Here is a 144,179-nt window from a genome sequence, read left to right on the forward strand (position 1 = left end):
ATTAAATTGATGTTGCAGTCATTTACCTTCATTCTTCAACATACGTGTGGGTATATGTCAAAGTATGCCACAGTGTGGAACAAACACAACCCATCCATACAGTGGGATATGAGTCCAGTCAAGACACACATAGGTCACAAGGTATCATCAAATACATCCAGGACACATATGGCAGCTTGCTGGCACTCCTACAAAAATCCAGATACATCTGTTGTTTGCCTCAATATACATGACATGCCCTGAAACAGGCTGCTGGTCTGGTCTGAGTGACCAACCCAAGATATCACTAGAGTGACACATGTCACCAAACCTGCAGTGGAAGGTTGTCAACCCATCTAGACAGCTGACTGCAAGTCACATGCATTGGTCACATGGAATAGCAAATGTACATATCACACACATAGCGATAAAGGTGTGCATGTGACCAACAACCACTCAGCCCTTGCCAGGATGCAGACATGTGTGCCTTGGGAAAATTTCTATTTGATGCCATCAGACTTAAAAGCCGTTGAAATGAACATGTGGCATGGTGAGCGTACATGTGAAACCATTCCCCATCTCAACACAGACCCATGTTGCATGCACCAACAGCAGATGCCGTTAACGTAACACAAACAACAAGCTCAAGGTTTAACATGACACACACTGGACATAGTCACATGGGGTCATGCTGAGCGTGAAATGTCAAGTGACAAAGTGCCCCGGTCCCTGGCATCATGAGACAGGTGCCCGTAATGATGACTGTGCCATCCCATTGTTGATGTGCACGCCAACATCTGCATAATAGTACACATGTGACAAGTGTCAAGGTAATGTGTACCACATAGTGCCCCATCAAACATGACATGTGTCAACAGGTCAGCGGACATAAGTTGTACAACAAGATCAGATGCCCTGTGCTATATCACTGCCTGCTACACCTAGGGCCTGCACATGTAAGTATGTAATGAAAAGAGCTTGATAGACTTCCTTGTTTGAACCGTACCCCAACATCCCTGCCATGTGTGTAGCTCCTATAACTATTTACATGGTGCAATGCGTGAGCGTGTGAAACGCACCGTACCCCTGCTTTCACAACTGCGTCTGAAAAGCACCATGTGAAACGCACCGTACCCTGACATTACGTGCGTGTGTGCGCATCGTATCACTATTGAAATGGTGCTATAGGCGAGTGAACCATACCCCGACATTACGTGCGTGCGTGCGCATCATATCACTAATGAAATGGTGCCATACATGAGCGAACCGTATCCCGACATTACGTGCGTGCAAGGTAGAGAAGAGTGCAAGGTGGAGGGGGAGACGGGTGCAAGGCAGAGGGGAGAAAGGTGCAAGGCAGAGAGGAGATAGGTGCAAGGCCGAGAGGAGAAGGGTGCAAGGTGGAGGGGAGAAGGGTGCAAGGCAGAGGGGAGAAGGGTTCAAGGTAGAGAGGAGAAGGGTGCAAGGCAGAGGGGAGAAGAGTGCAAGAGGAGTGGAGAAGGGTTCAAGGCAGAGGGAAGAAGGGTGCAAGGCAGAGAGGAGAAGGGTGCAAGGCAGAGGGGAGAAGGGTGCAAGGTAGAGAGGAGATGGGTGCAAAGCAGAGAGGAGATGGGTGCAAGTCAAAAAGGAGAAGGTGCAAGGTGAAGGGGAGAAGGGTGAAAGGCAGAGGTTAGAAGGGTGCAAGGTAGAGAGGAGAAGGGTGCATGGCAGAGAGGAGAAGGGTGCAAGGCGGAGGGGAGAAGGGTGCAAGGCAGAGGGGAGAAGGGTGCAAGGTAGAGAAGGGTGCAAGTCGGTTGGGGAGAAGGGTGCAAGGCAGAGGGGAAAAGGGTGCAAGGCAGATGGGGAGAAAGGGTGCAAGGCAGAGAGGAGAAGGGTGCAAGGTAGAAAAGGGTGCAAAGTGGAGGGGAGAAGAGTGAAAGGCAGAGAGAAGAAGGGTGCAATGGGGAGGATGAAGGGTCCAAGGCAGAGAGGAGAATTTTCCAAGGTAGGGAGGAGAAAGGTGCAAGGGAGAGGGGAGAAGGGTGGAAGGTAGTGAGGAGAACTGTGCAAGGCAGAGGGGAGAAGAGAGGAGAAGGGTGCAAGGGGAAGGGGAGAAGGGTGCAAGGCTTAGGGGAGCAGGGTGCAAGGTAGAGAGGATGAGGGTGCAAGTCAGAGGGAAGAAGGTTGCAAGGCAGAGAGGAGAAGGGTGCAAGGCGGAGGGGAGAAGGGTGCAAGGCAGAGGGAGAAGGGTGCAAGGTAGAGAAGGGTGCAAGTCGGTTGGGGAGAGGGTGCAAGGCAGTGGGGAGAAGGGTGCAAGGCAGAGGGGAGAAGGGTGCAAGGCAGAGAGGAGAAGGGTGCAAGGTAGAAAAGGGTGCAAAGCGGAGGGGAGAAGAGTGAAAGGCTGAGAGGAGAAGGGTGCAACGGGGAGGGGGAAGGGTACATGGCAGAGAGGAGAATTTTCCAAGGTAGAGATGAGAAAGGTGCAAGGGAGAGGGGAGAAGGGTGGGAGGTAGTGAGGAGAACTGTGCAAGGCAGAGGGGAGAAGAGTGCAAGGGGGAGAGGAGAATGGTGCAAGGGGGAGGGGAGAAAGGTGCAAGGCTTATGGGAGCAGGGTGCAAGGTAGAGAGGACGAGGGTGCAAAGCAGAGGGAAGAAGGTTGCAAGGCAGAGGGGAGAAGGGTGCAAGGCAGAGGGGAGAAGGCTGCAAGGCAGAGGTAAGAAGGGTACAAGGCAGAGAGGAGAAGGGTGCAAGGCAGAAGGGAGAAGGTTGCAAAGCAGAGGGAGAAGGGTGCAAGGCAGAGGAGAGAAGGGTGCAAGGTAGAGAAGGGTGCAAGGCAGAGGGGAGAAGGGTGCAAGGCAGAGAGGAGAAGGGTGCACGGCAGAGGGGAGAAGGGTTCAAGGTAGAGAGGAGAAGGGTGCCAGGCAGAAGGGAGAAGAGTGCAAGTGGGAGGGGAGAAGGGTGCAAGGCAGAGGGGACAAGGGTGAAAGGCAGAGAGGAGAAGGCTGCAAGGCAGAGGGGAGAAGCATGCAAGGTAGAGAGTAGATGGGTGCAAGGCAGAGAGGAGATGGGTGCAAGGCAGAGAGGAGAAGGGTGCAAGGCGGAGGGGAGAAGGGTGCAAGGCAGAGGGGAGAAGGGTGCAAGGTAGAGAGGAGAAGGTTACAAGGCAGAGAGGAGAATGGTGCAAGGCAGAGGGGAGAAGGATGCAAGGCAGAGGGGAGAAGGGTGCAAGGTAGAAAAGGGTGCAAGTCGGAGAGGAGAAGGGTGCAAGGCAGAGGGGAGAAGGGTGCAAAGCAGAGAGGAGAAGGGTGCAAGGTAGAAAAGGGTGCAAGGCAGAGGGCAGAAGAGTGCAAGGCAGAGAGGAGAAGGGTGCAACAGGGGGGGGAGGGTGCAAGGCAGAGAGGAGAATGGTCCAAGGTAGAGAGGAGAAAGGTGCAAGGCAGAGGGGAGAAGGGTGCCAGGAAGAGAGGAGAACTATTCAAGGCACAGGGGAGAAGAGTGCAAGGGGGAGGGGACAAGGGTGCAAGGCAGAAGGGAGAAGGATGCAAGGCTGATGGGAGAAGGGTACAAGGTAGAAAGGACTAGGGTGCAAGGCAGAGGGAAGAAGGGTGCAAGGCAGAGGGGAGAAGAGTGCAAGGCAGAGGAGAGAAGGTTGCAAAGCAGAGGAAGAAGGGTGCAAGGCAGAGGGGAGAAGGGTGCAATGTAGAGAAGGGTGCAAGGCAGAGGGGAGAAGGGTGCAAGGCAGAGAGGAGAAGGGTGCAAGGCAGAGGGGAGAAGGGTGCAAGGCATAGGGGAGAAGGGTGAAAGGTGGAGAGGAGAAGGGTGCAAGGTAAAGGGGAGAAGGTTGCAAGGCAGAGGGGAGATGGGTGCAAGGTAGAAAAGGGTGCAAGGTGGAGGGGGAGACGGCTGCAAGGCAGAAGCGAGAAGGGTGCAAGGCAGAGAGGAGAATGGTGCAAGGCAGAGGGGAGAAGGGTGCCAGGCAGAGAAGAGAAGGGTGCAAGGCAGAGGGGGGAAGGGTGCAAGGCAGAGGGGAAAAGGGTGCAAGGCAGAGGAGAGAAGGGTGCAAGGTAGAGAGGATAAGGGAGCAAGTCAGAAAAGGGTGCAAGGCAGAGGAGGACAAGGGTACAAGGGGAAGGGGGATAAGGGTTGAAGGGGGAGTGCGAGAAGGGTGCAACGCAGAGGGGAGAAGGGTGCAAAGCAAAGGGGGAAAAGGGTGCAAGTTAGAGAGAGAATGGTGCAGGTAGAGAGGAGAAAAGTGCAAGGTAGAGGGGAGAAGAGTGCAAGGGGGAGATAAGCAGGGTGCAAGGCAGAGGGGAGAAGGGTGCAAGGCAGAGAGGAGAAGGGTGCAACAGGGAGGGGGAAGCGTGCAAGACAGAGAGGGGAATGGTCCAAGGTAGAGAGGAGAAAGGTGCAAGGCAGAGGGGAGAAGGGTGCAAGCTAGAGAGGAGAACTGTGCAAGGGAAAGGGGAGAAGAGTGCAAGGGGGAGGGGAGAAGGGTGCAAGGCGGAGGGGAGAAGGATGCCAGGCTGAGGGGAGAAGGGTGCAAGGGAGAGAGGACTAGGGTGCAAGGCAGAGGGAAGAAGGGTGCAAGGCAGAGGGGAGAAGAGTGCAAGGCAGAGGGGAGAAGGTTGCAAAGCAGAGGGAGAAGGGTGCAAGGCAGAGGGGAGAAGGGTGCAAGGTAGAGAAGGGTGCAAGCCAGAGGGGAGAAGGGTGCAAGGCAGAGAGGGGACAGGTGCAAGGCAGAGGGGTGAAGGGTGCAAGGCAGAGGGGAGAAGGGTGAAAGGTAGAGAGGAGAAGGGTGCAAGGTAGAGGGGAGAAGGTTGAAAGCCAGAGGGGAGAAGGGTGCAAGGTAGAGAAGGGTGCAAGGTGGAGGGGGGATGGGTGCAAGGTAGAGGCGAGAAGGCTGCAAGGCAGAGAGGAGAATGGTGCAAGGCAGAGGGAAAAGGGTGCAAGGCAGAGAGGAGAAGGGTGCAAGGCAGAGGGGGAAGGGTGCAAGGCAGAGTGGAGAAAGGTGCAAGGCAGAGGGGAGAAGGGTGCAAGGCAGAGGGCAGAATGGTGCAAGGCAGAGGGGAGAATGGTGCAAGGCAGAGGGGAGAATGGTGCAAGGTAGAAAAGGGTGCAAGGCGGAGGAGGAGAAGGGTGCAAGGGGAAGGGGGAGAAGGGTGCAAGGCGGGAGGATGAGAAGTGTACAAGGCAGAGGGGAGAAGGTGCAAGGGGGATGGTGATGGAGTTAAACATTTCCCACCTCGAAAAATTTCTGCTGACACCGATGACAATGAACACTGCTTAGTGAGAGAAAGTGGAGAGAAAGTGGAGAGAGAGTGGAGTGAGAGAGGGAGTGGTGTGAGAGAGAGAGTGGAGAGAGAGAGAGTGGAGAGAGAGAGTGGAGAGAGAGAGAGTGGAGAGAGACAGTGGAGAGAGAGTGGAGAGAGAGTGGAGAGAGAGTGGAAAGAGAGTAGAGACAGTGACAGTGGAGAGACAGTGGAGAGAGACAGTGGAGAGAGACAGTGGAGAGAGAGAGAGTGGAGAGAGAGTGGGGAGTGAGAGAGTGGAGAGAGAGTAGAGAAAGACAGTGGAGAGAGAGTGGAGAGAGAGTGACAGAGAGTGGAAAGAGCGTAGAGAGAGTGGAGAGACAGTGGAAAGAGACAGTGGAGAGAGACAGTGGAGAGAGAGAGAGTGGAGAGAGTGGAGATGGACAGTGGAGCGAGAGAGAGTGGAGAGAGAGTGGAGAGAGACAGTGGTGAGATAGTGGAGAGAGAGTGGAGAGAGAGTGGAGAGACTGGAGAGATTGGAGAGAGAGAGAGTAGAGAGAGAGGAGAATAGAGAGATCGCGAGAGAGAGAAGAGAGAGAATGGAGAGAGATAGAGTGGAGAGAGAGTGGAGAGAGTGTGGGGAGAGGGAGTGAGAGAGAGTGGAGAGAGAGAGTGGAGAGAGTAGAGAAAGAGTGGAGATAGAGTGAAGAGAGACAGTGGAGAGAGACAGTGGAGAGACAGTGGAGAGAGAGTGGACAGACAGTGGAGAGAGAGTGGAGAGAGAGTGGAGAGAGACAGTGGAGAGAGACAGTGGAGAAAGAGAGAGTGGAGAGAGAGTGGAGATGGACAGTGGAGAGAGAGAGAGTGGAGAGAGCATGGAGAGACAGTAGAGAGAACAAGAGAGAGTGGAGAGAGAGAGAGAGAGTGGAGAGAGAGAGTGGAGAGAGATAGTGGAGAGAGAGAGAGTGGAGAGAGAGAGTGGAGAGAGATGTGAGAGGAGAGAGAGTGGAGAGAGAGTGGAGAGAGAGGAGAGTGAGAGAGTGGAGGGAGACAGTGGAGGGAGACAGTGGAGAGAGGGTGGAGAGAGATTAGAGAGAGCGAGAGAGCGAGAGAGAGTAGAGAGAGAGTAGAGGGTGAGAAAGTAGAGAGAGACAGTGGAGAGACCGTGAAAAGAGTGGAGAAAAGGTAGAGAGAGAGAGAGTGGAGAGAGAGAGCGGAGAGAGAGTAGAGAGAGAGAGAGTAGAGCAAGAGACAGTGGAGAGAGAGACAGTGGAGATAGAGTGGACTGAGTTTAGAGAGATAAGGGAGAGATAGAGTGGAGAGAGAATAGAGACTGACTGACTGAGAGAGAGAGACTGACAGACTGACAAAAAGAGAGAGATAGAGAGACTGACAGAGAGAGAGAGACCGACTGACTGACATACTGACAGAGAGAGAGAGAGACTGACTGACTGACAAACAGACTGACTGACTGAGAGAGACTGAAAGAGACAGAGAGAGATAGAGAGAGAGACTGACTGACTAAGAGAGAGAGACTGACTCACTGAGAGAGAGAGAGAGACTGTGATGGAATTTGGGTCACAGTGTGGATGAAGCTATACAATGCTGCTTAAGATTGCTATTGTCTACTAATAAAAATGTATTATCAAAATATGCTCTTTGTAGTTACATTTGCTTTTGAAATACTGCATGGTCGCATTGTCTAATGTTTTAAAACGGAAACGAGAAGGAGCAGTGAATGCACTTTTGTCAAAACTGAACAATGAGGGGGCCCTATATTGTATATCATGACAGGAGTCTGCATCAGGAAGCCCACCTAAACTTAGGCAAACTTCCAAGTGTCCCTACTGATGGCAGGGACACTGTAATGAATGGACCACCACCTATTATAGCCTGCTGCCAGACTAAGCCCAACCTTTGACTCCACCATCCAGTGTTACTTATAACGGCTGCATTGGTGACAGTGGAGTAACAATAGCCCTGCATCCCCTGCAGTATGGTGGGTCGCTGGCCTTAGAGCTTTAGACTAGCACGGAGGATGGGAGGGGGCTCCATGTAGTTTGCAGGGGGGCTCCCTCAAGTTTCATTATGCCACTGATATGAATGTGTGATTGATAAATACAATCAATGAATGAAAGGATGGTATGAAGATATACAAAGTTGGTTTCCAGGGATTTTTCCATAGGCTCAATATTGCCAGCCATGCACATTTTTTTTAAAACAACATGTTCACAAAGATAGATTTGCAGAGATCAAAAAGGTGCCTCGCCTATATGACTTCAGGGGAATCTGCCCTGGTGAATAGACAGACCTTTTGGCTACTGTAAACTCCTTGATCCCTCTGATGCATTTCAAGGTCTACCTATGTTGGTAAATCTGGGAATGGGTCAGCAGCCATGAGTCGATGTATGGGAATACCTGCTCTACACCCATGGCATACCAGTGGCAGTGTAGTGTGATGAGAGGGCCCCCTAGAGCTTGAGCCCCACTGCACTGCAAGGGCTGCAGCAGCCTATTTTACACCACTGTGGCACACCTACACCTACCTGCTGCAGAGTAGCACGAGACCGGGTGTGCGCTACATTGCCTTTCTTTAGATGTATCAAGCCACTCAGGGCCACATAGAGTGGCCTTGCATGGCTTAATCAATCTCATTAGGTTTGGCCTCACCCTAGTGTCTCCTTGTGTGGTGCAGGGACGATGGATAACCTTGATAAATAAGCCCCCTAGTTGACATAGTAAGTGATAGTAGAATATGAGCGGCTTGTGGAGTGGTCGTAGAATTATGGCCTTAAACCGTGTATGGCTGACCAGATCTTGCAGAAGGATATCTTGTGCACTGTATTTGACAACTTATTCTCAGCTCTGACCTTAACTGGTTCTACTGTTCAAGATCATTGAACACATCTTAGGACTGAAAAACAGGTTTTCACCTCTCCTAGCAAGTATTTATTTGTAACTTTGAAAAGGAAATGTTGGAGAAATGTTTTTTGCAACAGAGAATATTTTAAATCATATGGGTCAATCACCAGAGGTTCTTGGTCAAAGAGTGACCATCACTGTGAACATAACATAAGAAAAGACATTTCCTACTGAAGGTCACAGAAACTTTATGCATCTCTTTTGAAAAAGTTATCAAAATGGTACTTAAACTATTCAAATGTGCAGTTGGGTCATTTTGATAGAGAAGGCATATAGAATTGTATTATTATTTTTAGTTGGTGTCTGCTGCTTAGACATTTTACGATATTAAATTTTTAAGTCTCCGCAAATGAAGGTTAAGTCTAATAATTTTGGCTACAACATATCAGAGTAAAGCCCTTAAACATTTTGACCCTAGCATAGGTCCTTCATCAGGGGTTCTGAATTTACACAGCTATGAATTTATGAACCAAAAGAGGTTCATGATTTCAAACAGTCATCCAATGTTAGGCTTGTCAGCCTCAGGGCGGTCTTCCCCTGAACTTTTTGCCTTCCTCCTATATTGTTTTTGCTTTTATGATCTCATTTATGCTGGCCTTAGGACTCTGAGCACTTTACCACTGCCAAGTAGTGCTAAAGTGCATGTGCTCACTCTTTGAAACATTGTAACATTAGCTTTTACCCAACTGGCATACTTAATTTATGCTTTAGTTTTTAGCAAAGTGGCACTACGTATACCCAGGGCCTGTAAAATAAATGCTACTAGTGGACCTACAGCACACAATGTGCCACCTACTTAAGCAGCCCTTTACAGATGTCTCAGACCTACCATTGCAGCCTACATTTGCAGTTTTGAACTTCCATTTTGACCTGGAAAAATAAACCATTAGCTATCCCACACCTTTCTTTTTAACACGTATAAGAAATCCCAGGGTAGGCCCTGGACAGCACAGAGGGCAGGGTGCTGTATATTTAAAAAGATGGACATGTACTTTTAAGTTTTACATGTCCTGGTAGTAAAAAATACTTACATTTATTTTTCACTACTGCAAGGCTTACGTTCTCATAGGAGAACATCAGAGTTACCTTAATACATTTAATGAGCTGCACCTTTTAAATTGGAACAGGTGATCAGTTCATGTTTGGCGTCTTGAGAATTGTAATGAAAAAACCTCACTTATAGTAAGGCATTTTTTACCTTGAAATGCCACTTTTTAGAAATTCAAAATATACAAACAAAGTGATGGATAGAATGCTTGAATTAATCTCAGTTACTGGTAATTTCTTGGGACATATCCCAATCCATCATTATTTCGCACACCATCCCACCTCAGTTTGTACCTAGTTATATGCAAATCAGTTTTTACCCTGCTTCCATCAGAACAGTCCAGTCTGAACTGTCAAGCAAGGTCCTCCCTGAAACAGAACACAAGTACCCCAGGACTAGTTTCACCCTATTTATGGGCTCATTAGCTGAGTACAGCTTGATTCCAGTGACACAGTGTGCATGTGACCCTCTTCTGGGCATACCCATCCCATTTAGGGTGACACACTAAAGTATACAAAAAGTGATGGATGGAATGCTTGAATTAATCTCAGCCATTGTAAATTATTAAGGGCTGCATCTCAATACATTGTCATTTAGCTTACCATGTGTTAGACCAGACAGCCTCACGGTGGTCTTCCCTCATACTTTTTGCCCGTTTGTCTCCAATTTTGCTGATCCCTTTTTTGTTGGCCTCAGTTCTCTATGCCCTTTACCACTGCTAGCCGGTGCTAAACTGCTTGTGCTCTTATCCCTAAACATAGTTTGATTGGATTATCCACAATTGGCTTGTTTAAGTTACCTATAAGTCCCTAGTAAAGTGCACTACCTGTGCCCAGGGCCTGAAACTTAAGTGCTACTATTGGGCCTGCACCACTAATTGTGCCACCCACTTAAGCAGGCCTTTAAACATGTCTCAGACCTGCCAAGTCAGAACCTGTGTGAGCAGTTTACACTGCTATGTTGACTTGGTCTTTAAAATCTCCTGCCAAGCCTTAAACCTCTGTTTTTATTACATATACGTCACCCCTAAGGTAGTCCCTATGTAGCCCATAGAGCGAGGTGCTGTATAATTAAAAGGTAGGGCATCTATTTTAAAGTTTTGTATGTCCTGGTAGTGAAAAACTCCCAAATTAGTTTTTTACTACTAGGAGACCAGTCCCTCTCATAGGGTTCATTTGGAATTCCTTATTACATCCAACAAGCTGTAATTCCCAATTCGAATGAAGTAGAGCCATCAAGTTTAATACAAATGGAATTGTAATGTTCAATTCTCTAAAATGGTAATGTCAAATTTCCATTACAATTTTAATGATTTCACTTTTTTTTTCTGCTAAACGACCTGTGTGTCTGCAGCCTGTCTCCAATACATGTCTGGGGCGGGTGGCAACTAGGCTTTGTGTATTTCCTCTATACATCCCCACACAAAGGGAGCTTAGGTGTGATAGGCCATCCACATCCTGATAGGCCATCCTGAGCAGGATGATAGGATGGAGCTGGACACAATCTCATACTAGGTTATGTCCTGTTCCTTCACAAAGGACTGCTTAACCCTCTGTAGTGAGTCAAGAGCCATGCAGGAAGGGTGGACCTCTGTGCATTTCAAAGTCCTTTATGGAAGTTTGCCCTACTTCAAAGGCACCACTGGGTACCACTTCTGACTCTACCACTTCAGCACATTTCTGTACCTGTGCCAGGAAGAAGGACTGCTGTGCTGCAGAAGGACTGCCAATCTGCTGGACTGTTGCTCTGGTAGAACTGATTTCTTGCTGTGCTGACCTGCTGCCTGCTGCCCTCTTTGCCTGTGAGAGAAGGACTGGATAACGTCACTTGTACCTAGAACCAGAGTGACTCCAGTGGATTGCTGGCATGGCTCCTGATTGAAGTCTCTAGGACATAAAAGACGTCATATCACCTACTACAGCACCTGGACTCTGACATCAGTGAGTCTGCCCTGCTAAGTGGTGCCAACCTAGTCCTGGGCCCTTGCAATTGGGTTTGAAGTGCTGCTCCAACATAATCCACACATCGCCATTGATATAGGGACTCAGAACTAGCGCATCTCCTTGAACAGTGAATGCTTTGCTGCCATTGCGATGATTGACTCCGACACATTGCCGACTGCATTGTGCAGTGACTCCATTCTTGACGTATTATCGCCATTGTGCGGCTCGGAACCAATGATTTGCCTTTCTTGGTTGATTGACAATGAGGAATCACCTTGCCTGCATCCCACATCTCATTTTCAACTACGACACAACTAAAGTACTTTGCAGCAGGCCAAGGCTGGCCCCTGAATCCAACCTATGCTCCATTGTGGCCTGAACATTTGTATTTGACCCAGTCTAGCTTGACAAGAGAGCCCTAGCTGGTGTTTGATGTTTTTAAGAACTATCTTTCAGTTTATTCTTAAATAAATCATAACTCCAGTTATCCTTTTTGAGTTTTTTGTAATTTTCGTCTTGTTTTGTTCATTAAAGTAAGCTCTATTTTAACCAGGTGTGGTATCTTTTTGTGTGGTGTTTTCACTGTTTTACTTTTTTAAGTGTTGCACAAATACTTGAAACATTGCCTCTTAAGTTAAACCTGGGTGCTCTGTGCCAACTCCCAGGGGGTGAGCATAGGTTAATTTAGGGTGTGTTTGTGACTTACCTTGACTAGGCTTGTGGTTCCTGCTTAGACAGGTTGCATACTGCTGCCAGCCAGAACCCCCTTTCTAATACCATGTCACACCAGTTCGGACTCAGCTACTTGGAAATCTGTCTTAACCTTCTCCCAATTGGCATAGTCCAGCCTGAATTGCCAAGCCAGGTGTTTCCTGAACTGGAACACAAGCAACCCAGGACCGGACCTAGGGTGCTTGTGCTTCACTTTAGAGAGGACCTGGCCTGACAGTTCAGGCTGGCTTGTTTCCATGGGGAGTGTGGTCAAGATTGTTTTTCATATGGCTGAGTCCAAACTGATTTAGCATTGTGGGCACAAAACTATGGATTTGGATGCAGCGTTGGGTGATTGCTAGTGGCTTAAATTATTTCAGTGAAAAAAGAGGGAAAATCCCTTGGTGGAGACACTCAGATCAATCAAATGATGTACTACTTTCACCAATATTAGCCCATGTATTAGAAATTGTCTCTAACACTATACAATACACAGTCAATTAATTCTATGATTTTCTTTTTACTTTTTGGTTAAAAACATATCCTAGGTATTACAAATTCTAAAAGCAGCATATTGCACTTACTTTAAAAACATGTACAATGCCATCACATTTATATTCATATATATTACATCAATCTGTTACAGGCAAAATATAAAAACAAAAATAATTTCTAGACACTATGTTATCAAAAGAGAGACAAACAACAGACACTACTATTTGTCATAGGTATACACATCAGGGAAAACCAGATTTCCAAAGTGCTAATCCTGGACACACTTAATGTTTCATGTCTGCAGAATAGGCTATGTCCCTTAATTGTGTGGATGTAAATTATTTCAGGCATTCCATCCATTAATTTGTTGTTTTTGCATCTGATGTCCTAAGTGCTCTGGGTATGTCCAGATGTGGTTACCAAGCTCACCGTGCCAGTGGAACCAAGCTATACCTGGCTGAAGAGCCCTAAGTAGGGTGAAACAGGTCCTAGGTTACTTTTGTTCCAGTTCAGGGAGGAGCTGGCCTGGCAGTCTGGGCTGGATGGTTCCCATGGGTAGCAGGGTCAATATTGATTTGAGTATGTCTGAGTCCAAACTGAGTTGGCGTCGCATGTCTCCCAATGTGTGCTCTTCTTCTTCATGCAGCACAGTGTTAGCTACCTGTTAGAAGTCACTGTATGTACACAACAATACTAAGTAATAAGTTACCATCAAGAACACATATTGCACTTTTGTATCTACAATATTTTATATATTAATATTTTGCATTTTAACATATTTGCTGTACTGGGATTGTCTTAAGCATTTGTATGCAAAGCAGTAGCATACTTGCTTTCTTCCTCTATGTAGGAAAATGTCTCTTTCTACATGATAAACCCCATTTTATGCAGAATGGTACAGTTTGCAGACTACAGCATTAGTGCATTATTCAGTGACTGCTGAGCAAGACTAGTATTTAGCAGACAATACCATATGTACCTTAATTAATTTAATTTAATTTAATTTAATTTAATGGTTTTGTAAAGCGCGTAGTAACTCCGAAGAGCATCCCAGCGCTGATCTGCTTCTCCAGGGGTTTTAGCCAACTAGTGAGATTATATTTGCGGGAAAAGGAAGGTCTTTAAGGTCTTTCTGAACTGGAGATAGTTCGGTTCTGTCCTAAGTTTTCGGGGTAACTGGTTCCATCGCTTCGCCGTGTGAACCGAGAAGCGACGGCCACCGGTCTTGGCTTTTCTCACTCTAGGGACTGCAATGAGATTTTCTGCATTGGACCGGAGATCCCTCTCTGCCCTGTATGGGATTAAAAGTTCTTTCAGAAGAGGGGGACCGTTGTTGTTGAGTGTTTTGTGGGCCAGACAGAGGGCTTTGAACAAGACCCTTTCTCTGACTGGGAGCCAGTGGAGAGAGTTGAGGGCTGGCCTGGCGGAGGATCTTCCAGGTGTGCCCGTGAGTAGGCGGGCTGCGGCATTTTGGACTTTCTGCAGTGAGTTCAAGGTGGCTTCAGGGGCTCCCAAGTATATAGCGTTACAGTAGTCTAATCTTGCCAGGATTAGACCCTGGATGAGGAGCCTCCTTGCGGTCTCTGGGAGCAGGGGAAAGATCTTCCTGCAGGCTCTGAGTAGTCCAAAGCATGTCCCTGCGGTTCTCTTTGCCTGGGTTCTAAAACTCATGTCTTTCTCAATCCACACACCAAGGCTCTTGACCTCTTCCTTGGGTGCGGGAGGATCCCCTAGGCACCTGGGCCAAAGGTGAGATGGTAGAGAGGGCCCATTGTGGCCCATCAGGAGAATCTCAGTCTTGGACCCGTTCAGTTTTAAAGAGGAGAGATTCATCCAACGGTGGACTTCGGAAAGGCAGCTGTGGAGGTCGGATGGGGCGTGGTGAAGGTGGGAGAGGGTAACGACCAGCTGAGTGTCGTCGGCGTAGTTGATGACTGACACGCCGTACGAGCTGACCCTCTTCTCCAGTGGGGCCATGTACACGTTGAAAAGTGTAGGGCTCAAAGATGAGCCCTGTGGCACTCCACACCGGAGGGGGATGATGGATGAGCAGCTGTCGTTTTCCCGCACCTGGAAGGAGCGTCCAGTCAAAAAGGATTCAAGCCATTTCAAAGCCAGACCCTTTAGTCCGATCTCTCCCAGTCGGCGGATTAGGGTGGGATGATCTACAGTGTCGAGGGCCGCACTGAGGTCTAGGAGGATCACTGCCACTGATCCTCCTGTGTCCAGAATGCTTCTGGCCTTCTCCACTGCTGTCAGGAGGGCGATGTCAGTGCCCTGACCTGGACGGAACCCTGCCTGGGAGGCCGCTAAGAGGTTGTTGCTTTCTAGGTAAAGCGATAGTTGTTTATTTACCAGCTTCTCTGCGATCTTGCTGTTTCCAGGGAGAAGGGATATGGGCCTGTAGTTGGCGAAGTCCTGCGGGTCTAAAGAGGGTTTTTTCAGCAGACCTTTGACTGCTGCCGCTTTCCAGCTGGGGGGGACAATGCCCTCTGAGAAAGAGGAATTGATCAGGGCCGTGAGAGGGGGGATGATGGTTATTGACACTTTTTTTAGGAAACGGAGGGGGGCAGGGTCAAGGGGAGAACCACTTTTAATTGCGGCCAGCGTAGCTCCTACTTCTTCCGTTGTTACTGGCCCGAAGGTGTCCAGGGAGGGTTGGGGGGCTAGCGGCAGTGGAGGATTGGCGATAGTGATGGTAGGATCCGGCTGTGTGGGGTCCTGTTCGGGGGGGGGTATGGTTAGGAGAATGTTTTGAATCTTCTCATCGAAGAAAGTGGCTAGTTTTTGACATTTGGTTTCAGCTGCTTTGGGATCGAGGGGTTTGAGTGGGGGGTCGGGGGCGTGGAGTAGTTCTTTTAGAACTGAGTAGGTTTCATGAGCCGAACAGGCCGCGTTTTTAATTCTATCCTCGTAGAAACTGGTTTTGATGCTGCGGAGCTCTTTTTTATAGGATTTTACCGCGGCGCGGAATGCTTCTTTCCGTTCCTCCTTTTTTTCCTTCCTCCAGATACGTTCATATCTTTTGCAAGCCTTACATAGCAGATTGAGTTCCGGGATGTACCAGGGTGAGGGATTAACTCTCTTGATGTGTCTAAGAGAGTGGGTTTTGGGCAGGATGGCGTCAAGCGATTGGGTGATCCAGGTACTGAATTTTTTGTCCCCTACTAAGGTGTTATTGGGTGGAAGAGGAACGTTTTCTCGGAGTTTGGCTGCCCAGACGTCTGGTTCCAATTTTTGCCATTGTCTGGAATACGTTCTGATTTTTGGGGGTGGCGGGGGCACAGTAATAATGTCCCATACTAAGGGAACCAAAAAGTGGTCCGTCCAGGGAAGGGGATATGGTCAAGGGATCTAAGGTTGGGGATGTTGGAAAGAATGGGGTCAAGCAGTTGCCCTTTTTCGTGGGTGGCCTGGGGGTTTTTAAGATCTAGGCCCATTGAGGTGAGATCCTGGAGTAGTTCATTGGCCAGTTTGTCGTCTGGGTCCAGGAAATGTACATTGAGGTCTCCTAATAATAGGTAGTTAGTTGTAGATGTGCATTTGACGGAGGTCTGGTCAGCAATTTTGTTCGGAAAGTCCCCTAAATTGCCAGGTGGGCGATATATCAGCGTTCCTGATATCGAGGTGACAGGGGAGATTGTAATGGTATAGTAGCAGCTTTCATAGCCCTTGATGTTGCCATCAGACGTTCTACAGGTAAAGGTGTCTTTGAGGATTATAGCAAGTCCACCTCCCCTACCCTCTGGTCTGTTCTGTGAGCACATAACGTACCCGGGGGGGAGTGCTATCCAGTATTACTGTACAGCAAAGAGTTCATATATAAAGCATAATTCTTGCCTTGAATAATTCTGCTCCAGGAAAAAAAACACATCTCATTAATATCAAGTACATGCTGGCCAGCTACTGGCAGGCTAATGAAAATTAGGCTCCTGGAGCTTCAGGCAGTGAAAAGGTATCTCTGCCAAAGTTACCTTTCCTAAATATCTATTACAAATATAACTTCACCAATGTATTAGACTGTAATGAAATAGGAATTAGTTCTTTAGCCTTTTCTTGTCAAACGATACAGATTAAAGTTCATGATCTGTACTTTGAAAGTTTCTTGGATCCAACCACAGCCCTGCCGGTGACAATATGTTTGGGGTTTTGGCCAATTAAGGTACATGGCAGCTTTATTTTTGCATATGTTACACTTTTAAATGTCAGGCACCCTACCATGTGGGTCACAATGTGTTCCTAAGGGTGACATGAATATTTAAATTCAGGGGTTCCCACCTGTCAAAACACATACACTTGACATGTTTCATTGCAGGTTTTAGGCTGCTGCAGTAAAGCTAGACATGGTAGGCAAAAAACTATGCTTTGCAGACTACCCGTCTGGAAGGCAAAATAAGTGCTGCACTCCAAAGGTGGCCTTTACTTCCCAGGCTCTGTGTGCATTTTAAACACAATCTACGAATGACTTCTAAGAAAGTTAAACTGGTCTATCAGGGATGAGCCAATTTAACCATGTTTAAAGGAAGGACATAGGCACTTTACTACTGTCTAGCAGGGGTAAAGTGCACAGAGTTCAAAAAGCAACAAAAATAGGGTCCTTAAAAAGGCACACAATCTAGGGTGACGATGCAGACAAAGTAGATGTGTTTTAATGAGAAACATAGATTTCTAAGCAACTATCACTCCCCATCTCTTTATGACTTATCCTCAACTGGTGTGCTAATACCTCGACTGATGAATTAAAAATTAAGACCATCTTTATGTGTGATTAACTTTGTAACCTCCTTTTTCTCTAAATGCTTTCAATCTTTTCAAAAATGCTTTCAATCATTTAATAATAATAATAATAATAAAAAAAGCCTTTTATATAGCGCCTGGTTACACTAGGAGAACAGTGTGTCCCCGCTTTCAAATCTGAAATCAAATCATTGGTGGACAGTTTAAATTTAGTCATTTGGCATATAAAAGGAATATTTTTTAATCATTTTGTATTAAGGATTCAATTAGAATTAGAAAAATCAAAAAGGGAGGGTGGTGGAAGGCCTCCCTACAATACTTTACAACATGTGTAGGTAATATTTAAGTTTGAAGAAAGACACTCCTACTAATAAAATCAGATTAATAAATGAGCTCTAGGTATTTGATAGGAATTCACATCTAATGCCTTCATTATGAGTGGCCCGATAGCTTGCAATATGTTTTATATTATGCTAGGTTGTGTTATAATTTATAGAATGCACTAATCACCTGCAAGGGTATCTAGGCACTGGAGCAAGTGTGTAGGTATGTGGTTCCAGCAGAATTATTATAAGAGCCAGGTCTTGAGCTTCTTGCAAAACTCAAGTAGTGAGGAAGAGGCTCTGACATGTTGTGGGAGGTTGTTCCATGTTTTGGGTGTGATGTGAGAGAAAGAACAACTACCTCCTCTGCTTCTGTGAATTCAGGTGAATTCAGGAGGTTGTGTATGAGTGAGAGTAAGACTGATGCAAGGTGTCTAAGGTGTTGTGGAAGTGCATGCACCTGTTGAGGTATGCAGGTCCTGTGTTGAGTAGGGCTTTATATTTGTGCATAAGGACTTCGAATGGATGGTCTGAAGTCTGTTCAGGAGTTGCTTGGAAATTTGAATGGACAGTGTGTTGCTGTACTCAATTTGACTTTGATTTTCAATTAGTGCTAGAATGATGGTTTGTCTGGTGTTCTGTGGGAGCCACTTGAAATTTTTTCATAGCATTCATAGGATGTGGAAGCAGGCGCCCAGTATGATCCCCAGTTCTCTGGTGTGAGGTGGTGGGTGTTGTGGTGCGTCCTAGTTTAGTCGGCCAACAAGTAGCTTCCCACGAGAAGTTCTTGTTGTTAAAGACCAGTACATCCGCCTTTTTTGGAGTTCAGTTTCAAGGAGTTGGTTATCACCCATTCCGTTACCAATGTCATGCAGTTAGTGAAGTTGGTTCCAGTGGTGGGTGTCTTATCCATTAGGGAGAGGATGAGTTCTGTGCCCTCCACATAGAAGATGATGGTGGTACCTTGAGACTTAATGATGTTGATGAGTGGTGCCATGCAGACATTGAACAGGATCGGTGTGAGTGATGATCCCTGGGGGAGTCTGCATACTCGTTTACTGGCCTTGGATGTGAAGGGTTGCAGTCTGACTCATTGAGACCACCCTGTGAGAAGGTATATATGAAAGGGTTGACCCAGATAAAGTCACAGGGACCTGGGTAAATGAGTGTCAAAGATAGAGGGGTCCCATACTGGGAAAAGAAATAGATTCATAGAAAGTTCAAATCTAAATTAATCAATGTACAAGGATTGATTTTCAACAGTATGGTTGTTTTTATTCACAACATACCGAAACCTACAAATGGTTTATGCAGTGTAAGTCTAGAACAGTCATTAGATTGTTGTAACACAGTTGTGCCCACAATAGCAAAGGGGAAGGGGGTGGGGAAGTGCTGGTGTTGTGAAGGAAATCAGTGAACAGTGCAGGGAAACTTCATTGGTCAAAAATCAGATAGAATTGCATTTCATTCTATATACAATCATACATTATTTCAAGTGGCTCCCCCTCCAGGGGCCACAGTAAGCTGCTTTGGCAAGTCAGAGAAGGTTAAAGAAAAACAGTCTTCTATGGTAGCTGAATTAATTCTGCTTGTGGATAGAAGCTGGTATCGTGGTAGGTATGGTCTATGTTTCAACCCTTGGGATAGTAGGGACAGTTTGTCAACCTAACTAGCTTCAGGAAACAGCTTAAAACTTTCCTGTTCAACAAATAGTAATCTATGAGGGCAGTCTCTGTTTTTCTCCAGCGCCTGGTCGCCTCAGGGCAACTGCAGCGCTTTACAAATCCCATTTTCATTTCATTTCATTTCAGTTTCCCTTACGAAGTGGGTCTTCAACAGGACGAGGGATGGGGTGGGCAAGGGTCCTATAGGTGATTAAAAAACAGGATTTAAGGGAAGGGTCAGATGAAAGATCCCCATAAACACTTAACAGTGAACGCCCCATCGGGCGTGATTCTAGGATGTTGCTACACAGAGTAATAATTAAACAAAGATGCCATTCTACTGTCACCTAGATATTGGACAAGTAACATTATTTTAAAAAGTATTGAGAAAACATGAAATTATTCGATCGTTACGCACAATGCAAGGGTGAAATCAGATATTCAAAATGGTGTTAAAAATAAGCTGGGAGGTGCATGGGTCATAGGGTTTTAGTCCATCAGAAAGGGATCGATTTTACCTTGAAACCAATGCAAGGACCGGACCTCAAAGTGCTTGAACGGCAGGTTCTGCAATATAAATGCATCATTTGTAATCTCAGTTTAAATTGTAAACAGAGTTGATTATGAGTCTTTGGGCTTAAGGATGCTAAACTAGGCACACCTCGCGCTCAGTGGAGCCGGCTCAGTCCGTAAAAAAGAGAGCGAAGCCTCCCAAGGAGTTGAATCTCAGGCTGATGCTGTAAAAAAAATGAGCATCGTATTGGTGCCATGAAAAAACGGGATTTGCTCAGTTGTTTTACTGAACTATGAAGACTACGGCGAAGTAGCTCACCTTAGGATCAATTATCGATGCATTCACTGGGGAGGGCCGTGGGTAAACCACATTCATTTCAGGATGGCAGCAAAACTCGTTTGATTCGTGTATGCGCTACCAAGTAACCAAGACGCGATGTGAGGGGGCTTGTTACGCTTCCTCATAGGCATAAAAGACAGACTCAGATGTCTACTGGAGCAGTGATGGGGCTCTATAGTATTGAGTTTATAAATTGAATTTTAAAATTTGTTATCAACCCAGTCTAAATTCATTTGAAAACATCATGATACAGGATAAATCATTGTGGTGATAGACAAGGCCCTATTTACAATTTTTTGACCACAAGTTTTCGCATCCAATCCATAACTAGCCCAGCCCAGTCTAGGTTCATTTTAAAAAAAACTCCTAATAAGAGAAAGATCATCATGGTGAGAGAAAATGCATATTACAAATTACCACAACATGTTTATGTGCCCGAGTCATAACGCACTTACCTCACAAAGTAGTGTAAGTTAAAAGAGCAACAATTTGCATAGTACTGAAATAAATCGGAGATTCTTGTGGAATCATATATTACAGTGCACGTGCCATGTGCTCATGTAGAGACCATATCAACCTCATTAAATATTTGGAAGGATTATGACAGACAGTAGAATAGTTAGGAAGAGGATTGAATGTCTAGAAAGAATTTATAGAAAGGCTAATTGGGAAAAATTGTTCTCTGCCTCGTTGAGGCCGTTCTGGACCGAATCAAAAACTGAAATCCATTTTAACTCCCTGACATTAAGAATTGGTGTAATGTCACCTCCTCTCAATCCCAGTGTCACATGTTCTAAAATTATCCATTTCAGACTTTCAAGAGTATGGTTCTTGATCTCAAAGTGTTCAACAAACGGAGCCCCCACAACCTTACACCTGACACGACTGCAATGTTGTAGGAAACGTACTTTGGCCTTTTGTTGTGTCTGGCCCACATAGGTCAAATCACATGGGCAGGTGATGCAGTAGATAACGTTAGCAGTGTTGCAGTGAGGTTCTTTAATTTTTACTCCATTTTACATTCAGACTCCATTTTGTGTTGCCTTTACACAGGCTGCATGATTCACGAAGTGTCTCTGCCCTTTTGGACTGCAATGTGTTGAAAACCCCCTCTGTCCTTGTCCTGAAACTCATCTCAGACACCAGCTGGCCTAAACTAATTCTTGTCTGGACCACCTAATCCCTGTATCAACTATCTGTTAGCCTTTAGTATTCTTTTCGTGCTGTATCTTATCTTTTGGCCTTCGCTATTCTCTCCCTGTGTTTTCCTATTCCACAAACCTTCACTTTGAAGCACGCAAACATGTTCTGCCATTACTGATTGACCTATAGGTGCTGTCATGGATTGACTTATGGGATCGGGCAAAGATACTACTCAAGGGGGATGTTCTGGTTACATGATGCCTTTTTTTGTATTTTTTCCTATTGGCCAATGTTTGGCAGATCTTGCATGTCCATGTTAGGCATTTTGCATGCTTGCAAAAGCTAGGACTGCCCCTTACTTTTATGCTGAGTTTTGTAACCCTAAGCATATAAAAGGCCCCTGTTTTTTGTATTCCTCAGACTGCCTCATTCAGTTGCTAATGCTTCTGTGTGACGTAGCCTCACATAATAAAGATGTCTTTTTATTCCAGCTTCTGTGCCAAGTTCTTTATTCTATTAGTGAGACCACTGAGAATGAAGATTTCGATTCTTTAGCAGTTGGTTTGGGACTTAAGTTTTATACGATGATGTTTAAACACAAATGCTTTGGTCTGGATGGTGTAGGGACAAGCTTTACACTTTCCGCACTTGTAATGCCCCACAATAGGTGCAAGATTCCAGATAGATGTTATAGTTGGTGGTGCAGGGATCTCAAGGAATGAAGAAACCACATGGTCCCGGATGCTCCTAGCTTTTTTGAAAGAGTGCATGGGTAGAGTGTTGTTGCCCAGTTCCTCAGCTACCAATGGCCAATGTTTATTAATTGTCTTTTTTATAGCATTGCTCTTTGTAGTGTATGTTGTCACACATATTATCCATTCCTCTCCACTTGAAGGGCGGACATTGGGTTCCAGAAGTGATTCTCGGTGGTTGAACCACGCTCGTTTTCTCGCCTTTTTTGTGACCCTTCTCGGGTATCCTCGTTCGATCAGGCGTTCCATTAGATTGGCTGACTCCACCATATAGTCTTCTTTCTTGCTGAAGTTTCTCCTAATTTTTAAAAATTGTCCAAAAGGTAAGTTGTCACGTAGGCCCCTAGGATGGTGGCTGGAGTACTGGAGTAGAGAATTGCGTTCCTCAGGTTTTCTGAAAAGGATCGTGTGCAGCACATCATTCTCCGCTATATTGTTAAATCGAGAAAGTCTATCCTTTTCTTGTCGGATTGTAAGGTGAACTGAATATCTGGAGACTTCAGATTGAGCCAAAAGTGGAACGTGGTAATTTCAGATTCAGTTCCTGACCAAATCAGCAGGATATCATCGATGTAACGCATCCAGAGCTGGATGCTGGATCAGAAAGGATTAGAGTCATTGAAAATGAATGTGTTTTCGAACATGGACATGAATATTATAGCTAGATCAGTGGCGAATGCTGCCCCCATGGCTACTCCCTTCGTTTGTAATTAGAAACAATTTTGAAAAATGAAAAAGTTCCTCATCATTGCAATTTTCAGAAGAAGAATGATGAATGTAGTGGGGACACGGGTTGGTGCTTCACGTTGATCAAGTGCCATTTCCATCACGACCAATGCCTCTTCTTGGGGGATACTTGTGTAGAGTGACACAATGTCACATGTGGCCAATAGATCTTCTCCTGATTTGAAAGGCCTACCCTCTACAATATTAATAGTATGTGTGGTGTCGCGTAGATAGGTGGTGGTTTTTTCTGCCAAAGGTTTAATAAAAAAGTCAATATAGCGGCACAAAGGCTCCAAAAGAGACCCACATCCCGACACAATCGGGCAGCCCGGTGGGTTCTGCATATCCTTATAAACCTTTGGTAGGGTGTAAATTGTGGGCAAGCGGGGGTTCTTTTGATTTAGGTATAGGTATTCCTGTTCTGATAAGAAGCCTTGGTCCAAACCCTCTTTCGTCACTCTTTGAATCTCAGATGCAAGCTCCTTCAATGGATGCCCAGCCAGTTTCTTATAGCTAATACCATTGTTCAATTGTCTCCAGATTTCCTCCTTGTATTTGGTTACATCTTGGACGACGATAGCACCGCCTTTGTCTGCCTGCTTGATTACCACGTCTTTATTGTCTTTGAGAGAAACCAGAGCCATCTTTTCAGATTTTTTGATATTAAATTTGATGTAAGTTCTCTCGTTAAGAATTTTTTTGACATCGCTGAGTACAATGCTTTCATATGCCAAGATTCTCTGTGTCACTGTATGTCTGGGTGGAACAAAGGTAGAGGGTATTTTCAGTCCAGTGGCCGATGATTGTAATTGTGAAGGTCTATCTCTGAAGAAATATCGTAAACGTATCTTTCTGAAAAATCTATGGAGTTCAGTCAAGGTGTTGAATTCATTCGGCAAAGCTGTTGGAACGTATGATAGGCCTCTGCTTAATACACAAATTTTTTCATTTTTCAGGACATAGGATGAAAGGTTAATCACCAGGCTCACAGCAGGTCTTACCATCTGTAGTTTTTGCGTCAGGTTGATCTCTCCCCGTGTTCCTCTGGGGGAAAGCGGACCTCCTTCACAACTCTCCACAGGAGAAGTGTGGCTCAATGGTTAGAGCGGCAGACCCTGGTGCAGAGGTCTGGCCCAGGACCAGGGTTCAATTCCCCTCCTCGGCGGGTCTTGGGCTCAAAATTCCACGGACCTGATAACTCTCGCCTCGGTGCCTATTCCAATCATGGAGTCCCACTCTGCAACTCTGGGCAATAGCTTGCTTAATCTCCACAACGGCCCCCACAATGCTAAGGATGCCTGGCCTCCACCTTGGGGGTGCCCAGGAGTGGATGCCTCACAGGGAAAGCCAGGATGGGTTCCACAGCGGTATTCGTACAAGCGCCTTGAGACCCTTGCGGGTGAGTAGTGCGCTATACAAGTATACATTTACATTTACTCTCCCTCTCCCGTTGCCTTTCCATTCCAGAGACACTTCGTGAATCATGCAGCCTGTGTAAAGGCAACACAAAATGGAGTCTGAATGTAAAATGGAGTCAAAATTAAAGAACCTCAGACCCTCCTTTTGCCATTACACAGGCAAATCCTAATTAATTGCTAGGCGAGGATTTTCCATTCTAAACATTTCATTAAAGGTATGAGCAGGAATACAAAGAGGACAGGGCATTGGGTCATACTTAACATATAGTAATGACCACTATTACAAACTAAATTATAATTTTTCACAACCCTAAGCAAAAAGCAAATCCTAAAATTATCATGTAACATTTTTAAGGCTCCTATGCATTTCAGCAACTTATTATATATTCAGGTAAAACAGTGGCGATCCTTATCAATGCTCTCAGGTGAAAAGGGGATACCTTTCTACAGAGAATGGACTTTATTCTGCTTTTATTAAACAGAATACTACTTTAAAACAATGCCAGCAAAACAATAAGAATCAGTCTCCTAACACCTAGTCTAAGCAATCACACGGAAACCTCTTGTGAAACCAAATATGCCCAAAGTCGGTTCAAAAGCCTCTCTGGCAGGCTTCTATTGTCCATCAAATCTGCTCCTGATGTTGCATGGGCCTCTTGATTCAGGCCTCCCATGAAAAATAATGTTTCTCAGTATCCGTTGGAGTGCCCTCCTGGCAAACACTCACAGCTCACTTGAAAGTCTCAATGCAGTGCACAAGTGTCTCTCCTCTGCGGCAGACACTACCGATAGCATGATCTTCATTGATCATGAGCACAGATCATTTCATGCAGACCCGGGACCATTCTCAGGCTCCAAATCTCATCGTTCAGTGTCAGAGGACGCTCAGGCTGCTCTTTCATGGGCACCAGAATGTAGTGCCTTTTGCCAATCTTGGATCATCCGGTGCACTGCACTTCCGTTGGAGCAAAGGAAAAGGGGTGTGTGTGGCCAAAACTCAGGCCAAGGGGCTCTAGGGACTGCACACTGTCAGAGGTTACCAGCACATGACAGGTGGAAAACTGAAGCCTCAAAACAAGAGGAATCGTTCTCTTTCGCTCTTTTGCACTGAAATTCTGGTTCTGTGATGTCCAATGCCGTCTGATGGAGCAAGTGCGATGCTTTAAACAGTTCATTGTACACAAGGGGACTTCCAGCAGGTGGCCTGAAATCTTAAAAGGAGTGGCCATATGTCATGGGACAATTCTGGTCTAGAATGTACTGTCATTTTCAAGGCAATACAAAGACAAAGGCAGTAGGCAAAACAGTGCCTCTAGGCTCTTCAATTGGGTTTCCGTTTGAGAGCATATCCTCCATCATCTAAGGGTAGATAGCGACATGATTAAGTCTAGGTATTCCTAAATTCCTTATCTAGAACATCTCAAAAGAAAAATTGCATAATACAGATTATCAGGGACATGAAATAGGCCTAAAGAAAATTCTTAAAAACCAGTCTGGTCATACAAAAGGGAATTATACATAATATAGGGGTTTCTGGTACATTACTGCGGTCTGGAAGTGTGAACCTGAACAATACACTAACAATAATAAAAGTTGACTGGTGAAAGGAATACGGAAAAAGAGAAATGGGACTAGGACATAGCTATAATGCCCAATAACTAGGTACAATGCGACATTGGTCAGGGGAGAAGCAACAAAGAAAAAATCTATAGGAAGAACAAGAAATTACTTGGCTGATAGTCAAGCATGTGACACCATACCAAGAGTATGAGTGATACACAAAAAAGAAATCAAAATAGTTCACAAAGGTTAGCTCTACCGCTGGCCGCTAAACCATATATGGTAACCTCAGCTAATGTTCCAGTTCCTTCTTCAGGGAAAATGAAACCTGGTTTCCTTTATGGTACAAAACCATATACTACTTAGGAAGCAGAACAAAACTGAGTAATGTAATATAGAAATTAGGTCACCATGTACAAGAGTCACAGATCTATAATTTTATCCTTACGTCCAATCAGGATACATAAATCTAGGGCTGCCTGTTCCTTTAAGGGAAGAGGGCAGTAAGTGACTAACAGCAGGTGACACACTTTGATCCTCTATATCTCTTTTATTTTTCTTGAATACTATTTATAGCCAAATTGACATACACTGGTGAAGTGTTGTCTGTGTCGTGTTAACAAAAATGAAAATATCATATCTGTGAAATTTAGCAAATCAACCCAACTGTTGTGCAGCGATACGCATCGTCATGTATATCCCGTCACAACACAGGTAAACTTGTAATATTATCAAAAGCAGCAACATAAAACAAAAACATGCATAAAAATAAAAAAACGCACAAAACGCACATGTCGAGCCATCAGATATACCTGCTGTATATCAAGCACAAAAAGCATAGACAAACAATAGCATATATAAATGAGCGGTGACGCACAACACCATGTCATGTACTTTATGGCAGCCCAAAACCCAATATTCGGGCCTGCTTAATTTGTCAAGTTTAAAATCCTTACCCTCCTTTTGACAGTAGATCAGCAGTTAGTGGATATCGGCTGTCAAATACAATTTTACTGTCTCTCTTCTAACATACAGGACCAGCAAGAACAAGTCATGATAGGACCAAATACCCAAACATAAAAAACATGAACATTTCTTTCCAAAGGAGTTACGCAAAAACACATCTTGTTTCAACCAACCAAACTCACGTGTCTTGTCAGCCTTAAAATCACCCAGAACAATCCATGAATGATCTGTAGGCAGAAGCAAAAAAAATACATAACACACAAAAGAGAAACATTTCTCATAACAATCAAATATTAATTATAACTTTTAATCAGAAGACAAAACATGATACACATTGACAAGCACAAAAATAAATTTCCATTATTTAACTGTTACCATCTTGTCAGTCAGCTTGCAACATCAAGCCACCTCAGTTTTACCTTTCTAAAAGTAAAATTGTTACACTGACACTCCATATTAATTTGGCACCTACAATTTCCACTGTGAAAAAAATAATTCTTAGTTGGCAAATCGTTCTCACTTAGGCATGTAGCTTTCAAAATTTTAGTAAAGGGCTGCGTCTTATTTTCCGTCTAAGACTTAATGCAACACTTCATTTTCTGTCAAATAAAAGCAACTAGCAGACATTATTTTTTCAGAGCAGAGACACAAATGTATCAGTTCTGTAGAGCATTTAGCATGATATTGGGACTTTCAAGGAAACCCTTTTTCATATTTTCCCTTTGGAATTAAGTTCTTTAATTTTATGGATGTTCTTATGAAGAAACCAGAAACCCCCCTCTTTAGAGGCCCGTTAGCAAGGTCATTCTGCATTTCACAGAGACAAGGCCCTAATTTAAAAGGTCACAAATGTCAACATGACAGCCTCCTTCCATTGTTTACAGGGAAACTAAAGATAGCACCGCAGCGCGACTTGAGCAAGCCTCTGCAGCTCTCCCAGCCCCCAGCTTCTGCTCACAGTGAGGCTGATAAAGACAAAAAGGCTTCCTAATTCCTCCTAACCTGCAATAATTGACTCTTTTGGAAAAATAATTTCTCCTTTTTAGGCGCTAAAAATTATCTCTATTCCCAGAATATTAAACAACATTTGAAGTGAATAATTCACAGAACCTAATAACACACATACCAGTTTTTAGAACAAATGCTTGTTGCAATGGTACTCATTTCATCAACCTTAAATGGATCTTACTGGGTCATTTAAAAGCAAACCCCAAATGGGGACAGCCTGCAAATTCGTATTATACCTAAATGTATGCATTTACTGAAGCCTAAAGCACTTTAAAGCTATTATAAATGGCAAGAATGCTGTTTTAAATGGTCTATTTTACCCAAATTCGACTTTGATATTAGGGCCACTTAAAAATAAATATCCAATAATTGTGTTACATATTAATCATCCTCAGAATGTTCTTTACAAATTACAGAGATTGGACATTAGACATATCCCATAAAAAAAATCTTAGAAAAATGAGTTTTTTACGCCTGCTCTAAGTAAAATTCCATATGCTAATGACCTTATTATGCAGGACAGCACAACTTAAATTCAATTATAATACTAGGAGGTCACAGTATGAGCATTAAGCTTCATGAATAGTAAAAAACGAATTTTGTAGCACTTATTTTTAATAATTATTTTTCATAATTAATAAATAGTTTTAATAAACCCAATCAGTTTTTGATGCTTTCCACATATAAAAGCAAGCTGCATCCCTTGCCTATCATTTTAAGACGCATTCATTTATAAGCCTAGGCACGGAAGCCTAACTTAAAACATGACAAACTTTTGCGCCACATTTTTTCTTTCTAAAAAGGACAATTTTGTTTAGCAACAGACCGAAGAATATGCTTGCAAAAATGCTTAAAGAGAGGAAACCCTTAATTGAAATGTCTTCCTGTAATACAAAATAATGAACCTTATTTTTGTAACCTTTTGAAAACAACATTCTGAAATGCAAGGATTCACCCGTGTTTAACTGAGGACAAAGTCCTGGCTAAGTAAATACTCCTGTTTATTTAGCTTGTCTCTCAGGGTTTGTAACATGAGCACAATGGCAGTCTTTTACAAACGAAAACACATCAATGCATGTTCTAAATTTTGCGTCTGAGTTCAGCAAAAATTAACTTCAGCTGAAGTGTTTACCTGGAAATTTCTAATACAATGTATGTAAGTAAACATGCTATAATTTTGTTTTTCTACAAAACTCACCATTCGTTTTTGGGGGCCTTTTTATTCCTAGTGAATGTGAATTTTTAATTTTATTTTTTTAAGCATTTAGACATTTTGCTTAATAGAATGAAAACATAAAAAAACGCAAACATGCATTTGAGCTCATTTCAGACATAAACAGAAAGGGGTCAAAACACTCAGGACACACAATACAGCGCGCATTAGCCATGCATTTCGTGAATAGCGCCATCGCTATTCACTTACAGAAGTTTGCACTACTGTGAAAACCACATAGACATTTAAACACACATTTAACCCACAAATCAATACTCAGGAAGAAACAAAGGACAGTCCACAGACTATACTTAAACCAAACCATTTGCAAATACTAGTTGTAAGTCATAGTTACAAGAAACGCTTCTCAATAGTGTTCCAAAAGACTGCAAAAACAGCCCAACAGACCAATGTATGTCCAAGAAGCGAAAATACACTTAATTCACTAGCTTTGGCTAGTAGAACACCAAAAAAAAATAATTCTGCATATTTTCATTCATAAAATAAATAAAAGTGTTTATGGGGATCTTTCATCTGACCCTTCCCCTACATCCTGTTTTTTAATCGCCTATAGGACCCTTGCCCAGCCCATCCCTCGCCCTGATGAAGACCCACTTCGTAAGGGGAACTGTCCCTACTATCCCAAGGGGTGAAACGTAGACCATAACTACCACAATACCAGCTTCTATCCACAAGCAGGATTAATTCAGCTACCATAGAAGACTGTTTTTCTTTAACCTTTTCTGACTTGTCAAAGCAGCTTACTGTGGCCCCTGGAGGGGGAGCCACTTGAAATAATGAGTGATTGTATATAGAATGAAATGCAATTCTATCTGATTTTTGACCAATGCAGTTTCCCTGCACTGTTCACTGATTTCCTTCTCAACACCAGCACTTCCCCACCCCCTTCCCCTTTGCGAACGTGGGCACAACTGTGTTACAACAATCTAATGACTGTTCTAGACTTACACTGTATAAACCAATTGTAGGTTTCGGTATGCTGTGAATAAAAACAACCATACTGTTGAAATTCAATCCTTGTACATTGATTAATTTAGATTTGAACTTTCTATGAATCTATTTCTTTTCCCAGTCTGGGACCTCTCTATCTTTAACACCCTGTGAGTAGGAGCAGATCACGTTGAGGGCTGGTCCTTGGATACTGCAATCGTGGAGTCTTGTGATGAATGTACTGTGGGAGACTGTGTCAAAATCCATGGAGATGTCAAGCAAGATGAAGGAAACTCTGTCATGGATGGTCCTGATATTCTTGGTGCCTGCCATAAGTGAGTTTTCTGTGCTGTGGTTCTTTCTGAAACCTGAATGAGTATTGTCCAGTACATAGTATGGCATTGGCTGCTGCCTTCTTCCAGGCTGCTTCTGGAAAAGGTGTGGAGGTGATGAAGGTGTTTATGATGTGAGTGAGAGCTGTGATGATTGGTAGCCAAGGTTATGGATGTAGTGGTGGCACTGATTTGATAGGGCCCCATAGTGGATGGTCCGTATAGATGCAGATGTTGCTTCGTTGGTGAAGAACTTCCATCTGATCTGGTGGCTGTCATGATTGATGATGGGCAGTATGGTGATAGGTTTGCTAGGATCTGATTGGGGCATGAATTTGCTGTACATATATGTGATTTTGCTGTGGAAGAAATTGGATAAGTCTTTGCAGAGTTCTTGAGAGGGATGATGCTCTTGACGGAGGCTGTGAGTGTATTTAAATCTTTGATGATATATATCATTTCTTTGTTGTTGTTCAAGCTCCATTTCCATGCATTCAGCTGTGCTCTTTTCTTGGTTTCTCTAAGTTGTTGGTAGTTTCATTTGAATGCAGCTTTGATGGCGGTTCTGTTGGTGTCTTCATCACTGGATCTCCTCTTCCTTTCCAGTAGCTTACAGTGTCTCTTGATATCCATGAGGTCCTTTGTGTACTAGCTGACTTACTTTTTGGATCTTCTCTGTTTGTTGAGTTTGATGGGTGTGACGGAGTTTGCGTAGTGCTTGATCCAGTTATTAAAGCTGCAGATATCCTTGCTGATGTTGCCCCAAGGTATGGCAGGTCTGTGTGGAGGGTGTTGAGCTATTCTTCTTCTGAGATTGCGCTCCAGTTGTGGCTGGGTACGTTGATGTTGGTGGCTGCTTTGATCTGCTGTACGTTGATTTGAAAGTGGATGATGGAGCGGTCGGCCCGTGTAAGGGGTGAGGTGGAATTGAACTTGATGATGGTGGAGATGATGAATTTGGGGTTTGAGAGAGTGCACACAGCACTCTAACTTGTATGTGTACATTATACTCATGGTATAAATGCATTTATCTATATTTGTATTGTGTGCAGTGTATTATGTTTATCAAATCCATTTATTCAACATCTTAAACATAGAATCATAATGTGTATTTTAAGTAGGATTTATATGTATTAGAGAGAGATACTATAATTTTTCTTGTATTCATAACGTGTAGAATGACATTATATTCATATCAATTTAATCTAATTTTTTAGGGGGTTATATTGAGGGGCAAGGGCTAGAGTACAATTTGGGGTGGGCGGGGAATGCACAGGTCCTCTTAATGTAAGACGTGGCGTGCGGCAAGGTTGTGTCCTCGCCCCGTTTCTCTTTACCTTAAATATCAAAGACCTTGAAAAGGTTCTGGTGAAAGAATGTACTGACTTGTCTGTGGTTGGTAAATGCCCTATTCCTGCATTGTTATATGCTGACGATGCGATCCTAATGGCCCGCACGCCATAAGGACTCCAAAGAGTGGTATCCAGCTTTGCAAAGTTTATGACAGAACGGGGTCTTACAATTAATTCAACCAAAACATTTGTCATGAATTGTGGAGCTGGATGTATTAAAACCAAACCAATTTTTATCGAGGGAAAACGGATTGAAAATACTAAGATACTTTCCTATTTAGGAGTTTTATTTGATTGCACGGGGTCATGGGTGCAGGCTGTAAAAACAAGGAGATTATTGTACATAAAATCTCTATCTGCACTCGCGAATTTTAGTAGGAAACTAGGCAGATGCCCTACGGTGGAACTACTGAATATTTATAAGGCAAAAAGTGTTACTGTAGCTTCATATGGAGCAGGTATTTGGGGGTATGCGGATGTAAGCTCCCTTCAGGGAGCTGAAAAAACGTTTTTGAGATTCTAATTAATGGTCCCTAATGGTACCTCTTCTTTCATATGCCACACAGAACTATTTTTGCCATGTTTGGAAGACATCTTAAAAATTCAGCCGGTCCTATTGTGGCATAGGATATGGACAATAGAGGAAACAAAGTTTAATCGGGGGATCCTATTAGATTGTGCAGGCCTAGATGGAGTGGCGAACATTAGATGGCTGTCTTACGTCAAATTTTTTCAATATAATTTAGGCCATCGAAAATTTTATGATGATCCTCAAACTTTGGTGAGGCACTCTAGGAAAGATCTTAAGAATGAATGCTTGCACAATCTGAGTGAACAGTGACTTAATGTCGAATTGAGTAAGGTACATGCACATAACCTTACATTAACAACTTTTAAAATGCAGCCATATCTGTGCCTTATAATCAATGATTATGATACATTTTTAGTGATGCGTTTTTGCATCAGGACTCTGTATAGTTCTTTAAGTTTCCCAACTATTAATGACTGGTCAAACCAACTATGTAAATGCCCATTTGATGACATTTCTGATCAGTCCACCATACAAGTCCTATTTTTCTGTAAATTTTACTCTGTGCAGAGAAAAAGGTGGATTGTCCCTGCCTTAAAAACACTTGGTATAAGGTTGTGTTGGTCAGCTTTTGTGCCTCTCCAACAATAAGATACAGTATTTATTGTAGCTTCTGTTTCCGCTTTTAAAAGAAATGTTTTTAGATGCAGGAAAACGATTGTGATTTGAAAATTACGACAATGAAATCTATGCTGTGTATGAAGAACAGTGCTAATTGGTGTAAATAGTGATATCTGTCCCTTCTTTTTTAACAATGTTTTGATTGTGTGCTTTTATGGTAATTTTTATGTAACCAGAAAAAGTTTTATTGACTTGACTTGACATATCAATGTAACTGTGTGTTGTTTAAGTTGCCTGCTCAGTAGGCCCAGAGCTGCAGGTTGTTGATAGTCTTGATACTCTTGGTAGCTAAAAGAAATAATTAATTGAGTTGTTTTTGTGACCAAGATAACTACGCTCGCATCCCATTGCAGGTATAAATAATTCAACATCGTTATTTTAGTTTAAGGAGATAACTGGAATGTCTTTGAAGAGTCTGAGAAGCGGTAAGGGAGGATATCTTCTGTGCCTCACCTATCAACACGACAAGGTCACTAGAAGAAAAGAAGAATTAATTGAAGAAGCAATGGAAATTCACGCCAACCTTTAGAAGTGACATTATTTGACATGTGATACATTTAGGAGGGAGCTGAGTTTGTCCTTTTTAGGTCGAGGACCGTCGCACTGCGTAGCAGTGGGCGGAGCCCGAGATTTAATGTTTCTTAGAGGGGGCTTGGAACCTGCCCCTCTTCTCCATTGGCTGGCCTAGTAAATGCTGGTCAGCCATTGGAGGAGAGGGGCGTCACTCGGTTCAAGCCCCTTCTTTATCGGATTTGGGGTCGTTTTTTTTGCGTTCTTTCTATCTGTGACGTCATCGGTCACTCACCAAAAAACACGACCCGATTCTGAAAATTTCGGAGCTTTGCAGCAGCCATTTCTGCCCGACGGCGTCCGGCCCTTGCATCCATCCGCTCACATCCGGCCCCGCCGAACGGGGACACCCGAGCCGACTCTGTGGACTCTGAGAAGGAGAGGTAAGTTTGTTTTGGTTTTCCTCGAATATCGCTGATTTTGGAAACGCTGGTGTGTATTTCCGGAGTTGTGTGGGAGATTAAGGCTGGGCGTCTCTGAACAGGGCGGGTGTTGTCCGCGTGGTGTGGCTGGCTCCCGGGGAGAATCACATGGGGACTAATGCTGATTTGGAAACACTGGTATGTATTTCAGGAGCTGTGTGGGAGATTAAGGCCGGGCATCTCTGAACAGGGACGTTGTTGTACGTGTGGTCTGGCTGGCTCCCGGGGAGAACCACATAGGGACTTATAATTTCTTGGTTTTCGTCCCTTACAGGAATGTGAGCATGAACGCACCGCTCTGCAGGACAGCGGCTAAGGATTGCCTTGACAACGGCGCCGGCGTTAAGCCAGTGACGTTTTAACTTCAACACCCGTCACGCTTAGGGAAAACTGGACTGCAGCTCCCGGCATGCCTTGGGCCACCCATACCTGGAAATATCTGTCCCTGGCTGGCGTCGCATATTTATGACGTCATGGAGCTCGATGAGCACTGCAGTAAGGTGGTGCTGGCAGAGATCCGTTATAGTGTGGAGGGAGGTGGGTACACCCTGTCGGTTATTGCAGGTGCGTCTCAGCACAGCTTGATCCGTTTATTCAGGGGGAGGGTGGGACATATGGTTCTGGTTAAGAGAACCCATAAGAGACCTCTCCTGTTTATGTCGGGGGGCTCTTTATGAGCCATGAGATGAGGCTCACCTGCAGGCAGTATGTGAAAGACCTTTTAAACTCAGCGGGTGAAAATGTTGTATGGCAGCATAAGTCTGTGTTATGTTAGGGTACTTTATGCCACATATATAGGTCCATGTATCTGTAAGCGTGTGGCCGCATAAAGCCGTAAAAACAATCAGCTACAATGGCAGACTGGCATGTGAAGACTGTGTTGGGTAATGCTTAACACGTAAAGAAAGCTGCAGAATTTCTGACAGTGTTTTACTGTGCATAGCAGTCAAAGTTGCATAATCACTGACAGCATATGACAGTACACAGCAGGTAAAGCTGCAGAGGCCCAGGCAGCATGCATGCGGCCTTATACGGCAGGTGAAGCAGTAGAATTCCAAACAGCATGTGGCGAAACATTGCAGGTAAATCTGCAGTGTCCCTGGTAGCATGTGACAGCACACTGTAGATAAAACTGCAGAATGGCTGATTGCATGTGACAGTACACAAAATGTAAAGCTGCAGAATCCCTGACAGAATTTGGTAGCATCCTGTAGGTACATTTGCAGAACCCCTGATTGCATGTGACAGTACACAGCAGTTAAAGCTGCAGAATCCCTGACAGCATGGCAGTACACAGTGTGTGTGTGTGTGTGGCTCTGTGTGTGTGTGTGTGGCTCTGTGTGGATAGCTTTTTTTTGTAGGTGGCTCTATGTGTGAATAGCTTTTTTTGTAGGTGGCTCTATGTGTGAGTGGCTCTGTCTGTGTGAGGGTGGCTCTGTGTAGGTGGCTCTATGTGAATGACTGTGTGGGTGGCTCTGTATGTGTGTGTGGGTGGCTTTGTGTGTGTGGCTCTGTGTGGGTGTAAATGCAATAGGTCAAGCATTTGCGAGCGATTAAGCTATTTACATTGTAAATGACAATGCCATGTATGTAACGATTAAGCTATTGGCAATGTAAATGACGATGCCATTTATTTATGATTTAAAAAAAATGTCATGAGCAATGCCAATAGCTCTACCTTTAATAATGCCGAGACCAGTGCATTGTAAATGCTTGTTGTATTAGTCGCAGGGACGGAGCAATCAGACTTCTAGATTTTTTGAGGTGAGGGAGCATCCTGAGGGCGAGCTCCGTAGCCTTAAGCTATTTTGACCCATTTGATGTGAGTACTTCTCAGGAAGTCTACACGTGCTGACACCTTTGGGAATTGAGGTAGGGGGAAACAGCCAAGAAGATAACCAATGAGAGTAGTGCAGGGAAAGTTAATTTATGCTTTCCTTCCTAATGAAAAAGCACTTGGATTCCGTCTCCATCTTGGGCGGTATACTAATTTTGGAGTTTATTACTTTAGGCCTTCTATGCCGAATTAATTATATGTGAAGATTTGGCTCTGTATTGATTGTCATGTATCTATATTCGCTCATTCTCCGATGCGTGTATATTCAATTATTTTTAGCCTTATAATTAAATCCTTGTGCTAGAATTCAGAGTCTGTGGTCTTTAAAGTATGACTACATTGCAAGTATAATCTTGAAGTGTTTATTCCCCTGAACAACTTTCAGCAAGCAAATAAAAGACCATCAGTGCTAAATTTGGAAGGTAAGGCAAGGCCTAAATTTAGCTAAATCAGGTTCAATGTGTGGCCGGTGATATGTGGGTTCTCTGATGAGCTGGGTTCGTCAGACGTTGTTCATGATTTTTGAATTTCATTGTGTGGGGAAGAACGTTAATCATAAGTACTGTGGAAAGTTTTTTAATACTATTAGTTCACTGAAACGTTGTGATGAAAAATCATGCATGTACAGTGACAGTAGATATGTTTGTTTTTTAAAGCAAATTTTTGGAGCTTTGATTTTTTATATTTCTTCTTATGCATGAATGATGAATGAATTGTAAGTAATTTCTATGAATTATTTATGTTTATGGAGTAAAATATGATGTGTTGATGAGATAATTGAAGCAAATATATTTGTATACATATTTTATTAGGTGTTTGGTATTGTTTTCACAGTGTTCAAAGAATATATAATGTATGTTTGTGTACATTAATGTTTGTATGTTTGATTTTTTTAGATTGAGTATGGTTACCTAGGGGAGTTATTTTTTTTATGCCAACCTGGGAGCAAGTCAAATCCACTGATAGGGAATGCTTTGTGAATCTGTTTTAGATAATATGAAGCAAATTCTCATCAAAGACTGGGTGAAAACACAAATCAGAAACTTTCTTATTTCCTTGTTGAAGTTATGTTATGTTATGTTAACATTATTTATACAGCGCACAGCTGCCCCAGCAAAGGGGCGTCCTGGCGCTTAGACAGATACTAAAACATAACACGCAGGAAGAGGAAAAAAAAGAGACGGCTACCCAAGTACAGAAAACAGGAAAGTTTTAATAGCCGCCTAAAGGCGGACAGATTATCCAAAGCTCGAATGTGCACTGGGAGTGAGTTCCACAACCCCGCGGCAAGCACTCGGTAGGAGCGGCCACGCATCCTGCTGAGTTTAAAACGGGGGCAGATCGCAAGATGAAGAGCCTCCGATCTCAAAGACCTCGAAGGAATGTAGGGGATGAGCAAGTTAGCAAGTGCAGGCGGCGAGGAGAGCTTCATGATTTTAAAGGCCAGAAAAAGCGATTTAAACTTAATCCTTTGTCTGACCGGCAGCCAGTGAAGGGCAGAAATAGTGCTGGAAACAGAGCAATGCCCGGGAAGACCAACAATGGCCCGCGCCGCAGCATTCTGTACCCTTTGTAGCCTAGATGCCTCAGCCTGGTTTACCCTCAACATCAGCGCACTACCGTAGTCCAGCCGAGATAGAACCGAGGCTTGTACCACGAGCTGCCGGGTGGAGGGATCAAAGAACTTGAGGACCGGTCTTAAGCCTCGCAGGATGCCGTAGCAGGTGGCTGCAACCTTCTTCGTATGGCCCGTGAAGGTGAGCGCCGGATCCAGCCAGACCCCTAAGTTCTTTACTTCGGAAGCTGGGATGGGAGTGATGCCCAACTCTGGAGGCCACCACTGATGTGCGATGATGTGAAGTGTTATTGTACTCTCACATTGTAAGTATAAATGTTTTCTAAGGGTCGGACTGTGACAGTATATGAGCCCAGGCACATAATTGAAAGTGGCTACCATTAGTTAATCAAACAGCTACAAACGTTGACGACATTTGCAAACCAGGGCAGTTTTAAACTCATAAAGAGCAGCTACATAGGTATTTTGCAAGGCATGGGAGACTGCAAGCATTTGTTCTTGCTACAGGCAATGTTTGTGTCAATGACAGAGAAATCAAATCAATATTAAACAACCGGCCTACCAGATTATGAAACCGGCCCATAAACGGACAGAAAAATAAGCCCATACACAGCTCTGTTAGATCAGCCCCTCGGACCCTGCTTTTCCTTTGTGATTGTTGCCCTGCCTTTGTTCTTTTGTCTCTTCTACTTTGTGATACATCAGAATATTTTGAGAGCAAGTCTCTGGTTCTCATTCTCAAGAGATCCCGTTTTTTAGGTTTAGGAAGGATTGTGATAGAGGACAACTGCCTATCTGATTCATTGCTAAAGCAATCGTGTACCCATTTGTTCAGCAATGTTAAAGAAAGTGTACTGTTTCACTCCAGAAATGTAAAGGACATACATTTTTATGCAGTTATGGCATTGAATGTGGACCGGCGAGAGCCAGTAAGCGAAATGAATGTGAACAGGTTTAGTCAGTAACGGGTGTCCGGGCTTACTAAGAGAAACGATTGCGTACTGTTCTACTCAGTTATAAAACGAAATGTATCTTCCATAATGTAAAATGTGCGGTGATTTTTTTAGCAATAAAAAAGAACATGTAGTGTTCTATTGAAATAATGGAAAGGAAGGTCACTGTTTTATTCGGCAATGGAAACAACACGCACTCCTGTAATAGTAAGGAGTATGTACTGTTTTATTTTGTAATAGAAAGCTGCATGCGCAGGCCTCTTGAAGTAATGGAAAGAGCGCGCACTTTTGTGTTTAGTAATGAAAAAGAATGTGCATTGTTTTATTCAGTGATGGGGAATAATGCGCACTGCTTCGAAACTTACTAGAACTGAAGGTTCATAGCTTTATTCGAGCATTGAGAGGGATGTGCACTGAAAAGGAATCGCCAGTGTATGCCCTGGCTGTGCATACATCTAAATATTTTTGGGAGGTATGCACCACTAGAAGAGCCTCATCTCGTTCAAAAATGTCTATTAAAAATACTCTTTTATAAAGAAACACGTGTCCATCTAAAAATCCGGGTTTGCCCTTGTATATGTTAATTCAACCTTCTCAGTGTGTCAATTAAATTACGTACTGGATTACACAAGATTAACATTGACAGAAAAATATGTGATTTAAAAATTGACACAGACTGACGCAGGCACATCCCTTTACGTAGGCACCTGATGGGGGGTGACTGGCAAGGGTAAGGGAGATATGTTGCTGCGCTGGCACTTTACATCAGGAATATGTGACCTTTTTACTGCATCCATTCCCAGCATGTGTCATGTGTTACTGTGTGAAAGGAAGGCATGCATTCTGTACAGTTCAATAGATTTCAGAACATGTACATATGGCTTGTGAGCCCGACAATCTGTTCTTGTTTGAAAGTGTGAATATGTATGAGGCAGGAAGATGTGACATTGGATGTTTTGGCAACCTCGCCGTCTTCCTTTGACAAAGGCCGACTAATGATCAATTTGCATTCCTCTTGTACCTGGATTGATCAAGGAAACTTCCAAGGTTACATCGCTGTGATTAATTGTACAAGTAGTATGTTAATTAAAGTTGTCAATCAAAGCAAGCCAACAATCCTGCAATCACAGGATTTGTAATAATCCCATATAGTAATGTTTCGTAATTTTTTTAATGCGGTTTTATAATTTCGTAACATTAAAGAAAGATCTTTTTTTTCCTGCATCTACGAAAATGACTTTAATCTGTCATTAATCAGCTGCACGACCTCGGATCATAATAAGCCATTTGCAGCTATAATTGCACTGCGCTGTAAATTATTCGCAATCAGATTTTATTTTATTTCGAAGGCTTTGCAGGTGAAAAAGGTTTACTGTGTAACTCTTTAACCAGCAACTGTGACTGTAAGTGTATATTTCCTCATTCTATCCCCTTTATATAGATCATTCGGAGGCTGTTGTCAGTGCTTAATTTGTAAAATAATAAGTACCAGGGCCCTGACCAGGCGGCCACAGCAGCTTGCACCACCCATATCCCTTGTCATCACTGCAAAAACAACTACTAAGCATCTCTCGTGCCTGCAAGTGCGACACTTCATGTTATTCCAGGTATCCAATGCTGATGGAATGACAAGGGAGGCAGGTATTGGTAATTTTTAATGTATATTTTATTCATAAACATCTGTTGCTCTGCTCATCTCTAAATCAGAAGATCAGCGCCACCATGTGGCAGACTGTCATAAGTGTGGTGTTAACAATTAAGTGCAGGTGCCGAGCACTGGAGACCACTGGCTCAAATTAAGCACTGCTGTTGCTGCTCAACGGGAATCAGTGGAGTAACAAAGGCCCCTGCAAAATATATTTTGTGTTGTAATATTAATTGGTGTAGTAATCCTTGTGCTGCTTCAATTTAAAGCACCACTTCATGTCTTGTGCCCATCTGCGCTAAATCTGGGCCATAATGTTTCCACGGCGTTTCCACTAAAGTTTAGATTTTTTTAGAATCTGCACAGTGAGTATTTCAAGGATATCTGCTCAATGTGGGGCTTCAAGATAGTCCATCACTACATTCATTTGACTGCCATTAAAACAGATAACTGTTTCGACTATTTAATTGGTATGTTTGATATTTTTGATAAACTCATTTCTAAAGTGTGCTTAAAAAAGGGCAGTGGCATATTCCAAATGGGAGCCTAGAAAGATTGCTCCTTGATCACAGTAGGGGCAATCTCAGGGACATATTCTGCACAGCAGTCATATAGAATTCCAGTCTTCTTGGACATTAAATATAAAGCTGACCATGTCTTTACAATGAAGTGTTGGAATTCACACTGTATAATTCGGCTGTAATCCCCATTGTTAAAGTTAGGATTCACTGCATTGTGTTTAACATCAAAATGTAAACTGTGCATACACTTTCCCTAAACATGATTACATAAGTTTATGTTCTATGGTACTAAAAAAGGCTGCAGCCTGGCTACATGATTTAAATATCAACTTTTGCTAAAACTGAAACTTATCGCTCTCCTGTGTGGAGGTAGTCAAGAAATATTTTCAAACAGAATATCACTGACTGTTGAAAGTAAAAGTCATTTTTTAACCTGCACCTGTATTATATATGCTGCAAATATCACGGTCATATTTTTTCACATTTTCTGTCTCTTAAAAAGTCTGTGACTGTGGCCTTACTCATTTTCCCAGGGTTGAGCCCCCTGTGCCTGCCAAGATAAGAGCTGTGCCACTTCCACTGTCTAGAAATTTCAATAAAGAACATTCTTCCTGTCCTCAAACGCCCTCATGTTTCACACCTATCGCTCAGGGGAACCCAAAGCACTTGGCTGCTTTGAAAGGTAAGGATTCGTGAGGAGACACTTATTTGGTATGAGGTTAACAGATGCGCCTAGAACAGGTGGAAATTTGCATTGATCCTAGACTGTCCCGAGAAAGGTGACTTTAGGAAGACTTGGGAAAGAGAAAGAGTGAAATTATAGAACTCGCTCAGTTCTGCCATTATGAAAAACTGGTAAGCAAAGTATTGTGCAGGGCCGGCTTTAGAGCTAGTGGCGCCCGGTGTGAAAATCATTTTTGGCGCTCCCACGCCCCATGGCCACCTACGACCACCGGGTAAAAGTGCCCCTAATCTCCCCATTTATATGTTGTTGCTAAACACAGTGCCCACACCTGAGGTCAGTGCCCCCTCGAAAGGTCAGTGCCTAGTATACCCACACTGGTCAAACTGCCCTGCTATTGTGGGCTTGCTTTTGCCTAACGACGCTTGGTAGAAAATAGCAAATGAGCTATAAAAAGGGGAATAGGATTACAATGGATGAAAGCATGTCTCACAGACCACACTCAAAAAATGTACATCTGATAAACCAGATGTTCCATGCCTGCATTGAAATGTGTCAGTCCTCGAGGATCATCACTCTTGTGTCTGTTTTTTTCACTATATATGTATGCCTCTCTGCTCATCTACTTGAGCAGTACAAGGTGCATTTTGATATGTATGATAATGACTCACAAATTCACTTCTTCAAGAAAAATGGTGCACAGAATGCAATCAACATTACACTATATGCAGGAGAACAGATGTCTATGCATGAATGCCAGCAGTGCTTAGATCCTCCGAGCCCATTTTTACTAATGTTTACCTCTCCTGCTGGCACATCTTTGGATACACAATTATTGGAACTCTGGAATACCTTTCATCACAAGCAAAAAACGGAAGCAATCCACCTAAAGTTCAAGAGGAGACTCCTGAAAACTGAACTTTTCAGGAATGGTTTCATTTGAAAAGCACTTGGCAAAAGCTGCTGTTGAAGAACATCTATACCAAAGGGGATGATGGACGGAGCGTTTGAGCAAATAAAACACTCACCCCCAGTCAACTGATCTGGGTTTAATCAATCACCATTCTTTAGCTCACTCCTCCACCACAGTTCAGACATGGAAAAGTCATGTCTTCCCTGGATCGGAAACAAGCATCCTGGGACTGGTTTCAGGTTCATATTCCTCATCAGCCAAGCCATCTTGAATCCAGTGGTAAAGTGAGCTAGGCACCCACGTACGGGCATACCCTGCCAACTTAGGGCGAACAAAGCAATACCAAAGGGGATGATGGACAGAGCGATTGAGCAAATCAAACACTCACCCCCAGTCAACTGATCTGGGTTTAATCCATCACCATTCTTTAGCTCACTCCACCACCCCAGTTCAGACAAGTTCATATGCAAATCAGTCTGACCCTGTGCCTCATGGGAACAGTCCAGCCTGAACTGCCAAGCCATGTCTTCCCTGGACCGTAAACAAGCATCCTGGGAACAGTTTCGGGTTCATGACCCTCATCAGCCATTCTATCTTGAATCCAGTGGCAAAGTGAGCAAGGGACCCACGTCTGGGCATACCCTGCCAACTTAGGGCGAACAAAGCGATACCAAAGGAATGATGAATGGAGAGTTTGAGCAAATCAAAACACTCACACCCAGTAAACTGATCTGGGTTTAATCCATCACCATTCTTTAGCTCACTCCCCCAACCCAGTACAGACATGCCATATGCAAATAAGTCTGGCCCTGTGCCTCATGGGAACAGTCCAGCCCAAACTGCCAAGCCACGTCTTCCCTGGACAGGAAACAAGCATCCTGGGACCGGTTTCGAGTTCATAGCCCTCATCAGCCAGGCTATCTTAAATCCAGTGGCAAAGTGAGCAAGGGACCCACGTCTGGGCATACCCTGCCAACTTAGGGCGAACAAAGCAATACCAAAGGGAATGATGGGGAGAGTGTTTGAGCAATTCAAACACTCACCCCCAGTAAACTGATCTGGTTTTAATCCATCACCATTCTTTAGCTCATTCCACCACCACAGTTCAGACAAGGCCATATGCAAATCAGTCTGACCCTGTGCCTCATGGGAACAGTCCAGCCCGAACTGCTAAGCCATGTCTTCCCTGGACCGGAAACAAGAATCCTGGGACCGGTTTCGTGTTCATAACCCTCATCAGCCAGGCTATCTTAAATCCAGTGGCAAAGTGAGCAAGGGACCCACGTCTGGGCATACCCTGCCAACTCAGGCGAACAAAGCGATACCAAAGGGAATGATGGATGGAGCATTTGAGCAAATAAAAACACTCACCCCCAGTCAACTGATCTGGGTTTTATCCATCACCATTCTTTCGCTCACTCCCCCACCCCAGTTCAGACATGGCCGTATGCAAATCAGTCTGTACCTGTGCCTCATGGGAACAGTCCAGCCCGAAATGCCAAGCCATGTCTTCGCTGAACCGGAAACAAACATCCTGGGAACGGTTTTGTGTTCATAGCCCGCATCAGCCAGGCTATCTTGAATCCAGTGGCAAAGTGAGCAAGGTACCCACTTCTGGGCGTACCCTGCCAACTTAGGGCGAACAAATCGATCCCAAAGGGAATGATGGACGGAGTGTTTGAGCAAATTCAAACACTCACCCCCAGTCAACTGATCTGGGTTTAATCCATCACCATTCTTTAGCTCACTCCACCACCCCAGTTCAGACATGGCCATATGCAAATCAGTGTTACCCTGTGCCTCACAGGAACATTCCAGCCAGAACTGCCAAGCCATGTCTTCCCTGGAACAGAAAAAAGCATCCTGGGACCGGTTTGGTGTTTATAACCCTCATCAGCCAGTCTATCTTGAATCCAGTTGCAAAGTGAGCAAGGGACCCAGGTCTGGGCATACCCTGCCAACTTTGGGCGAACAAAGCAATACCAAAGGGGATGATGGATGGAGCGTTTGAGCAAATTAAAACACTCACCCCCAGTCAACTGATCTGGGTTTAATCCATCAACATTCTTTCGCTCACTCCCCCACCCTAGTTCAGACATGGCCATATGCAAATCACTCTGAACCTGTGCTTCATGGGTACAGTCCAGCCTGAAATGCCAAGCCATGTCTTCACTGAACCGGAAACAAGCATCCTGGGACCGGTTTTGTGTTCATAGCCCTCATCAGCCAGACTATCTTGAATCCAGTGGCAAAGTAAGTAAAGGACCCACGTCTGGGCATACCCTTCCAAGTTAGAGCGAACAAAGCGATACCAAAGGGGGTGATGGACGGAGCGTTTGAGCAATTCAAACACTCACCACCAGTCAACTGATCTGGGTATAATCCATCACCATTCTTTAGCTCACTCCACCACCACAGTTCAGACATGGACATATGCAAATCAGTCTGACCGTGTGCCTCATGGGAACAGTCTAGCCCAAACTGCCAAAGCCATGTCTTCCCTGGATCGGAAACAAGCATCCTGGGACCGGTTTCATGTTCATATTCCTCATCAGCCAAGCCATCTTGAATCCAGTGGTAAAGTGAGCTAGGGACCCACGTACGGGCATACCCAGCCAACTTAGGGCGAACAAAGCAATACCAAAGGGGAGCATGGACAGAGCGTTTGAGCAAATCAAACACTCACCCCCAGTCAACTGATCTGGGTTTAATCCATCACCATTCTTTAGCTCACTCCACCACCCCAGTTCAGACAAGTCCATATGCAAATCAGTCTGACCCTGTGCCTCATGGGAACAGTCCAGCCTAAACTGGCAAGCCATGTCTTCCCTGGACCGTAAACAAGCATCCTGGGAACAGTTTCGGGTTCACAACCCTCATCAGCCATTCTATCTTGAATACAGTGGCAAAGTGAGCAAGGGACCCACGTCTGGGCATACCCTGCCAAGTTAGGGTGAACAAAGCGATGCCAAAGGGGATGATGAATGGAGAGTTTGAGCAAATCAAAACACTCACACCCAGTCAACTGATCTGGGTTTAATCCATCACCATTCTTTAGCTCACTCCCCCACCCCAGTACAGACATGGCCATATGCAAATACGTCTGGCCCTGTGCCTCATGGGAACAGTCCAGCCCGAACTGCCAAGCCATGTCTTCCCTGTACAGGAAACAAGCATCCTGGGACCGGTTTCGAGTTCATAGCCCTCATCAGCCAGGCTATCTCAAATCCAGTGGCAAAGTGAGCAAGGGACCCACGTCTGGGCATACCCTGCCAACTTAGGGCGAACAAAGCGATACCAAAGGGAATGATGGGCAGAGTGTTTGAGCAAATCAAACACTCACCCCCAGTAAACTGATCTGGTTTTAATCCATCACCATTCTTTAGCTCACTCCACCACCCCAGTTCAGACAACGCCATATGCAAATCAGTCTGACCCTGTGCCTCATGGGAACAGTCCATCCCGAACTGCCAAGCCATGTCTTCAATGGACCGGAAACAAGAATCCTTGGACCGGTTTCGGGTTCATAACCCTCATCAGCCAGGCTATCTTGAATCCAGTGGCAAAGTGAGCAAGGGACCCACGTCTGGGCATACCCTGCCAACTTAGGGCGAACAAAGCGATACCAAAGGGAATGATGGGCAGAGTGTTTGAGCAATTCAAACACTCACCCCCAGTAAACTGATCTGGTTTTAATCCATCACCATTCTTTAGCTCACTCCACCACCCCAGTTCAGACAAGGCCATATGCAAATCAGTCTGACCCTGTGCCTCATGGGAACAGTCCAGCCCGAACTGCCAAGCCATGTCTTCACTGGACCGGAAACAAGAATCCAGGGACCGGTTTCGGGTTCATATCCCTCATCAGCCAGGCTATCTTGAATCCAGTGGCAAAGTGAGCAAGGGACCCACGTCTGGGCATACCCTGCCAACTCAAGCGAACAAAGCGATACCAAAGGGAATGATGGATGGAGCGTTTGAGCAAATAAAAACACTCACCCCCCAGTCAACTGATCTGGGTTTTATCCATCACCATTCTTTCGCTCACTCCCCCACCCCAGTTCAGACATGGCCATATGCAAATCAGTCTGTACCTGTGCCTCATGGGAACAGTCCACCCCGAAATGCCAAGCCATGTCTTCGCTGAACCGGAAACAAACATCCTGGGAACGGTTTTGTGTTCATAGCCCTCATCAGCCAGGCTATCTTGAATCCAGTGGCAAAGTGAGCAAGGTACCCACTTCTGGGCATACCCTGCCAACTTAGGGCGAACAAAGATATTCCAAAGGGAATGATGGACAGAGCGTTTGAGCAAATTCAAACACTCACCCCCAGTCAACTGATCTGGGTTTAATCCATCACCATTCTTTAGCTCACTCCACCACCCCAGTTCAGACATGGCCATATGCAAATCAGTGTTACCCTGTGCCTCACAGGAACATTCCAGCCAGAACTGCCAAGCCATGTCTTCCCTGGACCAGAAACAAGCATCCTGGGACCGGTTTCAGGTTCATATTCCTCATCAGCCAAGCCATCTTGAATCCAGTGGTAAAGAGAGCTAGGGACCCACGTCTGGGCATACCCTGCCAACTCAGGCGAACAAAGCGATACCAAAGGGAATGATGGATGGAGCGTTTGAGCAAATAAAAACACTCACCCCCAGTCAACTGATCTGGGTTTTATCCATCACCATTCTTTCGCTCACTCCCCCACCCCAGTTCAGACATGGCCATATGCAAATCAGTCTGTACCTGTGCCTCATGGGAACAGTCCAGCCCGAAATGCCAAGCCATGTCTTCGCTGAACCGGAAACAAACATCCTGGGAACGGTTTTGTGTTCATAGCCCTCATCAGCCAGGCTATCTTGAATCCAGTGGCAAAGTGAGCAATGTACCCACTTCTGGGCATACCCTGCCAACTTAGGGCGAACAAATCGATCCCAAAGGGAATGATGGATGGAGCGTTTGAGCAAATAAAAACACTCACCCCCCAGTCAACTGATCTGGGTTTTATCCATCACCATTCTTTCGCTCACTCCCCCACCCCAGTTCAGACATGGCCATATGCAAATCAGTCTGTACCTGTGCCTCATGGGAACAGTCCAGCCCGAAATGCCAAGCCATGTCTTCGCTGAACCGGAAACAAACATCCTGGGAACGGTTTTGTGTTCATAGCCCTCATCAGCCAGGCTATCTTGAATCCAGTGGCAAAGTAATTAAGGGACCCACGTCTGGGCATACCCTTCCAACTTAGAGCGAACAAAGCGATACCAAAGGGGATGATGGACGGAGAATTTGAGCAATTCAAACACTCACCACCAGTCAACTGATCTGGGTATAATCCATCACCATTCTTTAGCTCACTCCGCCACCACAGTTCAGACATCGACATATGCAAATCAGTCTGACCGTGTGCCTCATGGGAACAGTCTAGCCCGAACTGCCAAAGCCATGTCTTCCCTGGATCAGAAACAAGCATCCTGGGACCGGTTTCAGGTTCATATTCCTCATCAGCCAAGCCATCTTGAATCCAGTGGTAAAGTGAACTAGGGACCCACGTACGGGCATACCCTGCAAACTTAGGGCGAACAAAGCAATACCAAAGGGGATGATCGACAGAGCGTTTGAGCAAATCAAACACTCACCCCCAGTCAACTGATCTGGGTTTAATCCATCACCATTCTTTAGCTCACTCCACCACCCCAGTTCAGACAAGTCCATATGCAAATCAGTCTGACCCTGTGCCTCATGGGAACAGTCGAGCCTGAACTGCAAAGCCATGTCTTCCCTGGACCGTAAACAAGCATCCTGGGAACAGTTTCGGGTTCATAACCCTCATCAGCCATTCTATCTTGAATCCAGTGGCAAAGTGAGCAAGGGACCCGAGTCTGGGCATACCCTGCCAACTTAGGGCAAACAAAGCGATACCAAAGGGGATGATGAATGGAGAGTTTGAGCAAATCAAAACACTCACACCCAGTAAACTGATCTGGGTTTAATCCATCACCATTCTTTAGCTCACTCCCCCACCCCAATACAGACATGGCCATATGCAAATAAGTCTGGCCCTGTGCCTCATGGGAACAGTCCAGCCCGAACTGCCAAGCCATGTCTTCTCTGGACAGGAAACAAGCATCCTGGGACCGGTTTCGGGTTCATAGCCCTCATCAGCCAGGCTATCTTAAATCCAGTGGCAAAGTGAGCAAGGGACCCACGTCTGGGCATACCCTGCCAACCTAGGGCGAACAAAGCAATACCAAAGGGAATGATGGGCAGACTGTTTGAGCAAATCAAACACTCACCCCCAGTAAACTGATCTGGTTTTAATCCATCACCATTCTTTAGCTCACTCCACCACCCCAGTTCAGACAAGGCCATATGCAAATCAGTCTGACCCTGTGCCTCATGGGAACAGTCCATCCCGAACTGCCAAGCCATGTCTTCCCTGGACCGGAAACAAGAATCCTGGGACCGGTTTCGGTTTCATAACCCTCATCAGCCAGGCTATCTTGAATCCAGTGGCAAAGTGAGCAAGGGACCCACGTCTGGGCATACCCTGCCAACTCAGGCGAACAAAGCGATACCAAAGGGAATGATGGATGGAGAGTTTGAGCAAATAAAAACACTCACCCCCAGTCAACTGATCTGGGTTTTATCCATCACCATTCTTTCGCTCACTCCCCCACCCCAGTTCAGACATGGCCATATGCAAATCAGTCTGTACCTGTGCCTCATGGGTGTGTATTCAACAAGGACCCCCTGAGGTTATGGATACAATGGTTCCTAGGTCAGGGAAAGCAGAATTTATGACAAAAAACAACCTAGGCAACTAATATTTAACAATGTAGTATACAGAAGGACAATTGGCTACACATTATTATAAAAGTATATGTTTTTATTATAGATTGTTGAACATATGAAAAAGCATAAATAAAAACAGGGGAACAATAAACACAATTGGAATCATACAATATCAATAAAAATCCATACGTTATTAACATTTCATGTAAACAAGATATATAAAACTTAAAACAAATATTATAAGTGGCGGAATGAGTCTCAAAGACTCAAACACTGATTTGCATATGGCCATGTCTGAACTGGGGTGGTGGAGTGAGCTAAAGAATGGTGATGGGTTAAAACAAGATCAGTTTACTGGGGGTGAGTGTTTGAATTGCTCAAACACTCTGCCCATCATTCCCTTTGGTATCGCTTTGTTCGCCCTAAGTTGGCATGGTATGCCCAGACGTGGGTCCCTTGCTCACTTTGCCACTGGATTCAAGATAGCCTGGCTGATGAGGGCTATGAACACAAAACCGTTCCCAGGATGTTTGTTTCCGGTCCAGGGAAGACATGGCTTGGCAGTTCGGGATGGACTGTTCCCATGAGGCACAGGGTCAGACTGATTTGCATATGGCCTTGTCGGAACTGGGGTGGTGGAGTGAGCTAAAGAATGGTGATGGATTAAAACCAGATCAGTTTACTGGGGGTGAGTGTTTGATTTGCTCAAACACTCTGCCCATCATTCCCTTTGGTATTGCTTTGTTCGCCCTAAGTTGGCAGGGTATGCCCAGACGTGAGTCCCTTGCTCACTTTGCCACTGGATTCAAGATAGAATGGCTGATGAGGGTTATGAACCCGAAACTGCTCCCAGGATGCTTGTTTACGGTCCAGGGAAGACATGGCTTGGCAGTTCAGGCTCAACTGTTCCCATGAGGCACAGGGTCAGACTGATTTGCATATGGACTTGTCTGAACTGGGGTGGTGGAGTGAGCTAAAGAATGGTGATGGATTAAACCCAGATCAGTTGACTGGGGGTGAGTGTTTGATTTGCTCAAACGCTCTGTCCATCATCCCCTTTGGTATTGCTTTGTTCGCTCTAAGGCTCATTCCGCCACTTATAATATTTGTTTTAAGTTTTATATATCTTGTTTACGTGAAATGTAGCAACAGACAATGCACTTCAGAATTCGTTGTGAAAATGTGGATATTTTCATTTACCAATTACTTTGAAAACAAGCATATGCAATGCAATATGTCTCGCATTCACGCAAGTTTAAGCCATTGGCATTGTAAATGACAATGTGTTTTTATTTATGTTCCAAAAACCAAAAGATAAATAAAAGGCATTGTCATTTACATTGAAAATAGCTGAAACTCGCATAAATGCGAGACCTCTTGCATTGCAAATGCTTGTTTCTTACAAGGAGATTAAGGGCCCTCTGGACGACCGTTTTTTGCCATTGCAAAGGAGTTTTAGACCAGTTTGCAGCCGCGAAAACGTGTGGACTGTGTACAAACCCTATTTTGCGATTCACAAACAATTTGCGACTCACAAAATAGGGTTAGAGACTCTATTAGGAAGGGGCATTCCAAGGGCATCCCATCCTAATAGCGACTCCAAAACCAATTTATGAATGGCTTGCCACTGCAATTGAGGTCGCAAAACACTCGCAATTTTCGACCCTTCTCAAAAGGGTGGTAAAGCACTTGCCTTTGTGAATGCATGCACAAATATTTTTTTAGGGCAGGCAGGGGTCCCAGGCACAACTGCCTGCCCTTAAAAAATAAAATGGAAAAGTTTAATTTTTATTTTAAAAATACATCCCATTTTCCTTTAAGGAATACAGGCTGCATTTGCAAAACCAAATGCTTTATTTAAAAGTAGTCCCAGACCTGGTGGTCTGCTGACCCCAGCAGGCCACCATCCCTGGGAGTGCCAGCTATTCCCAATGGGGTCGCAACTTGCGACAGCCTCATTATTATTCATGAGGCATGCAATTTGTGACCCCATTGGGAATCGCAAACAGTGTCTCAGACACTGTTGTACATTGAATTTTGCGACTCGCAAATTGCGACTCTCAATTTATTGCATTTTGAAAGACGCAACATTCATTGGTCATACATCTGGCCCTAAGTGATTTGCCCAGAAACATAAAAAGTTGAGCCGACGCCGAGACCTGAAACTGTTTCCCCAGCTTCAAAGTTGACAGCTCTGGCCGTAAGGCAACAACCTCTCCCCTGACAATGACAAGAGTAACCATGGGCTTGATGTTATTGGAAAATGACAAGCAAAATGAGTGCGAGTGTTGGACGAGCAGATTGTGGTTGAGGAAATTAAGCAGAAACAACAGCCTGGATACACGTCCCCAGCTCAGTCGATGAGCTGCTGTGTGCCCTGGGAAAAACTCGCAGCCTCACAGGTGGTGACTGATGAAAGCGCAGCCCCATACACACCACTGGGTTTGGTTCATGATTGCAAACCCTTCTCCCTCCCCTAAGGTCTGGCCACTTAATATGTAATCCTCGGGCAGACCTACTCATGCAGAGAGCACCTGCAGCTGGGACCCCACACTCAAGATGGATGGCCCTGGTCTCGCCCTCCTGCAGATGGCCCTTGTGTGTGGCACTGCCTGATCTGGGCCAGCACTGGCAAGTGGGATTTTCTCTCCTGATCATCTCCACTCACACCACAAGCTAAAAAAATCAGAGCTTTAAAATAATGGGGACAAGGTCAGAATGCACCACAGGATCAACAGCTTATTTTGAAGCCACACGGAATTTATAAAGTACTGAAAATCGCATCATCCACAAGAAAAGTTAGTATAATGTGCCCAGTTCCATCTCCCAGCTGCATGTGAAGGGAGAAGTGAGAAAAGCAAATAACTCAGTACTGTACTTCAACACACAGGCACAATGTATGTTAACAAAACATTATGCCAGACATCTAAAGTTGTGCTGCGCATCCAGCAATTTGTAGTTCTGCTCTTGCATTGATAAAGTACAACAATATAACAATTAAACAAACAAGGCTGTGTCTACTAACACCCGACTTAGGACACCTTGAGATCGGAGCAGCCTGGAGGGTCTAAAACACATATGGTGATCAGAAAGATCAAAACACAAGAGGTGCCTCTATATTCATCCCTCTCCCTCTGTACCTGTCGGTGCTGAGCCCCTGTGTTGTTGGAACTTGATGCCCCCACATCATGAATTATTTCCCGACTCTCTGCGCCTACCTTCTGCCTAGCGGCTTTGTCTCGCACTTTCGCATGAGCCCCCTCACACCCAGCCGGGGAAGGGCCCTCCGTACTTGCTCTGCTTGGTAACCAGGCAGAAGGGGTTTCCAGAGACGGCAGAGAGAGTATGGATCTACGCCCCTCACTCTCAAACAGGAAGAAAATAAAAAGGCAACAAAAAGTAACTTTGTATCCAACAGCCTTGACATGGATTGTGAATGCAGGAAGAAATCCGAGGACACTGTGCAGGGTTGGCCCTTCAGGTGCGCTATGCCCACGGCCTCCTGCTGAGAAAACTTTGCACAGACCTGCAGCAGCGACAGGTGCCTGTCCTCTCCCGCCTTCTCCTACCGCTGCCCTCCGACCCCAAGGCAGCCCTTTCCCTTATCAGTGTCCCCCCGCCTAGGGTGACCAACCGTCCGTAAATTTCACGGACAGTCCGTAATTTTGGCTGTCTGTCCGTTGTCCGTGAAGGATTCTTTAACGGACGCCATTTGTCCGTAATTTTAACCGGGCACAGCTTGCCCCCACCTCCCTTCTTGACTCGGATGCTGTATGAAAGCTCAGACCCCCCAGCAGCACTGTAGAGGCACAGCGGGATGGCAAACCTCACACCTCCAGCCCTTGATGAGCTGTTAAGAGGTGCTTGAAGGTGACAGAGGGCGGGGCTTCAAGTTCAGAAGCAGGGGGCATCCATTCACATGCAAACAGCCCTGAATGCGTCTTGTATCGGCTATTTAGAGGGGGGCTCACACATTCCATTTCTACCAAGGGCCCCAAACATCCTAGACTCGGCCAGATTACACCCCTGATTACACCTAGGCAGCACCTGCTTCTCTTCACCTAGCTTAATTACTGTCACTAATTTGTAAGCAAACCTCGGTTCTTCAAACATGCATACTGTAATACAATAAAGAAATGGCACAATCGCACCCACACTGATTAACAAAGTATGGAGGACAATCAGTTCAATCAGTTCTCTTAGAGTATCTCCTGTAAGTACTGTATATCACAGTGGGGGGGTGGCATTTTGGACAGAGAGCCTGTCTTCTTGTTGTCTTGTGCAGGAGGGGGCGAGAAGCCCAAGATGATACTAGAATACTGCATGCCCACCCCTGTGCCCACCCTGGTGGATCACGTTCCCTCTTCTGTGATGACTCCTGCTCCTGTCCCCCCATGTGGTGGCTCCAGTCCAAACCCCCCCCCCCCCTCGCCTGTGATGGCTCCTGTCCCCCATGTTGTGGCTCCAGTCCACCCTGCCTGTGATGGCTCTTGTCCCCCCCTGTGGTGGATCCTGTCTCCGTCCTGGGTGGCTTCTGTCCCAGTCCTGGAACGGCCCCTGCAGCGAGGGTGAAGTTCTTGATGGGCCTCCTCTCAAAGGGGTCAGCTCAAAATTAATATGGAAAGGTGGGCGAGTAAGTAAGTGAAGGAATGTGTGAATGGCTAAATGAATTAGTGAAGGGGTGAATGGGTGAATGAAATATTGAATAAATGGATAATGAGAGAGGATAGATGGATTGATGAGTGAGGGGAAGGATGGAGAGAAAATGTAAATAGCTGGATGTATGGTTGGAAGGGTAGCTGGATGATTGACGAGGGGAAAGATGGATGAGGGGAAGGATGATGGATGGAGGGGAAGGATGGATGGATGAGGGGAAGGATAAATGGATGAGGGGAAGGATGGATGGATGGGAAGGATGGATGGATGAGGGGCAGGATAAATGGATGGTATGGATGGAGGGTGAGGGGGAGGATGGATGAAAGGAAGGATGGATGAGGGGAAGGATGGATGGATGGGAAGGATGGATGGATGAGGGGCAGGATAAATGGATGGGATGGATGGATGGGTGAGGGAAGGATGGATGAAAGGAAGGATGGATGAGGGGAAGGATGGATGGATGACGGGAAAGGATGGATGATGAGGGGAAGGATGGATGGATGATTAGGGGAAGGATGGATGGATGGATGATGAGGGGGTGGGTGAAAGGATGGATGATGAGGGGAAGGGTGGATGGATGGATGATGAGGGTGTGGGTGAAAGGATGGATGGATGATGAGGGAATGGATGGATGATGAGGGGGTGGGTGAAAGGATGGATGGATGATGAGGGGATGGATGGATGGATGATGAGGGAAGGATGGATGGATGGATGGATGATGGGTGGGTGAAAGGATGGATGGATGGAGAGTGGGTGAAAGGATGGATGGATGGATAAGTGGGTGGGTGAAATTATGGATAGATGGATGATGAGTGGTGGGTGAAAGGATGGTTGGATGGATGGATGATGAGTGGTGGGTGAAAGGCTGGATGGATGAGTGGGTGGGTGGATGGTGGGTGGGTGAAAGGATGGATCAGTGGATTGGATGGTGGGTGGGTGAAAGTATGGATGGATGAGTGGGTGGGTGGATGGTGGGTGGGTGGGTGGATGATGGGGGGTAGGTGGATGAGTGAAATGATGGATGGATTGATAAGTGCAAGGGTGAATGAATGGACATATGAGTGAAAGGGTGGGTGTAAGGATGGATGAGTGAGTGAAAGGGAGGGTAGATGGACAAAAGGATGAATAGATGTGTGAAGGAGTGAAATGATAGATGGATGAGTGATAGGGGCAATGGATGGATTCATGAGTGGATGAGTAGATGGATGGATGGATGGGTGGGTGGGTGGATGGATGGATGGAAGGAAGGCTAAGTGAAAGGGTCGATGGAGAGAGAAAGGGAGGATGGATGGATGACTAAAAGAGTGGATGGGTGGAAGGATTAGTAAGTGAAAGGATGGCTGGATTGGTGAAAGGGTAAATGGCTGAATGGATGAGTGAATGGATGGATGGGATGAAGAGTGGATGGATAAGTGTACAGATGGATAGGGTGAAAGGGTGGATGGATGGATGGATAATGGAGGATGAGTGAAAGGATGGATGAGGGGATGGATGAAGGGATGGATGAGTGAAATGATAGATGGAAGGATACATGATGGATAGGTTTGCAAATGGTTGAATATGTTTGGAAATGGCTGGGCTTACTTATATACTATTGCGCGACCTCTGATGTGTCTGTAAAACGTACCTATTGTCCTGAAGTTTTGTCCTGAATTTTGAACTCTTGTCCTGAATTTGTGTCCTGAATTTTGACCCTTTGTCCTGAATTTTTACACTCACCGTCCTGAATTTGCACCAATGCCAGTTGGTCACCCTACCCCCGCCTCGCCTGTGCTGCTGCTCCACCTCCCCCGGCGGCGGCGGGCTCTCCATTCTTCCAGCTCTACCCGGCCAGCCTGGGAAAACGTTGCACGGTCATCTGACGGCCGCCTGCTCCGCTGCAAATCCTCACCCCAGGAGCAACAGCGGAGGCTCGCCCTGCCACAGGGCACGGGAGAAGCTTTATTTGGGCACCCAGGCATGACGGGAGGGTGAGACCCGAGGAATTTGGGTCAGCCTGTGCTCCAGAGAAGCCAGTGACTCATGCTTCCGAGTGCAGAGGCAAAAGTTAGACACCTGGATAATACAGTCCCTCAGGTGCCAGCTTCAATCCTCGGAGAAGAAACAACAATAAAAAAATATTATTTGCATTTAAATGCGAGACCTAAAGCATTGGAAAGCAACGGCTGTCATTGTCCCTGCTGCTGCGAAAGTAAAAGTGGACGTGGCCCACTGAATATAAGCGAAGCATGTCGCTGTTGTTGTGCCTAACGTAGGAAAACACTCAATAAAGGAAGTAGTACACATACCGTCTAACAACCAGGTAAAGGGGCCAGTAACCATTGGAGGTTACAAATGACCACATGGCCATACTAAGGAGGAAATAACAAGCCTATTAAGGAATCAGAAGCCAGTATTTACAAAGGACAAAGACACAAGCCAATAACAAATATGGGCGGGGGAGTGGATGGGCCTTCTCTCCCGTACTGAACTACAACAGATCATCACCAGAGGAGCGCTTGCATGCTGGCTTAGGCTAGACCTAAAAATACATGTAGCAAGTTAGCGAGACTGCTTTAAAGGGGCACCAATCAGTTACCCTTAAAATCCTTCCTTTGAGTACCATGTCTTGCATCAATAAAAACATGTATGCACAACTGACCATTAGAGACTGTTTTGAAATTCACAGAATGCTTATTGGAGTTTTTTTTTTATAGTTCCATATAATACTTCGGATTAGAAAAGGTTCACATTTCAATTTATTTTAACTGGAGATCCGGGTATCAGATCTACAGTTTTGCTTTCCTGACGTGGCTGCGCTTCGGACTCTCACCTGAGGAAGCCGCATTTTCTTGCTGTGGGCTTGTGGACTTGGGGCTTTGCTGCCGCCCCCACTCCTCGCCTTGCGCATCGCGCAGCTGGTGAGGACGCAGTGAGGCTGTTGGGCGGCTCAATAGAGGTGGAGCATCGTGCTGCAGGGACTCACTCTCCCAGGAGTCCCTGCACGGCCCTTGACACCTGGCCTGCGCACCCTGTGAGCCCCGCCCCCGGACCGCCATATTCTCTATTTGTTTGGAGTAGTTCCTCGCTTCGCGGGACGCCGGGCGAAGCCCGGGCAAAGGGCAGGCCGTCTGTGGCCGTCCGGGGCCTTTCTTGGCTGGGCTGGACCACCCCTCTGAAATCTGTCTTTTGGCTGCGAAGGATCCCTGAACTCCTGTTATTCCCCAACTGTTCCAGGACTAAGAGTCTGACTGAAGGTACTGTGCCCATACCCTGCCATCCCTGCCATGTCAATGGCAACTCGATCGGGCAAAAACTTGAGAAGGGGGGTATGGGTGGAGAGGGGGTTTGGTTGGCACCATGGATACGTTTTTCACCCGTGTGGCCACTGTCATAGAAAAGGAGATCGCTATGAGAGAGCAGCGCATTTCTCGAGCACCCCTTGTTGATTAACGGTCATCGCTGGGCCCATTAGCTCTGATGCCATCTCCAGCGCGTCCTCTCGACCCATTAATCCCTGCATCTCCTCCCCTGGACCACCCCGGGTGGCCGCTCTAAGAGCAAGTATAAATAGGTTGGAGAGTCTGATGGCTGAAGCTTATCTAGCTGAAAGCAATGCTGCCCCAGACCCCCCGGATAGTGAGTCAACTGCCCCTACACCGTCCTTGGTTATAACTCCTACCCATGTGGACACACCCCTTCAACCTGTACTCGTAGTACAGGCACAAATACATCCTGTTCCAATTAAACGAAAAAAGAATGGCTAGCCCTCGGAAAGGCAAATTGATTAAACCATACAAGAGATCCCGGGGGTTAGGCATTAGGCCAGGTGGTGCCCAAAAGGTAGTGGGACGGGACACCAACACTTTGACGGGAGCAAAGGGGGGGACAGTGCCCAATGTTTGTACAAACCAGATTAGTGATCTTGCAGGGACCTCACCCCCACCCTCACCCACAGACTCTGTTTCCATCGCAAATATAGAAAAAATGATGAAAGTGTTACTTCTCCCTGTATTAGAGAGAATCCAAGGGCTGTCAGAGCGGATGGATAAATTAGAGCAGACAACCTTAGACAACTTCTTCTCCCTAAAATTGTGTATCAAGTTGCAGTTAAGAATTAGGGAGGAGGGGCCTGGGGAGGACCGGACAGTAGGGAGACTCTGATCGCCCCACAAGGTCCGACTCCTATACCCAATATTATAGCCGGTCCCGCAGCTGTGCCGGTAGTGATTGTTCCTGCTCCCAACTCTGTGGCTCGTCCAGGGGTAGCCAAGAAGCCCGGGCCGTTGGCACCTAATGCCGCAGTCAATTCGAAGCCTTCCAAGGCTAATACTATTCCAGCTAAAAATACGACATGTCCCAGGGCTAATGGCACTCCTGGACGAGCAAGCATTAACACTCCAGCCTCCAGTAATGCCCCTGAGAGTACCTCCCCTAAAATAGATAAACCAGTACCAGCCCATGCCTTGCAGTCAGGCAGGGGCCTTAAGGGGGGATAGTTCCAAATGCCAATCTACCTCCCGACTGCCAGCCTTTTGTGGCAGTACTGACTGGGGTGCCCGAAATTAGTCCAGGCAAACAAGAGTCTTATGTGGAATTGCTGAATAAAACCTTATTCTGGCTTGAAGAAGACAGACCCTTGCCTGATACCTGGGATGGACAGGTACTTTATGTAAGGAGAGTTGGCTGGATCGGCACTAGACCAAAAATCACAAGCGGGGATTGTATCATAGTAAATTTTGAGGACCCAAGGGTTGCCAGTTATGTGTGTTCTTTTCCTATCAGGGAGCATAGCTCAACAGGTAGCGGTGGAGTAATAAGCACACGTGACCTCAGCTTCTTTAATCGCCAAATCTATCAACTAGGCCAGTCGGAACACCTATGTGGGAGGAACGCGGTGGCAGGTAGGCCCGTGGTAACTTCTCCCAATTCAGTCTATTTTGCAACAGCCTGTTCCAGCCGCAGGGTCGGTTGTGGCATAACTATTGACGTGCTAGCTGCCCCTTACGGGAGAAGCATGCAGAGGCATTTGGTGAGAAATTAAGCGACAGCCCAACCTCTAGTGGGGATCTGGTGAGGCCTCCTACTTGCACCCCTTTTGCTCCCGCTATGTCGGTGGATCATCTGTCTGTGGATGGCGCTGTAGACCTTGAGCTTGCACGCCCTCCCTTAGAGGTGTCTGGGGGAGTAGCTTTATTCTTGGTCCCGGAGGAGGCCCCTAGCATTGAGCCTGACCCCCTTGTGAGCGAATTAGCGCTGGGGCGGGGAGGAGCTGGCGACGTAGCCCTAAAGGTGGTTAGCTGGAATATCGCGGGTCTTGCAAGGAATACAGGCATACCTGAATGGAATTCATTTGTTGAATCCTTTGGGATTTGCTTGTTCCAGGAAACTTCGAGTCTGGAACCATGTCACAAGGTGGGTTATACTACCTACTTTGTTTCCGCAATACAATCGCCTGGTGGGAAGGGCCGCCCCTCTGGCAGTCTACTAATTTGGGCAAGTATTTCCCTGGGATTCTCTATCAGATGCATAGCCACTAAGTCGCCAGATTTGCAGAGAATACACAGTGAGAGGGTCGCGTGGCGGGAGGGTGCTCGAAGTCTTAAATATCTATGTCAGAGGCTCAAGGGGTGGTACATCCACACTGCCCCTTACGGGCATTGATGAGGAACTTAGATCTAGTGGTGCTGACTCCCTTGTTATACTGCCTGGGGATTTAAATTGTACATTTGAACCCCTTGCTATGGAGGATATATTGGGTACCCGGGAGGACGATGCAAGGAGAGGTATTCCCCTCCTCACATTACCCCCAATTAGAAACTGGACCCAAAGTGCCATTGATCTCAATGCCCTTTGTCTGGAACATGGTCTTAGGGCAACCAACGGCAGATCAAACTCAGATCTTAACGGGGCTCATACGTTTAACAGAGTAGGTCATTCCTCACGAATTGACTTTATTCTCTTGAACTATAGACTTTGGGCCCACCTGTTAGACATGGTGGTCTTACCATCTACTGACAGCGACCACAATCCTCTATCTCTGTCCCTGTCCCCTCTGTGGGCGGGGGTGACCCCAGCTCCACTCCCACATGTTTGGAGAACAACACACGAAGTATTCCCCTCCAACTGTGGCAGGCGCCTGAAATGGAACACCATTGCTGCCAATGAGGGGAAGATCCTGGAAATAAAATCCATAATGTCTAACACCTTGCCCCGTTTAGACTCCCCCGCTCTCAGTTTGCACGAGGTTCCCGCTTTCTTTGCCCAAACCACCAACGCCTTAAGCAAACTATTCATAGTTCGTCCTGTAGGCACAAGGGGCAACGCAAGAGGTGGACCCAAGGGTATTGCGGGCTGGTTCTCCCCTACCTGTCACGCTGCCAAAAGTGATCTAATTAAGGCGGTGAAAGCCAAGGATGTAGGTTTGATTAGTATTACATGGAGTGATTACAGAAGGGCAATATCAAAGGCCAAGGCTGAGCACGAGAATCAGTTTTGGTATGACCTTAAGGTGGCAAGTTCAAAGAAGGTCTCAAAGGGATTCTGGGACTTAATAAGAGCTAGGGACAAATCCGTGGACTTGCTTATAACATGCAATATAACGGAAGGCGCATGGTTCATTCACTTCTCCCAGCTCTACACTATGGCTTCGGGTACTGAGGTAACCCCGACTGAACAGTCCCCCATAGATTGCATTGAGCTTAATGAGGAACTCCTGTTTACATCTAAGGAAGTGGTGGAGGCGATTAAACTTCTTGTCCCCAACAAGGCAGCGGGTCCTGACGGTCTACCGGGGGACTTGCTCCGCATCAGTCCAGATGAGTGGGGAAGACTTATTGCTTCCTTACTGAATGCTGGCTTGGCTGGTGCAGCTCTCCCGGATTCATGGAAGGGCGCAGTGGTCTTCCCAATTTACAAGAAAGGGAGCCGGGAGGAGCCAGCTAACTATCGTCCTATAATAATAATAATAATAAAAATAAAAAGGGGTCTTATCATGCGCAAACTTAGCCCAATGGGCGTCAAGGCGCCTAATTCAAAATCCAGCTCATAACATGGACCCTGCAGCTCAACCTGTGTACGCTCTCGAGAAGCACCACGTTTTAAGGGCCTTTTTAAACAGCGCTAGAGACGGTAAGGTCTTCATCTCCATCGGCAAGATGTTCCAAAGCTGAGGAGCAACGACGGAGAAGGCTCTGGCTCCCCATCTGGTGAGCTTAAAGCGGGGGACAACAAGTTGGAATAGTCCCGAAGAGCGCAAACACCTTGTAGGATGGTACCGGGTAAGAAGGGAGCTGATAGCGCCTTTAGATCCATCCTCGAGTGCTCTATAGGTCATACACAGAATTTTGAAATAAATTCTGTGTTGGATAGGCAGCCAATGAAGGTCTCTCCTCGCAGCAGTGGCAGAGGAGGCCCTGGGAAGATCCAGGACAAAGCGTGCAGCAGCATTCTGCACGATTTGCAGTCGATGTATAAGGCCCTTGTTGGATTCCATGTAGAGAGAGTTGCAATAATCCAACCTGGAGCCAACAAGGGCGACTGCAATCTGCTTGCGTGCTTGGGGAGACAAATAGCTGCGAATTCTGTTGAGCGTCCTGATCACGCCCCAGCAGGTCGAGACAGTCCGATTCACCTGTAAGGACATCGAGAGCAAAGTATCGAACACTACACCCAGATTTCTGGCAGACTGAGAGGGAGTGGGGCAGATGCCAAGAGAGGGGGGCCACCACTCACTCGACCAGATGTCTTGGTCCTTTCCAAAGACCAGGACCTCAGTCTTGTCACCATTTAGCTTCAGGAAGTTGGTAACCATCCAATCTGCAACATGTTGCATACAGGACCTGAAGCTAGAGGCAGATGTTGTGACAGAGGACTGAGTAAGTGAAACCATGATCTGGGTGTCGTCGGCATATGATACCACCACCATATCCACCTATAAGCCTCCTGGCCTCCACACAGAAGGTAGCAGGTAAAGTGGTTTTAGGAAGGGTCTTGCAGTGGGTAGAGGAGAAGCATATCCTTTCTGACTACCAGGCTGGCTTCAGATCATGTATGGGGACAATAGAGCAATCATTCCGGCTTATGATGCTCTATTGGAAAGTGGTTCTACTGGGCAAAGGCAGTCTGTAGCATTTATAGATCTATGGACTGCCTTTGACCTGGTCCCACGTAGCCAACTTTGGAGTTTGCTCGACGCACTGGGAATTCCCCCATACTTATTAAGCATGCTGATAAAGCTGCATGCTGACAACTTTGCACAGATCAGGTGGGGTAACCAGGGACAAATCCCTGGCTGGCAGGAGAATACCTACCCTCTTATTGCAGATGATACCCTCCTGATCTCCAAAACACCAGCAGGCCTGCAGAATCTTCTAACTAGCTTTGAGTCCTTCTGTGATTCTAGGGGACTAGTTATCAGCACAGGGAAGACCAAGTACCTAGTCCTAAACCCCCCGAAGAAGACAGTCAAACCACCTACCCTTGACTCAGTTCCACTCGAGAGGGTCAAGGAGTTCGATTACCTCGGTATTCGTCTCTGCGACTCCATGAGTTGGAAATGTCATCACCAAAAGATGCTGCTGACCCACAAGAGGGTGGTGGGGACCCTCCTTAACGAACAGCGTGCCTCAACCCTCAAACCCATCGCACCGGTACTTGACATCTATAGGTCAAGAGGTGTCAGTGCAGCTCTTTATGGGGCAGAACTCTGGGGTGTGGAGAATGTGGACCACTTGTCCCGGTCAGAAAACAAATTCCACAAGGACTTAATGGGGCTCTCCTACAGTACGCCAACTCTACCACTCCTCCTAGATATGGGTACTCGGCCTATTAGCGACCAGGTGAGGTTGCGCCCTCTTCTCTTGTGGGCGAGTATTTGGAGAGTCCCTGAAATGTCCAACGATGCAGAAGGTCTAAAAGAAGTTCTTTCAACGCCTGGCTGGTCTAAGATCCGCTGGTTAAGGGAAGTCAAGCACCTTCTTACAGACCTGGGCCTTGAAGACGCTTGGACTACCAGAACTGCCCTGCCCAAGCCAGCTGTGAAGAAGTTATACTGGAGTTGGGTGTTTGATGGCAGACATAGTAACGCTAATTTGTGTAGGTCCACTATGGATTTCCTCTTGGTCAAGGAGGTGCACTTTTGCGAGCCGTATCTGGATATTATTCTAAAACCCTGGGACAGGGCTCTATACTTTAAATTTAGGGTAGGCCTACTCCCAGTTGGGAATCTGACCTCCAGGTGGAAGGTCCCGGCACAGGCAATTCCCTTCTGCCCCTTCTGTGAGTCCAGGATAGAGTCCGTTCCCCACCTGTTGTTTGAATGTCCGGCCTATGCAGTTCCTCGCCGCAGATGGTTGAAACCACTCTGTAGAGAGCATGGGACTAGATCCCACAAGGAGGCCCTACGAATTTTTTAAACGGACCCGCGGCCCCTGTTTGCATGTGGAATCCACTAGGCTTTTGCACCTTGCTTAATATGTATTTTTAGACTGTTCTTATGTAATTTATTTGCGCCATTGTAATATGAACTGTATGCTTTCTATTTATGCATTGGCTTTTTAACTGTTTTTATCTATTTGTAATGCTTTTTAAGATATGTAACATATCGAAATAAAGCCTATTTGACATTTGACATTTTATTTATAAAAGTTAGCTATTGGTTTGTGCATGTTTCTTGTATTTTTCTTAACATCAGTGTTATTTTGGTATTATAGTGTGCATTCACTTGCAATGTTGTTGAAGAAAGCTTTGGTGCTTTTGTCAAGCTTCCGGAGGAACGCTGGAGGTTCACCACAGAAACCTGTTTATACTTGATCAAAAGAAGGTCGGTTTGTATCTGTAATAATTCTACCACAGCTAAAACAGTACTTAGGCCTATTGCCAGTAGCTTTCACCATTTCGTAAATTGCTGGGCAGCAGCTAATACATAACATTATAATCTAAAAATTAAAAGCTCCTGGCTGTATCTAGAGCAACATTAACAAAAAAACATTGATTTTAAATAATTATTTTTGATTGAATATATATATATATATTTTGATTTGTCATATTTTTTGGGGGTTGGATCATGTACTTTGGTATGTCTACAACTGCACCGAATACCCTGGCTGGGAATGGGGGAATGAGCAGAAGTAGGCCAGAGAGTGTTTAAGGACGCAAGGTAGTCAAAGAGCACTTTAGTGAGGAAGAACTGAAATAAGGAGACACAGGGAAGTATGTCCTACTGTTCTTGCACCTTCTAGAACAAGAAAGGGCATTTCAAGTCTCAAGGCAACCCTTTACTGCGCGTAACGCTGTGACATTTTAGCGCTGCTTGATATTTTAAAATCCCTGTTTTGTCTAATTTGGATTTAAATATACTTTACTGTTTTCCCTTGTTTTTAAACTTCCTCCACATGCTTGCACTATAATTGTATCCCACACTGTGGTTTCAGCGGCTCACCTGTGCGCTCCCTCGGAGTCTCCTCGCCATCTTGGGGGGTCGGAAGAGGACGGCGGCCGAACGCCATTGCGGTTAGTGATCTAGCAGTCAGGTTGACTGGCTAGAGGAAACCGAAAAGCTTATTTAAGGCGGAGTAAAAAACGGGGTCAGTCTTGACAAGGCAACCCTTTATTGCGCGTAACGCTGCGACATTTTAGTGCTGCTTGATATTTTTAAATCCCCGTTTTATCTAATTTGGATTTAAATATACTTTACTGTTTTCCCTTGTTTTTAAACTTCCTCCACATTATTGCACTATAATTGTATCCCACACTGTGGTTTCAGCGGCTCACCTGCGCGCTCCCTCGGAGTCTCCTCGCCATCTTGAGAGGTCGGAAGAGGACGGCGGCAGAACGCCATTGCGGTTAGCGCTCTAGCAGTCAGGTTGACTGGCTAGAGCTCTACTTAACCCTCCATATGCATGCGCACGGCGCATGCGCATACGGCGTGTGTGCCGTAATAACGCCGGAGACACGCTTGAGTCCAGCCCGTCTGCGCCCGTCCGCACCAAGGACGAACTGGACGAAGCGGCGATGGGCTCTACTAGGGGCGGACTTGGCTGCAACAGGTATTCGCATCATGATCTGCTGAAACTTAAACCTTCTCGGCAGTCGTGCCATTATTCGTTCTTCCCTGAGGCTTTTCAGAATTTACCTGGCTGTAGATGCTGTGGGACAAGCATTATGGGAGCTGGGGTTCCTCCTGGACCAATTAATGCAGGCACTATTAGTAAATCTATGCAGAGCACAATTAGGGACCATGGGTTTCTGATCAATGCGAGGTCCTTGATAAGAAACAATGTTTCTTTTAAGGATTACGTTTTGGATAGAAGACCCTCGTGGGTCTTCATTACAAAAACATGGGCTAAAGATTCATCTGGACCGGATTTGGTTGAGGCAGTACCGAAGGGCTATACTTTAGTTAGGCAGGATAGAGTGGGACGTATAGGTGGAGGGTTGGGTATTTTGTATAAAGATTCCTACTCATGTCGCATTTATCCAGTATCAGCCCCCCATGATGCCTTTCAGGCTCTCTATTTTTCCATTAATGCATCATATGCTGTTTCTTTTATGGGCTTTCTTATATATAAATGTTTTTTTTATCTGCGCACTCCCTAATGTAATACTAATACACTGTTCATATAATATTTGTACACTGTTTGTGTGCTGCTTGGTTGTAAGGCAGCCAGCCCAAAGTAACAATCAACCTCTGGTGGAAAATTCCACTAGTTTACCAAGCGCACTCCTATATATTTAAAGTATAACCAATGTGAACAATTGATAACCTATAATATTTCAATGTTATCACTCGAAGAGAAAATTCAAAGAAAGAAATTCTTTTTCAAAACATAGCTTTATATAATCTTTTGCTTGTAAATCTTGTTCATTTCAACATATTCATTTTGAAATCAATACACAATCTGAAAATTAACAAATAAATGTCATCACATTATAAATTTGTTGTAATAACTCTGATGTTGAAAAACTTTTTGATGAAAGTGAAGACATAGTTGAGAAATAGGCCCAATGCATTTCGGGGGGTTCCCTTCTTCAGGGGCACTGTAAGAATGAGACAACGTATCAATAATCCGTATTAACATTTCATTTGTTTACAAAGAACTTCAACTAACATCTCATTAAATAATTTGCGAAGGCAGTTCATGAAAAATACTGAAGCTAGATATATGTGTTCTGGCATCTAATTTGAACAGTTGTTTACATGAATGATATAAACATCGAACAATTGATCCAGGTCAAAAAATAGAAAGAGAAAAGAGGTAAGAACTAAACTGGAGGAAACTTCTCTACCGCTATCAATGTGTCTTGCGTTACAGTGTTGATTTACAAAATTCAGGGCACAACAAGGGATAAACTCGATGTTAATGGTAAGTGTGCCACCATACTGCGTATATTGTAGGGGCTGAAATAGTAACAAAGGTACTCACATCTCAACTCCTCAATGTCATTTATCAGAATTCAAGTGCTCCAACATGTAAATTTGATAAATCTCAATCTCTCAGCTGAGAACGAAAACGACAAGATATATATGTATCACAACCTAGACATCAATTTGTTCAGAAGCTTAATGGGGAATCTCTCCCTCTAAATGTTCACTTACTTGATACTAAGTAGCTGTGACTGAAAGAAATAAGTCTAAGTGGAAAGACAATAATCACTCGTGCGTGAGCACCACAGCCATCTGTGCTCGAGCACGTACCGGCACCTGCGGGAAATGCTTCTTGATATTTCACTATCTAAGATGCTTTCTTTGCAGATAGTAACTAAGAAGCCCAGATTCTTAATGGAGAGGATAATGCAACTTTGGTGAGCTTATATACATAAAGGGGGTTACAGCACTCGATACAGTGCCAGTGTTTAAGTTTGACAGATTTATTGTGCAAAGAGGGAAGAGCAGTTCCATTGGTTACCGTGATAAGGGGAGATCAGATTTTCGTAGTAGCTTAAGAAGGTGGCTCAGTTTATTTTGGGCAGTGGCTAGTGTTAATGCATGCAATTAAGATTGTTATAGTATTGGTTCAGTTCAAACAGTATTCAAGAGCGATGTTGTTGATACGTGTGGTGTAGTAATTTTCCAGTCCGTTATTGAGTCATGAATCTTTTGAGAATATCAATTTGCTGGCAAGACAGGAATTTTCTAATATACCCTTTCTTATATATAGACATCCTGGGCCCAGAGTAGATTTTGGACAGCATCTGCTAGGTTCTTTGGAACCTAATTATGGGTGTGAGCATCTAACTGTATTGGGAGATATTAATTTCCATCTAGAAAATCTAGAGGCGAGTGAAACTCTCTCTCTCCTTGATACCTTATCTGCTTGTGGCCTGCAGCAGTTAGTTAAGGGCTCTACCCACCAAGCGGGTCATACGTTGGATGGGGTCTTTTCGAACGATAGTCGGTTGACTGTCGATGCCCCATCCCGCTTACCTGGTCGGATCATCTCGCAGTCCCCATGAAACTGGAACGTTACCTCTGTAAACAACATCCCGAAGGGCCCCAGCAAAATGGAACTTAGGTGAAATTTTAAGAATGTAACTAATGATCTTCTGGTGCCCCTGAATCTCATTTCGTCGATTTCTTTGGACGAGGATGTGTGTTCAGCTGTATCTAAGCTAGAAAGTTCCATTAGAGTAGCTATGGATGAACTGGCACCCGCCTCCCTACGCTACTCTGCTAGAAAAAGGCCGTCTGCCTAAGCATGGGCGGATAATCCGTTTTGCTCGCGGATTTTGCGGATTTTCGGTAAATTCGCAATCCGCGAGATTCGCGAATTTCCCTCAAAATCCGCAAATCCGCGAGTAGCGGATTTTGCTCGCACTGTTCGCGTGAGTTCGCGGCTTCCCAGTACAACTTTGCGCCCCGCGAATAAGCGCTAAATTGCAGAAATACGATCTTAGCAAAACTGAAACTACTTACCAGGTTCAAAAGTTCAGGCTCATCATTAGTAGCCATTTCCTGTAGTGCTTCCTGAGGGGCCCCTCCAGAGTTCAGTTGCCAGTTGCAACTATTATGTGACCCTGCTCTGAACCTCAGAATAGTTACACATATGCCACAAAGGTCCTGAATTTCAGCTAAGGGAGACAAGCAGGAGCCAGGCTTGAAGTTCAAATCCATTAATCAGCCCCTAATTCATTATTGTCAGTTGGGGCAGGGCAGGTGTTGTAACTAATTTTGCAACAATGAAAGCACTTAGCAAGTGCAAAAGATCACTAATCAGGAAGCACTAAGGAAGCAGGTGCCAGCTAAAAAAATATTCTGTGACACATTAATCAGCCCCAAATTAATTCAGGTCACTTGAGGCAGGGAAGGTGTGCTTTGCTTTGCCACAATAATGTACACTGACTGGACAACCAGAGGGTGCTGTGATGAAACAGAGGGTGGCATGGGTGGGCCAGAGGGTGGCATGAGTAGTCAGAGAGTGGCAGTGGTGACAGAGAGTGGCAGTGATGAAGAAGAGTGTCCCAAACAGGCTGGACACGTAGAAACAACAAGTTCGCAAAACTTGCAACCTGACAGGTAAGTTCGCGTTTGCGAAATTGTACAAAACCCTCGCGAACTGGCAGAAACCCGCGCGAACACACAAAAAAAAATCCGCAAATTCGCGAGAATTCGCGGATTTTGCGGATTGCGAGTTCGCAAATCCGCAAAATTCGCGAACGCGAGATTCGCAAAATTCGCCCATGCTTACGTCTGCCCCCTGGTTCTCGGAGTCATTAAGACGTTTAAGACAGGGGTGCAGGAAGCAGGAGCGACTTTGGAGGGCCAGCTGGGATTTACAGGATAGGGGAACTCACAAAATCCTTTTGAGGGGATATAAGGCTGAGGTCACAAGAGCTAAGCAGGAGTATTTTGTGAAGCTTACCACCGCCCTTACTTCGCCCAAAGAGCTGTTTAAGATCGTGGACTCGTTGACCTCCCTGCAGACCCCGGACCCTGTTATTTGTACTCAGCAGCTGTGTGACGACATCGCCCTTTATTTCCATACAAAGATTACCGAGATTGTCTCGACTTTAGAGCTACAAAGGGCTTCAACTCTTTCTTCCCCCATTCAATCCATTTCCTCTCTGGTATCGGCTGGGCCTTCTACTCTGGTAGGTCTGCCTAGTTTTCCCCCTCTTTCCCTACGGGAACTGGATGATCTCTTGAATAAGACCAGATCGGGGTCTCCTCTTGATCCTTGTCCTCTTAAAATACTTAAACAGTGTAAGGAAACCCTCTTGCCCCCGTTACTGGAGATCATGAACAGGGCAATGCGGGAGGGCATTGTTCCTTCTCAGTGGAAGAGAGCGGTGGTTAAACCCCTGTTGAAGAAGCCTTCCCTAGACCCGGAGGTTTTTAAAAACTTTCGCCCCATTTCACTGCTCCCAGCTCCTGCAAAGATGTTGGAAACTCATCCTAACAAACATCTTACATCCTTTCTGGAAACCTCTGGTCTTCTTGATCACTCGCAGCACGGATTTCGGAGGGGTCATAGTACGGAATCGGCCCTTACCATAGTGCTTGATAACATCTGCACCACAGTGGATAAGGGCATGAGTACCCTCCTTATCCTGTTAGATCTGAAGGCTGCGTTTGATACCCTATCTCCCTCGGTGCTAATATCTCGGTTGAGGGAGATAGGGGTGGAGGGGCCTGCTCTTAGTTTGTTTGCTCCTTCCTGGACCAGAGGGAACAGAGAGTTAAGCTGGGGGAATTCCTATCTGCATCCAAGCCTGTGCAGTGTGGGGTCCCACAGGGGTCGGCATTAAGTCCGACCCTGTTTAACATCTATGTGACCCCACTTGCCAGACTTATTAGATCGTTCGGGATGGAGGTAGTCTCCTACGCCGACGACACTCAGATCCTGGTGTCGCTCGCCCAGGCTGCCCAGTCTCCTGCCTCCAATTTTAGACACTGTATGGAGGCGGTTGCTCAATGGATGATTGACAATTCATTGAGGCTGAATGGCGAGAAGACAGAGATCCTAGTGTTCGGTGGGAAGGATGACATTTGGTCTGCTGAATGGTGGCCTCCATCTCTGGGGACCTGCCCTGTTCCTACGCTTCTGGCCCGAAACCTTGGGGTTATGATTGACCCGGTCCTTGCAATGGATCAACAAGTAAATAGGACTATTTCCACTTGTTGGGGCATTATCAAGATCCTGCGGAAGATCAAGCATTACCTATCTCTTCAAGCCCGGAATCAAATTGTGGTCGCATTGATAGCTTCTCGGCTTGATTATTGTAATGCTTTATATGCAGGAATAAATAAGTGCCTAATACAGCGCCTACAAACTGTTCAAAATGCTGCGGCTAAGTTTGTGCTGAACTTGCCCAGCAGGTCATCAGCCACTGCCGCTAGGAAGTCCTTGCACTAGCTTCCAATCGAAGCCAGAATCTCCTTCAAGGTTCTTTGTTTGGTCTATGGGGTCTTTACCAGAAAAGAGAGGGGAGGAATAAAAGATCTGTTGGTCCCTTATGCTCCTTCTAGAAACCTCCGTTCCTCCAAGAAGCTTCTACTATCAGTTCCTCGAGTTCAAAGAGCTAAATGGGGAGGCAGGGCTTTTTCGAGCCTGGCCCCGAGATGGTGGAATACTTTACCTTGTGAAATTAGGTCACTGCCATCGATGCAAGCCTTTAGAAAGGCTTTGAAGACTTGGCTCTTTGCCAAAGCTTACCCCTAGTTGTGGGCTCTGCCTTTTATGATTTTATTTTATAGGCGTCTTGATGCCTTCGGGTAAAGTAGCGCAATATAAGTTCTTATTCATTTCATTTTATTTCATTTCATTTCATTCATTTCAAAGAGGAAGCGAAGGTGATGAAATGACAAACAGAGAGTAAGACAGAAATCTAAAACTACAATGGCTGCTTTGGCTCTGTAGAAACAAAGGAGGCGTTACCTTTAGAGAAAAGAAAGATCATGTTAGCTTAACAAGAAGCTTGCAGTAGCCTTAAAAGAAAGGTTTGTTTCAAAGGCTCGTGAACAGAGCAAGTGAAAGGCCAATCTTGTTTTACAGCAGGCCCCAGGTACAAGTGCTAAGGCTGAGTGTGAGAGTTCCGGAAGTGGACCAGAAACTGTGGGGCAGTCAGTACACACTTACTAACAGAGGTTGTAGCATGCTACGTGACTGATGATTAAGTAGAACAACTGTTAGTAGCTTTCAAATGTCATTGTTTGATGACGGGCTGTATGAAGAGCACCAGAGGAAATCATTTGAGATGGGTGCGTGCAGCAGAGTGGGATACTGTATAAGGACTTGACTATACAGACCAAAACAAAAATTGCAGAAGTTTTGATGAAGAGATATGGATTCGTCCCTGAAAAAAACAGTAGGAAGTTTAGGGCAGCTGAAGCAATCTTCACCAGTCGCAAGTAGATTTCATAGAATCTTCCTGGATAGCATCCAAATCAGCACCACTGGAAAAAATTAGTATGAATTGTATAAATTAAATAGAAAAGAGCACATCGCTGCACTGCTTTCTGGAGAAGAACTTGCAAATGTTAGACTCCCAACTCACCAATGCTATGGGGCCTGGGTGAATGCTTACATATAAATCAGTGCAAAGGTGTTAATGGAATCCCATTGCTGTTTTCATCCAGAACGGTACTCCAGGGCCCATACAGACAAACCCAGGAAGTAAATGGAAAAATTATTAGAGATTTTACCCCATAACCCCAAAGTTCAGTTAAAGAAGGGGGGAACATACCACTTTAGAAAAGCAGGAGGCTGATCTGTACTGCATCACTGGTGAAGGGCCAGTGCTTTGCGCTACTTGAAGCTAGGTCACAAAAGCGGGGAAGCGAAGGCAGAAGAGATGTAAAACTAGGAGCCCTCACTGTGGTTAAATCTTCAGTGATAATGATGGAGCAAGGATTCGCATGCAACGCAACTTGCTTGAATTCAGTCCTCTCGACATAACGTTAATGTACTAATCAACATGTTTGTATTATTAATATCGCATTACACGACATCTGAGGGAAGCTTGCATATGTGCTTTTACTAATGTTAATCTGCTTCCAATAATATGGCCGCTGCTACGCGCGATTTCTTACTGCACATGCGTCTGTCACACTCACGTGACATGACGTATCTATCGCTTGGAGGGAAACATTTGCTTCTGCGCATTAAAACTGAGATGGCTGCTCTGTGTTACAGCATGCATGAAGCTTGCACTACTGCTTTTGCTAAGCTGTTTGTTCTGCTTAACACTAATGAGAAGTGTGGCTCAGGGGTTAGAGGCGGCAGACCCGGAAGCTGAGATCGGCCCTGGACCAGGGTTCAATTCCCTGCCTCGGCGGGTCTTGGGCTAAAAATTCCACGGTCTCGATAATTCTCGCTCCGGTGCCTTCTCGACTCACGGGTTCACGCTCTGCGACTCTGGGCAATAGCTTGCGTAATCTCCACAACGGCCCCTCGCGGCGGGATGCCTGGCTTTCACCTTGTGGATACCCTGCCGGGGCCTCTCACAGGGGAATACCAGGACGGGTTCCCTAGGCAAGCGCCAGGATGCCCTTTGTGGTGACAGGTCGCGCTATATAAGTATGCCTACATTTACATTTACAATGTAATAGTTAAAAATAAAGTAATGGGAATAGAGTAGAGATAAGTGGTATACAGTGCATTCATTTATTTTGTGTTCTAAAACTGTTTCTTTTCTACTTTTCATGAATCGTAATCTTTGGGCTCAATGGGTACTATTTCTCCATCTTGAAAACTCACATCGCGCATGTCAGACTCTAAAAGAGAACAGAAGTCATCTAACCTTGAAGCAATGCCAAGCTACCGCAAACTGGAAGATGTGCATGAGAAAGCGAACTTTTGAACTTAAACAGAAGAGAATTTGTTAACATGTTATAACAATGTATTTGTTAAAAAAACATTCATTGTTGGGTGGAATAAAACATATGTGGGAAAAAAAATTGTTGGGCGGGAACGTTCATTTTAATATCATCAAGAAAAGTTTCATTTTGGTACGGTGTGATGACCTCTCCTCATTCTTTATCCAATCAAAATTGGGGATCCTTACACTTGCAACATTGGTGGGTGGTACACTGACCTGGAAAATAGTATAACTAGGGTAGGCTTAGCTAGTTAATTTGTCCGACTTGTCCGAATAGCTGATCTGTCACTGACCCAACGCACTCAATAGGTGACCAAGAACAGAGGGCTGTGGAGCACTCTGTCAGAAGATTCGCTGACCCAATCGGGGTTTGGGGAGCTGAAGTGCTGGCGAAGCACTTTGTCAGGAAAATCGATAACCCAATCAGGGTTGTAGCGGTTAGCTGCAGAGAGGGAGTAGCACAGGCATTGCAACTTAACTGCGGGTGCCGGTCTTAACCTTTGGTGGTCCTGTCCTGATCCAATTTGGCTTTACCTGTCCTGAATTCTAGTCCGCACCTGCTTGCCTTGCTGGCGCCTGCATTTTCGGGGTTCTGTCCTTTGTCCAGCCCGTGGCCAGGGTTTGGTCTTCACACCATTCTAGGTAATTATAAATCTGTGTGGGTTCTTCTATGTATTATTTCCTTCTCTTTACTCTTCCTACCGTTAAAAGTTTGACATATGTTCCTTTTCTTACCCTCCCCCTCCCTATTGTTGAGATCTTGAGACAGTTTTGATTACGTATTCCTTGTTTTCCTTACCCTCCCTTTTGTTAAATGACCAAATTGTTTGATCACATATCATGTTCTTTCTCCTTACCCTCCCTTACTGCTAAATGTTCGAAAACAGTTTAATACATATTTTGCATAGTTACATATTGATTCTGATCTTCATAATTGAAAGTCTGCTGGTGTTTAATCTTTGAATCATGACCATTTAAGAAACGTAGATAACGATTTTAAAACTTCCCGAGTCTGTGGTTATTATATGAGTGCAAATGTTATTTTCCTATTATTCTAACAACCTTGATCCCTTAGGACTTTAGGTACCGACTACAAGGATTGGTAAGTCAATGGTATAGGTCCTAAATAAAATTCATAAATCACTGATTAGAGTAAGCACACAGGTTATCTGATTAAACACACAAGTATAATTTGTGTTGTTTTATGGGCCCAGGTGAGTATGGTAAAACCGAGTCGGGTGACCTGCGCGCTTTATCAATAACCAGTGCAGAGTCAAATGTCGGCTGTTTCTTGGACGGGGTGCAGGAGTACACCCTAGCCATCCATATGTGTGAAGTGATCCCAGAGCATATACTCAGAGTACCAGGGACTTAAAAAAAATCACTTTCTGGAGGCCAGAGCCACAGAGATATCTCTAACTACACAGTGGGATACCTGTTTCTGGAAAACCCTGTTGGTGGAACGATTGATCTCCTCAGAAAATATTTAGAGGATCAAGTGAAGAAGATCAGGATTAGCCAAGGCACTGAGCACGACTGTCCAGTTGTATCTTTTTGGCCAAGTCTACTTGAAAATTGCCTTGTAGATAATTAATTAATACATGTTTGAAAGAAACCTAAGAGGGCAAGCACCCATGGTACCCTCAACAGTCTTTGAGAGTGACGGTACTGAGACTATGGTTCAGAAATCCAGGCGAGGAGTAAAGAATAAGTCCCAGGTGCACCCTGCAGTGGTGTGAAAAATAAGACAGTTCAAGATCTGTTCTAGATGCACAAATTCAATGGTTCTTTTTATCAGCACGAATGTGTAAAGGGGAAAAAATTATTATTTCATAGCCAATTATTTAACAATTCTTCTCACCTCATATTAATCCACAAATAACTAGATAAGGTTAGTTAATCTATTACAAAGCCAAAAATAACTGGAAATAGAAACACCTCAACATGAGAGTTTAAAATTATAATGGAATTAGCATGAAACCAAATTGTTGCATCCAATTTAGACGATGCAGCATAAGCAAGAAAATTAATTCAAGAAGTAGAATCCAGAAAATCAGGAAGCATTAGTCCAATTTTCCCTGCATCAAGGGTTGATGAGTAAATAGCATTAATCTATCCTTACTCTAGCGCTAAGGTGACATCCCTACAAAAGCATTTTTTATGGAACGAGACTAAGGTGCCAGTAGGTGGAGCCTTCCTAAGGAGTTTCCCCACCATCAATGGGTCAAGTATCGTAAAGCTGTTATCATCAGAAAGAGATAGTTTGCAGATGCTCTCACTTTGAAGGCAAGAAGGAAGTGGGGCTCTTTCCCTAATTCCAACAGCCAGTTATCCACAGGTAATATTCCCATGATGCACTTCGAGTCACGCCATCCACTCTGGGCATGTTCCTGAATTACATTAACCATGAGGTAGCCCAGGTACCTTTCTTGCAACAGTTTATCCTTGGTTCCCAGATCTTCTCCTGTGGGAATCATAACGGCCTTCCTTTATTGACTCAAGTCACACAATTGTAAGTTTTTCTCTCCTTTACTAGTTAGTAAAACAAAGACAATATTCTATCTAAAGAATGTTTCTCCACCTGCAATGCAATACGTGAGAAATAACAGATTCCAGAGTACACATGAAATTCAACTATTAATTCTATACCAATAGTTTGAAATTAAACTATTAATTCTAAAACAAGAGTTTTCAGGGACTTGCATCACAGTCCTGCGACTTAAGCTAACATCAGAACATGTCTCCTCCAGCAATACAATTTGCATAAACATTATTAGCATTTCAATTAATACATTTACCTCCTAATAGAAAATACTATATGTCAGGAACATTTGATAGGTGAGTAGTGTCAGCTTCACAACACGAGTTTCACATGTTAATGTTTTCAGCTAATTACATTTGTTTCCTACATTAATTCTCCATGACACTTAACCATAAACTAAAACCCTGTCACATAATTGTTTTAATCTGTTTCGCAATTCTAACACCTCATGTTAACATAAATTGTAAGATTATATGCAGATTCATTGTACACATGATTATAATGCACCCCTCCAATTAAATGAGAGTTCCACTTCATCAGTGTCTACCGGCAGAAAACCCTTCAAAATACACTGGAAGGGCCATTTTTGACATGGAGATGCTGCCTGAACTCTATGAATGAAAGTCAACTGGATATTAGGGGTGTGTGGAATTTGTGGCATTTGCTTTCATGTAATTATGTGAAATTTGGGGAAAATTGCATGAAATTAGGCCGTGAATCCGTCTATCAGCCGTATATTTAAGAGGGAAAAACATTTTTGCATCCATTTTAATGCAATCACGCATGAATTTTGCAGTAAAAAATTAGTACGGCAAACACAAGTGCAACAACCTTTCATGTTATACCCGTTTACATCATTCCCACATGCCTTCGGTATATTTTTACTGAGAACGGCGTCAAATTATGTATCATGGCAAAACAGTGTAATTTCAGGAATTTCATTAAACAAATGTAACACAAAATTACAGTTATTATGCTGGTGTAATTTAAATGTTGCCCTCCCTACTTGAGACCACGATTACAAAGAGAAATCTGTGGGACCTAGGAAGTACTTATGGTTAAGATGGCCATTTTTAAGGAACTGACCAAGTGCTGAAATACTGGTCTTAGAGTGAAATCCATTGAGGTGAGGGTTGAAGAAGGGTGTCCGAAGCTTGAGGCTGTAGTCCCCCACAATAAGAGAACCAATATGCCACTGAGGACTCAAGAGTGCCCTATAAAGCCAAGTGAGTTTTCACAGATTGAGGATGTCAGAAGTTGCTATTTTTTAAAATCGTTCTCAATGTCTTTCAAAACTTTAGGAACATCTGGAAAGCCAGAACCCAGCCATGGTGCATACTTACTAATATGGAATGCTCACACTTCTTAGTTTATTGCACACTGTTATTAAGTAGTGCTTTATCACGCCGTAGCTCATCCAGAGCATTCCATAAAAAGTGCCTATCGAAGTAAACAAAATTAGTTTTAAAAGTCTTGCCTGTGAAGCTTTTTCCCATTAGAATGCTGAGCTGATTCTTTTTAAATTGGTGAGATCCCACTTAAGTCTTCATTTACTTCTTTCACCAAATATATCTGGGCCAAATTTGCTACCTTCTTTTACTTCATATTAAGCATTATAAAGGTACCCATGATTTCTGAATGACCCCAGAAAGAATGGGGAGAAAAGTAAAAAAAATGTCAAATTTGTATTTTGCCTATAAATGGCAAAGCATGCAAGAAAGTGTATGATTTGTTGAAAAAAATTTAGGGCAGCAAAAATAAGGTGATGGATGGGATCCTTGAATTAATGTCATCCACTGGCTGTCCCTTGTTGTTCCATCATTTTCACCCACCATGCCACCTTATTTCTTACCCAGCCATATGCAAATCAGTCTTAATCCTGCTACAAAGGGAACAGTCAAGCTCGAACCACCAGGATATGTTTTCCTTGAACCAGAACACAAGCATCCCAGGCCCTGTTTCACCCTTATTTGGGCTTATCAGCCAGGTATAGTTTGGTTCCAGAGACACAGTGAGCACGGGAACCATGTCTGGTCAAGTCTGTCACACTTGATGCAAACAAAAACTACAAGTGATGGCTGGAATCATCATCATTTTTTGCCCCCCCAGACAACCTCAGTTTGGACCGAGCCATATACAAATCAATCCTGACCATGCCCCAATGGGACTTGTTCAGTCCGCACTGCTTGACCAACTCCTCCCTAAATGGACACACAAGTAATCAGGACCCTTTTCAGCCGGGTAAGGGCTCATGACCTAGGTATAGCTTGTTTGTATAAGCTTTATTCGAGACAATTCTCATAAAAGCACATAAAATCAAAACAGTTACACAAAAATACATAGTTACAGAATAAAAATTCATTGAACATAGAATACAGCTCATACTACATTTACTCACAAGAACTATTTATACCAATAATATTACATAAAACTTTGTTAAAAGGAATACCTGGTTACCTGCCACCCCCCAAGGACCGTCGTCTAATCGCCCAAGCCCAACCCATATATTTGGCTACCCCTATGATTATAGAATCCTGGTTTGTTGTGCATAGGATTCTTAAAGCCACTGCACTGTCTCGTGTCCCCAAGTTTTTACATACCGGTGAGAGCCATTTTCTCCTCGGATTTACGTAGGCTTGACATACGAAGAGAAAATGGCCTATGCTCTCCTCGGCATTTTCGCAAGCTGGACATAAGTTGTTGGTGGGTCTGTGCCAGCCAGATGTCAATTTCTTAAGGGGAATAGAACCTGACCTTAACTGAAAGACAAGTTTCCTGTCCATAGGTACCGTGATGTTATCCCAGTAATTTTCTAGGACAGGAAACATTTTTGTCTCCAGGAAACGACCAGACATAGAGTCTGCCCTGGTGTCATTCAGCATCTTACCACCCACCCAATCCCAATATTGTTCTTTGAGGGCTTCTTTACTAGGGAAGATTTCTCCCTCGGGGTTGTTCCAAAGATTTGAAAACCCTAGATTTACTAACATGGTCTTCAGATGTTTTAACCATTTTATCTTGTGGAAGATATCTTCCTTGATTATCCATAGAAAGCCCTCTGCGTATTGTCTTATTTCTGGAGTCGTCCAGAGGCGTCTCCAGTAAAGAACTGGGCGCAATCGAGCTCTGTCTATAATCGTACGTCTACCTAGCTCCAGGAACAATGGGATTAGGGGGGTGCTCTGTGGGAGTCCTGTAATCCCTCGCATGAACTTGTTCTCGGAAGTCTGAAGAGCCACCAGACTGTCCCAAGCCCATAGCTCCGCACCATATAGAGTGGCACCCAAAACCTTCGCATCATACACTGTCATTGCGGGTTTTATAGGTTTTGTTTTTGATTTACGGTGTTCCCCCCTTAGAGCACCTGAAAGCTGCTGGTGCTTTAAGACTACTTTATCCACATGATGCGTCCAGCCAATGCCCTCTGCGATCTGTACTCCCAAATACGTAAATTCGTTAACAATGTCTAGCCTACTGTTATTTAAGGTTATCTTGGGATAACTCCTACGAGAAGGCCATTAGTTTTGTTTTTCCAACATTTACCTCTAGCCCATGCTCCAGGTAGGTATAGCTTGGCTACAGAGGGGCAGTTATCACAGGACCGACATCTGGGAACAACTGTCACACTTAGTGCAACAAAACAAGGTGATTGGTGGAATGCTTGAATTAATCTTAGCTCCTGCCAATCGTCTGGCCTCATTCCAATCCATTCTTTTTTGCCCACCATATCACCTCAGATTGGACCAAGGTATATGCAAATCAGTTTTGAGCCTGCTCCAATGGGAACAATCCAGTCCGAAATGATAAAACCAGGTCCTCCCTGAATCAAAACACAAGTATCCCAGGAAAGATTTCACCATTATTAGGGCTTGATAGCCAAGTATGGCTTGGTTCCAGTGGCACAGTAAGCATGTGACCCACATCTGGGCATACCTGTCTCACTTAGGGCAAAAAAAGCAAGGTGAATAAATGAATGTTTGTGGTAATCTCAGCCACTGGTAGTCGCTTAGTCTACATCCAAATGCATTGTTTTTCACCCAGCATGCCATCTAATTTTGGACCAATTTCAGAGCATACCTAGTATACTTAGGGCAACAAAAATACGGTGATGAGTGGAATACTTGAGTTAATCTCAACTACTGATAATCGCTTGTGTCACATCCCAATCCATTGTTATTCACCCAGCATGTCATCTCAGTTTGGATCCATGTCTAGGCATAGCTGTCACACTTAGGACAACAAAAAGAAAATGATAGGTGCAAAGCTTGAATTGATCTAAGGCTATTGACATTCACTTGGGCCACATCCCGAACCATTGTTTTTTGCCCACCATGCCATCATAGTTTGGACTCAGCCATATACAAATCAGTCATGAACCTGCTGCAACAGAACAGTCCACTCTGAGCTGCCAGGCCAGCTCATCCCTAAATTGGAATACAAGTAACTCAGGATCAGTTACACTCTTATTAGGGCTTACCAGCCAGCTATAACATGATTCCAGTGGCACAGTAAGAAGGGGATCCATGTCTGGGCATAGTCATCATACTTAGGGCTGAAAAAAACATGGTGAATAATGTAATCTTTAAATTAATCTCAGTCACTGGCAATCACTCAACTGCATTCCAATCCTTTATTTTTTACCCACCATGTACCCTCTGATTATACCTAGCTGTATACGCTGATGTAACAACACGCTCCGCATAGCCAGTTTTGTAGTAAGTTTATTATTTCTCAGAATGCGGTCCTTGCTTTCACGGCAGACAGCATTACATGCAATACATTAATATTGACTTTGTTGTGGTGCAGCCTTTTTCGGCATGAACCTTAATTTAGAGAGTTATTAGTTTACTCCACTGTTTAAACACCAGTATTTATACGAGTTTAAACTTCTACATAAACATTAGGTACATTCCATATGGGTGATATTATTGTATATCAATGCATAGGAAGGTATTTCCAGGCTATTTTAAAACCAATTTGACTGTCTAGAAAGTTTATCGGCTCTGTACACATCACTAAAATGCCAACCAATTCCATCACAAAAGGTCTCTACTATGCTTGTGCTTATGATAGGAACTAATTTTTACTTGGATATGTGTAAATGACATACACCTTACCAGATAGTTTTATTTTGCTGTCCCTTTGTTTGCTCTCTAGAGATCACAAGCTCTGGGTGGAAACTACAGCTACTAAAAGATAGAATTACACTTCAATTATATCAATCAACTGTATATTTCTCTCTCTGAGACAGACCAATTTCAAAAGGTGAGATCACAGTGATGACTATCTCGTGTTTTCCTTACGGAAACTGGTTTTAGGCTATGTTGATGTTCTAAATATATTCTCAATTTTTCTAAAACAGGAGAATTTTCTTGTTAGAACCGGCTGTCTCTAGTTGGCTGAGGTATACACTTCTGACAAATAGGGACACACCTTTTCTAGTCAGGGCAAGGGGATCACACCCTTTGATAACCCCTGCTCACCCCCTCGGTAGCTTGGCAGAGCAGATAGGCTTATCTCGGAGGCTGTGCGTTAAGCATTTATGACCACATACAGTAACCAAGTGGATACACTACAAATGGACACGACACAGTAGTATTATAAAAATAAGGATTTTTATATAAGGCTTAGCACAAGACCAAATAACGACAAAAATGTACACAATCTTAATAAATACTCTGGGAAGGGGAAAATAGTTCAAAGGTAGTTTCTTCTTTAGCACAAAGTTTTTCGTATCAAAGCAAATCTTCTTCTTGGAAACACAGCTCTTGGCAACAGGGTAACCCACATGGGGGCTACGCGACCTCGAGGCAAAGTTAATCCAAAGGTTCGGCGTCGACCGCAAGGAGCGCTACGTCGAGCCCGGAGTCACACGGACTCCCAACAACACAGTACCTTGGAAAATGAAGCACACGATGATCAGCGGCGTCGAGTAATCCGGCGTCGCGTCTTCGGTGTTGATCAGGCCTCAGCAGGCGTTGTCGTCGATGATGCTGTTGCAAAGAGTGAGCAGCGCTCACGGCGTCGAGAGGGCACGAGGGCGATGCGATCAGCAGCAGTGCAGACACGAGGTACCTTGGGGCTGGAGCCCAACTCACTACTCACTGGCGTTGCTGCTGGCGTCGATCGGGCCCGCCGGCCGGCGTCGAGGAAGCGGGACACTGGAGCCGTTACTCACTATGTCGAGCTGGATTCGGCGACGTCCGTCGGCGTCGAGGTTGCTGGCTCTTTTAGAGGTGCTGGATTCGCAGGTTCCAGCAATAGCACTTTAAGCAGATGAAGTCCTTTAGCCCTGTGACTTCAGCAGGAGACTGGCACTCTTCCAGTCCTTGGAGATTTTCTTAGCAAGCGTGAGAGTACACACACAGTTCCTCTCTCCTGGTTCCTTGGCAAAAATAAAGAAGCACTGCAGGATTCCCCCCAGCAAACAGCACTCTGGCAGAAGGGGTAGGCAAGTCCTCAGATCAGCAGGCCTCTTGTCCTTGGTTACAGGGTTCCTTGTCAGAAGTGATCCAAATTCTTGGTTCAGGGGTCCTTCTCTTATACCCCCTTTCGGCTTTGGTCCCTTTGTCCATGCAGGGGAATTCCCCAAAATCCTGGGTCTGTTGTGGGTGGAGCCAGGCAGAAGCACCTGGCCTATTCATTGCGCAGGGCTGGGTCCTCAGACGCCCAGCAGGAGGTGGAGCCAGCATTGACACTGGCAGGGCAGGCTATCAGCAACTACTCTCCCCCTACTCTCAACGCAAATGTCCCATTCATCCCACACTGACTCATCCAGACCGGTGGAGCCACTCAGCTCCTGTCACACACACGCAAGACCAACAGAAACCAGATATGGTTAGACAAGAAAATAGACACTTTCTAAAAGTGCTATTTTCAAGCCCAGAGTCCAAAAACCATCCACACCAACGGATGCGTAATTAAACCCCGAGTTCAGGGATACCAAACTCGACATTGCACCATGCTCCCCGAGCCAGCTAGGATCATAGCATTAATAATCCCGGCGGCCCATTCTAACTAATAGAGAGCAGGCTACCTCGCAATAGTGAAGAACGAAGATGGCGGTAATTCACTATTAGGACATGCCAACTTGGTCAGGCGTGTCCTACCTTATACTTACAATGCACCCTGCCCGCGGGCCTACCATAGGGGTGACTAACATGAAGTCAAGGGAAGGTTTGAGGGGCTGGCAAGTAGGTATACTTGCGCAGCCTGCGTGACAGCACTAGGCTGCACGTGGGTCTCGCAATGACCGACCCGTAGACATTCTTTTACGAGGCCGCTCCTGTGGGTGGCACAACACGTGCTGCAAGCCCACGAGCGGCATTTGTATTTACAAGCCCCGGCACTCCTGGTGCATTAGACTAGGGACTGACAGTAAACCAAATAGGCCAAACATGGATACAATAGATACATCAATTTAACATAGGGAGCACTTGCGCTGTGGCACTGATCAGCAGTGGCACAGCGCCCAAAGCATATACCAGCAAAACATCGTAAAACAGTGGAGGCAAACAGAAAAAATGGAGGAGAGACTCAAGCCAATGATGTCAGATCTAACACTTCTTATCAGAATAGAGAGAAGGAGAAAAGAGACAAGCTTTCTGTCCCTATATTGAGACACGGGACTAGATATTGCAGCTTTGGGGACAGCAGATAAAGACCCCCATTTTTCTGGCCTGGAACCTTATACCGTTGCAGGTATCCAAGCTAACAGACCTAAATTGTAGTATTCTGAACTAGAAGCTCATAATGCCATTTAAAGTGTTTCTCGTCAATTCATATTTTTACAGGAATTTTCCTAAAAAAATCGTGAACTTATTGCACAACCTGTATTAGCGCTGCTTTTACAGCATAAGTAGGTGAGGATAATATATATATCTCCCTACTTCTTGGTGGGAGCTCACTATAACATCAGGAATCCGTCCATCTTTTGGGGACTCTAAGGAGACATCACCCTCGACCGAAATCTATATTCTATGCACATCGGACACAATTTCCTCGTTTATCTTTTTGAAATATTAACTCAGAGAATCTTTATTTATCTATATAATAAAGTCACTGAGACCACTTTTATCTTCTTCTTGTTTCTTCTATCACGTTTTCTCTTACTTGTGTGAGCACTGTTCACGGTCACCAGTAACAATTAACCAAATAAGAAGTATGAGAGACAAGGACTTAGCATCTACATATTTACCAATATTGTACTACTTACGGTTGTGAAGACACCCCTACCTTCAAGTATACTGTATATTTATTGGCCCTGATGAAGGTGGCATAATTTTATCTCTTGCACCGAAACGTACGTTGGCCGCTCACAGACAACTGAAAATCCAACTGAAAAAGATTCCCCAAAAAAAAGATAGAAAAAGAAAAACTTGGGGTTGATATCTATGTATAACATCTAAAAAATATCCCCCTTTGGGGGTTTCTTTGTGTAACTAGGTTGGTTGTCTGTTTTTCTAGATCCTTTGTGCATAGTATGTTAGAAATAGTATGTATGGTCAGTATGGCTGGTGAGACTGATACGGATGAATGAATAAAGTTGCCTTCTTTTAACTTTATTTTTATCATGGAATGTTTAGGTGGGGTTGTCATTTGAAATTTTGTGTCCGCACTAATTGCTAAATTATTCTTTTCTATTCCATAGGAATGACAAATGTGTATTTATGTTTTTGCATATGTTTAAAAAAAACCTTTTTCGAAAAAATAACCCAAAAAATGGCTTTTTGAAATAAATGACAAATTAAGAGAAATACATGATAAATAAAGCCTTAATTATTGTTCTTTGTATGTATCGAATTAGTTCTGCTGTGTCCTTATAGAAAAATGTTTATCTTGAGTCATACCAATGTTGAAATTAGATAGGTCAGTCCAGAGGTTCTTCTATTGTTTATCTTTCGCCCTCTCCCCCTCCTCTAGACCTAAAAGAAATTTGTATTGGGGGAACCCTCAGCCATGACAATTATACCTAGCTGTATGCAAATCAGTCTTGACCCTGCTCCAATGGAAACTTTCCATGAACCAGAACACATGCAACTGCACTCATCATGTAGGAAGTTAAATATCCCCTTTGGACTGCAGCACTTATTATGTCTTCCAGTAGTGTGATAAGGAAAACATGGCTTCAGGTCTGCTTTAGTAGCCTGACTGCTGCAGTTTAAACCTGCAGCCCAATCTGTCAAAGGGACCCATTTGTCATGGGAAATACCTTCCTTTTAAATGTTATTAAATCACTCCTATGTAGGCCCTATAGGCCACAAGAAATGGTCCCTGGTATTTAAAAGTGGGATATGCAGAATTGTTATGATAATTTGTACCTGAAGTGACAGTCCCCCAAATGCTATTTTCACTGTTGAAGACCCAGGCTTTCCTATGAGAAACTAGAGTACGGATAAAAATACAAATTTTACTATCTCAGGTTTGCGACCACTATTTTTAATATTTATTAAAAATTCTATGTAATGGTAAAGTTTTTATTTTTTATTTTTTTAAATTTAAACTTTATTTATCTAGTTGTACGGTACATCAGTGTAATGCAAGACACAGTATCATCTGTCACAGTAGTATACATGTCAATGACACCTTCCCGTACTGGTTTAAATATAACATTAACACCCCCCCCCAGTTATTCCTATATAGGTCAAACGGTCTATATGCTGTATCCCAAAGTTCTTCACCACAGTTTGAAGGAAATGCAAAAGGTAGCATCTAATACCATCAGGTATGTAGTCCAGGTAGCACAGATCTGCAAGACGACACAGTGCAAGCAAGTTGGTAATGACCCCGCCCTCCACCCCCCCTGTTCCCAAGGAAAAAGCCACTATAAACATTCAACATTTCCAAAGCATCCAACATAATCATGGACCAGAGTCACATCTCAGGCGTTCCCTCCCGTGAAGTGGGAGACTGGTTTCCCAACACAGCAGCACTCTCTATTTCCAAAGCGCTTCCCCTATCTCCATCCTCACCGTCCTCCGCCTTCTCCAGCAGATATAAAATCAGCGGACCCCAAATATCTTTTGGGCTTGATTTGACGGGGAGCATGTCTGCATAGTGATGCATATGTTCTTGCCAAGTAGTCATTGTGTGGAGCCAGTCCTTACACTTGGGAGCACGACCTCTACCCCAGCGACCTGCCACTTTGCCAATAAAAGCCCCATAGCCAGGATTTTTTTGTGTATCGTGTTAATGTCCTGAATTAATCCCAAAAGGGCCAATAATGGGCATGGCGGTAGCTGAGTTCCTATCATGGTCGAGATCTCATCAAAGATCTTTTTCCAGAAGCCCGCCACCGAGGGGCAGGTCCATGCCAAGTGTAGGAAGTCTGCCCCTTCCCAACCACATCTTACACAGTTGTCGTTGTCTCTGAATCGGAATTTGGGAAGTTTAGCAGGGGTGTAATATAACCGGTGTAAGAACTTAAAATGCACAAGGCGTAGCCTACTGTTACCAGTAACGGCTTGTTTATGTGTACAGCTAAGTTCCCATTGTTCGCCAGTCCACGGGGCATCCAAATCACTGTCCCATTCTAATCTGGCTCGGGCTGGGTGTGATAACGGAGCGTTTTGTGTGTGCTTATATAGGAGGGATATAGCATGTCAGGGAGGCTCTGCCTGTAGAAAGGCGTGTAGCGGAGCTAATGTGTCCGGCTCATTAGGGAATTCTGGAGTAGTGGCCCGCGCACTTTGTCGAAGACGTGTATACATAAATGTGCCCATGACTTATTGTGGTAAATATTTGATTTACCGTCTTAATTTCTATGCAGGTAAGTACTTAATCAATAATAACTCAATCGGAAAGAAAAAAGGCAGAGTCCGTGGTGTTAGAGTTCTTAGGGGTTTTATTCCTTAAAAAGGAATCGTTCTAGAACTGGATATCATGTTCCTGCAACCACGAGGGTTCAGGAAGGGATAGAGCAGCATTTTATTGACAATACATAGCTTATATACTTAGGTTACATTATAGAAACCAATACAGTAGGCGTAACAGCTGAGAGAAACAAGATAACAGCATCCACGTGGTAGTGATACGTAATTAGAAGACGTGAACTAGGCGTGAACATAGAGGTGTGTGCTAGAAACGTCACAGATAGGTATCATAAGTGGGTGGCAACAAAGCAGAATCTTGTAATGTCAGCAGAAATCTGAGGCCTGGATGCGCGCGCAGCTGCATGACGTGTGATTGACGTGGAAACTGGAGGGTGCAGGGGACTTGACATTTACACTGGCGGAAAGAGACAGAAGTCTGGCATGTCAGATCAACTCGTACTTCTATCATATCTGATATCTGATGTTTGGGAACCATATTATCTGAACGGAAAAGGTCTCTGGGGCAGAAGCTATTCTATACTGACTGTGAGTGCGTGTATAAGCGCCTAAGTGTCTGCATGAGAAGCGTGGGGGCATGGGCCTTCCATGGGAGCATGGTAACAGAGGCTATGAATTACTTGCACGGAGACAGTGAGGCCGGGCCCTTCTGCTCTGCAGCTGGGGGGATGTTTACTTAAACTAGTAGGCAGGAATGCATTTTCGAGGAGCGGAACAGATAATTCGAAGGTTGAAGTCAGTCTTGGCAGGCAGCAGGCTGAGCTGAGCGCGCTGGGCCGCGCTGGAAGTAAGTCAGAGGTCACGAGTACAGAGGCAGCCTGGGCTGAGGCTTTCAGAGTCAGAAGCCAGGAAAAAGGCTCGATGGCAGAATTCAGGGCCTACTTCGCCAGAGCTGAAAAACGTGTAAAGTACACTACAAAAAGACGTTGGCATAGCATACTTAGGAACGGACTATTCAACCCATTCAGGGTGGGTCTAAAAGAGGACATGTTAACGTTGGACGCAAATGTATTTGCGTCTTCATAGCTGGCACAGGAGGGAAGTTACATGCACTTTAAGCTGGTACATGGAGACGGTGGGGTACACGATAGGGAACACAACTTGACCAAAAATTTATATTTCCTCATTCCCTCCTTGTTCCCTACGGACCCTTCATGATATATCGATCCTCATGAATCGATCAGTTTGTTCTTGTAACATCATTTGCTCTTCTTTCTTTCTTTCACGTCTTGAGAGAAAACTGGAATGTTCAATGCATGATGTGGCGCACAGTCCACAAATCGCTGGCCCACACTGTAGGCACAGGCAACAACTGAATACTAGGACTAGGCCAATGCCTAGGAAGGATAGGATCTTCCATCCCCAAGCAGTTAACGTTGTCCAGAACCAACCGGACCAAGTCCAGGTGCCTGGATTCTGATGTATCAGATTTGCAATTTTATGAAGACGTGTAATAGCTTTGTATACAGATGGCGCGTTTTCTGGAATGAAAACACAGCAACTTGACCCGATGACCTTACAGGCTCCACCTCTATCTGCCAAGATGACGTCAATAACAAGACGATTCTGAAGAACAACAACCCGCATGGCGGACTGCTCTTCTGTTAAGTTACCTAGGGCGGAGGCAGTTTCATTTACTACTGCTTCAAGTGTTCTAGTTAATCTGCGTATTAGTTTACTATTCTGGACGGGGCCTAAGAAGAAAAAGAATCCTTTATTAAAATCTGTGTATTGTTCCCATGCCGTTTCTGTGTAGTCGACAATCGGGAGATCTCTTCGGAGTCTATTCTTTACTAGATTTGTATTTCTGTGATAATCAGGAGGAGCTAGAAAAACAGGTGGCAGAAGGAATGCAATATAACAGGTACCATCCCAATCTGGAGGTAAGCGTATGTATGCGGTATGACCACAAACAAAATAGGAATGACGGGTAGCTCTAAAGGTCGATTTGCCTTGGTCACTGAATTCGACCACAGTAGTACATTTACTATGACCTAAGTGTACTGAACCTTTCTTACTGATACATAATTCACCAGTGACTGGTAATACTGACATAGCGGGGAGAACTGGTGCAGCTTCGGATTCAACAGTGAGAATCATAAGGTTAATTGTATAATTACCTAATCCATATACTTCATTTTCTAGATCAGTTCCTATTCTAGTGGGGAGTCCCTTCTTGTCAGGGTAACAGACATTAAGCAAAACTAAGTTCAAGTTTCCCCAAACCCAGCTCCCTTTGAAAACAGCAATATCAGGATCTAAGGAATTAATTATTCTAAACCATGCACCACAGGAGCCATTGTGAGTGAACGGGTACGGAAAGAGGGGCAGAGCTCCCTTGTATTTCTGGTAGGGAGGGAGTCGGCCACATATCCAGCAGTTTGTAGCATTGTTAGTCTGATGGGAGTGATGTAACATACTAATGAATGTGTTGTTGCGCAGCGCAAGTCTGTAAGAAAGTTCGTGGGGAGGTAATTCACTAAAAGAATGTTCAGCAGAAACATTGTAAGCAGATTGTTCACGCTTGAAAATGGGGTAATAGATAGGAAGCAGTATACTGGCAACAATAATCAGAAGACTTAGAAAAAACATAATCAATAATGTCACTATACAGTGACTGCGAAGTGATTTGCAGTATGTATGTTTCTTGAGTTGTCTCTCTCTCTCTCTATCTCGATCTAGGGGATACATGTCAGAAACTATTTAACCGATTCACCTAGGGGAGGACTTAAACAATTAAACTGTCTGACTTGCTAGATCGGAGTTTCAGTTTATACTCCTCTTGGGGAGTTTTCTCTTGTTCGGGAACTTTAAAGTCACAAGGCTCAATTCAGTCTTTGGAGGGGGTGGACGAGTCTGGGTCTGGTTTCAGTTCGTTGCACTTCTTAATATGACTCGTATGTATCCACCCCTTTCTGCCTTCCACCTTTATCGCTGTCCTCGTAGTAAGAAGGACGGTCTTTGGCTCTTTCCAGCGGGGCTCCAGCGGACTTTTCCTGTCGAAGTTCCTAATCAGGACCAGATCTCCGGGACGGACATCATGCGGCTTTACATCAGTGTTGTCAGGGAAGGCTGCGGCAACCTGTGAACGACATGATTGGAGTGCAGACATCAAGGAGGCAAGGTAATCTGTCAGCATATTACAATCGACATCGGTAATTTTTTTAGGAATGGGCGTCCCCCACATATTCGGTGGTCTGCCAAAGACCACTTCGTACGGGGATAGTCCTGATCTCGAATGGGCAACCATTCTCATGTAGAACAGTGCAACTGGCAGGGCGACTATCCAGTCGACCCCTTTCTCTTTACATATTTTAGCAAGGCGGGTCTTTAGTGTCTGATTATGCCTCTCTACAAGGCCAGCGGCTTCGGGATGTCGGACACAATGGAATTTCCACTGATATCCTAGCAGCAAGGAAACTTGTTTCATTAATTCAGATGAGAATGGCTGTCCGTTATCTGAGTACACAACACGAGGCAAGCCGTATCGTGGGAAGAATTCTCGAACCAGCTGCCTGGCAGTGGTCGGGGCAGTGTAATCTGGGACTGGATATGCTTCGGTCCAACGGGAAAGTGCACAAACAATTACGAGGACATATTTGAATCCTCGACAGCGGTCCATCTGGATATAATCCATCTGGAGGACTTCAAAAGGGTGATCGGGAGGATGGAATCCACCTTGCTCTACGGGGACGCTTTTACCTGGATTGAACTGACAACAGATAATGCAAGTACGCACTTTCTGTTTTGCTGCTGCTCGTAAGTGTTTATTGCACCAGAGATTCTGTAAACTGTCTAACATCGCTTTCTCTCCTAGATGTGCTGGACTATGTGCTGTATTGATTATGACTTGAACCATAGAGTCAGGGAGAAACCATGTAGATTTTCCCTTCGTCATCCAACCTTGATCTGTCTGGATCCCTCCTAGTTCAGTCCATTTCTTTATTTCATCTGGAGTAGCATGTGTCTGAATATCGATTACATCTAGTGTGGGATCCCTGACTGTCATACACTGTGTAGGTACTATTGTCTTTGTCACATCAGTTGTCTGGGTGTGAGTCAATGCTGTATGTTTTGCCGTCTGGTCGGCCAGGTCGTTACCCTGGGAAACAGAACCTGTAACTTTAGTATGTGCTTTACACTTCATGACGGATATGCCTGAAGGCAGATGTATTGCTTCTAACAGTGCTTGAATGAGGGGACCGTGTTGGATCTTGGCACCATGAGAGGTCAAGAAACCTCGTTCTTGCCATAACATGCCGAGGTCGTGTACGACTCCGAACGCATAACGGGAATCAGTGTATATGTTAACATTTCTGTTCTTGGCTAGTATACAAGCTCGGGTCAGAGCAATGAGCTCCGCCGCTTGAGCGGACAGTGTATCAATACGATGTGTTTCTTTAACTTCGGTTTCAGTGGTCACTGCATACGCGGCCACTAATTCTCCTGTACTTGTTCTCATACATGAACCGTCCACATAAAGTGTCAGGTCTGGATTTGTCAATGGAACATCGGTTAAGTCTCGTCGAGGCTTTGTTACTGCATTAATGATCTCTATACAATCATGCGGGGCTGGATCTGTCATAATTGTAGGTAACAATGTAGCGGGGTTCAGAATGCTACAGCGTCTGATTTCTATGTGTGGCTGGAATAGAGTTAATTCATAACCTGTCAGTCGTGCTATAGTCAAGTGCTGAGTCTGGGTTCTGTTTAAAAGAACCTCTACAGAATGTGGAACTTGTACTGTTAATTGATGTCCTAATACAATTGAATCGCTCTGTCTGATTGCTAAGGCTGTTGCTGCTACTGATTTCAAGCACGCAGGGAGTGCCTGGGCTACTGAATCCAATGTACTTGAAAAATAAGCGCAAGGCTTATGTGAACCTGCTTGATCTTGGGTGAGGACAGACAATGCTGTACCATCACGTTCTGTAACAAAAAGTGTAAACGGTTTACTGTAACATGGTGTCGCTAAAACTGGTGCTTGGCATAATGCTTTCTTTAATTTTTCAAAGGCTTGTGTGTGTTCCTGAGTCCAAGGGAGGACAGTCGAAGTCGCTGCCTCCTGTGTTGTTAACTGAATGAGTGGTTTAGCTAGAAATGCATACTGAGGGATCCATTGTCTGCAGTACGAGGTGAGGCCTATAAAGGCCCGCACTTCCTTTTGTGTCTGGGGTTGTGACATATTTACAATTAACTGAATGCGATCGGGAGTGAGCTGTCTCCCCACTTTGGACAGCAAGTGACCCAAGTACACAACTTGCTGAACACAGAACTGTAGCTTCGAAGGAGACACCTTGTGTCCCTTGTCGGCCAAAAAATGTAAAACTGTCAGTGATGCTTGTTCACATTCGGGCTCACTTCGTGCGGTGATCAGCAGATCATCGACGTATTGCAGTAAAGCGGTGTTAACTGGCATTTGAATACAATCTAGTTGTCTTTTCAGTGCTTGACTATAGATGCTGGGGCTTTCTGTGAATCCTTGAGGTGCGCGGGAAAATTTGAAACTTCGTCCATTTAAACTGAATCCGAAGAGGTATTGGCTCTCTGGATCAATGGGTACACTAAAGAAGGCGTTCTTGAGGTCAATTACAGTAAAGAACGTTGCTTCAGAATCAATAGCAGTCAATAGGGAAGAGATATCGGGGACCACAGGATACTGTGGAACAATGCATTTATTCAGTTCTCTTAAATCAATCACCAGCCGATATACTGGCGGTGCATTGGGATCAGTACGTTTAAGAATCGGAATGATGGGTGAATTACAGATATTGGAGTCGGTCTCTACGACCACTCCTTGGGCAATGAGCTCTTCAATGATTTCCAGTAAAGCCACTACAGCATCGGGTGGTAACTTGTATTGTCTGATTCGGGGTAAAACAACTCCTGGCTTGAGTGTAACACGGTATGGTGTGATATGCATACAACCTACGTCAGTTGGGCCTTGTGCCCACAAGTGATCTGGTACATTTTTCAATCTGACATCAAATTCTCGTAATACATAGTGACCCTTGAAATCTCGCAGAAAGAGTCTAACTCCCTCCGGAGAACAACATATTACGGCTCCTAGAGCCTTCAATGTCTTTATTCCTAACAGATTTTCTGGACATGATTTCGTCAGTAACAGGTCTGTAACTCGTGATAATGGACCCACAGCCAGGGGGACTGGTTCTGATACCTCATTTACAATGGGCTGTCCTGAAAAACCAAGGGAAACATTCTGTGAGCCTGAGAGGGGTGCCCCTGGGACTTCGTCATGGCTGATTGTTGTGCGGCTTGCCCCTGTGTCAATTAAAAACTTTCTGTCTTTTCCCAATACTTGACTGTGTACATAAGGACCCTCTTGATCTACAGGAATTTCAATAAGAGGCAAGCCAAACTCCCTCTCTAGGCTGTTTCATGTGTATCGTTGGTAATCGGGGTAAGCAGATTGGGCATACTGGTACATTTGTTGTGAAACTTGCTGGGTCGCGGCAATGGGCTGTGGCTGTGGTACCGCTACTGTCTGGGCTGTATGAGATGAAGCATGCATAGGCTGTGTATTCTGTGAAGTCTGTTGCTGGGCCTGATCTTGTCTTGGTGGATGCGGTCTCTCTTTAGTTTTACCTGTTGCTATGTTATGTTTCAGAACTGGACATTCATGTACGTAGTGACCTGGCTGCTTGCAATAATTGCATGTCCCTTTAACGGGAGCTGCGGCGTGACCTGTCTGGGTCGTACCCTTTCTCTGGCTGTCGGCTGGAACTGATTGGGCTACTAACATTTTCATTTTCGTGTCTTTCATACGTTTCTGTTCATGATCCTGTTCTTTTCTAATTCTGTTCTGATGGTATTGTAACATTTGTAACATCTGTGACGGCGTATTTGCTTGCCATGTACTCTCAACCTTGTATACACGGTTTTTAACTGCTAACAGGGAATTCTCGACTAACTTTGATACAAAAAGATGCGGGTACGACTCGCTACTTGGTTTAAGACCACTATTAATAATGAAACATTTCTCGAATCTTGAATAGAAGTCACTAGTATCTTCATCGGGTTTCTGTTTACATGCTGAGATTGCGTCCCAATCTTCCTTTCTAGTTGTCAGCAATCTTGGCAGAACCTGTACTATCAAACCTGGTAATGCTTTAGTTTTCTCCCCAAGGCCTAGCCCTGGGATACGTTTTTCCTCCTCGTCTTCTATTTCTGCCCATACAATCTTTTTCTCTCCCACCTCCCATTCTTTTTCCTTGAGTTTCTCGTAGATGCCCGTGGGCAGCAGTACCTTTAACATTTTCATGATATCTTCATATGTGTAATCCCCCATCAGTAACATGTCTTTAAGTTCTCTATGAAAACCTGCAGGGTCTTTATCATGACACGGTACTAGTTTCTTAATTTCTAACAGTTCTGACTTGGTCAGAGGCGTGTGTACATACACATGTTTCAAGTTATGATCGACACCCATAACTGGATGCACTTCTCGTAAGGGGTTCTGACTTTCAATGCCATGCAGACGCTCCATATGATACATTTTTCTTTCTGGGGGCGGAGCGGGAACATATTCGGAGCTTACGAAAGTGTTATATCTATGTCGTTGTTCTAGAATTATTTGTATTAACTTGGTACTTAGACCTCTCCATCTATCCATGAGTAGTGCTTCTAATGTATCGTGTAAGGGACCTGGATCAGAATGTTGGTTTCTGTATAACGTGAGGAGGTGCTGAATCATGTAAACACCTGCTAATTTCTGCTCGTCTGGGGAAAGGTTCAGAAATGTCTGCGCTACTGTGTCATCATTGTATATGTTCGGATTGTCAGCCCATAATACTGCTGACCGGGCCAGTTCTTGTTCAGTTCATCCATAGAATTTAGTACATGGTACCCTATTCGGTCTCGAAGCCTTTTATCAGTCTCTTGGAACTGATGTTCAGGAGAATTCGGTTTGGTTATGCCAGAGAGAAAAACTCTCTTGCTTTCTGGACGAATGCCTTTTCTAATGTAAGTTCTCTTACCTACATACGCTATCGTATCTGTAGTCTTTTCTGATTCTTCAAGTTCTTCTTCCTCCTCGGAGGAAGCTTTTTCTTTCTCTTTTTCGTGTATTTCTATCACTGCTTTTCTTATTCTCTTGTACATACTGGCTATGCAACTCCCTTTATCATGTTTTCCTTCAGATATATTTTGGCCCCACTTGTTGAGTGCATCTAATTCATCCTGTTCTGTCTCAGGCCTGTCTCGTTCTCTTATTAGGCAATTTATAAAAAAGCGTAGTATATATGCTTGAGTGTCAACTTTCTGATGTGCCATGGCATCCTTAATACTGTCTGGGTCTTGCCCAGTCTGGACAAAGTGATATATTCTATCTAGGTGCTCTTTCATTCCTGAGAATAACAGTAGATAATCTGCAGCATGTCGTAAGCGTAGTGATGCTAAAAACATCCTATCGTCTTTACCGGGTACTGGATCGTATCTGCAAACTTGGAGAGGTTCTTTGAGTATGTCGAGACGGGGTGATTGGAGTATAAAAGGATTCTGCAAATCCCTAAGGTGTAATCTGTGTTTTGGGGGCGGGGTCTGGTGACCCCCGGTCGCACCTCCTGAGGCGGAAGCCTGGACATTATTTCTCTGTGGAGTCTGTATCTGTACTTGAACTTGTCTTTTAGTAGGATCAGGTAGAAGCGGTTTCGGTAGATCAACTTTAGGTGCGGGAAGTGGTGGAGGTGGAGGAATGATGGGCTGTCGAACGGGGAAACCCTGTTGCAGTTGTGGCGGGTTATGGTCTGGAGGCGGGTTGCCACCCCCGTCACCGTCAGTAGGCGGGACATGGACAGGCAGATTGGCATAAGCGGGTGCTACATCCTCTAGGTAGGAATTCAGAAATATGTCTTTAGTGGTCCTGTGAGTTACTTTAGTTGGAACCAATGGTGGCGGCAGATTTTTCGGTATTTCTGAAGTGGCCTCAGGCGAACCCTCGGCCACGAGATACATGCCATTTACGAGATTGTTTCGTGCGCGGTCTATTTGCTCTGATTTTACTCGGATCCCTTCAGTAACTAATTCGTTTTCTTGGTCTTTATCTGATTCTTTAAGTCTGTCTTCTCTACGTAGTGCTTTTTCAGCACGCTTATGTGATTCCTTACGCCAAAACTCTATGGCGTCTTTCTGAGATTGTCTGGCTTTCTTTTTCCATAATGCTTCCTCTACCTTCATGATGCACTCGGCATCCCATGTTCCGGTAACAGGCCATCTGTGTCTTTCGTCTAGATGCTTAGTATAATCGGCCCATAAATCTAGATACAATATGGCATCTAAGCCATGCTTGTGGTACATAAAATTTCCAGGAGTGTCCCTAGGGGGGATAGGAATTTCTTCCTCTAGTATCCCTTTCCTAGTTCCTATCTGCTTTAACTTGTTGAAAAACGGCATTTTGTTTACTTAGTACTGAATGCTCAATCCTTGCTACTTAATACCGAATACAGCTAGTTACACAAGACCACAATAATGCACATTAAAACAGTCACACTCATACCACGACATTAATCACATGAAAAGACATTTGAGACATATATGACTACCCCCTATACCGGATGTACTGCTAAACAGCACAGATACACTGTCAGAGACAATGCAAAAACTTGAATAACTGATGTACTGCTAAACAGTACAGATACACTGTCTAAAACAGTGCAGACCGGACTTGTGTACCCAAACCCGTCTAGATACGTCCCAGCAATGGTACTCACCGGGAAGCACGGAAACAGAAGGCCTCGGAAAACTCGACTGGACTGGACCGGACTCGACTCGACTCGACACGTGGATACTTCGGAAACTGGTGGGCCTCTTGACACCTCGGACCTTGCTTCTTTCGGCTAGGCTCTGGTCGGGATCCTCCGCACTCCTCACCGCCTCGTCTGGGTGCTGATTGCAGTCTTCGTCACCTCCGTGGGCCAGAGGGAGATACAGGAAATCCTGCCGGTACGCGTAGTTTCAGTCTAACTGATGGCAGGGGACAGAGCTTGCAACGCACCAACCGGCGCGTGGGGTGGGGGAGGGGTCCCTATTCGGGCGCCAAAATATTGTGGTAAATATTTGATTTACCGTCTTAATTTCTATGCAGGTAAGTACTTAATCAATAATAACTCAATCGGAAAGAAAAAGGCAGAGTCCGTGGTGTTAGAGTTCTTAGGGGTTTTATTCCTTAAAAAGGAATCGTTCTAGAACTGGATATCATGTTCCTGCAACCACGAGGGTTCAGGAAGGGATAGAGCAGCATTTTATTGACAATACATAGCTTATATACTTAGGTTACATTATAGAAACCAATACAGTAGGCGTAACAGCTGAGAGAAACAAGATAACAGCATCCACGTGGTAGTGATACGTAATTAGAAGGCGTGAACTAGGCGTGAACATAGAGGTGTGTGCTAGAAACGTCACAGATAGGTATCATAAGTGGGTGGCAACAAAGCAGAATCTTGTAATGTCAGCAGAAATCTGAGGCCTGGATGCGCGCGCAGCTGCATGACGTGTGATTGACGTGGAAACTGGAGGGTGCAGGGGACTTGACATTTACACTGGCGGAAAGAGACAGAAGTCTGGCATGTCAGATCAACTCGTACTTCTATCATATCTGATATCTGATGTTTGGGAACCATATTATCTGAACGGAAAAGGTCTCTGGGGCAGAAGCTATTCTATACTGACTGTGAGTGCGTGTATAAGCGCCTAAGTGTCTGCATGAGAAGCGTGGGGGCATGGGCCTTCCATGGGAGCATGGTAACAGAGGCTATGAATTACTTGCACGGAGACAGTGAGGCCGGGCCCTTCTGCTCTGCAGCTGGGGGGATGTTTACTTAAACTAGTAGGCAGGAATGCATTTTCGAGGAGCGGAACAGATAATTCGAAGGTTGAAGTCAGTCTTGGCAGGCAGCAGGCTGAGCTGAGCGCGCTGGGCCGCGCTGGAAGTAAGTCAGAGGTCACGAGTACAGAGGCAGCCTGGGCTGAGGCTTTCAGAGTCAGAAGCCAGGAAAAAGGCTCGATGGCAGAATTCAGGGCCTACTTCGCCAGAGCTGAAAAACGTGTAAAGTACACTACAAAAAGACGTTGGCATAGCATACTTAGGAACGGACTATTCAACCTATTCAGGGTGGGTCTAAAAGAGGACATGTTAACGTTGGACGCAAATGTATTTGCGTCTTCATAGCTGGCACAGGAGGGAAGTTACATGCACTTTAAGCTGGTACATGGAGACGGTGGGGTACACGTTCGGGAACACAACTTGACCAAAAATTTATATTTCCTCAGACTGATGGGGTGTGTGTTCCAAAAAACTGTTACGTGGAACGGAATCGCCCCTCTAAGTAAAGGTCTCCCCAAGTGTAATATTTAAGGTAGTCTAGCATCTTCCTGCAAATACCCTCACACGTAACCTGCATCAATGGATTACGCAATAGGGGCATCTTTGGAGAATAGAACATAGTATTCCCTAGCTTACGAGCAATACAGTGCCATGCCTGTATTGTGCAGTCAACCGTGGATAAGTCACGTACCCGCTGCCCACCAGTTGTGAAGAGATAGCCTGATGGGTGCAGCGGGACCATGTATCCATCTTCCACCGCCAGGTGCTGCATAAAAGGTGGTGGATGGAACCAGTATGTTTCGAAATGGGCCTGCTTGCAATAGTAATAATATTCAAAGTTAGGGACTTCATATCCTCCAAGATGGTACGGCAGCATCAAAGTGTTTAAGTTCAGGCGTGCCTGCTTCCCACCCCATATGAGCCTCGTGAGCTGGAATCGGAGCGTACTAAAAAAAAGGGCCCTGGGTGATAAGGAATATTAATGAAGAGGTATAGTAGTTTCGGTAGTAGTACAACCTTAATTAATGATATCCGTCCTGCCATGGAAAGGGGAAGTCGCAACCATTTGGTAACAGAATCAGTTATTTTTTCAATAATCATGCCATAATTAAGCCTCTTTAATGCATCTTTATCCCTAGTCACATGTACCCCAAGGTATTTAACCTCATTAGTTTCCCACATCAAGGGGTAGTATAGGGGATGCTCCGGAGTGTTACTTATTAGAGGGAAGACCGCCGATTTCAACCAATTAATTTGTACCCTAGAGATAGCACCAAATTTAGTTATCTCACGTAAGATGGGGTTGAGATTATCTTGTTTTTTTTTAAACATACAATGTCATGTCATCCGCGTATAGCGAGACAAGCAGCTGCCTAGAGGGGTAAACTAATGCCTTGTCATTATGATATTGCCTAAGTTTGGCAGCAAGAGGTTCAATAGCCAGGGCGAACAGGATAGGGGAAAGGGGGCAGCCTTGGCGCGTCCCTCTAGATACAGTGAAGGGAGTAGACCTAGCCCCATTCAGCAGGACCGACGCCACCGGTTGACAATAGAGAAGCTGCATCCACTGAAGGAAAGTAGCAGGCATCCCCATATGTCCCAGAGTACCTAGCAGATAGTCCCACTCCAAGGAATCAAACGCTTTAGTAGTGTCTAGGAATACCGCCACCGCAGAACACTTAGGGTCAATGTCCTGCAAGACTGCTGACAGTGTCCTTAGATTGTGTGATGTAGCTCGGCTCGGGATGAACCCCGCCTGGTCCGGGAGCACAAGGCACTGCATCAGTAAATTCAACCTTGTCGCTAGGACTTTAGCTAGTATTTTTGTGTCACAGTTTAATAGAGACAGGGGCCTGTAAGAATTGCAGTAATGTGAAGGCTTCCCAGGCTTTAATAGCGAAGTTATGAGGGCTTTGCGCATAGTTGCGGGTAAGGGGCCTTCCTCCCACGCCGCATAATACACTTCCCTCAGAATAGGAGCCAGAATGGAGACGTAGGTTTTATAAAACTCAATAGGTATCCCGTCCGACCCTGGAGCGCCGCCAGACTTCATATGCATAATTGCCTCCACTATTTCATCTAGTTCCAAGTCTAATGCCAGAAATTTCCCCTGTACATCCCCCAACCAGGCTAGTGCAGTGTCTTCAAAATATTCAGATAAGGCGAGCGGAGTACCCCTCTGAGACGAGTATAATGAACTATAAAAGCCCCGAAATGTGCTCAGTTGATCAGGAAGATTCCTGTGTACATTACCCCGAGCATCCTGTATCTCTTTTACATAGTTGGAGAATCTTGGGGTCCTGATCGCTGCAGCTGAAGCCTTCCCTGGCCTGTCTCCTTCACCATACACTCTTGCCATGTGAGGCTTCCCCCTGAATTTACATCCCCTATCCGCCACCTCCTCATATTCCGTCAGTTTGCTGCGCATGGTGGCTCTGAGTGCAGAGTTATCCGCACAGTTGCTTATATCTCTTTCTACAGTTTTAAGTTCAGTTTCCAAGGTCGAGAGATCCCCATGCAATGTTTTAAGGATACCCCCTTCTTTAGCTATGCCAGGCACCGAACTGTAACTTTGAATGCCTCCCATACCGTGGTAATGCTGGGAAACGACGCGGTATTGCGCAAAATAAAATCTTGGATCTCCTGTTCTAGCTCTGCCTTAAATACTGTATCCTGCAAATGCAAGGGATTGAGATTCCAGTTACTATATGGAGAATATTGTAAGGGGGCATGAATGTCCACTAAAACCGAGGAGTGATCGGAATACGTACGGGCCAGATGAGTTACTCGACCCAGCCAGTGCGACATTCCCACAGATATAAATACATAATATAACCTAACCCAAGAGGAGTGGACTGCTGAGTACGGTGTGCCCTCTTGCATTGTCGGGTGTCTGTACCTCCATGAGCCCAGTAATTAATTGTCTGCTACAAGAGCCTGCAGTGTTCGCTGAGTTACTGTGAAATGAGACGGGGATACATGGGATCTATCCATGCGGGGCTGCATCGCTGTATTGAAGTCCCCCCAGAAAACATAGGTGTGCCTACCTCCTGAATTGTGTCCCATAATTGAAGGAGAACTTGGGGATCATCAGTATTTGGGCCATAGTACCTGGCAAACGTTACATCATACGAATATAGTCTCCCCCATATCAGACAATATCTACCTCCCCCATCTGTCGCAGTGCTACCTAGCACAAAAGGAACTCCTATTTTAAACAATATGGCAACACCCGTGAATAATTAGCATAAGATGCGAAACAGTGGTGCGAGGTCCAGCAGGAAGCGAATTGGGGGTTCCAACCAGTGTTCAAATGGGTTTCCTGCAACATGGCTACCTCAATATGATGTCTGTCTAAATACCCCAGTATTTGTCTCTTCTTCCTGGAGTTGTTCAGGCCCCGCACGTTCCATGACACTACCTTAAGGCTGTGAGTACTATGTGTGCCTTCTGCCATTTCCTCCACTGCTGAAGACTGGACTTGACATAGCTGCGTGGACCATATTTAGGCATAGGAATTGAAAATCAACAAGTTTAAAACATCCTCCCTCCACCCACACCGGCATCCCCAACTTGCCGGGTACAAACCCCACCCTAACCCAATGCGCATCAAAGGACTACAAGAACTTTCCTCCCCTAAAGCGAAAATTGGGGTACGCCCACATGTGGGGACCGCCAGGGGCCCGCGACCCGCCCAATTCCTCCATAGTCACACCCACCTACTACACCGCGAGTGGTGGTCAGTTACACCGGGACGGAGGGAAGTTGCCAAGTGGGCCAGGTTACACAGTATAAAAAGTATAATTATACATCACCAATATCAGTAGTTTGTTAATAGTAGACTGTCAGTATCAGTGTCGGGAGAAACAATGTGCATTGTGTAATTCAGTCCGGGTCCGACAGTGGAGACTGGGATCTTGAGCGCCGCTGCTCTCCCACTTCTCTAGCTGCATCTTTATGGCGCTTCTTAAGATAATTTTCAACTTGCTGCGGGTTCTGAAAAAGATGTTGTTTACCTTGATGCGTGATCTTCAATTTAGCTGGATAGAGCATGGCATATGCTATTTCTTGCTGTTGGAGCTTCTTCTTTACCACAGTGTATTTGCGCTTGGCCTCCTGGACTGACGGTGTAAAGTCTGGAAAAAATGCCAAGGTGTTTTTTTTCACAGTGGACTTGCTTCCATTCACGGGCCAAGTGTAGGACCTTATCCCTATCGTGGTAATTAATAAAGCGAGCAATGACCGGTCTTGGCGACACTCCCAGGGGTGGCCGGGCCGCCAGGGATCTGTGCGTTCTCTCTACCGTAAAATGGGCAGAGCGCGCCTCTAAGTCCTCGTTTTTGTCTGCGATAACTTTAAGCAGTTTTTCCATTTGCGACAGTTGCCCCCTGCTCGCAGTGGCCCCATCCTCCAGATCTGACACTCTGGTTTCAGCCTCCTTCAAGCGTTGGTCATGTTGGTCCAGCTTGTTGACCATGGCCTCCATCCTCCTGTTCATGGTGTCCATCTTGGCATCTATAGATGTGAGGCTTTGCTTCATACCCAGTAGGAGGGCCTTCCAGTCATCTTCAGGCACGTCCAGGGCCTCCGAGTGCTTGTGATGTGATGATTGTGATCGAGACGTCTTGCGCGCCTCAATGGGGATTTTAGTTTGCTTGGCGTTGGTACGCCCCATATTACCACCTGTAGAGTAGAGCAGAGGTTCAAGCCAGACTCTCCCTCTGCCTCCCTTAGGACCAGGCACAGGGTGACAGGCAAGATGTGCTGGGCTCTGCAGGCGTATTAGAATAGTAGGGATCTGGTAGGGTCGTGCCCGCGTGGAAAGGCAAACAACAGAAGGCCACGGGATATTACAGGCAGAGTTCCTGAAGGGCCACCGTACCAAGCAAGCAAGGTGCCTAGCTGAATGATAGGGAGGATGCCGTAAGTGGACTCAGGCAATTTAAACAATCCAAGATGGCCCTTCTGGACCTTATTATACAGCCAAGCAACAAAGTCTACAGTTCGCCAGCCGCCTAGAAGCCTCCTCTCTCAAGGATCATAGAGTGTGCGCCAGCTCCAATAGCTAAATGGGCATGGGACAGTGCGTGTAGGGTCAGGTGGTGAAGGGCCTGGACCAAGCTGAGAGCCCCCACAGACCACGGCCATTTAATGGTGCAAGAAGGTTCCAAGTAGCAGCCCCAGGCGATCTCCACACGGGAACCGAAAATGGCAGCCATCTCCCCTAAAGCCCGGAATTTGGAAAGGCTTCCCAATATCAGGCACATCAACCAAGTAGATCAAGAGAGCGCGCTACCGTTGGCCTCAAAGCAGGGCAAAATCCATCCCCACCAGTAGCACAATAGTCTGGCAGAGGAGAATAGCACCGGCAGAGTCCCAGGTGCCTCAGCATGCTCATGGTGTCTCCCCCAGCAGCGGCGATGCAGACAGACAAAATGGCGGCCTCCACTACCGCATATATGTTCTCTGGGCACCTGCAGCCCCTCTCTCGACGTCGGGTATGGGGCCGATGCAGAAGCGCTTGTCTCCCCGGAGCGCGCCGGGCCCCCCCCGCCTCTCTCCTCAGCAAAAGCCTTCTGGCAGTCGTCCGCGGCATGGCGCTACCTCAAGCCGTGACCGCCAGTCTCTCAGTCTCGGCTCAAGCGGGTCAGCGCCGGGAACTACCAGCTTCGCAGTGCAGCAACCCACCTCTCTGGATTGTCTCCAGTGCAGAGGGCCGGCAGAAGTAGCGCACCGCACCCTGCACCTCCGGCCCGCTGCTGCCACTCCACCGTGGCCTCGGACTCTCTTAGCCACTCCCCCACTCCACAGGCTCTGGAGCGAGACACAGCAGCCAGCCGGCAGCCCAGTAGCCCCAAGCGCAGCTCCACTTCGGACCGCCCACCTTTGAAAGGTATCTCCAGAGTCCTCAGGTCGTTGGCTAACTCGTGGTGAAGTCAGTTATTCCTCAAAGCAAAATAGGATGGACATAAAGGATAGTAAACAGCTTGGCAGGGCTGAAGCCTCACCGGCGTGCGGCCATATTGGTTGTGCGCCACCTAGCGCCCCCCATGTAATGGTAAAGTTACATATGTATTAAATATTTTGGGGAAAGTAACTGTTAGAAAAATATATATCTCTTGCCTAAAGCATCTGAAGGCTAATTCTCATTAGGTGGACAGCAGCTGCCCAGCCGGTGCTTGACGGTAAAGAGGTGAAAAAACTGCACCAGATAAGAAACATTGCCTGGGTGTAAGGAGGTCCATTTCCGCCCTTGCAGGAAGATTAGTTAGGATGGACACAGGAACTTCATTAACTGGTGAAAGGCCTGCTCTTTCACAATAAAATTCAAGGTGAATTATCAGGAAAGCAACCCTTTGTTCCTCTGGCCAGGCTGCTTACAAATCAGTGGGAGATAAGATACACTCAAAACCAATTTTGAGTGACCACAAAGGAAGGGGCTGCTCATTGCCCTAGGCACACTTTCTGGCAGGCAGAGAGTATCTGCAAAAGGTAGAAAGGGTTTCCCCATGTTGTAAAAAAGAAGTAAGGTGTACTGTGGGTTTGTTTGCAGTAGGGCAAACCTGTACCCAATTGTTAGGAAGAGGCCAAGCGACATCTCCACTCACTAAGTAGGGCCAATCTAAAATATGGCAACGACCTCAGAACATGTTTTGGATTTGGGAAAGAAGGAGTGCACCATCTGCATAGACCTGTAAGAAGACTCAAAGGGTGGTTTATTCTCCCACTTGTAGAAAGAAGTGCTCTGCAGGGGTTAGATGGCTAGCATCCTGTGTGGCTACAAGGATACAACAAGTGTCCAGCTGAGCAGTTGCAGGTGGTCCTGGACCTTACCCTACTGGTCACTTGTACAGCAGTAAGTTCTGTCTCCTAATTGCAGTCCCTGAGGCTCTGGAACCCTTGGTTTTTCTAACTAGACTTCGCTACAATCACTAAAAATCTGAAAAAAGTCTGACGTCCAGAATCTGGTGGACAAGGACCAACCAACCAAGCCAATCCTGCCATTGCATGACTTTGCCGGGCAGAACGAACAGGCTTCTCCCACTTGAAGTTTCTCCACAGCAGCTAATCAATTTCAGCTGGCCCTGAGCAAGAGGGTATCCAGCTTCATGGAACTCATTGTTGAATACAGCCTACAGCCTTATCCTGTTGAAGGACAATGAGTTCTGAAAAATAGACTACGGACAAGGAAATCTTGCATGGGCAAAGGTGTGAACGGTATCCAGCTGATGAGAGGACATCCTGTGCAAGAAATGTGGACTTTTCACACTTTAAGGTTTTCCTATCAAAGCCAACATTGTCAGTCGGACCTCATCTAAAAGCTATATGACATCAGTAGGACCTTCTAAGGTATTCTCTTAGATCAAGATGAACCTGCTTGGTATATCAGATCTGCGCTCTTTCATAGTCAGTCTGAAATCAAACCTAAGTCCTTATCACCTGTGACAGTAACCACTTATTTGAAGTTTACTTTTTCTTGGCAAGTGTTATCTTAAAACTTTATAAATGTATATCTCTAGAGCCACTTTTTGGCCTTTTACTATTTTGGTGTAATTTTCCTTATTACAGGTTCCTCTATTTTGATAAACTGGAATTATTTTTATTGTATTGTGTTTCTGACTTTTTAACTGTTTTGGTACTTCTAAATTCTTTACAAATGTTATCTAAGTTAGTCTACCAGGGATTGAACTAAAGTTTTAATTACTGAAATCTTTTCCTGTATTTAGCAGGTTAGTGACTTTATAATTTGTGGTGTGCTACCAGCCTTCCCAATTCATAATAACAACATATTACATCAAATGTGCTAGCCTCCATTCTCACACTGTATCTGATAAAAATTAGAGCCCTCATGTGTGAGTGGGCATATCACAAGGGTCATGAATGTCTAAAAATACAACAAAATAAAAAATATTTGGCTAAGATAGACTTTTGTAGAGGAGATGGCCTGCCAATTTTGCCCATGCTGGCTTGAACCCAAAGAAACCTATCAAATGTAGACTCCTCTGAAAACTAGAGACTCGAGGAAGACTAAGGAGATATCTCTTGCACGCTTTTTCTTCCAATATATGCCCTGCAAACTTCAAAGATTGCTTACAAAACTAGTTTCAGTGAAGATGAGTGCCAGAATTTGTGAAGAATGGTAACAGTCCTACAACCCAGTATTCCAACACTTTACAATACAATAATAACACTACAACACATGCATGTTTTAACCAATTACCAAGAACAGTATATTCCCAAAAACTAAAAACTCAACCATCAAAATGATTATAAACCTTTTTTGGTCTAAAGTGAGCTGTCATGTTTTGGCCAAATCCTTGATTTTCTGAAAATTAAAGGGAAAGTCAAGAGTGATGTGGCTTGTATTTATGCAACCACATTTTCTTACTCAGAATGCACTTCAAATATCAAAGTTTGCTGAAAAACAATTTCCACATAGTTTCCTTAGGGGTGGCAGTAGTATTTAGCATTGGAGTTGGTGGTCACCAATGGATCCCTACCAAACTTTGCCATGTCTGAATGTAGAGACCAAAGGCAATCCAAGGAGATGAGGCTTGTGTGAATCCCACCACCTATTCTTACCCATAATGCACACCCAATATGAATTTGTGTATACCCAATATGAATTTGTGCCTAAAAAACTATTTCCACCTAATTTCTATGGGGATGGCTGCAACATTTGGACACGGAGTCATGTGATAAATTGGGTTACTGATTGAGGAGGGGGAACCCTTCTCAAGCTACAACCACAATCCTCATGAGGAAGAACTAAAACAAATCATTAAATTAACCTGTCTTTAACTCTCTGGTAGCTTGGTATAAAAGCAGTCAAGGTTAACTTAGAGGAAATGTGTAAAGCATTTATGCAACACTTAAGGAGTAATAAAGTGAAAACACAATACCGATATAAAAACGTAGAGTACATTTTATTACATGAAATTATACCTGAATGATAAAAATAAAATCATTAGAACTGAAAATATGAAATTTCAAAGTCCTATGTAAATGTAGCGCCAAGAAATGAATAGCACGAAATTGGGTAATGCGCATGTGCTGGACAGGTACTGAGTCCTAAGTTCAAGCCAGCTACAATGGAGCACGAGCCAGGTACAGGGCTGGGCAATTTACCTGACTGTACTTGGACTGTGATGGGAGGTCTTGCATTGTACTGCATCGAGTTGCATTTTTTCAGATGAGACAGCCATTTAAGAACTGTGAAGTGCTGCAATGCAAGGTTCTGCATTGAGATGACGTCACTCTGAATTGGTTTTGATGAGGCTGCTAATTAGGAACTGCGAGGTGCTGCAAAGCATGGTTCTGCCTCAAGATTCTTCCTGCTGAATCAGTTCAGATGAGGCCATAGATCAGGAGCTGCAAGGTTTTGTGATATGCAGTCATATGTAAAGATGCTTTGCAGTACGTCAGTGCAGGTGAGGCCACCAATCACTGGATGTAAGGTGCTGTGATGCAAGGTCATTCATCAAGTTGCATTGTGCTATGTTGGTTCTGAGGTAACCCACAGTTGGTCCAGGAGGAGTAGACTCTGGTGCCAGTCAAGGGTCTAGGACCTTGGAGCACTTCTTAGGGATCAGGAGTCAGTCCAGCAGAGGCCAGCAGCAGGACACAGTTGGTGACAGGTTCACCTGTGAGGTGTCCCTTGTACCTATGACTGCAAGGACTTCCCAGATGGTTTCCCCCACATCCAATCAGTGGGCAATTAAATTACACTGCAACTGAGCTCAGCTCTGCTGTTCTCTGAAGAACCCACAGCACACAGGCTCCCCACAGATTGTCTTACTGATTTTTGGGTGAATTTGAGATATGTTAGACGTGGTAGCCTGACATGGATCTAGGTACTCGCAGGGAGTTCTGCATACAAGAGATACATGTTAATTCAGATATCCTGGTCTGATGGTATGAATTTACTGTACTCCGTTTGTGATCCTGTGGTCTACTGCAGAAATCAAGAAATGTTTGAAGCACTGAAGCAAATATTTTGCGTTCAGCAGTAAAAGCTCTCCAACTGTTGGCAAGCATGAAATTGTTCTATGGAAACAGGCCAGCTCCTATCAACTTCTCCTTGTGGGTATCTTACAGTTCCAGATGTTAGGTTCACAGTCATTCCTCTTTCAGGTTGGTTCATGTGGAAGACAATCATTGCCATGAAATTCGCAAGCTGAAAAAGAACGGACCCATTAACTAGCCCCACTAATTTTTTTAAGGCGTCATACTAATGAGAATTGCCTTACTTCATATCAAACCTTAAACCCCACAAATTCGGGGGCGTGGCTTGGCCAGCAACGATGGTGGTCGTGCCTTAGGCTCGCTCCGGCCAGTCTACATACATCCTGCTCAATTATCCTGCCCTGAGCGCCTGAAATTACCAACTAGCTATCGGAGGTGTTGGAGTGCCAATTGGCGATCCTCCGATAACGCAGGGGGCCCGCGGAGTGTGGCGCGCAGTCTGAGGTGGAGGGGCGGCCTAGCGAGTGATGGAGAGGACGGCGCCGGGGCCTTGCGTGGAGCGCCTGGCAGGAGACGTGGTTCCTGAGGCCAGCGCAGAGGAGCTGGTGTGGCGGTGCGGAGTGGACCTTCCTCCACTCAAAACCTGGGGCGGCCCGCTTCACGGACGTGCCTCTGGGTGCGGATTGATCTGCCTGGTGCTGCCGTGAAGCCCCTGGGAAGGCGGATCCGGAGCTGCCGGCAGGGAGAGACTTTGTCCTGGGCCGGGCGGCCCTGTGGAAGGCGGAGGCCATTTTCTGTATCCCGTGCCGGCGGCGGTGAGTCCCGACAGTGGCATTTTGAAGGTGGCCTGCTTCTCCCCTATGAGAGTGCTACTGGGGGAGTGGAGCAGCGCCACCGGGAGACACTCAGCGAGGTGGCTGGCCATCTGGGTCGGCCTGCGTGGACCCAGAGATGGGAGAGATGCGGCGGCTGCTGCGCCACACCCTGCATCAGACCGTGGTGGGTCCCTTCCCTCTAACTGGCAGTGGTGTGCAGGGGCATAGAGTGACGCCGCCTAGAGACCCCCTGAGAAGTAATAAGCTGGGGCTGCTAGCGAAGACATCTTGCCTGGCCTGGGTGCCCTGGGCGATACGGCGGCCATCTTGCCCCGCCCAGGCCCGCAGCGGTGAGTCAGTTTCATCCTTGTGTGGGGTTGTGGGAGCCTTTGTGGTGAGAGGGCCCCTCCCCCCTTCCCCCCTCCACCCCTGGACATAATTTTTGAGGCGGTGGTGGCCCTGTATCTGGTGTGCCTGGCGGTCCTGTCAGTCCATGGTGGTAGTGGAAGTGGCAGCTATGGCAATATAATGCTGCTGTGTGTGTGACTTGGCCCTGGTGGTGTCCCCTGGATGGTGATCACCCCACAGCTGCCTTGAGAGGTGCCGCAGGTGCGAGTCGGTGGTCAGTGCGGGCAACGAAGCAGGAGGGCAGGGCGGTGCCTTTCGGCAGCAAGATGGAGTTGACCTTCTAGTGGCCTGAAATCCTGGAGATAGCTACAGCCTGCTTGAGGTTGGCGGGGGAGAACCTGCTGTTCTAGGAGGTGTCCAGTTTATTCCCGGTGCTGAGGTGTACAATTGCCCCTAGGGTTGGTAATCCCTGCAATAGTCGGGACATGACTCTTCAAGATGACCCGCGACAAGGGAGGAGGTGGCGGTGCCAAACAGGGCACCCTCGACAAGTATTCTGGTACAGGGGCCGCTGCCGGGACTGTGGGCTTGCAGAGTCAACTGCCTGATAATGCAGCGCTCATGGCGGCCATCACTCAATCCCGAGACATGCTGGACACCAAGATCGGGGCTGTCGAGTCCGATGTTACCCTGCTGCGACAAGACCTGCGGAATGCCATAGAGCGCATTACTGAAACAGAGAGTCGCCTATCGGAGGTGGAGGACGATGTCACAGCTCTGAAGAAGAAAGTTGTGGCTATAGAAAAGGTACAAAAGGGTTTGGCCCTGCGGGTTGAGGATGCGGAAGGGCGTGCCAGGCGGAACAATCTACGCTTTGTAGGGTTTAGGGAGGGATGCGAGGGAGACAGCGTGGAGCGCTTTCTGACCCGGTGGCTGGAGGGATGGCTCCCATCTGATGTGCACTCCCGTTGCTTTGTCATAGAACGGGTCCACCATGCCCTCATGCAGAAGCCCTCCGTGGGCGATCGCCCAAGGCCAATTATAGCTAAGTTCCTTAATTATATGGATCGGGACACCATCCTGCGACAGGCCAGAGCTAGGTCCTCCCTCACCCATGACGATTCCTCTATACTTATCTTTCTGGACTACACTTGCATGGTGCAGCAGCAGCGACAGTCTTTCCTGGCGGCCAAAGCGCGCCTTCGAGACCTTAGCTCCAATATGCGCTGCTGTACCCCGCCAGGCTGAGGGTCATTTATCGGTCCCGCACAATGTTCTTCGATTCCCCGGAAGAAGTTTTTAAATGGACTGATGAAACTGTGCGGATTAGTCCCCATACGCCAACGGGCATTGACTCTGAATCCTCTTCCAGTGATGCGGCCCGTGGGGGGTCCCATTGCCAGAGGGGTGGCAACAGGAGGTCCCGCTCCAGGCGTCGATCCAGGTCCGGCTCTGTCCTCCGTCAGAAGGGTGCATCGCCAGAGAAGCAGCAGTTGGAGGAATGACTTTGTGACACTATTGTCTAGGCGTTCAGTTGGGCCTGTTTGATTTAGGCTGGATCCCGCTCACGCAGTCGTGGACGGGACGGAGTGTGGTCTTTCCCCCCAAATGTTATGGGTGTTTCTTTGCGGATCCATTGGAGGGGATGGTGTTTGTCCCCCCGTTGGGGAGTGCACATTGCTCCGAAAGCCACAGGTACTTCCATGTTTGGGAGGTATGGGGTGGTGAGGGAGTGGGCGGTGTTCGAGGGGGTTGGGATCTAGGGGGTTTGTTTGATTGCGTGTTTGTGCTGTATGTTCGTCAAAATTCAGGTGCGCTGAGCCGGGGAGGCACTGGTGGGAGGAACGGATCCTCTATATCATGTCTGACACTGGGGGAGGAGGGCGGGCAGCCCTGGGTTCCCTGCGCGTAGTTAGTTGGAATGTGTGCGGGGTGCTGGACAAAGTGAAGAGAAGGGCCATTCTGTGATTTACTAAGAGAGCTGAGGCTGATATACTGTTGCTTCAAGAAACACACCTACTTGGCACGAAGGCTCTTTGTTTACAACGGTTTGGATTTTATCAGGTCTATCACTCCAGGTTCACAAGGGGCTCACAGGGTGCTGCAATTTTGATTCATCGTAGGGTTTCTTACACACACGAGAAGATATGGACTGACACCCAAGGATTGGGGGCGACCTTTTGATGATTAGCAGTGTGTATGCTCCGCCGCCACTGCAGTGGTCTTTGGTGGAACAGCTATTGATGCTGTGGGGGACCATGTCAGATACCCTGTCCATAGTGGCTGGAGACTGGAATGATGTGATGGAGCCCGGGCTTGATAGGTGGAGAAGTGGGGGGATTCCCTTGGAGGGAGGTTCTTCTACCAAACTTCAATCCATGGTGAGGGGGCTTGATTGGGTGGATGTGTGGCGCCATATGCATGGACCTCGTAGGGAGTACACTTATTTTTTCACAGTGCATGAGTCCTTCTCTAGGCTGGACTATATCTTTGTTCCCAGGGGACTTGCATATAGGGTATTGTAATTGTAATTGTAATTGTAAGACATACTTTTATAGCGCGGGCTGTCACCCAGAGGGTATCCTGGTGCTTTGACTCTACATACAATTACACGAAAACGGAATCACACTGCCCTAGGGAAAAGGTGGAACTTCAGTCCTTTTTTAAAAAGTGATAATTCATCCAGACTCCCCAAGGAAAGTGGAAGAGAGTTCCAGAGCTTAGCAGCAGCAAAGCCAAAGGAGTGGCCGCCCATCCGTGTCCTCTGGATTTGAAGAACCGCCGCCAGAAAAGCTGAGGAGGACCGTAAAGGTCTGGCTGCTGAATACCAAGAGAAGCGTTCTTGAAGCATGAGAGGTCCCTGTCCGTGGAGTGCCCTGAAAACTATACAAGATACCTTGAAGCAGATGCGCTGATTGTCTGCTATTATATTGCCTAGGGCCCTGTCTGATTATTCACCTGTAGCGCTCACGCATGTGGAGAAGTGTGGCTCAATGGTTAGAGCGCCAGACCCTGATGCAGAGGTCTAGCCCGGGACCAGGGTTCAATACCCCGCCTCGGCGGGTCTTGGGCTCAAAAATTCCACGGCCCTGGTAATTCTCACCTCGGTGCCTATTCCAATCATGGAGTCCCAATCTGCAACTCTGGGCAATTGCTTGCTTAATCTCCACAACGGCCCCCACAACGCTAAGGATGCCTGGCCTCCACCTTGGGGGTGCACAAGAGTGGACGCCTCACAGGGAAAGCCAGGATGGGTTCCACAGCGGTATTCGTACAAGCGCCTTGAGACCCTTGCGGGTGAGTAGTGCGCTATACAAGTATGAATTTACATTTACGCCCCAGTTAGGCCCGGGGCGGAGCCGCTTCGGTGGCATATGTCGGGGTGGCGTCTCCAAGGGGAGGAATACAGGGAACACCTGACTAAGGCCATAGCTGACTATTTTGTAGGTAATACAGGGTCCGTGGACTCTCCAGCGATTCTTTGGGAGGCTTTGAAACCGACGTTGCGGGGTGTCGATATCTCCTGGTGCGTGGCGGCAAGGAGGGAGCGGCAGCAAGATTTGGTGCATCTGGAGGCCGACATTAAGGTGTCAGATCGTAGGGGCCGGGATGCCGATGGAGGATTGGCGAGGAGACAGTTAATATTGTCCCAACAGCAATACTCTGCGATTCGGATGGATGAGGCACGTAAGGCCTGGCTGGCTACACGCAGTCGAGTATATCAATGGGGGGATAAATCCAGCAAGATGCTCCACCGACTGTGTCAGGGTTCCCTACATGCCCAGCCGCTGCCTCAGATCCTCAATCTGGAGGGGGCACCTGTTGTTGAGACCTCAGCTATCGCTGCAACTTTGCGGCATATTATGAGGGTCTGTATGCACCCAGGAGTATCTCCCAAAGGAGATCATCCAAAAGTTTATAGACGATCTTCCCCCTTGGGCGGTATCGGACGAGGTGCGGGAGAGGTTGGATCAACCCCTGTCCGACGACGAATTGAATACAGCCTTGGGGGAGCTGCACCCGGGGAAGGCACAGGGTCCCAGTGCCTTCCTGAGTGAATTTTTTTTAACGCTTTTCAGTACAGTCAAGCCCATACTTTAGACCGGTAATCGAGGAGGCACAGGAAAGTGGTTCGCTCTCTCCGGTTTGGAGGCATGCGGAAGTGGTGGTATTTCTTAAACCAGGGAGGCCTCCGTAGCGGCATGAGTTCTATTGCCCTATCTCCCTCCTAAATATTGAGACCAAGGTGTTGGCTAAGGCTTTGGACAATAGGCTCAGGCCATATATCACAGACTTGATACATCCTGACCAGGCTGGATTCATGCCTCAGAGGGCTACCCGCCATAACATCTGACGAGCGCATGTTGCAATATCGGCCTGGAGGCAGCTCGGAGGGCCAGCGGCTTTACTTTTGGCTGATATGGATAGGGCATTTGATTCCCTGAGTTGGGTGTATTTGTTTACATTATTGCGCCGTCTTAACTTGGGTCCACGCTTCTTGGCCTACCTGCGGCCTGCTCTACAGATCTTACAGCGTCAGTGCGGGTGGGGGGGGCGATATCTTGCTCCTTTAAGATCCAACGGGGCACGCGTCAGGGGTGCCCCCTCTCCCCCTATCTGTTTGCGCTTGCTATGGAACCGCTGGCGGCGTGGGTACGTATTGATGCTCAGCTCAAGGGCTTCAGATGGGCACCTGGTGTTGTTGATAAAATAGCGTTATATGCCGATGATGTCCTCTTCTTCCTCACTGATATTGATAGGTCGGGACCGCGCTTACTGCAAATTTTACAGATCTTTGGCGAGACATCGGGACTCTATATGAACCCGGGCCAATCCACGGTATGGGTTCTGGACGATCAGTACAGGGCAGGGGATTGGGCCTCCGATCTACAGCCCACATATGGGGGAATGAAATACATAGGAGTGTATCTTTCGGCTTCACTGATTGTCTCTAGGGATTTGAACTTGCCCTTGGTGTGGGACCGCATGCGAGAGGATCTCAAGGTGTGGTCTCGTATGCCCCTCACCATCTACGTTAGAGCGGCTATTTTTAAAATGGTGGCGCTTCCTCGTCTACTATATCAACTTCAGAATCACCCCTATTTGATTTCGCCACGTTGGTTCCAGCAGGTAAACTTGGCTTTGGGTGGGTTTTTGTGGGAGGGCGGGCAGTTTGCATAGCTTTACGCATGTACTTCCTTTCTACATACACTGGAAGGCTTGCGACGTCAGGTGTCCTCTCCTACTATCAGGCAGCACACCTATTGGTGCTTAATGAATGGTGGTAGGGGATAGGGGGGATCCGGCGTATGCAGTGGAGCGACATTTGATGGGCACTAGGTCGTTACACACTCTGCTCTACTCAGCGCCGTTGCTAGGAGGCCTCCGCTCCGTCACGCAGGTGGTATTCCATGTCTGGCGGAGGACTTTGCACAGGATGGGGTGGTGGAATGTTTTGACCCGCGAGACGCCTTTGTGGAGTAATGGGCAGCTGCCTCAGCTGGGGGCACTGCAAGGTTTTCAGAGCTGGGACTCCATAGGGATCTCGTCACTGGATGACGTGATGACCGATCTGACACTTAAAACCTTTCAGGAGCTCCGCAATGAATATGGAATGCCTTGGTCCCAATTCTTTCAGTATTTACAGTTCAGACACGCATTGTCACCTCATTAAGTAGGGCGATCGGTGGTAGGGGGGTTGGAGGTTGTTTGTTGACATAAAAGTCTACAGCATTTTTGTAAATTCATTGATGTGTGCTGCAGTCTCCGAGTTACGGAGCTTTGCGATATATGTGACCTGTGACAAATAAAATCTGTTTTTAAAAAAAACTTTAAAAAACACAAAGTAACTCAGATTATTAACTCAGATTATTAAACATTTGATTCTTCATTTAGTGGTTCTTGGTGTCTTAGTTTGGCCACAACTTCACAGTGCAGTACAGAGCTACCAACTCAGTTAACATTTTAGATGTTCCAATTGCTGCCCTGGAAGATGTGGAAGGGGTGTGCTTTAGAGATGTTACTCATTTTCTTTGTTTCTGAATCCTACTTTGCCGAGCCCCACTTTTTGGGTGACCAAATTTGATTGACTACACATCTTTTGAACTGACTTGGTATTTCCATCTATTGGTTCAAAGTTGTTTTTATGGATTCGGATCCTACATACTTAATGTGTTTAAGAAGGTATCCTGTTCTCTGACAGTTGATTGACTTTTTGGCTAGAAGCAATGCTGATAGTGACAGTGATTGGGGTAGCCACAACGGGAACAAAAGGAACGCATCCACTTTATAATATTAACACCCATCCTCATTACCTTGTTGAAGAGAAGGGTGATTGTGTGATGACATATCTTTCAGGACATCTGACAGGGTTACCCATGGTCTGAATGAATTGTCCACATTATGATATCATAGTTGTGTGTCTTTGATGGGCCTCACTGAGGATGACTTGTGAGGGCCTTGCAGAACCAATCTAACTCAGATGAGAGCAGGAGACATATCACACAGGGAGAGAGAAAATGTAAAAAACCACAACAGGGGCCGTTTTTTAAACAGAGTTTCCATGAGCTCTTCAGGTGAATATTAGCACATCAGTGGATAAGGGCATAAAGGTTCTTTCATTTGGGAAAATTGGAGAGACCGGCATACCTTGTCTCTTCACTCAAAGCATTCATTTTGGGTGGCTTGGTAAAAGCATTTACACTCTTGTCCCAAGCTTTTCTTTCAGGTAGGAGCTCATCACAGCAGCTTTGAAGGAGCTGGCCCTGGTTTGCAAAGTGAGATTGAGATGCTTTTCTGCCTTAGTGCAGATATATTTTCTTTTTCCTTATTTATAGCATCAGAATGCTTCCCTGTCAGACCTCAGAAATATCCATAGTTCCATAGTATGAGTGCAGCATTTCATTCTGCATTATGTTGAATCCTTCCTTTGTGGTGAGGCACAGAGATTCCATTGAATAGTACAGGAACTGAGCTTAAAGGCTGAAGAGCTAGGTATATTCTAAGGCAGTGGCAATTCAAAATAGATAAAAATTGAGGAAGGATGAAGACAACTCATAACATGATGCCAATTCACTCTTAACACACTATTGCCAATCAGAAAGCCATGATGAGGTAAGATCTAATTTACCTGAGGTGAACATCGGATACAAGATACAGGAGAATACATCTTTGTTTCAGTTGTGACAAAGAAGCGTCCTTCTTTATACCGCCGTCCTTTCGCAAGTGTCAACACAGTCTTACATGCTGGATCTTGTTCAAACTCGTGGAGTAAACCCCAAGCTCTCCTAAAAGCTTTATTCTACTGTTTGTTGATCAAATACAGCCACACAACAACATAAAATACAAAGAAATGCACTAGGCAAGGTGGTGATGGGCAATATCAGTGACATGAAGGGAACAAATGGGATAAGTTCCTGAAAGGTCCACAGCTGTCTTTTAAACCAAACCACAGTAATGAATTACCATTAAAATTAACATTCCTTGAATTATTTATTTCTTACCATAATGAATTATGCCATGTCAACATGTTGCCTGTAAAGGTAAGGATAGCTTGACATTTGTAAAAAAAAGTGTACAGTGGCCAATGTTACCACATTGAATAATAAATTCACAATAGGGCTCAATCACAATGGTAAATGTACACTTGTGTATAAGTTTATGCTTTTTTAGTATTCACCAACCATGCGCTAAAAGTAAATTTATGACTAGGAGACTCTGCAGTTGGTGTGGAGAACTCCACATGAAAAAAGATTGGACAGACCTATCTTTTTATGTGCAGTGTTCTCCACAGCTTCTGTAGTCTCCTCAGTTGTAAACCTACTATTAACTCAGGGTTTGTGAATAGCAAAAAAATGGTATACTTACACAAAAGTGTAAGTTTGACTGAATCAGGCCCTATGCTTATAAGCTTTTGCTGGGTCAATGATGTATAACTTTTTGAGAAGGATGGGCTGGTGTTTGCTCCTTATGAGGATACATTAATAAATTAAAATGCAAAAGACCTTAACAATAATGAGAGACTAGCTAAGAGTATGATTAGTGGAAGAAATGTCTGCTGAAACCATAAGAGAAGATAACAAATTGATAAGATGATATATGAACTCTGGAGAAAAGACATACTCCAAAGTAACTCGAGAGAATGCGTTATGGAAAGAGTCCCAGATAGTTGAAATATCAGGACCACTAATAAAAGGTTTGAATCACTCCCTTTGTGAGCCCTAAATGTACTAGAAATAAACATTTGCCAAGGCTATAGTGGAAATGAGGGCCCTGGTTTTGGAAATAAAAATAGTTATTGGGTGTTAGATAGTGTAATTTATGGATGTAAAATATGTTATGCATTAGAATGGTTAGGTGCTATGAAGTGAATATTTTTAGTTTATGTTTTCTATTAAAGAACAACAAAGAAGTCACACGGAACGGTCAATGAATATCAATGGTAGATAAGTGTGAATTTGGCTCTCTACAAGCATATAAAGATTGACCTATAATTATCAGTCAGATGCTGGTAACTAACTAAGAATGTAGCAACACAAAACAGCAAAACATTTTACTGTGCTGCACTGCCTGAAAGGAAAGGAATGTGACATATTTACCGTTATACAGCGCATTCCTGTCCTTTTCTAGAGCTGGTAAACTTTTGGGTGCTGCGAAGGCAGGATTGTTTTTTTGCAGGAAGGAACAACTTCCTGCACAGAAAACAATCATCAGAGGAATTCTTTTTCTTTCTAAGTGTGCTGAGGCATTCATCACACTTACAAAGAGAAAACAACAAGGAGATATAAAGATATTCCTCCTCATTACACCTTTGGTAGGGAGGCATACAATTTTGATGCATTCCCTGGTTTACCAATGTCGGTATATCTGGGAATGTGTCTAAATTGGTGCACAGACATAATATCGAGTCCAAAATATAGTTTGGACATAATATCGTGTATTTAATATCGAGTGGACAAAATATCGACAGGACATAATATCGACTACAAAAATATCGTTTTTAAGGTAAGTGAAGTAATATCGACTGTAAAAAATATAGATAGTTAAAATATCGAAGTATATAATATAGATAGTACAATATATCGAATTTTAATAATATATAATTTTTTATAGTGTATTTATATGTTATCATATGTGTGAACATTGTGTATTTATGTTATGAATAATTATATTTAACGAATGTTGTTTTAATAATTTTTGCGTAATTTTAATCTGTAGCGGGTTGTGGGTTTATAGGGGAATAGGGTGGGAAGTAATTTAATTATAATTAATTAAATATGTAAATTTATTTATTGATAGTAATCAGTAATTAATTGCTAATTATTTATATTTGTTAATTAATTTAAATAAAATTGTTAAATAATTTAGAGTAATAGATTAATTGTTAATTATGTAAATTAAACTAATTTAATTCTGTAGCGGGTTGTGAGTTTATAGGGGAATAGAGTGGGAAGTAATTTATTTATGATTAATTAAATAAGTACATTTATTTATTGATAGTAAATATTAATTAATAGTTAATTAATTTATAATTGTTAATTAATTAATTTAAAATTGTTAATTAATTAATATTAATTGAATAATTGGTAATTATGTAGATGTAACTAATTTAATTTATGTAGCGGGTAGTGGGTTTATAGGGGCATAGGGTGGAAATTAAATTATTACTTATTAATGAAAAAATAATACTAATAACAATTTATTTATTAGGAAATAATTGTTTTATTTGTTTAAGTTATAAAATATTTATTTGTTAATGTTTAATTAATTAGTATTAATAGGTGATTAATTTAATAAATTATAGTTCATTATTTTTTTTAATTAATTATTAATAGATACTTTTTTGTAGATTTTTGAATAAGATATGAATTATTTACTTTCCCTAATGTTGTATTCTCTGGAGTGGGAATAGTAATTATAACCCCTACGCTTTCCAATGCTTTCCCTACTGTTGCACCTACTGGAGTGGGAATAGTAATTTTAACCCCTACGCTATCCAACGCTTTCCCTACTGTTACACTCTTTGGAGTAGGAATAGTCATTTTTACCCCTACGCTATCCAACGCTTTCCCTACTGTTGCACCCACTGGAGTGGGAATAATAATTTTTACCCCTACGCTATCCAACGCTTTCCCTACTGTTGCACCCACTGGAGTGGGAATAGTAATTTTAACCCCTACGCTATCCAACGCTTTCCCTACTGTTGCACCCACTGGAGTGGGAATAGTAATTTTAACCCCTACACTATCCAACGCTTTCCCTACTGTTGCACCCACTGGAGTGGGAATAGTAATTTTAACCCCTACGCTATCCAACGCTTTCCCTACTGTTGCACCCACTGGAGTCGGAATAGTAATTTTAACCCCTATGCTATCCAACTCTTTCCCTACTGTTGCACCCACTGGAGTGGGAATAGTAATTTTAACCCCTACGCTATCCAACGCTTTCCCTACTATTGCACCCACTGGAGTGGGAATAGTAATTTTACCCCCTAAGCTGTCCAACGCTTTCCCTACTGTTGCACCCACTGGAGTGGGAATAGTAATTTAAACCCCTACGCTATCCAACGCTTTCCCTACTGTTGCACCCACTGGAGTGGGAATAGTAATTTTAACCCCTACGCTATCCAACACTTTCCCTACTGTTGCACCCACTGGTGTGAGAATAGTAATTTTAACCCCTACGCTATCCAACGCTTTCCCTACTGTTGCACTCTTTGGAGTGGGAATAGTAATTTTAACCCCTACGCTATCCAACGCTTTCCCTACTGTTGCACCCACTGGAGTGGGAATAGTAATTTTTATTCTTTTGTTATTGTACGTTAATAATATTGGCTATTATTTAATTATATTTTGTTACCATATATATATTTTTTAGGAAATATTATTAAATATTTTGTATGTTTTAACTTTCATTAATTATTTAATCATCATTAGTTAATTTAAGTATTCTTAAGTATATTTTAGTACTTTGTTTTTAATATTAATTTAATTTAATAGTGTTTTTAGTAAAGTCGATATTTTTTACAACTATATTTTTGTAAACGATATTTTAAACTCAATATTTTTGTACTTACCTGTTTGTAGATAGAAACTCGATATTTTGTCAGTCGATATTTTTTACACGATATTCTTGCAGGTCGATATTTTGGCATTCGATATTATTTCAGTGATCCGTCTAAATTCATGGGTGAATGTGTGGGAACACCCATGCTCCATCAATGGTGCGCCTACCTGCCGCAGAGTTTGTTCTGCCTTGCATTGCTCTAAATTTATAAAGATCTCAGGGCCACACAAAGTGGCCTTGCATGGCTTGATAAATCTAATTTAGATTTTGGGTTGCCCTTAAATCTCCTTACATGGCGCAAGGGGGGGACACAAAACCTTGGTAAAATTGGCCATATGTGCATAAGTCTATGGAATGATTTATATGGCAAAAAAAATGATTTGCCTTTTCTTTGATTTCAAATGATATTGTTTGTACTTTCTACCCTTCTGTATTTTTCAGGCTTGGAAAACGACATTGCAAAACACGTGTCAGCTGAAATCTTATACATAATATGACTTATAAATCTTTGTGATTGAAACATATTGAATCTATATGCATTTTTTAAAAACATGTTGGTTAATTTCCATAGCAGTAGCCGCCAGTCTGCAACTTTGGAGAGTAAATTCCATTTGTGTCAACCATTTGCAACAAGAAAGTAGTCTGATCTGATAAAAGAAGTTCAACATATTAAGAAATAAAATCGTATTTCTATATTAAGGAATTACTGATAATCTTTTAAGATTTTTTTTCCATATAATTATTGGTGCCTCCAAAAATAACATTTACAGTTTCTGAGGGCTATATGAGTACCAGGGTGTGACCGCTCACTAGACTAATGCATCAGCTGCAAAAATGTGTTAGACCTCCTAGTGATTTGTTCAGGTCCCAGAGGAACTGCTCAGCCTTTCTTCATCCTTAGGTGAATACAATTATTATTGGTGGCTAACAATAATCATTTGTCATTTAACATTTTTATGTGGTGGAGTAAATGTCTCTCCCCTGTAAATTTTGGTACATGGTTTACTACAGAAATATTACTTGCTCTTTTGGGATGGGAATGCTCCCTGCACAAGGTACATTTGTGTTTCCATGCCCTGAGTGCCCACGTGTGTGCACCTAGTTTCCTGCTTTAAAGGTCTGGCTTGATAGCACATCCTTTGACAGTCAATTATGTGAGAATCACTAAGAGAGTGACTATGGCTCCACTCACATGCTGGAAGCTAGAATTACAAGTATTGATTGGGCACCAGTTGTGTGCTTCCACAAAAATGTGATTGGCCTCCACAAAGCTTTGATCATTTTGTTTATTTATCCAGCTTCTTGAGCTTGAACTTTCAGGGGAACACACATGTCATTATAATGTGATTAAAGTGTCTTAGATAACTAGATATTTTATGGTGTTTTCGTTTCATAGCAGCACAGATAGGAGGCAGGCAGACATTAACCCACATGGAGATTTAGGTCTGGCTTGTCAGTGCAGCTGTCGCTTGACCTTTTACAATACACCAATATTATTCTACAGCTCTTTGCTTCCACCCAAATATATATCTATTCCCATGCTATCTGCTTTGTATGCTTCATATTACCATACAATATTCCCTTAAAGCTAGACCTATTTGCATTGACAAGTCTTCTTTGATTTTTGCCCCAGCTTCACAGTAATATATATAGGTGCGCGGAGTCCTAGGCCTGCCTCTTTGCACGAGTGAGAGGTCCAGGACATGAAGGATTGCATTATAAGTGTCCTCATTGCAGTGACATTTGAATTCTGTCCCTGTCCTGGGTTTTGATTATAGGGTGGTTGTGACCTCATACAATGTTTTGTCAATCCTAATTTGTGACCGGGACTTTTCAACTGGGTCACTGAAGTTAAGGCCTACTGCCCACTTGTAGAAACTTCCACTTCTATTCTTTAACCTGTATTGTACCACTAGCATCTAGGTGGCTGCATGGTACTTGGATTGCTTGAATTAAGGAACCAAAGTAATGGATGTCAGTGGGATTCATTTTGGTTTTTCACTGGCCTGACTCTCTGCACAAGATGTGGATAAGGTTGTATTTCCAGACAGTAGCTATGTATTGCTGACATCCTGAAGCTAAAGTGAGGAGACCTAGACACTGAAGTGGTAAGAGACAAGTTGAGATTCTTTTAGAAATGTGATTAAGCCTTTTGCTGAGAAGGGCTTCTGATTAGACGTCCGACAGCACTGCCTTTTGGTAGATAGTGAGGATAATGTTTGGGGCTACAACGTCTTTTGTTTATCTTGAAAGGTACCCTTTAGTTAGGCCAGCCTTTTGTATTTCCCCTTATCATACTTCATTGTGGCTGGTCACAGCTAGGTGCAGAAAGCACACATCTCTTTGTGTCTCTGTTGTAGGTGCTCCAGGCTGGAGATTATCCTGATGTTAGGAGCATCACTAGAAACAAATGCTGTATATGGAAAGCAGCCTGGGGCGGATACTTGAAAGAAGAACCCCCCTAATTTGGTTTTGAAATTTCAGACCGTGGATCCGTGGATCTCCTGTCTGATGTGACTGTATACATGTGGGAACTGTTTTCTAATTGTCATTCCAGGTCTTTCTAAGTTTTTCATGACAAAGTAAGGGTGTGTGCTGCAGAGTACATACAGCACTGCTGGGAAACCAGAGCTTGTGTCTGCCTGACAGCCAGCCTCCTAGAGGTGAGGGGACATTACATGAGTTTAACCCTTGCTGGACAAAGCTGTTCACGTAGCCCAAAGTGCCTAGTAGATTCCTGTTGAGAGAGACATTGGGGCATATTATCTAGGATACACGATAAATATTGAATTTCTGGCTTTGCACGATTTTGGCCAACGCCAGCTGTTGCTGGATTTAATCGCCGAGATATTGCGTTATTATCAAAGCAAATCACCAAGGCCATAACAAATCCGGCGATGTGTGTATGTATGTATGTATTGGTACTCTTTTATAGCGCATGTCTGTCACCCAACGGGTATCTTGGCGCTTTGACTAGAAGGAACCTGCTTCGCACCATGCTGACTTACAAGAACTAAAGGGATCCAACCCTAGGAAAGAGATGTGTTTTTAAATTTTTCTTAAAAGAATTGAAATCATTCATGCTTCTCAGTCCTAGCGGAAGAGCGTTCCATAGCCTGGCTGCCGTAAAGCTGAAAGATTGGCCGCCCAGCCGCGATCTCAGAACTTTAGGCACCACAGCAAGGTAAGCAGAAGCCGAACAAAGGGATCTGGACGGAGTGTACCAATGGAACATATTCTGTAGTGGCACTGGGCCTTGTCCATGAAGGGCCCTGAATACAATACATAAAGATTTAAAATCAATCAGCTGAAGGACCGGTAACCAGTGAAGGTCCCTTAGGGCCTGAGATGAGGAGTCAAGGCGGCGACGAGCAAACGCTAATTTGGCTGCAAGATTCTGCACCCGTTGCAGTTTTCCTATCAGAGTAGATGGTGCTCCGAGAAATAGAGCATTACAGCAGTCCAAGCGACTTACAATAATGCTCCTCACCACCTCTGGCCTGCTGTCCATGGGAAGCATCGGAAGGACCTTTCTCAGCATGTGAAGCAGTCCCATACAAGTGCTAACTGTTTTATTGACGGCTGCATCCAGTTGGAGGTTGGACCCAAACATCACTCCCAGATTACGGACGGAGGTGGCAGACACAGTCGTGCTCTGGAAGGATGGCGGCCAAAAGTCCGGCGGGAGAGGTCTAGGGACGCGATCAGTAGTGCAGTGTAAGACTTCTGTCTTAGAGCTGTTAAACTGCAGCGAATTCTGATTCAGCCAGTCCGCAGTTGCGAGCATACAACGGTGGAAGGTGTCTAACGCCACTGCTTCCTTGCCCTCAAGCGAGAAGACAAGTTGAGTGTCATCCGCGTAATTCGTCACCGCTATGCCGAAAGATCTAATCAACCCAACCAGGGGCCGCAGGTACAGGTTAAAGAGGATAGGGCTGATGGCCGATCCTTGTGGAACACCTTGCTCCACTCTTCTGATGTTAGATTTGAAAGGTGGCAATGACACTACCTGATGGTGATTTCCAAGGTATGATGTCAGCCACTTCAGGGCATGGCCTGTCACCCCTACTTCCTCTAATCTTTTAATCAGAATTGCATGACTGACTGTGTCGAACACAGCCGACATATCGAGCAGCACTAAAAAGGCTGCTCTTCCATGGTCGGCTCGCATCCTGAGGTCGTCTAGCACAGTCACCAACACTGATTCCGTCCCGTGGGCCGGTCTAAACCCGAATTGAACCTCATCCAAGCATATCGGATATCCAGGCGATAGCGGCGCAATGCGGAATTATTGCTGGGAATCCAGCGATAAACCTGCAGCAATAGGGGAATCATTGTTGACGGGAGATGTGGACTTAGCCATACAATCCACCTCCCATGATACAGATAGGAAAGTCAGGATTTTTGCTGACTTTAATTACCAGCGATAACCGTGATTAGCGTGACTTTTTTAATCGTTTCACTGTTCTTGGGAAGCATTGAAAATAGGGCGAAGTTGTGTCTGCGACTGTTTCCATAACGTGTTCGTCAGGAACATCTACTTTGTATCGCTGACTTGCAAAGTGGAAAAAACAACAGCTAACGCCTATAATCCTGTGCTAACGCCAGTTAGCGCAGGCTTGTTTATAGGGCGATTAAAATATTGCCTCAAAAGTTGGGATATTGCCCCTGATAATATGCCCCAAAGTGTTACAAATGGGCTTTCTGGTTCGCTAGGGTATGTCCCTAAGCCAGGCAGAACCCACTACTCTAGTCAGGGCAGGTAAGTTACACACCAAAGAAAACGTGTTCTCACCCTCTGGTAGCTTGACACAGAGTATTCAGTCTTATCATCAGAGGCAATGTGTAAAGCATATGTGCAAAACACTCACACAGAAAGACAATGACTACACCACAAAAAATACTCCACAAAGGGTTATATACAAATATAATATATTGTACATAACAATGACCAAAATACATGTGCAAATTATGCAAATACTGAGGTAATACTAGTTATCCTGACAGTGCAAGAATCAAAACATCTTACATCAGTGCATGTAATGCCAGTTGATTATAAAAACACACATGAAATGCAAATAAACAACACCACAATAAAAGTAGGGGTATGGTATCATCAAGGCCTGACTAACATGAAGGCATTAAAAAGAAAAGTACTGCGCCGGCGCACTTGCAGGCTTACTCATAGTAGTACAGAAATAAACAGGCAAATATCCCAGGACTTCCTTAAATGAGGCAAGTTCTCTAGGGGGCACTTGAGCGAACTTCTGTTGAGGCTTAGTCCATAATGCAGAAAATCAGTGAAGAACAAATTCTTTAAAATGCAGCCTGAGGGGCCCCACACACACTGTAGGTGCTAGCGGGGATACCACACCTGTTACCCCACTTGCAGGATTACAAGTGCCGCTGTCGGGGACGGTGAGCTGCTGACATTCAGCCCCATTTTACCAGGTCCTGCTGCCTGCAAAAGAGCTTGGAACAGTGATCTCTCTTCTGTGGGTCCCCCAGTACCTTTGGGAGGATGCTGGACTCCTTGACAGGGGCCGGCCATGCAGAGAACTCCCTGTGCTAAAATACAGTCTAGCGGTGGGCACACAGGGCTGTCGGAGTCAGTGCAGACCAAGCAGCCCTCACGGGTCCTTGCAACAGCGATTGTGCTCCTGACTAGCCTCCTCCTCTCAGGTCAAGCTTTGGCTTGCTGGAAGAGATGTGGCTAGTTTCAGGATGATGTCATGGAGGGAATTCCTGGGAGTCGGCACTCAACAGCTTTCCTCTGTGCTGCGGTACCAGATCCTGGACCGATCAGCGACCTTCACCCATCTAGGTACAATAGGCAGCCAGATGAGTCTGCAGATCAATACAATATTTACTGGGCCACTACAACATCAGCTCAAGCCCAAATCGACTTTCTAAATCTGCCCAAAGCACCATCTGTGGTATTCTATCCCTGCTCCTTGGAAAACACTTGGGGGGCACATGGGGTTAGGCAGGCAGGCATGCCAGCACACACAGGTCCCTGGCAAAGTGGTAGACCTTCCAACAGCCGAACAGGCAACAGGCTAGCGCACCATAGCAGGTCGTCCTAATAGGAGTTCCTGCTGGTAGCAATGCAGTCCTCTGTCAATGTGCAGAATGTAGAGCCAGCAGCGTCTGGTCACATCTTCCGCTGTAGTGTCTGGTTACACCAGGGACATTGAAAAGCAGGCAGCAGGGCAACAAGTAAAAAAGCAGTCCACTTGAGACCTTTAAGCAGTCCAGCAGGTGGCAAGCAGCAGGTAAAAAAGAAGAAAAGCAGTCCAGCTGAGCCCTTTAAGCAGTACTGCAAAACACACAAGATGATGGACAGAATGTTGCACAATGGCAAAATATTCACTCCCAGTCACAGATCTGGGTTTAACCCATCGTTATTTTGCTCACCAAGCCACCCCAGTTCTGAGAAAGCCATGTATAAATCAGTCATGATCATGTGCCTCATGGGAACAGTCCAGACCGAACTGCCAAGCCATGTCTTCCCTGGACCGGAATCAAGCATCATAGGACTGGTTTCTCGCTATCAGCCGTCTTCAGCCAGGATCGCTTGACTCCAGTGGCATGGTGAGCATGGGACCCACGTCTGGGCATACCCTTCCCACATAGGGTGAACAGCAAAACACACAAGTGATGGACAAAATGTTACACAATGGCAAAACATTCACCCCCAGTCACAGATCTTGGTTTAATCCATCATTATTTTGCTCACCAAGCCACCCCAGTTCTGACATGGCCATATGCAAATCAGGTGCGACCCTGTGCCTCATATGAACAGTCCAGACCAAACTGCCAAGCCATGTCTTCCCTGGATCAGAATCAAACATCCTAGGACCGGTTTCTGGCTGAACACAAAACACACAAGATGATGGACGAAATGTTGCACAATGGCAAAACATTCACCCGGTCCGGGTCCAGGGAAGACATGGCTTGGCAGTTCGGGCTGGACTGTTCTCATGAGGTGCAGGGTCAAGACTGATTTGCATATGGCCATGTCTGAAATGGGGTGGTTTGGTGAGCAAAATAACAATGGAGTAAACCCAGATCTGTTACTGGGGGTGAATGTTTTGCCATTGTCCAACATTCCGTCCATCATCTTGTGTATTTTGCTGTTCACCCTATGTGGGAAGGGTATGCCCAGACGTGGGTCCCGTGCTCACTAAGCCACTGGAGTCAAGCTATACTGGCTGAAGACGGCTGATAGCCAGAAACCGGTCCTAGGATGCTTGATTCCGGTCCAGGGAAGACATGGCTTGGCAGTTCGGGCTGGACTGTTCCCATGAGGCACGTGGTCAAGACTGATTTGCATATGGCCATGTCTGAACTGGGGTGGCTTGGTGAGCAAAATAACGATGGATTAAACGATGATCTGTGACTGGGGGTGAATGTTTTGTCATTGTGCTACATTCCATCCATTATCTTGTGTATTTTGCTGTTCACCCTATGTGGGAAGGAAATGCCCAGATGTGGGTCCCGTGCTCACTAAGCCACAGGAGTCAATCCTGGCTGAAGCAGCTAATACCCAGAAACTGGTCGAGGATGCTTGATTCTGGTCCAGGGAAGACATGGCTCAGCAGTTCGGCCTGGACTGTTCCCATGAGGCACAAGGTCAAGTTTGATTTGCATATGGCCATGTCTGAACTGGGGTGGCTTGGTGAGCAAAATAATGATGGATTAAACCAAGATCTGTGACTGGGGTGAATGTTTTGCCATTGTGCAACATTCCATCCATTATCTTGTGTGTTTTGGTGTTCACCCTATGTGGGAAGGGTATGCCCAGACGTGGGTCCCGTGCTCACTAAGCCACTGGAGTCAAGCTATACTGGCTGAAGATGTCTGATAGCCAGAAACCGGTCCTAGGATGCTTGAGGCACAGGGTCAAGACTGATTTGCACATGGCCATGTCTGAACTGGGGTGTCTTGGTGAGCAAAACAGCAATGGGTTAAACCCAGACCTGTGACTGGTGGTGAATGTTTTGCCATTGGGCAACATTTCGTCCATCATCTTGTGTGTTTTGCTGTTCACCCTATGTGGGAAGGGTATGCCCAGACGTGGGTCCCGTGCTCACTAAGCCACTGGAGTTGAGCTATTCTGGCTGAAGACGGTTGATAGCCAGAAACCGGTTCTAGGATGCTTGATTGCGGTCCTGGGAAGACATGGCTTCGCAGTTCGGGCTGGACTGTTCCCATGAGGCACAGGGTCAAGACTGATTTGCATATGGCCATGTCTAAACTGGGGTGGCTTGGTGAGCAAAATAACGATGGATTAAACCCAGATCTGTGCCTGGGGGTGAATGTTTTGCCACTGTGCAACATTCCGTCCATCATCTTGTGTGTTTTGCTGTTCACCCTATGTGGGAAGGGTATGCCCAGACGTGGATTCCGTGCTCACTAAGCCACTGGAGTCAAGCTATCCGGGCGGAAAACGGCTGATAGCCAGAAACCGGTCCTAGAATGCTTGATTCCGGTCCAGCGAAGACATGGCTTGGCAGTTCGGGCTGGACTGTTCCCATGAGGCACAGTGTCAAGACTGATTCGCATATGGCCATGTCTGAACTGGGGTGCTTGTTGAGCAAAATAACGATGGATTAAACCCAGATCTGTTACCGGGGGTGAATGTTTTGCCATTGTGCAAAATTCCATCCATCATCTTGTGTGTTTTGCTTTAAGCAGTACAGCAGTCCTTCTGACAGAGGTTCAGTTCCAGATCCCAAAGTGCTTCAAAAACATGGTGCCAGAGCCACTGTTCTTATACTCAGAAATGTCTTTGATTAAGGAGTGACTTCAAAGGAACCCTTTCAACTGCAGAATGATCCCTTTAGACCCAGCTCAGTCTCCAGACACCTGTGGAGGGTAAATCACCCCTTTGTATGAGGGCAGGACACAGTCTATAGAATTCTAAAGCGTGAATCACCCTCACTCTCTTAGCCGAGGAAGACCATCAGAAGACCATCAGTATGCAGATGTATCCCTGTCACACCCAGCCATTCCTGTGTCGTGGCAGTCTGGAAAGTATGCACAAAGTGTAGCTGTCAGCCAGTTTAGATGTGAATTGGGAAAGCAGAAGGTGTCCTAGGCACAGAGAAAATTTCACTTTCTAAAAGCGATATTTCTAAAATAGTAATATAAATTCCAACCACACCAGTAAGTAGGATTTATCACTACCATCCTAAACATACCAAACACGACAAAGCTACTCATTTCTGATCAGGAATTACCACTTAAAAGTATATGATACAGACCCTCCAGGATTTCGCGTTTTCGCGGTTTGCCACGAAATTGGCACTTTTGTAAAAATACGCTGTTTTTTACAAAAGTGCCCGCGAAATCGGAAGGTGATGTGTGCCTGCCTGAGGTCAGACTTAGAATGGTAAAGGTCAGTACATAGGAAAAAGACCAGTTGAAAATCTCCTCAGCATCATGTGCAGTGGTTCTACATCCAAATGCAGGAATGATCTAATTTAGTATGGAGTCTTGATGTCGAATGACTGGTTCCTCTGCAGCACTCTGATCGCTGCGTAAATGTAGGGCATGCTGGGTAGGCAAATACCTCTGTGTCAAGATACAACAAATCTCCCCATTTGCTGTCCTCTCGTCTAGAAAAACCTTCCTAGATCCCTGGAACTCGCTGCAGCTTGGAAGCAGGCAGGCGCTCGCAGCGCTGGTCCCCTGATACTGAACAATGTTACAGTGTGAGGAGGGGTTGGGCGGAATGAACCTCGTTTGAACCCCCGCTCTCAACCCGCCCTCCCAAAAAAAAGCTTGCTGAGGCTGATGCCCGAGTCCTCGGTTGTTTTCACACCCCTTAATGGACGTCGGCAGTTCGAAACGTGGACAAACAAGCTGGAAAACAACTAGTTACAGTGGTTTTCAACTCGTTTTCCTCACAGTGTGAGTTGGCAGGTATGGTAATGTACTTTCTGCCTAGAACGTCTCCAGTAAAGCCGAGCATCGTTCCTGCAGGACACAAGCCGAAACTCGAGTCGTTCATGTTCACACAGTCTCTCCATCACACACAGGCACAAACTTACCACCACCCAAAGACCCGAATGAAGCTAAATGTAGGGCAGACAGCATGATCTGAATTGTGACAGTCTGCCTGCAGCTAGAACTGCGGGCAATCTCTAAGCTCCTTTCAGCACCGAGCAGGGTCTCAAGGGAACTGGGCGCCTTTGGGTTGAAAGTGATGAAATGCCCTGATGTCAGTCCTGCACATTGGCACAAAATGAATCACAGACCAAGTCACCTAAAAAACATGGCAACAACTCCTCACAGACACACTGGCCACAAAGAAAAGTATACCAACTCCATATCTACAAACATCTACCCCTGGACAAACTGAACTTCATCCGACCACCTCTTGAAATACACATTAACAATACACACAAACAGAGCACCAGGCAGAAACTCACAGGCCGAATTACTCACACACAGACAAACCACAAACACATTCTTATTACCACAACAACACACACTACCCCTAACATTCCCTCTCACCTCCACGCACAGAAACGCAGAGGGCTCTTACACTAGCACACAATGAAATACAGACTGCCAGACTCCCTCTCTTATACATACAAAGAAACACAAAATGATCATAAACATACATAAACCACTACAATTTTACTTACACAGCACCCTGCCCATAGGGCTACCTAGGAGTGACCTATGTGTGATACAAGGGAAGTTTAAGACTTGGCAAATAGTTTTAAATGCCAAACCAAAGTGTCAGTAAACTGCACATGCAGGCCTTCCTCTGGCAGCCCTGAAATAATTCTGAAAGGCTAGGTTTGTGTGTGGCAAAAGCAGTGCTGCAGGCCCACTAGCAGCATTTAATTTACAGGCCCTGGGTATATGGTATACCACTTTACAAGGGTCTTACAAGTAAATCAAACATGCCAAACAGATCTAAACCAAGCATACTTTGTTTAGGGGAGAGTGTGCATGCACTTTAGCACTAATTAGCAATGGTAAAGTTCCCAGAGTCCTAAAGCCAACAAAATAAGGTCCTGAAAATAGGTGAGGAAGGCAAGAAGTTTGGGAATAACCTTGTAAAAAGGGCCAGGTCCCACACAAATAGCCTGCCAGCTGTCCAGGAGGACATTATCAGCAGTGAGCTGTGATTCCCAACAGGACACAAACTCCACAGTGTCTATGAAGATGGCAGTCACCTTGATTCTTCAATTATAACTTTCTTTGTCACTCGTGGCGTCTGTGCTACACATTCATGCTATAATGTTCCCTACCCAGAAATTCTTGCACATATTGAACATTGGTTAAGAAACAGAATGTTATCACGTTTCTGTGACAGTAGGTTAAATAATGTGTAACAGAAAAGTACCCACCACACAGTGTTCTGCCTACCAATAAAAACAATGCCACCCATGTGTTAGTGGGGTTTCTGTAACTGACAGGCACAGGTCAAATCTGTGAAGATTTTCACAAATGTAAAACTTGGGTAAATTAATCTTCCTCCAGTTGTACTGTTTGCATTGGGAGATGTGTGCAAAAACTAGACGGTTTGAGTTTTGCAATTTACCTGCAGTTCTGGAGTTTTCTGTTACAGAAAATGCAAGAATTTGTGATTTTGTTACACCGTGGATCAGTGTCACTGCCTGCAGCGCCTCCTGGTCTACCGCTGAGGGTAGTCACCCAGTCCGCTGCTCCTATTTCTCAAAAACGGGCAAACCAAGGATTAGTGAGGTGGCATGCTGTTTCTTTTCTGGATGCAAAGGTGCATCTTGCAGCACCTCTCTTTCCTTTTGGAGCATGTCACCAGTGTCCACATCACTGGAGTCAAGCTATCCAGGCTGAAGAAGGCTGATAGCCAGAAACCGGTCCTTGGATGCTTGATTCCGGTCTAGGAAAGATATGGCTTGGTAGTTCGGGCTGGACTGTTCCCATGAGGCACAGGGTCAAGGCTGATTTGCATATGGCCATTGTCTGACCTAGGGTGGTGTGGAGTGCAAAAAAACGATGGATTTAGGCTCAGAACTTTGTACTGGGGTGAATGTAAGACATTGTTCTGCATTATGTCCATCAACTGTGTTTTTTGCAATTTTCACCCCGAGTGGTCTGGGTATGCTCAGACGTGAGTTCCAGGCTCTCCACATCACTGGAATCAAGCTATCCAGGCTGAAGAAGGCTGATAGCCAGAAACCGGTCCTTGGATGCTTGATTCCGGTCTAGGAAAGACATGGCTTGGTAGTTCGGGCTGGATTGTTTCCATGAGGCACAAGGTCAAGGCTGATTTGCATATAGCCATTGTCTGACCTAGGGTGATGTGGAGTACAAAAAAAACGATGGATTTAGGCCCAGGTCTTGTACTGGGGTGAATGTAAGACATTGGTCTGCATTCTGTCCATCAACTGTGTTTTTTGCAATTTTCACCAGTGTATGCAGCAACCCCTGCTAATGTGACCAATATTGATTTTAAACACTTCGGTTCCACTCTTGGAACTGCAGTTTCTTCCACAATATTGCCTTAGCCCCCCTCTGCTTACCTGAAACTTGGAGGGACCTTACAGTGAGTTGCCTGCAATCATGGTTAGGGGTCATTTTCCGTTATCTTTTTCCCATAATTCCTCTTTGGTTCCCAGAATGGCTTGGGGAAAGTTTTCCTTCATCATTCGAAAATAAAGGTTCATCCTAAACTTGTTACCCATAATTTTACGTTTTCAGGGATTCTGAAAAATACATTGTGCTGGGAATTATACAAACCGTATCCCACTGTATTACCCTATGTTTCTAGTTTTCACGAATGTTTGAGGTTAGCATGTGTATTTAGTTGCCGGCTGACCTAGGGCCCATATATTCCAGACATCCCCATGTAATCTCCTCTATCAAAAACATTCCCTATCCCAAATGTGTGGGTCCTTGCTAAAACATATGTCTGAAAATGCCATTCTCATATGACCTAGGGAACACAGATTTGGTTGAAGGCTTGGCAAAGATATGTTTCTGTGTGGGGGAGAATAAAGACAACAACCATAATTTGTTGAAAATTTTGAAAATTGCCAGTTGTCTTGCTCAGTGCATTGTCCCAACCAGTCATTCATGGTGAGAGGAGTTTGGTGACCAGCAATAGAAACGTTGTCAGTCATAAATGCTGAATATATATGGTTATGTTAGATTTTACACACAGCCCAGGCAAGATACCTGCACCCGAAAGAAAGATAGCCTAACCGGAATATCTCTTTCAGCTGCATTCGAAAAACGTTGCAAATGCACTGCACCTAGTTGGCACCCTGACCCTACTGAAAATCCATAAATGTCTATTAACTTGACCCTCAGGAGACACAGAATAACAAAGTTTGAGGTCAAGCATTGGGGGAAATGTTTCTGCATGTGGGAGACTGGAGGGAATTCCAATGTTTAAAAAAAAAAAAAAGCAAACAATTAGACAAATACTCAGTACAAGAACCTGGAAAGCTAATCAGTTTGGGAGACATCTGGCATTGAGCGACAGAAACATTATAATGTCCAGATTCCACAAACATGGTTGTGCGTTATTTCTATGTAGCCCATGGTTGACACCAGTGTATTTAACAATATCTGAGACAGCAAACAATGAACACAATAAATGGAGCTAGATATTGTGGTCAGTAGAGTTGACATACAGTAAAATATAGCATTCCTTTACTGAAGTGTCCCCCTTCTGTTATATGTACGATCATCCACATCTACAGGTAGTGCATCTTAGTATTTTGTAGATGAGAATGTGTGGCTGCTTATAAAAATGTTGCATGTGAACAAATCTTCTAAAATGGTGTTTTAATGTGTTCAGACATCTCTAATACAAGGATTGTTAATCCTGTTACTGTAGGATTGAAACTGCGCCAGTCTAAGAAAATCTACCCAGGTTTTATTGTATTAAAACCCTGCAAAAAAATGTTTTACTTGCCATCTTATGCCAGTACAGTTAAATTCTGAGAATTAGTTTGTTATACATTGGATTTTGCATGCACAAACTGTAAGAGGACGGTTGCAATATTTTTAAATGCAAAAGTTCTGAATATTTTTGGACCAGTTTCCAGTCTTCATGCTCCATGACTTCAGCAAGACTTTTATGCAAGATTTTCTATCAAAAAGGCACCCCACCATTGAGGCAGCAAGACTTGGGGAAGGCACGATTCGCTGCTTTTTGATCGCCACCTTTGGGATTGTGTGATATTTATTTGGGAGTATGCCATGCCACTGTGTGCCACTCCATTCTATGACACTGTAATCTACACTAGTCCAATGCATGTAAGTCAACTCTACCCTACTTCCATATATGCAATTCCGCTGTATGCCACTCCACTCCACACTGCATGGATGGCTCACTCCTCTTTTTCATTATATTTGGCCCCATGGCATAAGGTCCCTGTGGCCCAAGAAGGTTCAGGGAGTGAGGGTGCATGCCCCTCCCCTGCTTATTTATATTTGGCCCCAAGGAATGGGGTCCCTAGGGCCCAAAAGTCAAAGGCTCAACCCCTGTTGTGGATAGCTGAAGGTTGTGCGCAGTGTGGGGTCATAGGGCCTGGTCATAGGCTAAACCCTGTGGCCTACCCCCTGTCAAGCCCAGCCAAAGGCCCTGTGTACCATGGGGCATATTTACATGTTCTGGCACATCTCTGCAAATCAGCAGGGATGCACCAGAACAGATGCGTCATGCAATCCCCTCCTTCCGCCACCACAGATGCGCCGCATTTACAATGCGGCGCGCCATGGTGCAAGTAAGGGAAGATGCGTGACGCATCTTGTGGCGTATGGGCGGTGCATTGCTGGAGTCGCTTTGCAGGCGCGACGCAACTCCTGCAATGCACAGGGTCCACCCATACTGAACGTGGTGCGTCACTCCTTACGCCTGCTTCAAGCAGGCGTAAGGATTTGACGCAGCAGCGTCGTAAAACTGACCCAGTGAAATCTTGTAGATTTCACTGCGTCAGTTTTACAGGGCTTTCCTGCGAGGGAACGCCCACCCTGCGACAAAATGCCTAAATGAATCCTGACGCAGGTTTCATGTGGCGCAGGGCTTTACAACGTGGCGCATCTGCCTAGATGCGTCACATTGTAAATACGTCGCAACGTGGCGCATTGTTTACGCCGCCGCTGCGTCACAAAAGTGACGCAACAGCGGCGTAAAAGTGTCGCAAGGGGCTTGTAAATCTGTCCCTATGTGTTTGGCTGCTTTTGCCGAGTTGGCTTCATGTAGTGGATTAGCCGCAAGACCTAGCAGCAGCCAAATTCCTGTGGCCAACTCAATGCTGTTAATGACCAAAGGCCTTCCGCAGTGAAGTGTTGGCTGCCTTTGAGTGGTCATATTGTAAAGTACAAGGGAACTCAATTTTTGAAAGGTCAGCGACCTTGGGAGCTAACTTATTTTGAGAGACAGTGGTCCCCCAGTAAGCAAAGAGTAGAAAAGAAATCAATATAGCCTCAAGCGTTACTATATTTTAGCCGTTATCCAGACCGATAAGGGCATTTTAATACGCAAATGAAATAAGCGAAACATGTGAATTAATTATAGTGGTACACAAGCCTGTATCCATGAACTCACATAACAAAGGAAAACAGAAAAGGTACAAGGAGCTTGTAGTTGTCTGTAACGGGTAATCACAATAAAACAAACAGCATTTACAGAAAGGTCACCTTTACACAAAATATACCATAAAAATCACTGTGTTGAAGGTTGACAACTTGTCAACGGCGTTTCGATCCTTTACAAAGAGATATAGGATCATCATCAGGACATTATAGATATGATGCCTGAAAACCATTGCCTGTAATTACTCATGTCAGGCCGGTGGGTATGAAGCAGTGCTGTCAGATAGGAAATGTAGCCAAGTGATACAATGATCACAGGAAGCAATTGTAGGACCTATTTAGGGTGACTTTAATGCATAGATGAGGATGAGCGTTTCCTACGCGATTAAGAAAGGCGTTCCTTGAGGGTAACCTGACCACGGGGAACCCTGTGGGCGTGGTGAGTTCAATTTTATGGAGGAATACGTAGTCCAGTACCATCAGTGGTGTAGAGTTGGATCAGTTGTTAGATTGCGGCATAATGGCACCTGCTGCTTTGAGTGGCTGGCCACAGGGCTTGGCTGCAGGGCAGGCCTTGTGGCCAACCCCCCACCTTGCACTGCTGAAGGCCACATGCATCTGGGGGTTTGGAGCATGTGGGGGGGTTTCAAGCCAGGCCCTGCAGAAAACTCCAGATGTGCACATCCAAAGACCATGCAGGGCAGGGGGTTGGAATTACATAGGTAATAAAATATTACTTTACGTTAAAAAACCTAGAAATTTATTGAAAAAACAAGGTTAAAATAGCATTATAGTTAGGTGAAATGTTCTGTAACAACGCAATATTTCAGGCTCTAAAAGCAACAGAAATTCACAAGTTATAGTTATTGTAGGAAGGTGGAGTATTATGTGGTGATGTTGGTTAGACCTCACCATGCAAAACTCTCACACTACCCCAAAGATGGTCCTTGGATTTACAATAATAAATCCATAGCTTAGTCCTGGTAGAGTGGCAAAGAGCCATAAGGCTTTAGTAGATGAACATGTGTTAAGCAATTCAGCACACTAACATGAACAATAAATAATTGACACAAACTTATAAAAGAAATGATTTTCAAATAAATGTAGACACCAAAACTACAAAATGAGATACATATAGCCGGGGTTATGGGTTTTAGAAGAAAACATACATCACAGGAATTAATTACAGCAAAACATTTGCTTTGTGGTCAATGGGAAAAAGTGACAGTGACAATCAGTCTAAAGGTAATGTGGGTCCTAGGACCAAACCACAACAGTCAGTTCAATTTTACCTGGCTAGAGAAGTCCGGGTGGAGAGTTGTCCTGGTAGCCCTTGGTGCAGAAGCAGTAGCACAGTAGAGCTGTTTTAAGTGCTATCAAAGTGCTGGAAGGAAACACAGGGCCAAAAGATTGACAACGAAGCCACTGCCAATGTCAGATGAAGGTTTTGCAGAGTTCTTAGAGGTGCAGTATTGAGTAAAGTGGTGGTTGCTGGACTTACAACTAACAACCCTTGGCAATAGTCAGCACAGCAGAAAGCTATTTCTGCATCCAGATGTCTTGAGGAACAAGGTACCCACCTGAAAGTTTGTGGAGGTCAGAACTTTTTTCCCACAATGCACTGGGCCATCTACTTCTGGGTGACCCCTTGAAGGGCCCAATGGCCAGCGATTCTTTTGTTCTCTTACATTGTTTTTAACTGTGGCATACAGGGTACTAGTGCCACTACTGCAAGGGAGTCTGGTGATGCCGTTGGCTCTCAAAAGGACCCCACTGTCTGGGGGAACCAAGCTTTGGTTCAGGTTGAATCGCTCTCATGCAGTTCCAGGAAGGTTGTCAAAGGTGCAGAGTTTCACATCTTTGGTTTGTGCCGCTCCTGTTGTCACAGATTAAGGTCTCTTCTTATGTCCTTTGTTGCAAGTCAGATGAGAACTGAATTTCCGATGTCACATTAGCCCTTAAATCCTAGATTATGGGCTATTAGGGGCGTGGGTGCAAGTGGCCAATAGGCTATTACCCAAGCTGCTACTCTGCCCCTGAGGAAACCACATCTGGGGTTGTAGGTCTACTTTGCTACCCAGAACCCTCCATTCTGCCACTTTTAAAAATGGCAGAAACCTTCTTCATCTATACAGACCAGATAGCCCACCCTAGAACCACTTCAGCATCCTGACCCAAAAAGCATGGCATTTGCCATTACCTTGACTCCAACTCTCACCTTCTCAGGTGTGCTCTTATATTGACCCTGTGGTCTTTGTGACTGAAGCCATTGCCTGTTGGGCAACTAACAAACCTAATTTCACTGTACTGGGCAATTTTAATGCTCACCTGGAAGAACCCAAATGTTCCCACTCCTCAGGGATACTACATGATCTCTCTGTAATTTAATACCACAAAAGTGTCTTCCCCAAAACATGAAAAAGGGCATTTGAGCAACCCGAGGCTGTGCCAGGCACAAGATGGCAGATGGGGCGGTGGTGCAAGCCAAGGAGCGGCGGAGGGAGCAGCTGCGGCACTGGACTGCCTCTTGCAATAACCAGGAGGCGGCTGAGCCCCGCGGACAGACGCAGGCTGTTCGCTTCGATGGGGCCGCCAAATTCCAGACGGCTTGCGCAGGAGGCAATATGGAAGAGGTCGAGGCCATGCTACAGGGAAAAGGCGGGAGCAACCTACTCAACAGCACCAACGTCGATGGCATCAGCGCACTTCATCGGGTGATCAAGATGGCAGCACAGCAGTGGAGGAGAAGGTAGGCAACAGGGGATGCCCGTGCAACTGAGCTCCTGCGTGTTGTTGACCAAGGGGGCTCCAGGGTTTCCCAGTGGCCGCTGCGAGCGGTAAGAGCTGGGAGGCCTGCAGTGGTGATACCCTGCTGGGGAACAGCCCTAGTGGAGAGGCACTGTGGAAAGGGGATAGAGACAGCTGAGAGCCCTGATTCAGTGCGAGCGGCAAGCCAGCAAGGCCGCAAAGAGAGCAGTGCCTGATTGCAGTAGGGGTAACGTTCCGCCTGAACAGGGTGGCAGGGACTGAGCTGCAGGCACCACATAAAGCGCTGGCAGGGAGGACCACAGGAGAGGAGCGACAGCAGAGCTGCGGGAGCTCCGGGCCTCCAGGGAGTTGTGGCAGGGTGACGCCTGCAAGAACCACTGGGGGAAGGAAACCTGATCACCCACGCTGAAATGAGAGGAGGCTCCTGGGAGACCAGTGAGTGAAAGGTGAGCTGAGGGAACACCCCTGGTGGGACAGAGGCACTAGTTAAAGGGAGGTTTGGAAGATAACACCCCAGAGCTGTCCCTTCACACTACCAGTATAGGGTGAACTTGACAGAGGCATTGAAAGGGGCGGAAGGCGTGAGAGCCCACTGCAAGCCTGTACGATATCCCTGGAGCACAGAACTTGTGCAGCCACTGTGGTTACCATACCAACCTGTTGACTACAAGATGGGCGCTCATTTTGTGCACTTCTATTAGCGGTTTTGTGAGGCTGTCATCAATTTTGGCCCCCTCCCTCGGAGGTTGATGAAGGGTCCCCCTTCCTTGAGCACTAAGTCGGGCATGCCATAGAATGAGAAATGGGACTGCTCCATTCCCAGCTGGTGGCATCCATCTTGGAGAGGGTTCTTCCTCATGTATCCCACACAGTGGCTTGCTTAGTTTGCTCCATCACGCAGAGTGGGCAATGGCTACTTCCTATATGGGATTTCACGAAACACCCAGCCAAAACTCCTTACCTGCTAAAGTTGTAAACTCCAGGATTGTATGAGAACGACAGCTCCCATATTGGACACCAACCAGACCGCGCTCATTTCCCCCACCCCTCACCCATCAGGACATGGAACCTGTGAATCTTGCCAATGACCATAGAGACATAACTTTTTTTTTTTGTCCGATGCCCGGTGGAGCTACTTTGTTAGCTATAGAGGAGATGAGCTGTTTACTTCCACTTCAGCTGTCACCTACCCAGCCGGACATTGGGAAGACTCAACATGCTCTACATGGGAAGAACTTCAATGCTCGTCCGATTTTCCTATCATGGCTGTCCTTCGATACCCACGATAACGAGCCACCATTTTGTTGTTTCTTGTGCTCTCCCTCGGTCCGTTGGACTTCATCCTGCTGACCCTCAGACATTGCTTTTCAGCTGGACTGCCTTATCTCTTTCTCCCCCACAGCCCCCCTCTTTTTACTCTCACCTATCTCATCTCCCCCCTCCCTCTCTCTACCCCCTTGGATGTCTTATTTCTCTGTTCACTCTGTAGATAAGTAATATACAATCGTTTTAGCCTACTCGTTGTGTAAATGGAATCCTGAGTGAATTTACTATTTGCATAGATACAACTCTAACCACTAGTAAATGTAGTAGTTCTTTGTACTTAATATCACTATTTTGTGATTCTGAGCTTTCCCATTTGCATCTCCCCCTGAGTGCTTCTACAACCTATACATTTCCTTTTCTGCTATCTGTATTTTTTCCTTGTGGGACTCTTCAACTCGCTGACTCCCTCCCTTTGTTCTCCCTAACCCCTTCCTTTTGTGGATCCTGTCTTTTTCTGGATCGCTAATTTACCCTGATATTGAATGTGTTTTCTTTCTGTAATTAATGTGACTTTTTTCTTTTGCCGTTTGTTCCCTCTCTGTTGACCTGCTAGTCTCGACCAGCCTCCTTGCCCCCTGTCCCTTGTTGCCCTTTGACTAAAAACTGCTTCTACCCTTGTTGGGGAAAGATCCAATACTCATACTCTGGAGTCTCAGTGACCCCTCTGAGAGAGTCTACAGTGTCAAGGGAGCCACGCATAGTTGAGGTATGGTATGGCGCCCCATGCCAAAGCACTCCCTCTCCCCTTGTTGGGAAAGGATCCAGTAGGTAGGCCTTGGAGTCTCAGACACCCCTCTGAGAGAGTCAACTGCGTAAAGGGAGCCTCACGCAGCGTAGATGTGGGAATGATATCACTTCCCCCGGGACCACAGCTTACCGGACCTTGGACACAGCCTTTACTTGTCTACCGGTTTATGTCCCCTTCACCCTCCCCCTCCTCCTTCATGCTCTCTATCTCTCCCTCCCCCACCGCTTCCCTCTTTCTTTCTTTGTCTACTTCCTTTGGTCCTATCCCCTCTCCCCTGATTCTCTCCCCTTGCCTGCTATGCCCCTAGCCCCCTTTCCCTTGTGCCCTATGACTAAGCACTCCTCCCCTTGTTGGGGAAAGATCCAATATTTATACTCTGGAGTCTCTGTGATCCCTCTGAGAGAGTCCACAGCGCTAAGGGAGCCACTCTCAGTTGAGGTATGGTATGGCACCCCTTGCCAAAGCACTACCTCTCCTCTCTTTGGGGAAGGATCCAGTACATTGGCCTTGGAGTCTCAGAAACCCCTCTGAGAGAGTTCACTGCATAAAGGGAGCCTCTCGTAATAGGGATGGGGGAATGATACCACTTCCCCTGGGATCACAGCTACTGGACTTTGGACGCAGCTATTACTTGTCTACCGGTTTGTGCCCCCGTCACCCTAACCCTTCTCTTTCATGCTATGTCTCTCACCCTCCCCCTCCTCTTTCCCTCCTTCATTCTGTCTACTTCCCCTGCTCCTACCCTCTCTCCTCTTGCCTGCTTTTTCCCTTACGTATATGTCCTTATTGTTTGTCTCGACCCAACATGTAACTATGTAGCTATGCTCTAAAACTGTTTAAACTTTGTAACGATGTAACCTTCAACTATTGTCTGATACTCATGTAAAGCGCTCTGATACCCCAGGGTCTAACCAGTGCTATATAAAACTTTTCAAACAAACAAACAAACCCTATCTTCAGTAATGACCCACACTTGAATATTCTGGACCTACTACCTGTTGTGTGGTCAGACCATTTTATGATTCCCATGGTGCTGAGCACTCCGCGCTCCATTCCACCACCTAGGCCAGTGGCTCAAAGAGATCTCAGCCTGATGAAATTGAATAGTGACAAATGGAAATCTGCCCTTAGCGCTTTGATACATGATTTGGGCAACAACCCTTTATTAGCAAATGAAAAGGCCACCCAATGGGTTAAACACTCTCAGGACAAAGTTATCCCTGCAAAGACACATAATTGATGTACCAATGACAAATCTGCTTCATGGCACACCCTCACCTTCTGGTTCTGAGGAAAGAATGCAAAAGATGTGAGAGGAAGTAGAGAAGAATACAATGAGTTAGGTAAATCAACTTTTCAAGTGGTTATGAGGAGATATAATACCCACATTAAACTTGCCAATGCTGCCTTCTAATAATCAAAAAATGATAGTGCTTTTAACTCTCCTAGCAAAGTGTTCCAAGTGCAGGGCAGGTGCTGCACCGTTCTCATTCTGTACTTGTTTCAGCACTTCAAGTAAAACTGCTTTTGAAGGAGTACCATGAGTTCTGGTGTAAAGTGCACTGAATACTGTACCCCAAGTGTCAAAATCTTTCACCCAGGGAGCCATCCCCATCAGCATGAAAATTGTCATTATTATGTGTTTTTCCTCTGGGCCAGTTTGGGGTAAAACTGCTTCAATCTGGCTTGTTTCTGTGCTATCCAGAAAGGAATTTGCTCCTGCCTGATGGGAATATTTCCTATTATGGCATTCAGTGTTTGTGGGCTGATACCCATGGTAGCCGTTTAAGGTTGTGCAGCCTGAGCAGTCCGTGCAGGGTTAATTGAGAGTGTTTGCATTATGAACTGGGTAAGATTTCTGTAAATCTATACTAGATCTTTGTATAGCTTTGCAAATTCTGCTGCATCCAAATAAGCAATATTAGGATGCAGTGTATAAGGTGCTTAGAGCGGCCAAGTCGCTTCTTCTTTAGTGAGCGGACTGAGTCGCACATTTGCTACAGTATGTGGAAGTGCACCTTTAAACCAATTCATGTGTTCTTGGTAAATTAACAGAATTTCTATGTCTACATATCGAAAGTATTCATCTGGTGTTTCATCTTCAATGTAAATCTGAAACAATTGTGTGCGTGCATCCACAGCCAGGAACTTTATCCAAGAATAAAATACATCTGTTCTGAATGCTTCATGAGCCTTGACCAGAGAGGTAACATCTCCACCTGTTGAACCAATGGTATTTTTGTATAGAATACATGTGATGTGATAATCATTAGACAGAAGCAGATGAAAGTGATTGTAAGCACCAAAAGTGTAAGTAGTAGATATAGTTCTACAATGACGCTAAAACAGTGTATATATGCAGGCACACAAACAAGGCAGGAATCGGGCATACTCCTACTATGCAAACCCTACTCTACATTTACCTAGCATGAGTGTAGTTGTGAAGCTAAAAATCCCCCCAAGGGACGATCCACCCCTATTACCTGGTGGGGGAGAAAGTAGGATCCTGTCTTACTTACGTACTGGACCCCCCCTCCCGGATATGTCAGACCGCTGCATGATGAAATCTCAGCATGCAGGGACCTTCAGTCTCAGCAGGAAATGCATCCTCTGCTAATCTTTTTAAATGCTCATTATTTATAATAGAAAGCATCCTAGTGATTTACACATAGATTAGCGATGTTACATAGTGTACATAGTGCACCAAGAGGCCTGGTAAATGGAGTTCTAGGGTTCATGATAATGTTACTCAAAGCTAGATGTATAAACAAAGCAGTTTCGGAGAAATTAATCCAACATTGTTGAGCATGCAAAGATGAGCAAAAGTCACAGCAGAAATGATATTGTTCAAAATTAGGACAATGTAAGAAAAATGTGTAGCTCTGTTACTTTGGACTAACCCAGGCACATAACACTTCAACAAAATAACTCAAACTTCATAAATGCAGATATATGTGCAAACTGCAATTAGGTATTTCTATAAGAAAACATTAGTATGCACACTCATGTAAATGTGTTTTATGCAGTGAATGCATCTTCAGTATTTCGATAAGGTGCACCACTTTATGTTGATGATATTACAACACACAAATATATATATAGTACTACATAAATGTCTACCTGTCATATTTGTGACAAAAAGGGTGGAGCCAAAATTCGGTTGCTCTTAGTTCATGATCCTCCGAATGTCATTCACTGATGCCAACACTTATTTTTTAAAGTAGCTGCTGTCCCTGTATGGGACTGTGATTGCTGTCACAATAAATACCTTCAGCCATTGAATGGAAATACAGAAATGTAGGTGTGCTGCACAGGCCTCCATCCCTGCAGCTATTCATAAGTCAATGCTACATACATATGAATGAGCTTGGAGTTGTTCAAGCACCATGTGAATTTAGATTTTGGACTGCAACTGAATAGTAAATACATTGTTTTCAGCTCATAATAAGGTTTCAAAAATGCTGCAGCAAGTTTTAGCTAAGATAAAGAAGTTTGCAAAATTCCTAAATTTCACTTTATGCAAAATCTTTAAAATTTCTCAAGATTCTAGATTTTTTTTTACCCAGATCACACAACGACTGAAAAACGGCTCAAAAGAAGATACCAGCAGTAGATTGGATCCCATAGAAAATGTTTTGCCACAAGACCTATTCTAGCAATTTACTGCCGGTATCACACCAGACTTTTTAGTACAAGATGCCAGCTCAGGATGAGAGTCAAGCAAGATAACGGTACACCACATTTAACTATGAAAATGTAATCCATGGAATTTCATTAAATTTCAGCAAGAAAAAGTGTAAGAAATATTATGTGATTTTGTCCATCCCACCTGCAAATCAGTTGGTGAGGAAAAATACGAATAGATTACAGTCTCATCTTAGTACATCTGTTCCTAGGTTCCATAATACAAAGGGCCTTTCCCAGCTCTGTCCTACGTTTTGCAGTTTGGTTCTTTTTATCTAAGGTGACATATTTTGCTGGTGCTCACTGGTACAATTCTGACACATATCATTAGCCCAATTCAGATATGTTTCTATGACATTCATATGGAGACTATCTAGTTTGTAACAAGGCTATTCATAAACACCAGTGAACTCCCAATTTTTTTGTTACTTACAAACAGAGGGCCAGAATTATCAAGTGTTTGTGTCACCCTTGTGCCAAGCAAGGAGGCGCAATGGCAACACAATTCTTAACTGAGATTTATAAAGCCAGGCAAGGCCGCCTTGCATGGCCCTGCATAGCTTGATAAATCTGAAGTTAAGTAAGGTATCACAAATCACTGCCATGCTGTATTCTGTGGCTGGGAAGCATTCCATGGGTGGAGCATCAGTGTTCCCACGCATACACCCATAGATTTTGGTGCATTTCTAGATTTTCTATTAGTGGTAGGCCAGGGAATGCATCGAAATGCTACATCTCCCTAGATGAGGTGTAAGGAGGAGAAATATCTTTCTCAATTTTGAATTTATTTATAAATATGATTTTGGAACTCCGTGGAGATCCACATATTACAATAATACAAGTTAAACATAATAAAATAAGGCCACATGTTATCAACCTATTTGACAGTGATATACCAAATTTCATGCCATTCAACTAGTACAATTCTAAAAAACATTTAAAAAAATTAAAAATTCTATTACACAAAATGTAGTAGTGTGGCTCACTGGTTAGAGGCGGCAGACCCAAGAGCAGAGGACGGCCCGGGACCAGGGTTCGATTCCCGGCGCGGCAGGTTTCTGGACCAGGGTCAGCGGACTCGATAATTCTCTCGCCTTGGTGCCCACTCTGATCAGTGATCACACTCGGCAACTCTGGGCATTAGCTTGCCTCATCTTCACTAACGGCCCCACCAGACCGCCGGGGATGCCTGGTCTCACCCTGGAGATACCCATTAAGGGACCATCTCTCAGGGAAGCCAGGAAGGGTTTCGCAGCGGTCGAAGCGCCTTGGGACCCTACGGGTAAGTAGTGCGCTATATAAATGCCTATACATTTATATTTACATTTACAAAATCTCATTCGGGGGACAAACGATTGCATCCATCAAAGATTTAGCAGATAAAATACCGAACTGGATACATACGGGCTTTACCCACTGCCGACGGAGTGCCATTAGTGCTGGGCAAACTAACAAGACGTGTAGGGAGTCCTGGACTGAACTGTTACAAAAATTGCATATATTGGAAATGCCATACCATTTGGCTAGCAGTTTGTTCAATGGGAGTATATCATGCCTAAGAAGTAGCCAGAAGCGGCGCAAGCCATGGGGCATGTTCCAAGTGGCGTAGGGTTGTATTTGTCTTACCAAACAAGAATCAACAACTTGGTTTGTCCCCTTTTTTTGAAAAATCAGGCTACGATCCCTTTCATAGCTCAACTTCCAGGTGGCATGCTTTAATGTGAGCTTTAGTTGTTGTGTAGAAAGGGCTAAGAGGGAAACTTCCTCCAAATCCAAGAGTTTG

This window comes from Lissotriton vulgaris, chromosome 4_1 (assembly GCF_964263255.1).
Source record: "Lissotriton vulgaris chromosome 4_1, aLisVul1.2, whole genome shotgun sequence".
NCBI classification, from domain to species: Eukaryota; Metazoa; Chordata; class Amphibia; order Caudata; family Salamandridae; genus Lissotriton; species Lissotriton vulgaris.